Source organism: Anolis sagrei, chromosome 4, assembly GCF_037176765.1.
Source record: "Anolis sagrei isolate rAnoSag1 chromosome 4, rAnoSag1.mat, whole genome shotgun sequence".
Taxonomy (NCBI): Eukaryota; Metazoa; Chordata; class Lepidosauria; order Squamata; family Dactyloidae; genus Anolis; species Anolis sagrei.
Window position 1 is genome coordinate 84,977,527 of NC_090024.1, and position 130,522 is coordinate 85,108,048.

The 130,522-nt window shown below is 41.1% G+C and overlaps 2 protein-coding genes across 4 annotated transcripts in view; both read right to left on the bottom strand.

Moving 5' to 3' along the window:
• Window positions 1–1,817, bottom strand: part of LOC132774578 (enoyl-CoA hydratase EchA19-like) — a 24,321-nt gene extending 22,504 nt beyond the window's left edge. Inside the window, exon 1 of the mRNA XM_060774789.2 lies at window positions 1,584–1,817. Within this exon, the coding sequence (XP_060630772.2) occupies window positions 1,584–1,719 (136 nt within the window). The 5' untranslated portion in view covers window positions 1,720–1,817. The remainder of the gene's footprint in view (window positions 1–1,583) is intronic.
• Window positions 1,818–7,582: 5,765 nt separating this feature from the next.
• Window positions 7,583–77,404, bottom strand: DSP (desmoplakin). 3 transcript variants are annotated; one of them, XM_060774784.2, is made up of 24 exons: window positions 76,825–77,404; window positions 57,539–57,641; window positions 54,879–55,027; window positions 54,470–54,638; window positions 51,254–51,382; window positions 50,264–50,314; window positions 47,401–47,562; window positions 46,797–46,901; window positions 44,921–45,016; window positions 43,151–43,276; window positions 42,147–42,299; window positions 41,210–41,364; window positions 34,235–34,361; window positions 32,415–32,640; window positions 30,302–30,516; window positions 26,876–27,042; window positions 25,133–25,271; window positions 24,098–24,291; window positions 23,013–23,175; window positions 21,997–22,080; window positions 21,117–21,224; window positions 20,283–20,381; window positions 16,266–18,560; window positions 7,583–11,431 (listed from the first exon to the last, which is right to left on the bottom strand). In XM_060774784.2, the coding sequence occupies exons 1-24, from the start codon at window positions 77,061–77,063 to the stop codon at window positions 8,231–8,233; spliced, it is 8,655 nt and encodes a 2,884-aa protein (XP_060630767.2). In that variant the 5' UTR covers window positions 77,064–77,404; the 3' UTR covers window positions 7,583–8,230. The 3 variants fall into 3 exon arrangements, with proteins under 3 accessions (XP_060630767.2, XP_060630769.2, XP_060630768.2); XM_060774786.2 differs by having other exon boundaries at window positions 18,063–18,560; window positions 76,825–77,402; XM_060774785.2 differs by having other exon boundaries at window positions 17,595–18,560; window positions 76,825–77,402.
• Window positions 77,405–130,522: the final 53,118 nt, after the last annotated feature.

Consider the following 130,522-nt stretch of genomic DNA (forward strand, 5'->3'; position numbering starts at 1 on the left):
TTGTTGTAGGTTTTTCGGGCTATATGGCCATGTTCTAGAAGCATTCTCTCCTGACATTTCGCCTGCATCTATGACAAGTATCCTCAGAGGTTGTGATTTTGTCATTTGGGAGTTGTATTTATTTATTTACAACTTTTATATGTCGCCCTTCTCACTCCAAAGGCGACTCAGAGTGGCTTACAAGATATATATACATACAATATATTATATTATTAGCACATTACAGTACAATATCAGTATTAAATAATATTACTATATTGTATTGTACCATTATATTGTAATATTATTAGTAATATTACATGCAATATTAATATATAATTATAATATCATATTATTATTAGTAGTAGTATTATATTGTATTACATTATAATATTTATAAATTATAAGTTGCTGGGATTTATAGTTCACCTACAATCAAAGAACATTCTGACCTCCACCAATGAGGGAATTGAACCAAACTTGGCACACAGAACTCTCATGACCAAGAGAAACTACTGGAAGGGTTTGGTGGGCATTGACCTTGAGTTTTGGAGTTGTAGTTCACCTACATCCAGAGAGCACTGCAGACTCCAGCAACGATGGATCTGGATCAAACTTGGCACGGATACTCAATGTGCCCAAATGTGAACACCGGTGGAGTTTGGGTGGGGGAGAGGAATAGACCTTGACATTTGGGAGTTGTAGTTGCTGGGATTTATAGTTCACCTACAATCAAAGAGCATTCTGAACGCCACCAACGATGGAATTGAGCCAAACTTGGCACACAGAACTCCCATGACCAACAGAAAATACTGGAAGGGTTTGGTGGGCATTGACCTTGAGGTTTGAGTTGTGATTTACCTACATCCAGATAGAACTGTGGACTCAACAACGATGGATCTGGACCAAACTTGGCATGAATAATACATATGCCTGAACGTGAACACTGGTGGAGTTTGGGGAAAATAGACCTTGACATTTGGGAGCTGTAGTTGCTGGGATTTATAGTTCACCTACAATCAAAGAGCATTCTGAACCCCACCAATGATAGAATTGGGCCAAACTTCCCACATTGTTGTTGTGTGCTTTCAAGTCGTTTCAGACTTAGGTTGACCCTGAGCGAGGGCCAGGTAAATGACCTTAGAGGGCCATATCCGGCCCCCAGGCCATAGTTTGAGGACCCCTGCTCTAGGACATGGCCATATAGCCCGAAAAAAACCTACAACAACCCAATCAATGTTGACTTGATGGCAAATTCTGTAATAACTGGGTTGTTGTAGGTTTTTTTCGTGCTATATGGCCATGTTCTAGAGGCATTCTCTCCTGACGTTTCGCCTGCATCTATGGCAAGCATCCTCAGAGGTTGTGAGGCTCTGTAATAACTTTTCCTCCCTGTCCCGCAGTACCGGCGTTCGGCCTGCAGGTGTCGCTGAAGGACAGCAAAAAAGCACTGCGGGGCCACCCAGGCTCCGAAGGGAGCCAGTGGTACGCAGAGTAAGTTCCTTCTTGTTTGTTTGTTTGTGTTCCTGACCCACAACCGACTCCTCTGCCTGCATACGAACCCCCTTTGCTGGTCAGGGAAGGCACCGGAGCTACAAACAAACCTTTGGGTGTCTCGCCAGCACTGGAAGAAGCTGAGTGCGTCTGCATGGCGGCGGGCGATGGCCTCCAAGGGCGGCTCAGGAAAAGCCCTCCACTCACCAAACGGGAAGCTGTTGGCAACAGCAAGCGGCTGCACATTGCAAACGCCCGAAAACTTGAGAAGGATCCCCCTCCCCAAAGGAAGACAATCCCAGCCCTGTAACCACACTCGTGTCGTCGTCTTATGGACTTTTGCCTTCCACTACCGCCCCCTCCAGGTTTGGACTATCCTTGCCGCAAAGAGAGTTGGAAGAGATCCCAAATAATGCATCCTGCCATGAAGGAAAAGGCAAAGCTCCCCAGAGACATTTCCATCCTGTCACTTCTTGAGACCCCACCAGCTCCCAGGCAGCATAGTTCAATTACCCATAAGAAGGCCCTCCTAAAGTTTAGATGGAATTCTGCCTTGGTTAGACTACATCTGGAATATTGTGTCCCATTCTGGGCACCACAATTGAAGAGAGATATTGACAAGCTGGAATGTGTCCAGAGGAGGGCGACTAAAATGATCAAGAGTCTGGACAACAAGCGCTATGAGGAGCGGCTTAAAGAGCTGGGCATGTTTAGCCTGAAGAAAAGGCTGAAAGGAGACATGATGGCCTTGTATAAATTCGTGAGGGGAAGTCATAGGGAGGAGGAGCCCCCGGTGGCGCAGTGGGTTAAACCCCTGAGCCTGCAGGACTGAAGACCGACAGGTCGCAGGTTCGAATCCGGGGAGAGGTGGATGAGCTCCCTCTGTCAGCTCCAGCTCCTCATGCGGGGACATAAGAGAAGCCTTCCACAAGGATGATAAAAACATCAAATCATCCAGGCGTCCCCTGGGCAATGTCCTTGCAGACAGCCAATTCTCTCACACCAGAAGCAACTTGCGGTTTCTTAAGTCGCTCCTGACACGACAAAAAAAAAAAAAATAGGGAGGAGGGAGCATTATCAGTTCTCATGAAGCATTGTGATTACTGTTAACCCTGCTACCAAAATGCCTGGTCCCAAAACCGGTATTTGAGCTTTTTTCTTAAAGGAGCCAACCTAATTTCACTGGGAGGGTGTTCCACAGATGGGGGTCCACCTGTCTCTTGTCCCCACCAGACAGGTTTGCAGGAGGGTGGAATAGAGAGCAGGGCCTCCCTGGATGAAATTAGACTCTGAGGCAGATCATAGAGGGAGATACATTTGGACAAGTAAGCTGGGCCGGAATCATATAGGGCTTTATAAGCCAAGACCAGCACTTTGAATTGTGCTTGGAAATGGACCGACAGCCAGTGGAGCTGACACAACGGGGGAAGGGGGGTATGTTCCCTGTATGTCGCTCCAGTGAGTAATCTGGCTGCCACCCATTGGACTAGTTGGAGTTTCCAAACAGTCTTCAAAGGCAACCACATAGAGTATTTTGCAACAATCATGACCACAATATGGGAGTTGTAACATGAAACATGAAATGCTGGGGAAAATGGAAGGAAAAAGGAAGAGGGGCCGACCAAGAGCAAAGATGGATGGATGGCATCCTTGAAGTGACTGTGTTGACCTTGAAGGAGCTGGGGGTGATGACAGCCATCAGGGAGCTCTGGCATGGAATGGTCCATGAGGTCACGAAGAGTTGGAAACGACTGAACGAATGAACAACAACATGAAACATCTGGAGGATGCCAGGTTGAAGATGCCTATTGAAGTTGGTGGAATGAGAGTGAATGTTTGTACCTGCAAACCTAATGAATTGTTTGCTTTTTGCCACAGTGATGTCAGGGCAAAAGGAGACAAATGAGAAAAGTGCTCCTTACTTAACATAGTGTTTTGTTTTGCCAGGGTCAGCCCAACATTAGCCAGAATGAGATAGTTGCTAAACTGAAGCATGGCAAATATTAACTTAGAACCTCTGTGATAGCTTAGCCATTAACTTTATCATATCGGCCAATGGGTAACTAGGACCCGTCCACACAGCTGAATAAAATCCTACATGATCTGCTTTGAATTGAAATATATGGCAGTGTGGACTCAGATAACCCAGTTCAAAGCAGATATTGTGGGATTTTCTGCCTTGATATCCTGGGTTATATGGCTGTGTGGAAGGGCCCTTGAATAGTTGGCAATTGTTGGCAAAACTTTTCTCGCCTTCCTCAATACAAAAGGAAGTATCCACAGAAAACAATGCCAATTTTTGCCATAAAATTCTTAACTTGCCTTCATTCTCCAAAGTGAATGGGGATTAGAGCAACGTATATGGTGCTGAGTAGGAATTTTAGGATAGCTAGGAAAGCAAGTTACCTACTCGTGACCCAGAGGAGAAAGTGCAGTTCCTAGAAAAATGCAACAAAGCAGCAGTACGTTTTATTGGCCAACTAAAATGCCAAAAATGCATCGTGCAAGCTTTCTGACTTCATCAGGCAAAGGTGTTCAAAATCATACAGGAGCCAGTGAAAGCTTGCGTGTTATATTTTCAGCTTGTTGGGCCCCTTCTACACTGCCATATAATCCAGTATATGTTGACCAATTCTTGTGGTTCTAGTGTTCACTTCAAAAATTATGGAAAATAATGTAACTTGCTGTACGAAAAACTCTTAATCAACCTTTTAGATATCATAGGTCCTTTCTACACTGCCATATAATCCATATTATCTGCTTTGAGCTGGATTATGAGTCTACACTGCCATATAACCCAGTTCAAAGAAGATAAGGCCTATTAACAGCTGGTAAATCACCAGCAATGAAGAGATCTACCAACCAAAAGGTTGCAAGTTTAAAGCCCTGGGTCAGCATGAGCACCTGACTGTCTGCCCTGTTCACTGTTTACCTAAGCAGTTCGAAAACAGCTTACAGCTTTGATTAGAGAAATTAGGTACCACTGATGCAGGGGAGGTATTTTACGACACCATAAAGAAAAAGATAAAAGAATGCTGGTGACCAAAAGGAAGAAAGGAGGTATACATTATGTTGTGTTGACATCCAGTTAAGGATCTAGCTTGTTGACGCCTTTGGAAGTTGCCAACCACAGGAGGCGCTGTCATTCCATCCTCTATGATGAAGAGCTGTCAGGACTTCTGTTCTGTCTTTGTCCCGTCCAAAAAACAGCATTGAATGTGTACTGTGATCCACCCTGAGTCCCCTTTGGGGTGAGAAGGGCGGAATATAAATAAAGTGTTATTATTATTATTACTATCTGGATTTTATATGGCCGTGTAGAAGGGGCATCAGTTGACCTGTAAGAGCATTGCTGTTTTGTGTATTTTGTACACTTAGCCCAAGTGATTGGATTTCCTAGTTTTCAACCATCAGAGACCACAAGTATTGTCTTGGTTCCATTTTTATATTCAGTTTTTGAAAAATGTAATTCCTATAAACTCCTATGTGGCCATAAATCCAGCTAAATTGAACTAGATTTACTACTGAGTAGCCATGTATAATATTACAGTGTTGATCAGGTTCTAAAGGTTCTGTGGTTTCTCATTTGAGTCTCATTTGTCCATCTCCACACAGCTGTATAAAATCCCACATCTGCTTTGGGCTGGGTTATATGGCAGTGTGGACTCAAATAACCCAGTTCAGAGCAGATATTGTGGATTATCTACCTTGATATTCTAGGTTATATGGCTCTGTGGAAGGGCCCTCTGTGAGCCTTCTATTTGAAGGATATTCTTCTCTTTCACTTTGATTCATTCATACTTTACAACTGTCCTAACTTGGCAGAGTTAATTCTGATTAATCCTCTTCCATCCCACTTTTTCAGATGCTTTTAAAATGCTCCAGTTTTACTCTCCTTTTCCCAGTTTCTTTTTTGAAAAGATCAGGTAGTAGATGACGAGAATGACTTGCACCCAAGAAAACAGCTTGTAGTTACGGTAGGCTAAGTAGTATCACTGTTTCTTAAACTGGGAGCCTCGACCCCATATGGGGGTCCCCCTACCTCAGTGTTAGGGTCACAGAATATTTGGTAACCACAAAAGTTTTCTGATCATCATCTACTGGCTGATTTAGACATTTACATCAATCTAGTGTGCAGTGTTTACAGTGGACTCTGCAGAAGATGCTTCAGTTGTACTTCATGAAAAGGGAAACCAGCCTGTTTAGCAAACTTTGAAAATGCTGATTTGTTATTGGCAAATGTTTGATTTCTCCATCTATTTATATACTTATATGCCCAAGGTTACGTTAAAAAAAAAATCAGGTAAAAGGGGTTGCAAGTGGAAGTTTCCAAAGCCCTTGAGGTATATGGCTAACAGGAAAAAGAAGACAGCTTCCTTTGTTCTTGTGGTGAAAAAAATTAAGTAGTGATAGCTATATATACATGTTTCTTAGATTCGAATATCGATATTTTAAGAGTACAAGTGTAGGTTTGGAAATATGCTCATAAACTAGTACTTCATTAGGATCTCAAGAGCTCTTTAGAATTTCACCCAGTGTCATGTCCCATTTCAAGATTCCCGTTTCCAATCTCTCTGCCCTTAAAGATCTATTGCAAAATAAATACATTCATACTGACATACCCAATTTATTCTGATGACATCATGTTGGCTTCTGTTAGCATAATTGGCCTTGTTACATAATATAAAATGCTTGAGCCACATCAAGCCTTTGGCAAATGACACAATGCAATAGATGGACTTGGATTTATGTGTAATGATTACCAGAATGGCCTGACTATGACTGCAAATAATGTGGTTTTATAGTTGTGACTGCAATGTTTTATATGTTTTAATGCTCTTAATCTTGTTTAAAATTTAACTGAAATGTTTATTTAATTGTATATTGGATGTATATTGTTTTTAAGGCATTGACTCATTGCGTATGCTATAAGCTGCCTTGAGTCCCCGTCGGGGTCGAGGAAGGCAGGCTATAAATATAGTAAATAATAAATAAATAAACTTCAAGAGACAGTAAAGCCCAATGCTTTCATGTTTCACTCCCATTATCACTTGAGCAAGGGAGCCCCCAGTGGTGCAATGGGTTAAACCCTTGTGCCAACAGGACTGCTGACCAAAAGGTAGCAATTCAAATCCAGGGAGCGGAGTGAGCTCTCATATGTCCGCTCCAGCTCCTCATGCAGGGACATGACAGAAGAATCCCACAGGATGATAAAACATCCGGGCACCCCCTGGACAATGTCCTTGCAGACTGCCAATTCTCTCACACCAGAAGCAAATGCAGTTTCTTAAGTCGCTCCTGACACACACAAATCACTGAGCAATTTGGTTGGATACCAAAGGAAGAGGTATGGGATTTCTAATCAAACACCCAGTACCATTGTTTTCTTGGTGTGGACTTGTTTCTCTGCCTCACCCAATTTATTTTTGAATATAAAGTGGGCAGCTAGCATACTATAATTCTATTATCTAACATTAGGCTCAGATTCAGTCTTGAACTCAGGTTTTTGGTCATATTATTTGCGCCTCATAAGTGTGCTTTTTGTGAAATGGAGTTTGGAACTGAGAGTTCAAAGGGAAAGGGATGTCTTAATATTTGGAGTTCAGATCAAACCTTAGAATTTCTTTTGCATGTTAAGTTGCATTTTAGCCTCTCCAGTTTGCCTTCTAAGAAATGGGTGACTGTCCAATACTAGCATGGCAGCCAGTTTGTAAAGGGGGTTGCTCTTTCTATAAATCCCAAATGTACTTGGTAGCCCAAAGGGATGGAGCCCCCGGTGGCGCAGTGGGTTAAACCCCTGTGCCGGCAGGACTGAAGACGGACAGGTTGCAGGTTCGAATCCAGGGAGAGGCGGATGAGCTCCCTCTATCAGCTCCAGCTCCTCATATGGGGACATGAGAGAAGCCTCCCACAAGGATGATAAAAACATCAAATCATCTGGGCGTCCCCTGGGCAACATCCTTGCAGACGGCCAATTCTCTCACACCAGTTTCTCAAGTCGCTTCTGACACGACAAAAAAAAAAAAAAAAGCCCAAAGGGATGGTGACCCTTCCCTAGATAAGTGGATGCTCCAGAATGTACACATATCAAAACATTTTCACAAATGGATCAAGGGTTTAATTTTTTATTGCCAGAATACTAAATGTTACGCAGTCAGGCTTGTTTGATATTGCACAGAAAACAAGCAAGCAAAACCAAACAAAAGATTGTCCACAGCCAAAGAAAAGCACATTCCAACAAATTCTCCCTAATAAACTGGGAAATGACCCGTGGAAAGATAGCCCAGCACAACTGAGGATAAGATTGTTTGGAGATGATACAGATTATTATTGTTGTGCACTGCACTGCAAAGGAAAGTGGTTTTTAAAAAAGCACCCTGACAGTAATACAAAAACATGAAAACCCGGCTTATTAGTTTGAAGCAAATTGACTAAAAGCAGCAGGGAACTGCATGCAAAATACATGAGAAAAGATGTAAATATTGGTTTTAAAAAAGGAAATACTTGTCTTCCTACATTTTGCACAACTCTGCATCCCCTTAAAATAGCTATTTTGAAAAATATGAAAATAAAAGCACCCTCTCCAGCCTATATTTGGGTTTACATCTGTTCTGCACTTTAGCTATTTCACCCGAGCAAGTACTACCATAACCATCAAGTTCTCTTTTTTTGTTTTGTTTTGGGATTGTTTGTTTTAATAAAAAAGGAATGTAGATTCCTGGTAATTGAAAATAAAAAAGATAAGCTTTCTGGTTAATCACTGGCGCCCAAATGAGCTGCTGCTGCTGCTGCTGACAGTTGTGTAGGAATAAGAATATGAGCCACTTGTGCCAGCATCAAAACTTCCTCTCCTTGATCCGCTGCGTGAGCCAGAACGTGAGCCAGAGCGAGAGCCAGAGCGTGAGCCTGGTGCGGAAGAGACATTATATGGGCTGGATATGCCTTTAGATGAAACAGAAGAAGCTTCTAGTAATCTGAGCCCAGACTGGTCTTCCACCATTGAACGATTCATTGCATCTTTGTAGGAGATCTTCAGTTTGGTTTTCGGACAGGTCAAAATCTTCCCATAGTTGCCAGTGTCTTGTAATCTCTGGGCAGTCCGGCCATCAATCAATCCTTTTCTAATCGCTTCTTCTGTACTGATTCTGCCCCGTACTTCGGGATCAATGAGGCCTCCTGTGATAAACTGAAACTCAAGGAAGCGTTGGCCTGCCTCATAGGGTAACCACTTTTCTTTCACTGCTTCTGCTGCAGACATCCTATTTCGGCCCTTGATGCCTTCAAACCCAATGAAGGCTTTCTGAGCTGGCTTCAGCCGAGTGGCCATGTCATGGTCAAGAAGACCTTGGGCACGTGCATCCTGAAGGGAAAGCCGCTGGCCCGTAGTTGGGCATATTATGCCTCCTGTGCAAGCTTGGGCTTCAAGCAAACGTTGGGCAGTAATGCTGTCAACAATGCCTCGTTGCACGGCTTCCAAAACAGAGATTTTCTCCAAATTTTCAGTGTCAAATATGGCTGCAATGGGAGTGGTTTCCTCTAGGGATTCAGAAAAGGAACCAGAACCACTCTTTAACACCAGAGAAGAGCTCTTGATATTCAGGACAGTGGGAGATCTAGTGATGGCCTCATGCCTGAAGACCTCATCAGCACCATTTCTGCAAGCAACCATATCTGCAAACTGTGTGAGGCTTAAAGATCCAGAACGGTACTGGTCAAAGAATTTCCTGTCGACAAGACCTTTATCAAGAGCATCTTGGATGTCATACTGGTTTCCGGTTTTTCTGTCAACAAGCACAACTCTGGTGCTCCCATCTGATCCTGTAATTGTTATTTCTTCCCATTCACATTCCTGGTCACAGAGGTCCATGTAAGTGTCATAATCTATCAGGCCTTTATTGTACGCCTCCTGAACTGACATCTCCTTGCCTGTGTCTGGATCAACAATGACAACTCTGCGTTTCCGAAGGGTATTTTTTTGTGAGGTCTGCACCAACTTCTTCCTCTCTCTCAGTGGTAGGAGACACAGCCCGGTCCCGTCATCTATTATACATCTTTCTTTCAGCTGTAGGTAGGTCAGGTTCTCTTCAGTGTTAGGATCAAAAAACCCTTTTGTATCATCACTGGGGTCAGAAAGGATTTCATTCAATTCTTCATTGAAGTACCCACGTTGGTACGCTGTGTGAACGGGCAGACGATGACTTTCCTTAGGGTCAATGATCCCACCAGTGGCTATCTGGGCTTCCAACAAACGAATACCATGGCCTTTCTCAATGAGTTCCTTGTTCATGGCTTGGAACAAGGAGATTATGTTTCCTGTTTCTGGATCTTTGTATCCAGTGACTGCCTTTTCGGCAGACAGAAGCTTCTCTTTAAACTCTATTCCAACTAGGCCTCTTTTGTAGGCTTCTTCCACTGTTAGTCTTGAATTGCTGACAGGGTCCACAATGAACCCAGTGGCTGCTTGAGCTTCTAGCAACTCAAGTGCTGTCCCTGGTCTAACCAAGCCTATCTTCATGGCCTGGTAAATGCCAAGTTTCTCTCTGGTGGCTTCATTATAAATTCCAGCAATGCAGCTGGAGCCCTGCAGGAAATCTTTGATTCGGTCGGTGACTTCCTCAACTGTGATTACTCCTTTTTCCAGGTCACTTGCTGTCGATTCCCGAATGATGCCAGACTCAACCAATTCAGAAACAGGGATGGGTTTCCTAATCCCTTGGAATGACATGCTCCTCTTCTGTACCGGGAGGAGAAGCAACCCAGTGTGTGGTTCAATTCTGCATTTCTCCCTCAGTTTCATGTAACTTATGGCCTTCTTCGTGATAGGATCAATTAAATTCTTTGAAGGATTATTCAAAGTTCTGTACAGGTCTCGATCAATCACTCCACGGGACAAAGCGATGTCTTTGGGCAAGAAGATACTGTTGATGGGGTCGACAATCCCCCCTGCAGCTAACTGTGCTTCAAGAAGACGTATCCCAGTATCCCTGTCAACCAGATTTTTCTTTATTGCTTCTGCTACAGGCACTGTTTTCCCAGAGAAAGGGTCTTTAAACCCAGTGATAGCCTTTTCAGCTGTATAGATTTGTTCCCTATCCTCAAAATCAATCAGATCCCTTGCAACAGCACTGTCCACACTCAGGAATTCATTCCGATGGGGATCAATCACACCTCCCGTTGCGGCTTGGGCTTCCAGAAGCAGGATTGTGTTCTCTGGGGTAAGGAGCTGCTTGCGTTTGGCTTCCACTAGAGAATACTTCTCCTTGGGGTTAAGAGAGGCTCCAGCAATAGCCCCTGCTCCTCTCAGGTAGGGTTCAAGATCAGCAGCAACTTCTTCCACTGACTTTTGCCCTCTTAACAGTTTGTCCAGGGTGCACTTGTCTAGCAGCTGGCATTCATAGAGCTGGACAGCTGTTATTTTTTTCCGTAGGCCATTGAAAAGCAGCTTGGAAGCATCAATGGCAAAGTCTTCTTCAGTCTGGGTGCATCTGTGGGCCCCATAAGGGCGCTGCTTCAGTCTCTCTATTTCCCTTTGCAGTCTCAGGCGCTCTGATTCCATCTCTGACTGGCTCTTCCTGCTTGTCTCTTCTAACCGGGACCGATACCTTTCTTCAATCCTCTTAATCTCTGCCTGCAGCCTCTCAATTTCGACCAGCAAGGCACTCTTCTCTCTTTCACTTTTGTCTCTCTCAGATTCAATCTTCCTGATAGTCTCTTCCTTTCGTGAATATTGGCTCTTCCACTGGTTTAAGTCATTCATGATTTGCTGCTTCTCATTCTCAAGTCGCATTTTCAAGCGAGATTCTGACTCCAATGTGGATTTGGAGCGATTTAGTTCTTCTTCTAACCTCAGCAGTCTTGCTTTATCTTGTTCCAAGGTGTTTATTTTTATCATCAGTGCTTCTCGCTCTTGCATAACATGATTACATTGGTTTTTAGATTCCTGAATCCTATGGGATGCCTGTGTTTTAAAGGAGGGAGAAAAAACAGGGAGAACAATGATCACCTTCTTCAAGAGCCAATAAAATCTATTTCCTGTTACCTACAATTTCAGCCTCTCAAGAAAGGGCATTTAGTGTAGTTTGACATATACTGTATTTGTGTGCATTTATGGGTTTGTTTCAATACAAAATATCTACTTTTTTTAACCTAAGGAGCCTGTTGCGCTGTCCAGTCATAGTGATGTACTTTTAGCTTCTGGTGCTCTTAATGGAAAATGTTAAAGCAGGCATTTTGCCGTACAATCCTATATATGTCTATTTACAGATAAGTCCCACTGAGGTGAATTGAGATCAGTTCTCAATAAGTGTATATATCCTTCACACATGCATTTTTGGAATAACCCCCACTGAATTTGTAAGATTTACTTCTGATATATATGAAGTAAATTATATATATACGTGTGTGTGCATATGTGCATGTATATGTGTATATATATGTATGTATGTATGTGTGTGTGTGTGTGTGTGTGTATATGTATATGTATATAGAGGATTGCACAGTCAATCTCTCCCCTATGAATCAATAGGAAATAAGTTTTTAACTCAGCATAGATTGTTTGCCCAATGTCCAGTATTTCATACTCTTTCCTCTTCTACAGTGTAAATATATATACTTGGCTGTCTTAATTTTGGCTGCAGTTTAGTAGAAAGGAATGTTGGAATTCCAATACTTTAGTACTTCTTCTGTTACAAAATCCTAGATTTATTGAAAGGGGTGAGAAATTTCTGGATGAATATGTTCAACTTACAATATTTGTAGATGTAAATCAGTTGAGCACAATAACAACTCCCTCCTGAGCTTCAGGGAACAGCTAAAGACATGGTTATGGGACCAAGCTTTTGGTCAGTAACAATGCAATACGAGAACACAGCACGGTGCAGTGACAATTGGAATAGTTCACGTGGCATCAAATTGCTGCCTAAATATGTGAGCTTCTCTGAGTCCCCTAAGGGGTGAGAAGGGTGGGGTATAGATATGGTAAATAAATTAAATAAACAACTCAAAACTTTTTATAACACACACTTGCGGGTGCAGGAGCTCCAGTGTCCCTGCAGCTATAAGAACAAGGAAGGTAAAGGTAAAGGTTTTCCTCTGACATTAAGTTCAGTCGTGTCCGACTCTGGGGGTTGGTGCTCATCTCCATTTCTAAGCCAAAGAGCCAGTGTTGTCCTTAGACACTTCCAAGGTCATGTGGCCAGCATGACTTCATGGAGCACTGTTTCCTTCCCTCTGGAGCGATATCTATTGATCTCACATTTGCATGTTTTCGAACTGCTAGGTTGGCAGAAGCTGGGGCTAACTGCAGGAGCTCACACTGCTCCCCGGATTGGAACCTGTAACCTTTTGGTCAGCAAGTTCAGCAGCTCAGCACTTTAACTTACTGTGCCACTGGGAGCTCCATGAAAAGAGGAGCTTTCACTCAAGACTTATCCCCACTGACTTTAGTGGAGATTTTTAATCCACAGATTATTTTTTCTCTCCTCTGGAATGAAACCATAGGAAGCAACATTGCAGTGGGGGGGGGGGGTGTTTTTCTTTACTGTTTAAATATCAAATATTTGTTTATTTTGTATTTTGTATTTTTTTAAAATAATTTTATGTACATGCGGCCCACCCTTTGTCTTTCTGTCATTATGCTTAGTTCCTTTGTTTTGTGTATATTGTTTTATATGCCTTGATGTTTTATATTTTAATGTTACGTTGTTTATTTTATTGCAATTTGTATTGTTATATTGTAATTCTTGTTTGGGCTTGGCCCCATATAAGCCGCTCTGAATCCCCTTCGGGGAGATGATGGCGGGGTATAAATAAAGATGATGATGATGATTATTATTATTATTATTAACTAGCTGTGCCCTGCCACGCGTTGCTGTGGCCTATAGTAAAACTTATCAAAGTTGAGGTAGATAATTTTTCCAGATCAGCAACAAACTTCCAGGTCACTATCTTATTGGTATTTAATATGTAACGTATTATCAGATTTTGCACCAAAGTGTGTCTGGGTACTTCCAAGTCTCATGAGATGCCAGGCACTTATGGATATAGAAGAATGGGGAATTCTAGATTGATTTTAACTTTAAATGTTCAATAATATGGAAAGTTTTTAAGGATTATTGAACCACTAACACTGGTTTAGTTATGGTTTTTATTTTAACTATTTGTATGTATATTTTTAAATATGATGGATCTGACCTGGAAAAAGGCGGCATAGAAATCTCCATAATAAATAAATACATAAAATGATTCTGTTTTCATGAACTGTTTTCATTGCCTTAACTGCATCACGCCGTCAGTACGGCCTTCTATTAGAATAGTGGTTCTCAACCAGTGGGTCCCCAGGTATTTTGGCCTACAACTCCCAGAAATCCCACCCAGTTTACCCGCTGTTAGGATTTCTGTGAGTTGAAGGCCAAAACATCTGGGGATCCACAGGTTGAGAACCACTGTATTAGAAGCTACAAATCTTAATGTGTATCAGTGTGCACACAAGTACAGCATGCATGTGCAAAATACACATTTATATAGCAGATGTGGGAAGGGGAAAGAGCAAATGTTGAGAAAAAATACACATCTCTAAACATGGCTTGCACAATGTCTCTATTCATTTCAATAGGCTCGAAATGAAGCAACATTGAACTTTAGCAATGTCTGATGGATTGGTCACTAATTGGAATGCAGTACTAGAAATCATGGTGTTCCTTTGTGTTGCAGAAGCAGAAAAGCCAACTAACAAAGATAGGTGAAATAAGTTAGATAATTTTAAGTGACTTAAAATTAACAGTTAAAGCAACACAAAGTTAACTCCACTGATTTCAATAGCCTGGTTACTGTATATACTCGAGTATAACCCAATCTGAATATAAGCCGAGGCACCTAATTTTATCACAAAAACCTGAAAAAATGGATTGATTGAAGTATAAGCCAAGGGTTGGAAATAGATACCACAAAATTATATTAATTGAGGCATCAGTAGGTTAAATGTTTTTGAATATTTACATAAAACTGTAATTTAAGAAAAGGCTGTCCAACTCGGATTAAACCATTATTCTAACCTTCTTCAATGTAAATGTGCTTATGTATTCTTCCAATAATAATGAATAGAGTAAAATAATAAATGTAATAATAATAGAGTAAAATGATAAATGTAATAACAATAATAATAAAGTAAAATGATAAATGTAATAATAATAATAATGTAAAATGTTATATGTAATAATAATAATAATAGAGTAAAATAAATATAATAGAGTAAAATAAATATAATAATAGAGCATAATAATAATAATAATAATAATAATAATAATAATAATAATAAATAACCTTGACTGGAGTATAAGCCAAAGGGGACTTCTTCAGCTTAAAAAAGTGCTGAAAAACTAGGCATATAGTCGAGGATATACAGTAATTTTGTTGTAGACTTTGACTTACAGATTTAACATTTGATCATGAGAAGCAATGGCATGAGAAGCAAATATATATGCCATCAGAATTAACTATGCGTTCATGCACATATGTATGATACATAGAGGGAAAATGTACACTGTAATAACATGTAAATCAAATATAGGATACCAGTGTAACTGCACATTCTAAAGATGCAAATGCATGTATTTGCATTTGTTGAAAAATACACTATAAAGGGGCAGGGGAAGCAAAGGACGGAAGGATATGCTTCGGTATGTAACTTCATGAGTAATGTAATGTCCCGAGCAGGGTCAGAGGACCTGCAAGCTCAGTACTTTTTTCTTTGGGGAGGAGATACCAGGGCAACTGAAAGATAAAAGTAATATGGAAATTTGGAATTATGGCCTCCAATCTTGCTTTTTCTAGTGCAAGATTTAGCTATATTCTCTAGGGAAAATTTAGTTTTCAAAGCCATGAATTGCCCTCAAGTCAATTCATGGTTAACCTAGCATAAAGTTTTCTTGGCAATAGTAATTCAAATGTGGTTTGTCATTGCCTCCCTCTAAAGGCAGAAAGTGGGTTTCAAAGACTAGGCAAGGATTCAAACCCAGCTCTAATACCATTCTATATCAAATTATGATTTTTTTTGTGTGTGTCAGGAGCGACTTGCGAAACTGCTTCTGGTGTGAGAGAATTGGCTGTCTGCAGAGACATTGCCCAGGAAAGGCCCATATGTTTTGACCTTCCTGTGGGAGGCTTCTCTCATGTCCCTGCAAGGGAAGCTGAAGCTGACAGATGGGAGCTCACCACATCTTGCAGATTCGGACACCCGACCTTCAGGTTAGCAGTTCAGCTGGCACTTGGGTTTAACCCATTGCGCCACTCTATTATGATAATAGAGTTTTATATTGGATGAGATCCAGACTTCAATAGGATTTGAGTTAATGTCATCAAATTATCTACTTTAAATACAACTAAGCATGGCACCAATCCAGTGAGTAAAACAAATACAGAGTACATGTTCCCTCTACTTCAGAATCTGAAAAAGGGGCAAATGAAAAAAGGAAGTGGAGGTGGAGGTCCCATCAAATGATTGTTTTTGGAAGCCACCTTGGGTCCCATGCTGGGAGAAAGGTGGCATATAAATTAATTAAATAAATAAATTAAATATGGAGTTCACTGCTCTCAGAGTTTTTTTTTTTTTTTACAATAGTCTCTGGAAGGAGCTCAAATTTGACCAGAAACTAAATGGCAAATTAAAGGGAAGAGGGAACTAATTAAAGTTAAGATGCATTAATTTAGGGTTCACTGATTGAGTGAATATGCATTTGATATTAAATTATGGCATTTGAGGGACAGTAAAGTTGTGATCAAGTATTAGTGAATACCTCCAGAGCTTGCTTTTGGAATTTCTCAATTTCCTGTCTCAAATTGTCCCTTTCTTTCTGTAAACCATTTATCAGACCCTGAAGTTCCAGGGTATGCTTGCCGCTTGTTTGGAGTTGACTTCTGAGTTCAATTATTGTGGCATTTTTTTCCTCATCCACTTCAGTTTTGCCCCTTCTTAGATCATCATACTCCAATCTTAAATTGCGCAGCTCTTCCTCTAACATCAAATGTTCTTTCGTAAGGTTTTCAGTAAGAGACTGAAGTCTTTCAATTTCTATCTTGCACTCATTGAGGCTTTTGCTCTTGTCCTCAATCGCCTTCTGCAAGTGCTCATTGCGCACATGGGCCTGTTTTAGGTTCTCCTGTTCTTGGACCATCTGGCGACGCAAGGTTTCAACCTCTGATGTGTACTTCCTTGCCTCCTCCATGTATCTCTGCTTATCTCTCATGTGATTATCTAGCACCTCTCTTTGGTGTCTCAAGTCATCTTCACTCCTTTTCTTTATAATGGAAACCTCCTCTATCTGCTGAGTGAGGTTTGTGATCTTAACAGCTTGATCTCTGAAAGACCTCCTCAGGGTTTCTAACTCCTCCTCCACTTTCTTCCTCTTGGAAGTTTCTTCAGCTAGAGTTCTAGACTGCCTATTCAGTTCCTCTTCCAGTGTGTGTTTCTGATGCTGCAGGTCTTTAACTTTACTCTGGAGCCTTGTGCTCTCTTGATCTTTCCCTTTTTTGTCTTGGGCAAGTCTTTCGTATTCGCTTTTTAGTCGCCCCAGCTCCTGCTCCTGCCCTTTCAACCTGCTGATGGTCTCTGTTGCGTTGATGTTGACCTTCTCCAGATCAAACTGAACTCTTTGCAATCGAATATTTTCTTCCTCCATCGATTTCCTCTGATTTGTCTCTGCTTCTAACAATTTCCTCAGCTTTTCAATCTCTTTATTTTTCTCCTTAATTGTTCTTCCAGAGTCATCAAGTGACTGTTTGTAACGTATGTTCTCTTCTGTGTATTTCTGGACAGTTTGCTTGTACTCAATTTCAATCTGATGCTTCTTTTGCGAGATTTCTGAGCTAATGGCTTTTTGTTGCTGAGCACTTTCTTCTACTTGTCTAAGGTTTTCTGTGGTTTGGCTTATTGACTTTTTCAGTCTCCTAATTTCCTCGCACAAGCTCCGGTTTTCTCTGATGACATTGTCAAGCTGTGTTCGATAATTATTGCTTTCCTCCTCCTTTTGCACAGTCACCTGAGTTATTGTGGTCTTTGTGATATTAATTTCAGTCTCATACTTGTTCTTTAAACTAATAATTTCCTCATCATAACTGTTCCTTACCTTAGCCAATTCATTCTCAAGTTCCCATCGATTTTTAGCCTCTTCCTGCAGCTGAATCTTTAATCTTTCAAGCTCCTTGGTTTTTTCCTGGATGGTTGAAGCAGCATCCTCAAGTGCCTGCTTGTACTTTGAGTTATCTTCATTGCGCAGATGGATAATCTGTTTCAGCTCCAACTCCAGCGTTTGCTTTTGCTGTATCAACTCTGTGCCACATGCTTTTTGCTGCAGAACATTCTCTTCTGCCCTCCTCCGTTGATCCGTAGTTTCTAGAATGGTATTGTTGAGGCGGACAATCTCATCCTTCAGGTCTCTATTCTCTCTCTGGAGCCGATCGATCTGTGATCGGAGGTTTTTGGCGTCATCTTCTTTCTGGGATGCTATTTGGTGGATGGTGGTCTTCTTTATGTTAATCTCTGTTTCATACTTGTTCTTTATATTACTCATCTCCTCATTAAACTGGTTTCTTACCTTAGCCAGCTCATTTTCATACTCCCTCTTCCGTGTCCCCTCGTCCTGTAGAAGAACTCTTAACCTTTCTATCTCATATTCCTTCTCCTTGATGATTTTCTCAGTTTCTATCTTTTGCCGACCAAGGCCTTCTTTCTCATTCTGCCTTGTCTTCTGCAGCTGGTCAAAGTCAGTCTTCTGCTGGTCATATCTGTCTTCCAATAGCTTCCTTTTCCTCTTCTCGTCTTCAATCTCATAGGTCAGTCTTGTTATTCTGTCATTCAGATCTTTTATTTGGCCATAGCATTTGTCCAAGTTTTGCTTTGCAGAACTGCCATCCATTTCAGCTTGCCTCTTCAGCTCTTCCAAGCCCATAAATTTGGCTTTCAGCTGAGAAATTTCCAGCTGGTATTTCTGCAGGTTTTGCTCCAAAAACTTGTGCTTATTGCTGTTGTCAGAATTGGCATCTCTGGCCAGTCTCAACTCTTCCTCCAACAGTTCTATTTTGGTGCTTTTCATCTGCAAAGTCAAAAATGAGAAACAATTAACCATGATAGCCATTTTTACCATCTTCATCCAATAATTTTAAAAACAAAACAAAAACAAAGCACACCTCATTTCATTTTAAGAACATATTTTCATATTTAATTGTAACGAATCTTGTGAACCCAAATGGATCAGACTCTGACATAGCCCAGTAACCTTAAACATAGGAAATTATGATGTCTGGAAAAAACAGAATAGTGCATGTTTTTTGGAACGAAATCCTAATCCTGAAAACAGATTTGCTGGTGGCGTGTGATATGTAAATCTTAAGAGTTCATTTCTTAAAACTTTTACTTGCCTTTAGACTTATTGTTAAAAGACAAAGGCAGATATCAGGCATGTAGCCGGGGGGGGGGGGGCTCGGGGGGCTTCAGCCCCCCCCCCCCCAAATTCTCATGGTGGTTCGTGAAAAGGCCTTACTGGTGCATTATATAAACTGTTATGTTTATTCATATCATGATCTGATAACCATACTCAATATATCCCATATGCATGAGGGTATTGGGGTAATGATACAAAAGGTTTGCTAGGCTAGACCCTCTTTCACTCAGACTCAGCCCCCCCCCCGAAACTCAGCCCCCCCGAACCCCACCTGAAAAAAATTCACACCCCCCCCCCCAAAACGAAATCCTGGCTACGGGCCTGGCAGGTATAGATGTGTTCCCAAACTAACAACCTATCTGACTCTGTATTGACTCAAAACTAATAAAGGGTCAATTGAAAATAGAGCAGAACAAAATCATTCCATTTGTCAGAAATTGCACTTTTTTGTTATAAACAAAGATGTCATGCACCACACCTATATGCCCCATGTCATGCTCTCTCATATGCATGCAGGAAAGTTATGGTTCTATAGTAGAGAGTGAAATGTGTCAGAAATATTAAAAATTAACTAGATGTTTTTTAATTACAAAAATGTTAGTCAAGCACTGCTATGACTCAACAAAAGCTGTAATTCTATATAAGCAGATGTGCCTCAGTGTTAGCAGTCCTCAGTCTGTGAAAGGTCTCTATGGAAGCAGGGTCTCTGTGTGTTAGGAGGCCTCAGTATGAGAAGGCCTCAGTGTTAGTTCACCTCACTGGGAGAAATGCCTCAGTGTGAGGTAGGCCTGGTGTGAGAAGGTTTGGTAAGAGAAGCCCCAGGTTGAAGGCCATTGTGTGTGAAGCTTCAGTGTGAAGGCTGCTGCATGTAAAGCTACTGTGTGAAGCTCCTGTGTAACTTCGGTGTGAGAAGAGGCTCTGTGCGTGGAAGCAAAAAAGGAAGTATAAAGAACTTTGTTTGTGTTATGGAAACCTTGTTTTTGTAAATAGTGCAACCATATTATTTTGCTATAAAGAAAAGCCTCCCAAGGAAGAGATAACGTTGGTCTGTGTGTTTTTGTTCTTTTTTATCACTTTGGACTACTGGTGCTGGGTCATACTGCTGCTGATAAGGTACTCTACTGTACATTTATGAGGAGGGTCTTTTGTTAATAAGCCCACTCGTCCAACAAAATATATACCAGGAAAACATGGTTTTAGTGGTGGAAACCCATATATTAACTAAAACAAGTGTTAGAATGTTGAGACTGTATTAATGCTATTGTTATTACTACCATGATTAATTTTTAAAAAATACAATTTTTCTCCACAAAGCATCGACATCAGATACACTGCCCATTTTATAGTTTTACAGTGCATAAAGACAGATGTTACCTTTAAGTCTTCCAAGCTCTTTAACATTTCACTCAAGAACTTGTAATAATCTCCTGATCTTGTTAGAAGTTCAATGTATCGAGTCTGAATCTCAGCAGCCTGAGGGAGAAAGAAAAAACAAAAACCCATGAAGTCTCTTCCAAATACCACAACTATGATTAGTCCCTAGGCACAGTCCCTAAGTCGCCAGATAGTACTCTGTTCTGCACTTCATCCACTTTCCCGGCCCTATGATACACTATTTGCATATCCCTCCATTAGGTCCATTTTAGAACTCCTGGCCATTGGATTGTTGAACCTTACCTGAGGGATCTCCAATGTATTCGGTTTTATATTTTTATTTTTAGTGTGGTTTTTTTTCCAGGGTTTTTGCATTTTATGATGTTTTATTTTATTTTTATTTTTCATTATTTTGTTTATTAAGCTACAGTTAGGTTTTTTATATTGTCTAATGTGCCTTGTCCTGACATAAACTGTTTGTATGGTTTGCTTTTGGCATTGAATGTTTGCCATATTTGTTGAAAACTGCACTAAGTCCCTTCGGGGAGATAGGGCAGTCTTTAAATAAAGTTTATTTATTTGTAACTGGAGCTCATGCAAAACCCTGTGTTAAAAGGGATTCTAGGTTGTACTACAGTTTCCTCACCTTTTTTTTCTCTATATATCACTCTTCCATTTCATTTGGCAAACAACCAGTAATCCCTATATGATTGCACTTTGCCTTCAGAACTACATTTAACTGCATTATTGACATATCAGTTAAAACCAGCACCCTGACCAAGAAGGTGTTACCATGGAAGTTCATTAGAATGTCATGTAAGGGAAGGCCAATACCTCTTGCAGTACAAGCCCCGAAGGAGACTGGACCACAGTCCGCTTGAGAGGAATGTTCAGCAAAGTTTCCAGCCCTGAACTATATGCAGCAGCCATGAGTTCATAATCCTGAAAATAAAAAGTAAACACACACATGATCAGCAAAGATTTTCGTTACATGTTTCATGGCCTGGGCTTTTGAGGGCCCCAGGACAGAAAACGAATCCCAGACCATCCTTTAAAATGAAAAAGAATGAAAGTTGGAGAGTAAAAATGGGTAAAACTTTTAAACTCCAAAATATAATAGTGACAATTGGATGGAAATGGCTTGGAAGAGATACATTACTTTCACCTGATCAAACATATCAAGATTCTTTAGCGGAAGATGACAGAAAAAGTTTCATCATATGACCAATGAGAATTACATCCTTATAGATCAACCTCACAATGTTGGAAAAGAGCAGCATGATAGTTAGGCATGATTAACTAAGCCTCAGTATATTTAATTGAAAGATCATTTAAACTTTAGATGAAGTTTAAATTCTTAAGTCCTAACAAGTTATTTTATTTTAACTTAAATCATCAAATGATCTCATGAGGATTTTAATCCCCTCAAAAGAGATCCATGATCTTTCTCACTAATCTATTAAAGGTTTTTTGCTTTACAACTTTTGCACTAGAAGATTTTTAGATCCGCTAGAGTACTATGGACAAAGCATTAGAAATACATCAGCTAGTCATGGGATCTGTATTTTGTAACTTTCATTTTCCCAATAACTATGTTTAGAAATGGGCGTGTGAAGGGTGAAAGATTACAGTACTATGGCATTAAGGAAACTGGTAGGATTAAGTCCTTGCATTAAAATTAATTCTTAATGGAAAGAATTCAAAGTAACTGTACCTTAATTGCCGATGAGCACACTTCTGCATTCTTGACTACTTCTTCCACTCTGTCTCGCTTGCTTGTTATTTCGCTGTGTAAGTTCTACCAAAAACAAAACATTTGAATTAGATTCCCAGCAGTTAAAATTGCCTTTGGTTCAGGAGACAGTCAAGTAACTGCCGATTTATTCAGATAGATCTCCCCAAATGCACTGACTGAGGCAAGATTTGAACTTGGGTCTCAAGTCCAGGCCTTCTGCCCCTTCTTTCGCCACTAATATGTCAATAGGGATTCTGGTCTGATCCTAACTCCCAATTTTTCACTGAATTTATCAGCGACAGGAAATATGCACCTCTTCCGATGCTGCTGGGCAGCAAATCCCATTATCCTTCAATACTAACTAGAGCAGCTGGGATGTGCAGTCAAACAATATTTGAGCACCACTTGATTCCCACCCTAGATTATAGCTGGGATCCTGCATCAGAAACATAGTTTCAATATAGTAGTTGAATTCCTAACCCAGCCCTTGAAACTCCCCCTAAAAGACAGTCAGCTGTCCTGTACCTACAAGACCAGTGCCCACTGTTTCACTTACTTACACCCAATTAAATATGTCCTTTCTAGGAATTTTCTAGTTCCTCCAGATGATTCTATGTTATATTTACACCAGAAATAATCATAAAGTTTCCCTGGAAGACCGAACAAATGTCCTGAGGGGATACCACTCTAGCAATTTCTTAGGTCTTCCAGCACATCTCTATAACAGCTTCCTGTGGAAGTTGTTCTTTTCAACAAGGTTCATTATTACCCAGTTTTTTATTTCTACAACAAGGTTCAAAAACCTATTCCTCGCAGATAGGAAGCTGTACTGTAATGGACTTCTGTGGTGGTGTCACTAGCCTCCTCTCACCAACAGATAATAGTGTGTTAAAGAGTTGTTACTGGACCACCCAGGAAGTTTTGCTTCTCTACTTTGCACTGTCACTTTGCTGATTTATTCTGGAAAACAGGTATAGAGCACAAAACAACAATACCTTTTGTTCCTGCAAATATCTCATGACAGTGCTAACATCTCCCAATTTCATGCTTTCAATAGTATCCTGCCGGCGCTTGGCATCACCAATCCATTTGTTCAGAGCCTGGTAGAGATCTCGGTAGATTCTCAGCTGCTTCACCTGCTTTTCTAAATCCCGAGACCTACAAGACACACATCAGAATATCAGGCTGTTTTATATTGATTTGGGCACTGATCTATTTCATTCTACCTATAATGACAATCAGAGGAAAATTCAGATGTAAGGCAGGTTTCTAGACCTCTTTTTTTTGGACTGATGATATAAAGAATTCTTTCCAGAATTTATATGCAAAAGATGACTTCTAGCTCTGAGCTACAGCTCCTGACTAATAAAAGAGACATCCATTTTCCTCTTGTAATAATAATAATAATAATAATAATAATAATAATAACTTTATTTATAGATAGCCCTATCACCCCAAGGGGACTCTTGTGAGGAACCTTCAGGTTAAACCCATGGAAAAGTTACACTGAATACAAATGTATAGGATATTTAGAATACATATTCATATGTAATCTGTTTCTCAAAGAATTTTTTTCTAAAATGCTTTCATCTGAAAAGCCCAAATTTTCTGCATGACACCCCCTTCTAAGTGCCATACATAAATTGGGCCCCCAATAGCTTCCTTGATGTGACTTCAACAGTATAGAAGTATACTTTCAGCTCATGTAATCAAAGTTCTCACAGTTCTGCTCAAGAACAATTTTGGAGGAATTCAGCAATATCAAATTTATGTTGCCAACATTTAATTCAAAATTGGGCCTGAAAGTCAATTTTATAGATTTTCTATTGATTAGATCAACTTCCTCCCCTTCAGATGATGTTGGATTACATTTTTCATCAGCCTGGATGGTAAAACGTGAGGCATATTGAGTGCTTCAATCCAGTGCATGTAATTCAACATCTGAAAGGTTGCAGATCGTGTGTTCTTCCTCTCTGCAATGCAATTATTAGAACTCACAAGATCTTGATTCACAGTGAAGATTGTATTTCACTGTAAGGCAAGGACAACAGGGGGTAATCATTGGGAAGCAATAACAAACCTGTCATCTATTTGTTTCTCCACTCTTTGCCAACGGTCTGTCAGCTGGTTGACTTTATCCGTGTACTTTCCAAGATCTAAACCATACAGAACATATGATTGGGACGATTGGGAGTGAATCTGGAGGACCCTCTGTAGCTCTGATTCCAAGGTGCTGAGCAGGGACTTCTTCATGCTAAGGTCCGCTTTCATTTTCTAGAAAAACAAACATACACCATCACAAAAAGTGATTCAGAATGTATATTCTAAATTTCTGTATGGATTAAAGAAAGAGCAAGTTGTCTTGTATATGATCACACTTGACTTTCAGTGAAACATTCAGGTCAGAGTCCTTCTGATCTTTGTCTATATCAGGCATGGATAAACGTTGGCCGGTAGGCTGTTGGGAATTGTAGGAGTTGAAGTCCAAAACACCCAGAGGGCCGAAGTCTGCCCATGCTTTGTCTACATGCTAAGAGCCTTAGGTCATAACAGACTTTTAGAATTGGAAAGGACTACAACAGCCATCTGGTTCAACCCCCCTGCCTTGCAGGGATACCCCACTGAAAGGTATTCATCCAACCTGTATTGAAAGATCTCAAAATAGGGAGAATCTACCACTCTTGAAGGTGGTCCATTACACTGCTGAACAGCTCTTATAGTAAAAATAAAGTTCCTCCAAATGTTTAGGCAGAATCTCTTTTCTTGTTTTTCTTGTTGAATCTTTAGGTGGAATCTCATTTCTGGTTGCTGCACTTTGGAGATTACTAAAGTGCACAGTGAAGCCTCAGCTCCCATAAACCAATGCTGTCTGCAGCAAAAGCTGGTGGGAGGTGTAGTCCAAGAAAAACCTAGAGGGCCACACATTTCCCACTCTAGCCACTTTGAAGACTAGAGAGGAAAGCAGAAGTGAGTGATCAGCAAACATCAGCTTGCTACCAGTGACAAATGAACTAGGCATTTTAGAAGATTTACCTTCTCATTTGGGCGAACCCAACCAGTTTGAATAACTAGTTCACTGATCCACCATCAATAAAGAAAGATCGCTCACTCTCACCTTTAGGCTGGCACGGTAAGCTTCCACTTTGTCCGGGTCCAAAGAAAGGGTGTCCTCTTCAGTCAGCCTGACTTCAATAACTCGTATCACATCATCCGTTTGGAGAATGGCCTGAAGCAGCGATCTCAGTGCATTCAAGCTAAAGCAAATAATACATTTTTAAATAAAAAACCAAGCCTCTAAGTTGCAAATATAGTATTTGTTTTATTTGCCCACCTCTAAGCTATGTTTTCTTGCATGATCAAAGTGGTCACACACAAAAAAGAAAAGAAAAGAAAAGAAACACTACAATCATTTGGAGACTTATGTAGAAGTAATTTGCCTAGCTAAATACTCACAGGACACAATCAATGCACATATCTTTGTAAACCTTTGTTGTCTTTTGTAAATTAATTTGAATATTTTATGTTCATGTTTTATGTTATTTATATTTTTGATAGGTTACATTTTTATTTAATTTATAAATGTCATGTTTAAGCTGTTTTCTTATGCAGGGCTATGTTGGGTTATTATATTTGGACTTGCTGTTACTAAGGCATTGAATGTTTGCCTTTTTGTTTGTTGGAATCCGCCCTGATCTGAGTCCCCCTGGGGAGATAGGGCAGAATATAAATAAATTATTATTGTTGTTGTTATTGTTATTATTTTTTCTCAACGTCATCAGGTTTTGTCTGATCTTGGACACAAAGTAGGGTCAGCTCTGGGTAGTATTTCAATGGGAGACCACTAACAGAGACCAGGTGTTGTAGGCTGTACTTCAGAGGAAAGAATTGAAAAAAACACCTCTGAATATTCTTTGTCTGGGAACATGCTATGAAATTAATGGGGTTGTGATAATCAGTAGGAAACTTGAAGGCACACACACACATCCTTCATTGATCAGAATTGGATCAACTTAGAAGAAAAGTGAATAAAGTTGCATTACAGGACAACTACAATGAATGATATGCATCAGGAAAATGGTGAAACATATACAGCAGTGGTTCTCAACCTGGGGTCCCCAGATGTTTTTGGTCTACAACTCCCAGAAATCCCAGCCTGTTTACCAGCTGTTAGGATTTCTGGGAATTGAAGGCCAAAAATATCTGGGGACCCCAGGTTGAGAACCACTGATATACAGCATGCTCCAACTCAATCACCATCCTGGCCATTTTAAAAAACATCTGTAATTTTGCTTGCCTTTTTTTGTACACAGGAGGAATCAATAGGAGGGAAAGTAAATAGTGCTTATCTAAAACATTAATGAAAATGACCGGGACAACATAGCAGTTAAGAGCATTTGCTAGCTGAGAACTCTATGGGCTCAAAAGTGGGCTTTAAACATGAAAATCTCTTGCTGCTGCAGCAGTAGGATCAATTGGCGTAACATGAAAATTCCTTGACTGCAATAGCTAACACTGGCTCGGTACCAGTTTTGTTCATTACTACACTCTGGCATCCATAAATATGGAGCAGTGGTAAAGAATATATACAGTAAACCAACATTCCAGTTTGATAGGATGAGGGAATCTGAGTCTATTGCTGCAAACTGGGACATCTGCATTATCGAAAATGGCTTTGCATGATTATGTTACTTTGAGACCTTTGATCTCTTTATTGCAGAATTTTAGTAACTTTGCTCAAACTATTAAGACACCCAAAATGTTTGTAAGGTCTTTTCAATACATGTCTTAAAAAACAAAAGACATCTCTGGAATCAGAATAACCAGAAAACACCATAGGACCACCTGTCTGATTTTTTACCTGTCCAAATAGCCAGCAGAGACTGCATTAATATTTTCCAGTTTTGTAAACAAAGCACTGATTTCGGATTGCAAGTAGATGTATTTTTCAGATCCTCTAAAATTGGGAAGATAATCATTCTGTCTGTTGAGAGCCTCTGCCATTGCCTGGGATTCATTTTGTACCCCCTGAGAAAAAGAAATACATGTACTGTAATCTACCTGCACTTTTAAATGACCAAGTAAATAATTCACACAAATAGTTCATTTGAATCATAGTTCAGGAAAGTTTCTGTTATTGGATTTTTCTGTAGACCAACAATATTCAGAAAGTCACAAATTCTCAACCCCTAACTGACCTTAGAAAAGTGGGATTAAAAATCCACTTCTGTTCTACCAATGGAGAAGAAGAGCAGCTCCTTTTCAGTGGTAGTGCCATAGCTTTAGAAACCTTGAGTGGAAATATGCATACCTCTTCACTGATGGTCACGAGAAGTTTATTAACAATTTGATCGATTTTTAAGGGACCACACTTTAAGAAATGTATGTCCATGTATAAATATGTGAGAGGAAGTCATAGGGAGGAGAGTGCAAGCTTGTTTTCTGCTGCCCTGGAGACTAGGATGTGGAACAATGGCTTCAAACTACAGGAAAGGAGAACATTAGGAAGAACTTCCTGACTCTGAGATCTGTTCAGCAGTGGAACTCTCTGCCCTGGAGTGTGGTTGCGGCTCCTCCTTTGGAGGCTTTTAAACAGAGGCTGGATGGTCATCTGTCAGGGGTGCTTTAAATGCAATTTTCCTGCTTTTTGGCAGGGGTTGGACTGAATGGTCAAAGAGGTCTCTTCCAACTCTATGATTCTATGAAACTGATCTTACATTAATATCACTGATGGTGTATTTTACTGTTCTCATTATCACCGAGGCATATTCAATATTTGCAATGCACATACTGAAAGAATACGCACATGCACCTAGTTTTGGTATAGAACATACGTTCCTCAAAGCATACACATAGAGGAAAGGGCTACCAACAGCCATTTGCTACAACAGTCAAGTTAAATCTCTCTGTAGAGAACTGTGAATGTCAGGTGCTGGGGGAAAGCAACAATTATTATCAACAATAATAAGCCATCAAATGCAATGCACACCTCAATTATGAAGGGGCACATTACAAACAAAAAAGGATTTGATCTTGAATATAATGTACTCAACCAGCATGTTAGGGAGAGAAGCAGAGTGAATGAGGTCATTTGAGAACCTAGGCCACTTCTTCAGCTAGCCAGCCTTGCACAATTCCCAACCGAACAAATTCGGGTACCTTCATTCTAAATTTACCCCCGTTATTAAAAAAAAAAAACCCCAATAAGCTGATTGCCTCTACGGGACCTTCCACACAGCCATATATCCCAGAATATCAAGGCAGAAAAACCCACAATATCTGCTTTGAACTGGGTTATCTGAGTCCAGATTGCCATATATTCCAAAGCAGAAAATGTGGGATTTTATTCAGCTGTGGAAGGGGTCTAAGAGTATTTTTAATAAGGTTTTTTAAACTACATTGTACATCAGACTGCACTCATGTTACATATGTAAGGGCCAAGAAAGTGGAGATACTATTGGCTGACAAATTTCAACAGTGGGGGCATCTATATATTGTAGAATATAATTCAGTTTGATGCCACTTTAACTTCCCTGGCTCTATGCTAATGAATCATGGGAGTTATTAGTTTGGAGAGGCATTGGCACTCTTTGGCAAAAGAAAGCTAAAGACCTTGTGAAACCACAACTCCCAAGCATTAGCAATTTGGAGCCAGAAGGACAAGGAACTTTTTAAAAAGTAATCAAATTTGTATCATTCCTTTCTCCAAAATTGGACTCACGGGATACATGTATGCTGTAGAGTTAAAGCAATCTGACACCACTTTTACTCAATACTATGGAAGTGAGTAAAAGTGGTGTCAAATTGCATTAACTCTACAGCATACATGTATCCCGTGAGTCCCATTTTGGAGAAAGGAATGATACAAATTTGATGATTTTTTAAAAGTTCCTTGTCCTTGTGGCTCCAAATTGCTAATGCTTGAAAGTGTGCAAATGAAGCAAAACTATAAAGAAGTGGGGAGGGGAATACAATCTTCTAGTAATCCTCAGGAGATGAAGTTGCATTCTTCCATAGAGTCTCTTTGCAGAAGTATAAGTTTGTAATGCAAAATAAGCACATTTGCTTAATATTCAAAGGTTCTCAAGCAGCTCAAATAGTTCACCTCTTGTTTTTTTAATACAGAGTACACACATAATCCTAGTTACACCACAGTTGTCACACTATCCTCACAACTCCTTTCTAACCTTTTTTGAACAGGAAATAAATTGAACTCAACATGAGATACTCTAAGTAAACTTCACTCTCTCCCCTGCTCATACTGTAGTTCAGAGATGACAATCCCATTTTCATTGAGGGCCACATAAACCTCGTGGTTGCCTTCAAAGGACCACTGAATCCATGGATGAGAATTCGAGGATACAGTGAGCAACCATATAGATAGATGATAGAGATAGATAGATAGATAGATAGATAGATAGATAGATAGATAGATAGATAGATAGATGGATGATTGATAGATAGATAGATAGATAGATAGATAGATAGATAGATAGATAGATAGGTAGGTAGATAGATAGATAGATAGATAGATAGATAGATAGATAGATAGATAGATAGCAAGCATGACATAGTGGTCAGTGTTCTTTAGGTACCCCAAATATTATTGAAAAACAACTCCCATCACTTTTTGATTATCCATCATGTGGTCAGGGGATGATGGGAACTGCAGCCCAACAGTACTTGTGGCACTGAAGCTGGGAAAACATTAAATGACATTTTCAAGTCATACATCATATCTACAAGCCTTGTATCTAAATTCAAATCCTACTGTTCTGACTAAACAGAACAAACTACAGCCTTCCAGATGTTACTGTATCACAACTCCCATCAGTCATGATGCCCAATAATGAGAAATATAGAAATTGTAGTCCAGCATCTGGAGGGCCAGGTAAAATGACATGGAGAGCCAGATTAAGACTACAGGCCTTGAGTTTAACACATGTGCCATGGTAATTAATATCATGTATAGAAAGGAAAACTGCACTCCGATTACACCATACAGCTGATAAGCAGTGCTTGGAAAAGTTACTTTATTTGAAACACAATTCTCACAACACTCTCTAGCCAATAGCCATGCTGGCTGGGGGAATCCTTGTATCTTTGATCTAAAAGTAATTTTCCCAAACTTTGGAAGTAAGCTGTGTATGATCTCAGCTTTACTCTTTCTTTTGTCTGGTCTTGAAAAATAACATAAAAGAAAGAAGAGGAGCAGTGACAGCGAGGAACTCATGAACATACTGGCCTTCACAGCACAATTGACCTGTGCAGTGTAAATCATGCATACCTCTAATTCACAGATTCTCACAGACAAATTGTGAGAAGCTCCCTGATCCAGCTGGAGTGGTGTCCGCTGCACCATTCGGAGCTCACAACTCTCAATCTGGCGTCGAAGTTTCTGCAGCTCCATGAGCAACCAAGCCTCTTGCTTCTCCAGTTGAAACCGGTCTGGAATCTGAACTTGATTGGTAGAACCCACATGAATCACTTCAGTCGGCACAACTAAAGAGTGGGGGGGGGGGGGGGGGGAAGACATCATCTAAAGTGTTAGAACATAGAAAAACAGACTTTCTTAAAATGACAACCTCAAAATCTAACAACCAGGATTCTGTACAGTTGACAGATGCTAAGAATTTTTAAAATGTGAATCCAAGCATTTGTTTGGAGTAATTGACTTGAATTCAGGTCTCAATCCTTCTGTAAAAACATTCGATCTTCATCCCTTTGAAGTCAGCAAGACAATTGGAGGATAAGGGAAGATGTGCTACCATTTTGAAGCTAAACAACTGGGGATTCCAAAATCTTTACTTTGGAAATCTACCAGAAGTTTCTAATCTATCTCCTGCCTGATCCTGCACTACAATACAACAATTTTATTGATTAGCCAATTGGCCTTATCAAAAACAAACAATGCAGACATAACATACAGCATACATCATACATCTAGTCCTCTTAAAATAAAATACAAATATACAGGTAGCCATAGATATATGCATCAACTATCCTCGTCTCCCCTACACTGCAACCCAATCTGATCTATGTACTCTGATCTCCTTTTAGCAGCTTTAAACAGAAAAAGAGCAACTTGTGTTGTCAGAATGGGGTTATAACCAGCCAACGGAAATGAAGTTTTGCCTGCTGTATCCCAACTTGTTTTTTTATCCGTCATTATGGTCCTTCCTGATCCTGAATTAGTAGCAAATGCACTGGATCATCATTCATGCTTGAAAAAGTAAACTCCTATAAATAGCAGAGGCACAACATCATAGATGATATTATGCACTGGCCACCGCACTTGGAACAGGCTTGTTGTTACAGTGTTCCCTCGCTACTTCACGGTTCACTTTTTGCGGACTCGCTATTTTGTGGGTTTTTTGCCTCCCAGTTTATGAGTGGTTGCCGTTGCCCAGCATTCTAATCCCACTTCCTGGTAACAATGGAGTGTGGATGGGGGTTTCACCCGCCCCCTCGGGAGAGAGGCAGGCAATCAAGAGTGATGGCAAAACAAAGCAAAAGGTGTGCAGTGCCTTTAAATCTCTCTTCGCTTCTGCTTCACTCTCGAAATGCAATATACATATATAGTGTCGCTACTTCGCAGACTTTCACTTTTCGCAGGTGGTCCTGGAACATAACACCCGTGATAAGTGAGGGAACACTGTATATGCATTAACATCATTTATGACTTAAGTTTCTGACTTATGGCAACCTTCAGATGACTTTATCATGGCCATTCTTGGCAAGATTTGTTCAGAAGACATTTACCAATTCTACAACTGAGACAATATGATTTGCTCCTTATTACGCACAGGGTTTCCATGGCTAAGTAGGGGGTTCAAATCTTGGTCTCGGAGTCCTAGTTCAACACTCAGACAACATTTATAGGTCAACTGTCCTCAAATGCTAGTTATAGTCCTCTCCGCTTCGCTATCACCTGGCAATGTACATGCACTGATAAAGGTTGGGCATACACCAGACAGGATTCTACCAAATTAAAAAGTATTAGCCAATAACTAGCAGTCTCCAGAAAGTTTCAGGACTGTATAAAAACCAAACACCAAGAACTTCTTTGTTAGATCTTGCTTCCTTTCTCTCTTTGCAAAGCAGAAGTCTACACAAAGCTGAAGCAGAGCTTGGGAAAATTCCTTGTTTGAACTACAATTCCCAGAATACCTCAGCTAGTTATGCTATCTGAGGAACACTGACTGTAAAAAAGCAATCCCTGGGCCAAATGCAAACTCTTAAAGAACTATTATGACCTATCTGGTTCTTGCAAATTCTTCCATAGACAGAGAAAGGGGAAAAAATGCTGGGATGGGCAGTCCCACATGCTGTGCAAGCCTTCGATGTGCAGTGCAATCAAGCTGTACAAAAGGTGGACCCCACCCTTAGGAAGAACTCACTTTGTGGAGGTGGTTTCTGTATCTGTATCTGCTGCTGCTGTTGTGGTGGCAGCTGAATAACCAAAGTCTGGTAGTGCTTCTGGGCATCCGTAAACTGGGTCTGGATTTTTCTCTTTTCATCATCACCAAACATCTCTGAGCCCTGGCTGTTCCTGAGGAACTCATTATAATGGATCTCCAAGTCATTGACGACACGCTGGTAATCTTCTCTGCGCATTGTCTTCAGCTGAAACGAACAGGCAGGAACAATGTAAAGAAAAGAAACCAATAATAATAATAACAACAACAACAACAACAACAACAACAACAACAACTTTATTTATACCCCGCCACCATCTCCCCAAGGGGACTCGGGGCGGCTTACATGAGGCCAAGCCCAACAACACATCAGTAAAAACAAAACAGCAAGCAAATAAAACAGTGCAATTAATATAAGTTACATATAAACAATAACACAGAGAATTTAAAACCTGGCTGGGCCAGTTGTAATAAATTCAAATTTTTAAAATAACAACACATGGAGTGGGGGAAGAAACATTTACACATTGCGGTTTCTGTCACAGTATGCCTATATTTTAAAGTGTTGTGGGAAGCACAACTTCCATCAGCCATAATCAAGATGAATAATGTGAGGGGATTGTAATCAACATCAGGAGTAACTCACACTACCCACTCCTGCTGTTGATGAATGGTAGTAAATAAGAAAGGTTAGATTTCCTTATAGGACTCAGAATGACAAATGGGTTAACTATGTAGGTTTATATTAGAATGAAGTATCCAAGGAATGTGCAGATAAGAGGAATAGGGGGCTTTGGGGTCAACAAAGCAGAACTGCCTGTAAAATCACCAGCCATGTTATCAGCAGAGACAGGACATGAGAAAAGGCAGTTCTGCTTTTGTACAGGCTGGGATGCATTCCCCTAAGCCTTGTAATGTTTGTGGTTTTGGCCTTGCAATGCCAGTAGTGAAACTAGGAAAAACATGAATTTACAAAAACTATGATGGATGCAGACTTAGTCATACTTGGGGTAAATCCACTGAAATCAATGGAACTTAAGCATAATTTTAGATACTGGTTGCAAATTAGTAAGAGTGCAAATCTATATATGTCCTTTCTCTCAAAAGTAAGCTACACAAGTTGAAAGAACAATTCTTAATAATTAATCAGAAATGCAGGAGTTGAGTCCGACTCTGTGGGGTGGTGCTCATCTCAATTTCTAAGCTGAAGAGCCGGCATTATCTGTAGACACCTCTGAGATCATGCGGCCAGCATGACTGCATCGAGTGCCATTACCTTCCTGCCAAGACGGTACCTATTCATCTACTCACATTTGCATGTTTTTAAACTGCTAGGTTGGCAGAGGCTGGGCCTAACAGCAAGAGCTCACCCCGTTCCCCTGATTCGAACCGCCAACCTTTTGGTCAGCAAGTTCAGCAGCTCAGCCGTTTAACCTGCTGTGCCACCAGGGGCCCATCTTCAATTATAGTAATCTCATTTTTTTCAAAGTGAAAAGTGAGAACCAGAAAAATACTTCCAGTTTTTTGGGGGTGGATGTATACACAGATGGAAGAAATATTCCAAAGGCATCAACGCAAGGCCCGGTTTCACAGCGCATGTATATGGAGAAACAGTGTATAATCACTGCTGTTGCTCATTATCATTTAAAGAAAAAGGAAACAGTAATTAGCTCAAAATTATACAGAGTTTGAAGAGACTGCAAGAAGCAATTATACCCATGAGGAGTTAAGCAAACTGATGGAGCTGCAAAGAAAAAGATGGAGAACTTCTGCATTGCCTGAAGTCCACACTTGACACCTACCTTAGCAATGGTCAGTGCTCTGATTTTCTCAATGTCGATCAAGCAGTAATGCCAAGACACCAAGCTCTTCATGTTGATGTAAAGCTGATTCCAGAGAGCCATAATAGCCTCATAGTATTGTTCAATCCTAAGGCGCAATGAGAGGGATACATCTGTTCAAAAAGCACCTATAACTCCTAAACAATAAAATGACTATCATTTCTGGGAAACTCACACAGGAAAGAACAGATGTGTCCCACCTCAACATGGACATAAAATATTAACAGCTAGTAATCCTCATGGCTCCTTGAGTCATAATTCTATACTGTGTCCCATGAGAAAGTAAGGTTGCTTACCTGTAATCATGTTTCTTCTAGTGGTAACTGTGAAATTCACACCTGTGGTATTTCCCTGCGTCCACGCAGCTGACTCGGATCTTTCTTGAAAGCTTTTCCTAATTAGGGACTCCAGCCCCGCCCATCTACTCCTAATAAAGCCAGGCAGCGGGGCTTGGAGCCTTAATTCCGTACCGCGAAAGACAGTCGGAGATAAAAGGCATGACAGAATGTGGGGAGGATGGGCGGGTTGTGTGAATTTCACAGTTACCACTAGAAGAAACATGATTACAGGTAAGCAACCTTACTTTCTTCTGCGTGGTACTGTGAAATCCACACCTGTGGTAGACTAGCGAGCAGTCCCATGGATGGTGGGTGTCATGCTAGTGCAGAAAAAAGTACTGCTCTCCCAAAAGCCGTCTCCTTCTTGGCAGCTAAATCCAATTTATAATGGGAGACAAAAGTACGCGGTGTTGACCATATGGCCACCCGACAGATATCATGCAGAGGCACACTGTGCAAAAAAACCATGGAGGCTGCCAATGCTCTAGTGGAATGAGCATGGATCTGAACAGGTAAGTCCAGTCCTGCCATTTCACAAGCTAGCCGGATAGCTGCAACTATCCAGGCCGCCACCTCTGGTTAGAAACAGGAAGGCCCACAGTATCCCTACGGTACTTAACAAAAAGTCGTAGTGACTTCTGTAATGGAGCTGTGCGGTGGACATAAAAAGCAAGAGCCCTCCGCACATCAAGAAGGTACAAAGACTGCTCCAGGGGAGTAGAAGGATTTGGAAATAAGGTTGGAAGGACAATGTCCTGAGACATATGAAACTATGATGCTGCCTTAGGTAAGAAGGAAATGTCTGTGCCCAGCATGACATCCTTATGAAATTTCAGGTAAGGACTATCGACTCAAGAGCCATAAGCTCGCTAGCGCGACAAGCAAAAGTAATAGGCACTAAAAATGCCGTTTTCCATGATAGATGGAACATGTCAGAAGTGGCCATTGGCTCAAATGGTGGTTTCGTAAGGGCGAAAAGAACAACCTCCAACCTCCAAGAGGGGGGACAGGCCTACTTGGGGCCAGAAATTTCTAAAGCCTTGCAGAAATCTCTTTACAAGAGGATCGGATAAAGGAGAGGGAAGAGAATGCTCGCTTCTAAACGAATCTATATTTGCCAGATTGACCTTCAAGAATAATAATGAGAGTCCTGAATCTGACAGAGAGGTCAAAAAATCCAGGAGGAGGGAAGTGGAAGCAGACAGAGGCTGAACCCCTTGCTTTTGTGAAAAAATGCAAAAATGACACCACTTACAAATGTAACAATGTTTAGTGGCAGGTCTCAGGGCAAGGTCCAAAATGCCCTTTACTGGTTGAGAGAGGGCTGAGGCTGGAGCTGCCACGCCGTCAACCGGAACTGAATGATCTGGGAGTATGGGACTGGGCTGTTGCCCATAGCCAGCAAGTCTGGCCTGAGTGGCAACTGAATGTAACAGCTGCCTGCAAGTTGGAGCAGAATGACAAACCATGGCTGGCGGGGCCACCATGGTGTGATGAGAATGCAATCTACCTGCTCTGCTTGAAGACGAGAGACCACGCTGGACAGCACTGGCAATAGTGGAAAGATGTACAGGAGGGTGGATGTCCAATCCAGGAGGAAGGCATCTCCCAACAGCCTGTCTGGTGGAGGCAAGACGTGCTCCAAAGAATTGGCACTTCATGTTGGCGGGAGAGGCAAACAAGTCCAGAAGGGGAGTGTGCCATCTGACAAAGAGTTCCCATGCCTGGGAAGGATGAAGGGACCATTAGTGGTCAGTATAAACTGTCTGACTGAGGGAGCCAGCAAGAGAGTTCTTGATGAATGGCACTGATGGTTATGGTATACCAGTCCCAGATTCTGATGATGAGGGCAAGCAAATCACAATCGTGGTGGTGGTGGTAAGCTGGACAATACTGTCCATGAGCAAATGACAGATAAGGTGCAGTGCCATTTCTACTGCGAGTAACTCCAAACAGTTGATGTGCTCCATGCCCTCTATGGCCGCCTAAGGACCATGGATGGTGTGACCCTTGAGGTGAGTTCACCACACTGAGAGGGAAGTGTCGGTTGCTAACATCGCCCACACAGAGATTGGAGCGATGAGTCCACTAGTTGAGAGACCTGTAGATGGCTAGAGGGACAATGACACATTCATTGGGCTCATCCTGCATGGGATGAAGTGCCCGAAGAAACCAATTCTGGAGAGGCCGAAGGTGCAAACAGGAGAAAGGAGTGGCAGCTGTGGCGAATGCCATGTGTCCAAAAAAGCACTGGACATCCTTGGCATGGATGTATGGCATCTGCCAGACTCAAAGAGCTAATGAATGCAGATTCAGAAACTTGTCTGCTAGCAAGTAGGCCCTTGCATGCCAAGAGTCCAATACAGGCCCATGAATTGGTTGTTTGGATAGGCTGAAGAAGAGATTGTACCTTGTTGATAAAAAGACCAAGCGTCTGCTATAAAGACAGAGTAAAGTGAATGTTCCTCTGTAGATACTCACAGGACTGTGCACCAACAACCAGCCAGAAATATAGGGGTAAACTACTACCCCGTGCACCCAGGGATGAACCGGCATACAGCCATCTCCTTAGTAACACCTGTGGAGCCGTGGAGATACCAGAATGAAGAACTTGAAATGAAAAAGCCTGACCCATGTCTTGCTGGACAACAGAGGGAGGATGGTTGGTAATGACAATACCTGAAATTTGCAATATGCAATATATGCATAAAATCCTGTAAGGTCCAAACCTGGCCAAAGCCCACTGCCTTTATTGGAAACCAAAAAACAGCTGGGGAAAAGGAAAAAGAAGGAAACATAGAAAGATGTAAAGAAGCTACTGCTCCTTTTGAAACAAAGTAATTACCTCCTGCTAGAACACAGGAGGAGGAGTGGCCCGTAGAGTCCCTACTGGGGACAGTTTGAAAAATTCAATTGCATAAACATGCTCTGTAATCTCCAACACCCATGAGTGAGAAGAGATCTAATGCCATGCATCTAAAAATGATGAGGTGGAGCTCCAAAAACTGGAGCTGAAGGGTTGGAGGCTATGAAAGAAGAGAAAATGCATGCGAAAAAACTATTGGCCCTGATCTACTCCTTCCCTTTAGTTTGTTGTCACCCCTGGATAATTAAGCTGAGGGGCTGGCCACCACAATCTAGGCTAGATTGTGGTAAAAAGCCAAACTTAGAAGCAGGCTATGTTCTGCCATGGGCAGTTATCCTGCCATTGCTCTGCCTTCTTTGGAGAGGGTAGAGGATCTACACATGCTGGTGGATGGCTGCTGCAACAGCAGCAAACACCTTAGTACTGTATCGGTGCTGTGCTTAGCCGTAGCGTTGTGATGAGAAGCTAAGGTGAGATACTACTGACAGAAAGCCCTTGGGATCTGTTGATGTTGTAGGGGAAGAAGATCCAAATAAGGTGCTGAGCTAAGCCACAAGAGCACCTGATAGGCTGCCATACAAGCATGGTAATGAATCATGCAAGTGAGTAGGCTAGCAGTGGGGTGGATCTTCTTATCACAGTGGATTAAACAACTTTGACCACAATAAAGTTCAGTTTAGTAGGCTTAACTAACCACTCTGCTGAAGAGGTGCGTATGCAGTAAAGTGCATTTACAAACTTAGAAATTCCAGACACAGATACAGGAGTTGCCCTTTGTTTTTCTCCAAGCTTAAGCGAATATGGAAGTGCTGGGAGAACTGTACTTGGAGCTTGTTTCTGCTGTTGCTCAACTGAGAAAAGCAGATCCTCTAAGCAATCAAGGAGGAAAAATTAGGTAACACATCCCCTAAGGAAGCTGGGATGGAAAAATCCTCCTCAAGAGTAGGAGAAATCTGCTACTCATAGGAGTCAGAATCTACATCAGACTCATTGACTGGTTGCAGCTGAAGGAAGCACCAGAATGAGCTTAGGAAAAAGTTTTAATAAACTCCTGAAAACCAAAAGAAGGGACTACAAATCCTTGAAAAGGAAAGGAGGGTGCAGTTTGCCTATGCAAAAGAGTAGCAACCTACCTGTTGAGGCATGGGCCAAGTGGAGATGGGGCCCAAAAGACACAGTACTTACAGTCTGAGCCGTCACTGAAGCTCCCAGGCAGCATGACGCAGAGGGAGGATAGTAGCCCGAAGGCTCCTCCAAGGAGTTATATTCCATGGGCTTAGACCCAAAGCCTTGGCAGCCATCACTCACACAGGTGGCGTGGCTACCTTGAGCCTCCCCTCCCCTGAGGGGGGCAAAAGCATGGCAGGAATTGTTGCAACCCGAAGGCCCCTCCAAGGCGTTATATGCCATGGGCGTGGAGGCAAAGCCTTGGCTAGCCATCACTCACATAGGTGGCATGGCTGCCTTGAGCCTCCCCTCCCCTGAGGGGGGCAAAAGCATGGCAGGAATTGTTGCAACCCAAAGGCCCCTCCAAGGCGTTATATGCCATGGGCGTGGAGGCAAAGCCTTGGCTAGCCATCACTCACACAGGTGGCGTGGCTGCCTTGAGCCTCCCCTCCCCTGAGGGGGGCAAAAGCATGGCAGGAATTGTTGCAACCCAAAGGCTCCTCCAAGGCGTTATATGCCATGGGCGTGGAGGCAAAGCCTTGGCTAGCCATCACTCACACAGGTGGCGTGGCTGCCTTGAGCCTCCCCTCCCCTGAGGGGGGCAAAAGCATGGCAGGAATTGTTGCAACCCAAAGGCTCCTCCAAGGCGTTATATGCCATGGGCGTGGAGGCAAAGCCTTGGCTAGCCATCACTCACACAGGTGGCGTGGCTGCCTTGAGCCTCCCCTCCCCTGAGGGGGGCAAAAGCATGGCAGGGATCGTTGCAGCGTCCACTGCCTGCTGGGGTAAATGGGGCAGGGAAAGCACGGGCAGTGAGAGCAAGCTGTCCTTAAAAAACAGAGACAGCTGAGAGGCGTGGCTGCAACCCAAAACAAAGTTATTGGCACAAAGCCACAGTGGCAGTTTGTTGCCACAAGCTCTACCAGTTCCTGGGTCTGTAAGGGGTGGTAGGCTGGTAAAAGTCTTCTTCCCTCCTGCTTTCTGAGCGAGGGGAACAGAAGAAAAAGGTAAGTTACTGCCCATTGCCAAAGGCAAAAAAGTCTGCGCCTCAGAGGACACGGCATTTTTTTTTTTTTAGAGGAAGGGAGTGGGTTTGTCCTCCCACTAGCCTAAATAGGATAAACAAAGGTCCCAGAACACAAGTTGGAATTGCTGTCTGTTAGAGTAGTCAAACTGGAGTCCTTGAGTCAAACCAATAGTTGTTTTAGGAGAGAACACCGAGTTGTTGCTGCTTTCGCGGACAAAAGGAATTAAGGCTCCAAGCCCCGCTGCCTGGCTTTATTAGGAGTAGATGGGCGGGGCTGGAGTCCCTAATTAGGAAAAGCTTTCAAGAAAGATCCGAGTCAGCTGCGTGGACGCAGGGAAATACCACAGGTGTGGATTTCACAGTACCACGCAGAAGAAAGGCTGGAGTGCCCCTTAAATCAATAAGCTGCCATGTTGGATACATTCAATTCAGTGTAGCGTGGTGTGAGAAGAGGCTACACAGGACTGAATTTCTGGTCTCCTACATTAACGTGATATCATTCCAAAAGAGGAAATGAAGTTCTACATTCATGTCCTGCAAGAAGAGTGCAATGGGTTAAACCCTTGTGCCGGCAGCACTGCTGACTGAAAGATCAGTGGCTTGAATCTGGGGAACAGGGTAAACTCCCGACTGTCAGCTCCAGCTTCTTGTGAGGGGACATGAGAGAAGCTTCCCATAGGATGGTAGAACATCTGGGTGTCCCCTGGGCAACATCCTTGCAGATGGCCAATTCTCTCACACCAGAAGCAACTTGCAGTTTCTCAAGTCGCTCTTGACACAAAGAAAAAAGCAGGAAAATCCATATGCCAAGAAATATTATTTACATCATTCTATACCACTTAACAGACTGGGAGGGGCTGGTTGTAACTTCAGTTCCAAAAAAAATGTTCTAAGATAAAGTTTTTTTGTGTATGCACAGATTATATACAAAACAATTTTTGTACACTGAGAAAAGTGTGCTTTTAATCTGAATTTAGAACAAAACATTACTCTAGTTATCAAGAGTATGAAGAGTATAGTCGCAATAGCCTGAAACCACTAAGGAATGTTCAGGTGGTTTTAAAGTGACAAAGGAGTTAACTTCAGGTTGACTAGAATATGCTGCAAATCCTGAAAAAAACAAATTCAATTTACAGAGATAATGAATTTCTAGCCCTTGTAAATCTGGGAAGGTGGGAAACAAAGAAAGCAAAGGTGCCGTACATGCTCAGAGCAGTTTAACACAAAGTCCATACTTGGCCCATGAGCCACTACGATGGTCAAAAGGTCGATCTCAATACATATTGGACTTCATATTCAATAATCTCCGACTATTGGTCATGCTTGCAAGGGCTAGTAGGAGTTAAAAAAACCAGAAGCATTTCATTCCCTCCCCCTCTGCCACAAATAATATTTAGATGAGGATAGCAGACAGGAAGGTCATGAACCCACTCTTTCAGATTCACTTAGAGGGGGTTAGAGAAGAGTTCAGCACTTCCATAGGTAGTCCTGCCTCACAGTTCAAGCTGTAACCCTTTGGGCTCTTGGTAAGTACTCACTTTGTTGCAAGATCCACAGCCAACGGGTTCAGTGGTGGGATAATGAGACTGACAGATGGCACCAGCATATCCACTCCTCCTGGGCCAGTCACATGCCACTTGCTGCGCTCACTATTATCTTTCAAAATGCATTCATCTCCTTTGCGCATTGTTTTCTATAGAAAAGTAAGAAAAGTGATTGCAAGGATGATTACCACAGAATGCTGTAAAAATAGTTTTGGTGTGGATCAGTTTTTAATTTTAGGAATTAGAAGTTGAATTTCTCCCTAGTGATAGAAGGTGATCTGTCCTTGTCTATATCCGAAATCTAGCTGTGCAATATTGCTACCTGCATACCCTCCCAACATTATTTCATGTATCCTTATGAAAAATCATACCAAACTAGACAACTGTCATGCACTCTACATAGTGCTGGTAATTTCACCAAAGACATAACTGAGCAAATCATTACCTGTCATCAGATTTGTCTATGTAGGCACTAAAAGATATAATAATCCTTTGAAATTTTGAGACCTTAGCAGCCTCCTGGAAGGGCTAATAATTGTAAATTGACTTCTGCTTTTTGAAAACATTCAAAGAAATTTTATATGGGGAAGTTCTAGAAGCTGCAGTCAGATCGTATTGGGAGCAGGTATTTTAGTGCCCTGTACCCGAATAACAAGCTGATTTGAGGTAATTGTAGGAGGTCTGGCAGTCTGACACAACCTTGGATTCTTTTTAAACATCCAGGCATATATTGTTGTGTTTCTGACTGATGGAGACCTGAATGTGAACCTATCACAGGGTTTTCTGGGGCTGAGAATACGTGACTCAACCAAGGTGGGGCTCCATGGCTGAGCAGGGAATTGAACCTTGGTCTCCAGAGTTAAAGCCCAATGTTCAAAACATTACATCACACTGGTTCCTTATCACTAGCCATGGATGACACAAGTCTTACCAGATCTTGTTTGTAGTCACACAGTGCCTTCAGAATGATGGGCTTGCTGCTCCTGTAGTCAGGGTTACGTGGTTTCAGTTGCACTATCTTCTTAGACTTATTCACCAAATTTTGCACCTGTCTCTTGTATTCCAGAATTTTCTCTCGCTCATTCTACAAAGACAGATAAAATAGATTAGGCCATGTCTGTGTATGGTCCTTGATGAATTAAAGGGGACAGCAGACTTCTGTAATAACTAAAATTCAGCATGCTAATCATGTATTGGATGCTAGAAGAGAACATTACAAAACTGAGATGAAATTATTAAATTGAATTCAATGTAGAAAGTAGGGGAAGATAAGTTACATTTAAAGAAAACCGAACCTAGGGCACATTCAGACAGCACCTAAAGTGCGCACTCTTTTGCATTTTCCCCCGGGGCGTCCAGATGACATTGCAGGGAAAAGGGAATGGTTTTGGCACAAAGCAGAAAAATCTACTGGATATATATCATAAGCAGACTATGATCTGTGAATAAAACAGGTTGAACTAGAAATGACTTATATTTATCCCACCAACTAGAGTTCAAATACACAAAGTTTTGGGGTTTTCTCCACAGCACACCTTGGGAAAGAACTACAGTGGGGCATTGAAATGCCCTGGGATTTGATTCCAAGAGTCCTTAGATCCACAGTTACCCAAGTTCCATTATATATAATGATATAGTAAAATGATGCCCCTTATATACAGCATAATGGCAAATGTTGCCTCGGGAAATAATTATTTTAAAAACATGTTCATATTAAGGATAGTGGAAACTGTGGGTGCAGAATATGTGGGTATGGAGGGCCAACTGTATTTTGCATCCTTCATTGATTAAACCAGAATACCATGGAAAAATTAACAGGGGTGGGATTTATTTTCACCTTCTCACATTTTGAGCAATTAACCTTTTTCATGCAAAGTAGGGCAACCTAGTTTAGTTGAAAAATGTCATAGCATCTCAAAAGATGGACAACAGTACCTCTAACTCTTTGATCTGCTCCAGAAGAACTTGGAGGGACATGTTTTTATCACAGATGAACTTTTTCCTGATAGAATCTTGCAGGTTCTTTAAGTAATTTTCAGTTGATTGGGCTTCTTCGAAAAACTACACAGAAAAAAAACCCACGAAACATGTCATCTTTCTTATCTGCTGCCATTTGATAAGATCTGCGTGATCATTTAAGTTGTACTATGTACTTTCTGTCACAAATACTGACATTAATAATTGTCCTAAACCATTTTGGTATATAGGCTTGCAGTATCAAAAAATTGTTCAGACATATCTTTTACAGATCAGTGAGGAACTCTGTAAAGGTGCAATCAGGGGCGGCTCAAGCCATTACGCAAAGTAAGCCTTTGCGGTATAGTTGATTTTGCCCAGGGGCACTCTTGAGGCGCTCTTGGGGGAAAATAGACCTTGACATATGTGAGTTGTAGTTACTGGGATGTATAGTTCACCTACAATCAAAGAGCATTCTGAACTCCACCAATGATGGAATTGAACCAAATATGGCACACAGAACTCCCATGACGAACAGAAAATATATATATTAGAGATTGGTTGGGGGGGGGGGCAAAATACTGTTTGCTTACCCTTGAAAATTACCTAGGGCCGCCTCTGGGTGCAATACACATTAATAGAAAGTGTAGGATAGTTAGAAGACATTACCTGTATTAACATATTCATGCAAGGTATTTTAAATATAGACTAACAAAGAGCAAATGAAAGGATCCAAAGCAAGGAAATTCTCAAAGGGTAGAATTATACTTTACATGGTTGATTTAGTAAGCTGTTATCACAAGAAAAATGCACTATCTGAACATCTTCCTGAAAAAAATGGCATGGTTGTAAACTACCACATGTGTGATGGTGTTTTCCATTATTGTTATTTTTATATGCTATGAACTCTAGCATATGGCAACCCTATTAGTAGGGTTTCCTCAGAAGATTTAGTCAGAGGAATCTTTCCATTGCCTTCATTTCAACCTGACACAGAGTGTGAAATAATAATAATAATCATCATCATCATCATCATCATCATCATCTTTATTTATACCCCGCCACCATCTCCCCAAAGGTCATTCAGGGCGGCTTACATGAGGCCAAGCCCAGCAGTACAATACAATAAAATAAAACCAAGACAGCAAAAAAAATCACAATAAAAACCATAAAACATAAGAATACAATAAAAACAATACAAAACTAATATAATACAAAATCAATCCCAAGGGCGGGCCACCTATACAAGTTAAAAAGATAAAAACTCAGGATGAGATAGGGATGAAAAAGAAATGTTTCTATGGGAAGAGCTCATAGGCAAGCAGGGGGGGAAGTACAATATGAGGACAACCCTTGTGGGAAGGCAACAAAAGGAAATATCAGATCATTCTTCAAAGGCGTAATGGAAGAGCCAAGTTTTGAGATCCTTCTTGAAGGCTACTAAGGTGGGGGCTTGCCTAATCTCACCAGGCAATGAGTTCCAGAGTTGGGGGTCACAGAGGAGAAGGCTCTCTCCCGCGTTCCCGCAAGTCAAGCTTATGATAAAGGAAGGGGCGAAAGGAGGGCCTCCCCGAAGATCGAAGAGATTGGGTGGGTTTGTGGAAGGAAAAATGGTCACAAAAGCCACTCAATGGGATTCCAGTTTTGGTCTCTCAGATTTCTAGTTTTAACATTCAAACCATTAAGTCACGCTGCCCCTCCCTTTTCAGTTATACAGTAATACCTGGTATTACTACCTCCAATACATACCTGAAAGTATGCTGCATTCTCCTTGAGATGGACATCAATACACTTTGTGATCTGTAGAATCCAGCTCCATTGTGTTTGCAGGGTATCCATATAGGCCTACATTTTAAAAAATACAATTCACCCTCAAGTTTAACTGTATAATTTCACTCTTGTACTCATAAATAGCTGAGGAGGCGAAAAAGACAGTCTGTAAGTGACAGTTGATTGATGGCCCTGCCCTCTCCACACCCAGCTGTCTGGCCTGTTCTTCTGCCCCACCTCATTTTGAAGGAAGCAGGAAAGGATCCACAAGCAAGAGACAAAGGTCTTCCTCCTACTGGCTTCATTAAAACCCTGGTCTCTATAAACACACCATGATTATGCCTTACCTTTAGGGAGAACAATTAACACCACTCAGAACTAAACATTACTTGTTCTACTAATGTAATTCCTTCCCTTAGTGACTTATTATGGAGGAATTAGTTCTCTCTTTCAAATAAAAAGTGACCGACCAGTATACTTGAGTATAAGCTGAGTTTTTCAGCCCTTTTTTAAGTCTGAAAAAGCCCCCCTCAGTTTATACTCAACTCAAGGTTATTTATTATTTTGCTCTGTTATTATTTTATTACATTTACTATTTTGCTGTATTTATATTATATTATTATTACATTTCCATTATTTTACTCTATTATTTTATTACATCTATTATTTTACTATATTTATTATTATTATTACATTTATTATTTTGCTCTATTATTACAATTATTACATTTCCATTATTTTACTCTATTATTATTATTATTATTATTATTATTACTACTACTATTACATTAATTATTTTGCCCTTTTTATTATTATTCGAAGTATACAAAGCATATTTACATTGAAGAAGGTTAGAATAATGGCTTAATCAGAGTTAGACAGTCTTATCCTAAATGACAATTTTATGTAACTATTCAAAAACATTTAACCTGCTGATGCCTCAATTAATGAAATTTTATTTTATTGGTAAATTTATTTTGAAATTTACCAGTAGTTGCTGCATTTCCCACCCTCGGATTATGCTCTAGTCAATACGTTTTCCCAGGGCCTTTCCACACAGCCCTTTATCCTACGATATCAAAGCAGAAAAGCACACATTATCTAAGCGTGGACTCAGATAACCCAGTTCAAAGCAGATATTGTGGGATTTCCTGCCTCGATATTCTGGGATATAGGCTGTGTGGAAGGGCCCACAGTTTTTTTGTGGTAAAATTAGATGCCTCAGCTTATATGAAAACATGGTGAAAACATGGTTGTTTGAGCAAGCGTTTACAAATGCAGAGTAACTGATATAGGAAATCAAATTACTCTATGATGGAATTGGACAATATTTTTATAATAAGGAGATGCTAATGATGTTGTTTTTATTGCTTCTGTTGTGTTTTATATTGTTTTAATGTTTTCACCTGTATTATGATATTATGTGTACTGATTTGTTGTAAACTGGCTTGTGTTGCCGACAGGCTGAGAAAGGCAGTATACAAATACAGTAAATAAATAATAAATATATTTGGGTCGGCTTATATTTGAGTATATACAGTAATTATTAACCACAACTTCAACTAGAATAACTAATGTTTAATTTTGTGAGTAACTTCCACCATTTGAAAATGTTTTCTTTTGAGTTACTACTCCCACAATACTTTCAACAGAAAAGGTGGTGTTTAAAAGCTTCTGTTTTAACACTAGCAGTACAATCTGGGTGTGTGTGTCACGTTGCACATCTCCAACAGTGATACTTACTGAACAGCGAAGTGTAACTGGCAGGTTCAAGGTATAAAGTTCAATATTTATTTTACCATTTTCAGCATCAACAGAGTCTGTCACATCCAGGACACAGTACAAAAAGACTTACCTCAATATTGTCAGAGGCAGGGTGCTGGTTTAGTACCAGTTGGTCACATTCTTGCTTCAGCTTGTTCAGCTCTTTTTCCTTAACTTCCAACTGGCTCATGCGTTTCTGGTAACAGACAAGAACACTGCCTTGAGCACAACTTCAAATAACACACAGAAAAATCATATCATATCCATCCTTCCTAGTCACAGTGAAGTCATTAAAAATCCACCTTCATTTTTGTCTGCAAGCCCTGTAGACTTAATATACACTAATATGAACACCATTAATGCCATGATCCTTCTACTTTGTACATCCAGGTAGAGAACATCTCACATCAATGTTAAAGATCAGGTGCATTGTATGAAGTTTCCAACATTTTAATGACTAACAATTAGAGCTTCAGTAGCACTTTGTATTTCTGGAACAACCAGACTTTCCTCCTCATTCCTTTTGCCACCATACGCTCTCTAAGCTGTCTGAAGATCTACTCCAGAGAGCTTTCCAGTATAGCATTCAGGAAAATGATTCCCTCATGTTCTGCTGATAGAAGCAGTAAAAACACATCACTAAACCCAATACCATAGTCCATGAGTATGCGTATTTGGACATTTAGTTAACTCACAGAGAACGCCTCCTGCTTCCTGGAAATATCAGTGTTCCTGTCACTCCAGTCATAGAGAAGTTCCTCTTCCTCACAGTCATTGATCCACATGATTTCCCTGCTGGTGGCTTGGATGATGTTTTGCAGCTGGCGCAGCTGGTCCATTCGTTCAAAGGAGAATCTCTACACAACACCAACAAAGTATTAAGCTTTTAAAAGTGTAACAGTAAAAACATGTCAGAAAGATAGAAGAAACAAACAATGCCCCCCCCCCCTAAAGATAGAGATCTATAAAGACAACAGCTTTGACATTTAATGAACTCTGGGCATGTCTAAACTCTAGATGTGCTACACTTTAAAAGAAAATCCAAATGATTAACCAGCAGTGTAAGACTAAAATGTAAAGCTTACTCTGATTTACTAGCTACAGAGAAAGACAAGTTGTAACGGAGGGCTACTATAATAATAATAGTAATAACAACAATAACCCTGAAAAAGTTACAGAAAATTAACATGTCAAACTACTCTGGGACTTCCGAATTCAGACTGACAGAGTTTTGGAGTACAATACTCCTGACCTCATGATTGTGTTCAAAAACAAAGTATGGATCGTCAATGTTGCAATCCCAGGAGACAGCAGAATTGAAAAGCTGACATGATATGAGAATTTAAAGATTGAACTGCATACTGGTCGGTCTTTATTAAATATGCTTTAGAGAGTGAAAATGGAAAACAATATAACCCTGTTGATCTGGAATTTTGGATATGACATTTGATTAATGGTTGATTTATAAATATATGCTGAAGGAAAGGATACTTGTTCAGGCCTTGGTGGTGGGGCTATGTGTTTGTAAAATGTTCACTGTTTTGTGTTTTGTTTACACTGTAAGTTGTTATTATGTGTAAATAAAATCTTTAAAACTTTTTTTAAAAAATAAAGATCGAACTGCAAGGACTCTGGCACAAGCCAGTAAAAATGGTCCCAGGGGTGATCGGCACACTGGGTGCAGTGCCTAAAGACCTTGGCCTACACTTGAACACAATTGGCGCTGACAAAATTACCATCTGTCAGCTGCAAAAAGCCACCCTACTCGGATCTGCATGCATTATTTGCCAATACATTACACAGTCTGACATGTGAGTCAATACAAAAGCCAGCATAGTGATCTTGTTTGCTGTCTACTCATCTTGTTGTGTTTCAAATAATAACAACAACTTTATTTCTATCCTGCCTCTCTCCCACGAAGGGACTCAGAGTGGCTTTCAAAATATTGTCTACGTGTTTTCAAACACATCTTATAAAACACTATGATGTTGATAATTTGAAGAAAAGGCTATGAACAATTGGTAGAGAATGAAATTAGTTTGTTGTAATTTAAGGGCATATATTTTTTTTAAAAAATGCCCAAGTAAACCACAATGTCAAATCTGGTAATTAGTAATTTACTTATTTAATACCTTAATACCATGCTTTTCAGTGTACGTGTTTATCTCATTTTATCGTCGCAGTGACCTCAGGCAAGATGTTAGGCTAAGCGTTAAAAACTGATCCAAAATAACACAGTAAGCATTATGACTTAAGCCATCATCTGAATCCACTTCAAAATCCTATCTGCTCTACAAGAAAGAGTAGACATTATTTATGAAACTGAGGAAATATTGCCAGAGAGACAATCATGACCGGAGATGAAGATGGGAGAAGAATAAACCCACAAGGCCATTTCAGCAGACATAGCTAGTCCCTTTGTTGGACTGCAGTGGAAGAGAAAGCTCATCACATAAAATTATTTTGTCTTTCAACTCAGCTATTAAAAATGGAGGTGAAGGAGATGTAATTTTATAAGATTTTATAAACGCTATATAAGACTGGAGGTCCCATATGTAAAGTGTATACAGACAACAGTATAGCTTTTAAAGAGAGCTGTTACTGAAGTTTGAGGAGTGGCTCTCAAGCCTACCCTCCCAATTCTTTTACACAGCATTCTTGCTTTCACTTGTAACTAAGAGATAAGCCAGTGCCTCCCTAACGCATCCCCACAAGTCAGGGTCACTTGAAGATTTGAAGTTACAATAAATTTCCAGTTTATTCCAGTTTCTGCTGTTTTTCACCTGTTTGCTGGCTTAGTAATAGAGAGCCAAATCAGAAATGTATTAGGTAAGCATAGACCTATCAAATGGACAATGTGTTAACACCAAATGTGCTTTTTGGATTTCTGTAAAACGATAAAAGATCACAATCCCATTTTGGGGGTGCGGCAGTATTTTCATGCCTAGAGCACAGTGCTTTCATTTGCTTTGGTCGGCAAATAAAGTTATCTTCAAAGATATTCAACTCGTCAGTGTGTTCCTTCCGCGCTGCCCTCTCAGGTTACAAGGAGACTTCTGAGAGCGTGCAAAGTGCATGCCCATTTAGAGGAACCCTGCTGTCCTCAATCTAGCAGGCAATCCATACACTGAACTCATGCACCAGATTATGCAGAATGGACTTAGAGAACAGTTATTGCAGAAAATAAATACATTTCACCAGGAGCTCCCGGTGGCGCAATGGGTTAAATCCTTGTGCCAGCAGGACTAAAGACCAACAGGTCAGAGGTTTGAATCTGGGGAGAGTGCAGATGACCTCCCTCTGTCAGCTCCAGCTCCACATGTGGGCACATGAGAGAAGCCTCCCACAAGGATTGTAAAACATCAAAACATCCGGGCGTCCCCTAGGCAACGTCCTTGCAGACGGCCAATTCTTTTACACCAGAAGTGACTTGCAGTTTCTCAAGTCGCTCCAGACATGAAAAAAAAATCTTACAGAAATCTACATAGTCAGGTGATACTAGGCAATCTACTACCAACCAGTCAGAGAGGCGATTATAAGACCTGCTTATTAACTTACCAGCAGATATTCATATTCCTCCTCCAGTTGGTGAATAGCAGCCTTCTCACGCTAGGAAGGAAACAGAAAAAAAAATATCACATGGTTGGTAAACAAGAAAAAGAAAATAAAAATAGGAGGTTACAAATGCATTAGCAGTTTGCTTTTATTCCAAACAACCTCTGCAGGAAGTAAATATTACAACAGCCAATGGTTGGAGAAAATGTTGCGTTCCATTGCTGTCAAATCCGCTCCAAATTATGGGGGGTCCTAGGAATGAGAAACTTCCCAGATTCTGTTATTAAGAGACCTATTAAGGTTTTGCAAACTCATGCTCTCTTGACTGTGACAACAGTGTCATTTTTGTATTATAATTAAAAGCAGTCAGTGGCAGAATGGTGGGAACCCCATACCGCTTCAAGAAGGGACAGCGGAGTACTGTCAAACAATGGTCAAGTAGGAGGCCAGGTGACAGACTGAGTGGTGAACACTAACATGCATTACACCACCATTCCACATCATGGTGCCTTCCAAATGTGTCACCCATCATCCATAGACGTTAGTGGTGCTGACTGGGAGTGGTGGCTGCTGCAGTTTAACACATTTAAAGGTCCTGAATACCTGGCAGGCTGGATTAAATGGATATGCCATGTCTGGGAAGCTACAGAAGGAAGACTGCAAACAACTGATCAGTAGAGCAGAGAGCAATTTGAAAGGGCATCATATTGCTGAATTCCAATCCTAGACCCCCTTGGCTGCCTTTGATCTCAAATTAGGCTCTGTTTACGATCATGCAAACCTGTGGCATGAGGAAGAATGCAAAGCATAGAATACTATTTTTATGTGCTGATGTTCACGACTGAGCAAGGTACAGCAGTAAAAAAAAAACAGAGCTTATCTCTGAGCCAACGGTCTGGAATGCTTGACCAGACATCTCACTAAGAAACACCAGACAAGCAATTAAAGCAGGCAACAGCATAAAACAACCAGAAAGCCAAACCAGCATTTTACCAGATCAGTTTTGACTTTGTCCAAATGCCAGCGATAGTCTCCAATGGAATTATGAAATCTCCTGTGGTCGGCAATTTGTTGTTCAATGGACGCTGCATCAAATCCCCACTTGACTAACTCCATTTCAGCCTGCAAGATGAAAGAGAGAAAAGAAGGATGGACATCATCACATGTTTAGCATTCCACCAGAAAGTAGTTAGCTTGTCCTCTGAGCATCAGTTCCTCTCCATTAAATACTGGCCTTTTGTTTGGGCCACGGGTTGCCAATGGTAGAAGACCTAAGCCTTCCTTAACTTCTGGGAGACAAGATACAGGTACAAAACAACCTCCGAAGACCTTGTTTGATCAGATTTAATCAGACACCCGGGGACCCCTTCTACACTTCCATATAATGCAGATTATCACAGCAAATAATAATAATTATTATTTATTTAAAGCATTTATATTCCTCCCTTATCACCCCGAGGGGGACTCAGGGAGGAGCACAACATATAAACGGCAAACATTCAATGCCAAAACATACTAGACCATACACATACAATAGCATTAAAATCACCCATCCTGACATTAAAATCCTCCAGTTAAAACTGTCTCAACAACCATAACGAATTTGGTTGGCATACCAAGGGTTCCTATCACTGCCTCATTGCACAGTCCCAAAGGCTTGGTCCCACAGCCACATTTTTATCATCCTTCTAAAAGACAAGAGGGAGGGTGCTGACCTGATCTCATTAGGAAGGCAATTCCAAAGCTGAGGGGCAATTACTGAGAAGGCTCTGTCTCTCATCCCCGTCAAACGTGCTTGTGATGGTGGTGGGACCACGAGCAGGGCCTCCCCAGAAGATCTTAATCTCCGCATTGGTTCATAGGGGGAGATGCGTTCGGACAGGTAAATTGGGCCGGGGCCGTTTAGGGCTTTATAGGCCAAAGCCAGCACTTTGAATCCACATTATCTGCTTCAAATCAGATTCTATGAGTCTATACAGCCATATAACCCAATTCAAAGTAGATAATTTGCATTTTATATGGCAGTGTAGATGGGGCCTCAGAGGTTTAAGCAAGTATGTCATCTTTGCAGGGACATTATGTTTCTGCCCTTGCAGCCTTTAATACCTTATCTGGAAAGCTATTGACTCAGTGCTTAAAAAGGTATGGAACATGTCCTGTTTCCCTGCAGATGTCACCTCTTACCATTATAGAAAAAATGTTTCAATATATTTTTAAATCTCTCGCTCTCTCTACTTGCTGTCTATGATACTGCACATCTATTTAGAACTCCTGGTGGTTAGAAAAGCATTAATGCTTTTAATACTTTTAGAATGTACATAAATATTATTATTATCAATTTAATTTCGGTTCTTAGATGCTTGGTATATTTTATATACACAGTGCATTCAAATAAATGTGTGGTTTTTTGTGGCAAGCAGGGACAAAGAGATGCAAAGTTTCATTATTCCAAAAGCATACCATTCACCACAGTGCTAATTTCTTATTTCATTCATCTTCAGACAATTTGGATTCCTATTTTACAGTCTGAAGACAGTGAATATTTTCTTCTTTGGGGCCATTCTCTAAATGTGAGGGCTAATCTGGGCTTGACAACAATGTTCTCACAAAAAAACCCTGTTGAGATCATAAATTTTCAAATGAAGAGCAGGTATGAGACTTAAAAAATCTTTATGACTCAGCTCAGCAATAATGCTACAACAAACAACACCCTGAGCCACACCTGTGCTTAAGCGAAGCTGGAACAGCTCCAGCAACAGAAGCCATTTTAAAGCTGTCAGCCATCTAAGAGTTACTCTTTTCAGCCTGATAAAAACCAAAGCAGAAGTAGCAGAACATTTTATCAATGTGTGTAAAACAAAATCTGGCTGAATATCAGCCTCCTATCCTCCAGAGAAAGCCTATCCAAGTATGTAGCCTCCTGGCTGCAAACAGGACTAAAAGGTGAAACAAAAAAACTAGCAAGAAAACCCAAACTACTGGAGAGATTTCCTATTTATCACATCACAAAGGAAAACATTCTTTCAAAGCTCTGTAACTTCAGCTGTACAGGCAAAATTCCAAGTCAGAGAAGTTCAACATATAGAGATAAGATAAGGCAGTTGGGTAAAAAATGCCTGTTTGTAGCTGGTTTACTATATACCAGGTTGAAAGCCCTCTCAGTTTACTCTATTGGTACTACACAGAATGCAATTATAGGGTGCTTGTCTGTAGTCCATTGCACACACACCCTCAAAATATTTAAGGAAGCCAGGGTTTGTACAAACACTTAACAGGTCACATTCCTATGCTGAACTGCTCTTACTGCTCTTCTCCTCATCACAATTAATAGAAAGTTGAGCTGAATGAGTCTCACTGTCAATGTTTCTATTCTGAAGGTTTCAACAAAAAGAAAGAAATGTTGCTAAATAAACCAATCAGCTCCACAATGTATCTCTAAACGTACCAATGACTGCAAGATCATAAAGTTCGGAGAAAGGATCCAAGTCTAAACACAAAATTCATTTATGTTTCACAGACATCTTACATGTAATTTTGTGCATGAAACAAAGTGTGGGTGGATTAAACCACCTGAATGTACAAGCGTCTTAGCTTCCCATGTGAATGCTTTCAGATTTTGGAGCATTGCAGATTTCCAGATAAGGGACACTCAAAACCGTACTATACTAATCCCATGTTTCTTCCTAAGATTTGCTTGGTCTTAATCCAGCCGCTACATCTTTTGATGTTTAAAAGCTTCTAGCTTAACATGACAGTAAATCCAATGGAAGTGGGTAAATAAATAAAGGTTAATGTATTGTCGAAGGTTTTTATGGCCAGAATCACTGGGTTGTTGTAGGTTTTTTCGGGCTATATGGCCATGTTCTAGAGGCATTCTCTCCTGACGTTTCGCCTGCATCTATGGCAAACATCCTCAGAGGTAGTGATCATCTGTTGCTTTCTAATGCATGGGTGTCATCCAGTGGTTGTATCCTCAGCCTGAGGCAAGCATCCTCACTAACTCTGAGGATGCTTGCCATAGATGAGGGGAAACGACAGAAGAGAATGCCTCTAGAACATGGCCATATAGCCCGAAAAAAACCTACAACAACCAAATAAAGGTTATCTCTCCACATCCACCTAACTCCATAAACACTGAAAATAAAGAAAAATATAATATCACACAGGAGTCTACCTAGGCAACTCATATTGACATCCGCACAAGTTTACCTTCTGCTGTCTCATCCAGTTCAGACATTCGGTGGTGGCACGCCTGGTGTATTCATCCCATCCTGACCCACTTTGAGAGGTATAGCCTCCTTTGGAGCTGGCCCTACGGACACGGGGTACGCTGATGGCTTTGTAGAGGGCCCGCATCTGCTCCTGAAGCTGGAGTAATCTGCAGGGAAATGCAGTAATAAAGTATAAGACTAGTGGGGAGCAGAAATGTAGCTTTGCAAGTGTTACTGGACTAAAACTTGACTACACTAGCTAGGAGTAATGGAATCTGCAATTCAACAGAATCCAGTGGATTGGCCTTGCCCAGTCCTAGTCTAGTCAGGGTCTGGATAAAGAGGATCTAAATACCCTACATACAGTACCTCACAAGGAAGTTGGGGTGCAAACAAAATGGCAATACCTTTTCTGGTACAGGTCACATGGCTGCCCCATTTGTCTCATCTCTCTGATCAAGCCATCAAGGATGTCCATATGTTCATTGGCCTGAACAAAGCAATCCTCCAGTTCCCGATTCCTGCTGATTTGGATACCTTCCCCATACTTCAATTCCTAAGAGGGAGAAAATTATATAAGCACAGCCACATTTAGTTCAAAGCATCTTTCCACCCTTGGTGTTATAGACAGCTCTGACAGCAAGAATGAGGAGGTGCTGTTTGAAGGGCCAGTGTTTGAGCTGGAGCACAGGAGTCAGGGATGTAGACAGGTCAGGGGAGGGGGCTAAGGGTTCTAACCCCCACCCGAAAGGGTTCTAACCCCCGCCCCCCGGAAACCTGGTTTACTCATTAATTTTAACTGGTTAACCAATTTCTGAGTAAACCAGGTGTAGAGAAATGTTTATTATAGAATGTTTATTATACTGTATTTAAACTGTATTTAGGGTTTACATTAGTTGCTATGGCCTAACTGTAAGAGATAGGTTGCCATAGTAACAAAGCCTCAGAGGAGGTGGGCGGAGTTTAAGGAATAAAAGGTTTGAAAGTGACAGTTAATATTCAGTCCGGTGGATGAGACCCGGGGAAGAGGAGCAGAGTCAGTTAGGGCTCTGTGATGTGAAGCTGTGAGAATTCAGTTAGTTCTTAGGATTTGTGAATATTTCTTCAGCAAGGGAGCTGAAGGTGTTACCTTGTTAGATTGCTTATGTTAAAAGAATCTAACAGAGGGGGTCTTAAGGATCGCCAGTAAGGAAAGACTGGTGATCAGTGGTTTGATCCGAGTACAGGACAAACAGTGTGGATATTCACAATAGGGAACTCTGAAGTAATAAAAGCACTTCACTAAAGAAGGAGTTTGTAGAATTGTAACATCAGAAGCCTGAATGTATCTCAAACCAGCCATTTTGTAACATCAAGCCTTGTGCCAAGTTCAACTTCTTAAAACTGCAACAATTACGTTCTATTAACAATAAAACTTGTTCTCTTTGTATTTCAAACTTGCCTCCTCCATTGCTTTTACGTTTGGTGCATTCCACACTACCAAAGTCACCTCACAACCCAACTAAGGATAAACAGAGACGTAAACCTGCGTCTCTGAACATATTTGTGGCAGCTTAATTGACATTGTAAGAGAAGGTTCCTCACAAAATATTGGTGGCAATTAACTTCGTTAATTTGGGGCCAGCAGGTGGGACGCCTCGTTACACCAGGTTTCTTTTTTTTAACGTGACACATTTCAGAGCAGGGTTAAACACCCCCACCCCCGGCTATGGCCCTGCCAGGGGTGCCCAGCAACTTCCTCAGCTGAGTTTGGAAGAAGAACCCATGGAAAAAGCTACCATTTCTCAGTCTGTAGAGCAAATCATGTGACGGCTTTTAGCAAAAACAAAAACAAAAAAAAGCTAGCATTTAAACACAAACTTCTAGGTTTCCCAATCAACTAAGATGTATGTAACATGGTGCACACAGGCTGAGTTAAGATATGATCTTTTTAAGTAAAATTATATAATTTAAAAATATTATATTTAGGACAACTGTGTTGTGGTGGTGATTTTGTACCATGTACAGAAATTGATGTGTGAGATGTACTCTAAAGAAGCTGTTATATATGCAGAAAAGATTACAAATATATGTAGGAGACAATTACAAAACAGCTGTCAAAATCCTAGTGGAATACCACCTTTCTCACACTTGAAACTTTACTGAAACCCAGTTAATATTTCCAGTATCTAAGAATGCCTCAGAATTTCAAATCAACTGAAGGCTATCAATGGCTACTAGTCATGATGGCTACATATCATAATGGCTATACACCAGACATGGGCAAACTTCAGCCCTCTGGGTGTTTTGGACTTCAACTCCCACGATTCCTAACCGCCTATTGGCAGTTAGGAATTGTGGGAGTTGGATTCCAAACCACCTGGAAGGTCAAAGTTTGCCCATGCCTGCTATACACCATGACTAGGATGAAGATTTCAAAAATGAGTAAGATCCCAAACAGGGAAGAAATTAAAAAGCTGAGCCCCACCTCATTAAGATGCTGTGTAAAAGCAAGAATTGCATAGTCTGAGTGCAATAATGTTTCCTTCTAGAAAACCAACTAAGGAAAAATAAATGCAAATGCAATCATACTCAAAGCATGCAGAAGTGGGAAACCCTTGAATCTTCATATGTTTTGACTTACAACACCCATAAATCCCAGACAACATAAGTGGTAAGAGATTCTGGGAGTTATAGTCTAAAACATCTGGAAGACAAAATGTCCTCCACCCTAATATAGGTGTTTTCGTAAACAAAACTACCTGACACTTTCCAGACTATCTGTCCAGCTATTATCTATCTGTCCAGCTATTATCTATTTTAATTAGAACATGCTTTCAAGTGTTTCTAGTTGAAATATTTCCCATCACATCATAATTGATCGTTTTTTAAATCAATATGTCAAGGAAACGCCAAAGGCTGAGTTTGGGAACAAATGCATTTCAAACTCTCTCAAACAACTACAGGTTTTTTTAACCAGCTATTTTACAGCATCTTTCTGGGGATATCTTTTTTTTTTTTTTGGTTCATTTTTTTAAAAATCCCATGTTAGCAGATGTTTAAGGCCCACCAGTGATGTAACACTTACAGGTTGTACTATGAGTTCAGCGCGCATGAGGCAATCTGAGCAGTTTTGCAACATTTCTTGTATGGTGTTCTGACGCCTGGACATTGTACCAGTTCCATTTTGACTGATAAAGAAAAGAGAGAGAAAGCACCATCAAACAGATGAAATTACTCTTGCATGGCAAGTACATTTTTTTAAAGGACTGCTGCACACCTTATTCAAATTCAATCCACATAATATGCCTGCCCTTCCCTTTTGGTTTCATGGAGGAATTATACTGCTGAGTCTGCAATCTCTTTTTAAAAACAAGATTGTGGGAACATGATGAGTATCCAAAAAAACCAAAAACCCAGCCGTTGATGGTGGTTTCACCAGTAGATCAAGCACAAGGATGAATAGTATATGCAAGTGAAAGTTCTTAACCTTAAACAAATATTATCAGGTGAAACACACAAGATGTTCCAGCACAGCCAGTCCATTCAAGTATAAAATGCTTTGTCCATACTCTGGAACCTCCTTCCTAATAAATATCTACATTGTAACAGCTGCCTTCCTTCAAATCCTTCCTCCAAACCTGTCATTTCTATGAAGCTCCTTGCTGAATGCCTTATCTCTTCTTTCAAGAGAAGCCAGAATATGCCCCCACTTGGTTGATTTATACACACTTCTTGTTATTCCTTCCTTCAGCATTGAATTTATCAGTCTACCTTCATAACACTGCTTTAAGTCATCATTTTGTTTGAGACTGTACTCCATGTCACAACAATCAATATTTCTATTAGGGTGGAGAGCCAATAGCTTATTATCCATCTATACATTTTGGATTATTTGTAATAGGGTTTCTGATTCTAAGTGGTATAAAGTGGAAGAGAATTGAACCAGAAGTGCATTTTTATCTAAAAGGGCTGCAAGCTGAGATCTAATATTTATTTATTTATTGTACTTATACCCTGCCCTTCTCACCACCGAAGGGGGGGGGGGGACTCAGGGCAGCTTACAAACTATGGCAATAATTCAATGCCAGATTCAGACAATAACAGTAAAATGCAGTATTATGTAACTGTAAAAACATATACATATCAATTATAAAAATATTTCAGATGATTAAAACATATCAAAGGTCTACCATCAACTCAACTTTATAGACATTAAACCAATTGCTTTTGCCGTTCTTATACAAGTTCCGTCATACTTATAGGCCATAGTAATCCCCAAAGGCTTGCTTAAATCACCAGGTCTTAAGACTTTTTCTAAAGCTTAAGAGTGAAGGAGCTGTTCTGATGTCACTGGGGAGGGCGTTCTGCAGCTGCAGGGCCACCACTGAAAAGGCCCTGTCTCTCATCCCCACCAATCGTGTCTGCGATGGGGGCAGGACCAAGAGCAGGACCTTCCCAGAAGATCTTAACAATTGTGCCAGATCATAAAGGGAGATATGTTCAGACAGGTAAGCTGAAGACAAGACCTTGACAGAGTCATAGTTATTTATTTCTTGCATTTATTAACCGCCGCTCTCAGTTCTAGGGAAACACTTGTTTTTAAAAAACAATGTTATCAGAGCCTAGAAAAGATGTTTCTGCATTAAACCAACTCTTATTTTATACTTGCAAATCCACCAAAGTTATATCTATCTCAAGCTTACTGGATAAACATATGAGTGTGAGCTATCACTACAAATATCTAATTGAATTTAATCATTAGGGTTAGTCTGAGTATCTGGGTTCCAAAATCCATAATAATGATCTGGTCAAGTGAGAAAAAAAGATCATATACATCTTCCCTTCATAAGAATCTTTTTTCTCATTTAAAATTACCCTCATCAAGTCCTAATGAGGAAGAGATTAAAACATTATCTATTCAAGAATTTATAATTTGATGAAAACGCCAAAGAATTAAGCTGTGACACCAACATCTTCCGCCACTCTTAAGAGCAATGTATTTGTGTAAGTGGCACAGTGTTTTCTAAAATTAGACTGCTTAAAATTAAAAATGACATGGAAATTGTGGTAATCTAACCTTTTCTCTTTTTTGTATACACAAAGGGATATTGAATTATGGAAAGCACAACTCCAAAACCTGCATCGAAGACCGATGTGTTTCTAGCTTTTAGACGCATGTTAGCCTAACTCACATGACATTTGCTTGTACAGTATATGCAACACACTGGAGCTTAATTTTGCAATAACATTTATATTTCACACAGTCCTTAAGAAGCAAAAATGCTGATGGGTGCAGCAACAAGTGACTTCTTAGTGATACATACCAGCAGTATCATCTTGTAAAGAATGTTGTGTTGCTAACCAGAATATGCTTTCAGATATGCTTGAAGGCATACAACAACAATAATGATGGCTCAAGATATGCCCTTGAAATCAGGCTACTAATGAAAGTGACTGACTCAACTGTTTAAATGTAAACACATATATAAATACCATTGCAACTGGAATAGAAGTGAATTTGGGCAGTGATGGCTTACAAAAAAGATCACTTTTGTTACCTTTTCCCACTCTGATCTGTTTTCTGAGTTGATACAAACAGTTAATGCCTTGTGTCATGCTATTTTGCCAGCACTCAGTCATGTTGGGAATCAACCAGTCCTGCAAGACTGCACTAGCTGAGAAAGGGTGAGGTTCTGCTGCCTACTGGGAACCACACCTTACTGGTGGGATCAGAGCTCCCAAACAAGCTCAGGCATTTCCCAAATGGAAGCATCTACTATTCACACAGATGCCTTAACAAAGTAATTTCCATGAAAGTAACTGATTTCCAAACCCAAATTCAGCTTTATATCCACCAGATTTGTCTGGATTGAAATTTTATCTTGAGTAAATAAAAATTTCCAAGTCTAGCCTATGCACTCCAATTAATGTGAGCGAGTGTGCCAGGAAAGGGGGGATATTTTCATGAAGGCATTGATGTCTTTCACAAGCAATCTTTTTTCATTCAGTGTGCTGTGTTTTTACTTTGCATCTTTTTGTTGTTTTACATTTATTTTAACTTCTTTTAAATGCATCTTTTTAAATGGAATGCTGATGTGCTTTTTAACTTTTGTAAAATAAGTGTGTTATTTTACTTTTGTAAAATAAGCTTTGGAGCCCATGCTGAAAGAAAGACAGTGTATACACTGAATAAAAATTAATTAAGTAAGGATGGGTTCACATGGCCACAATTAAACTTCATCCTGACATTCTTATTAATTGACAGGGTGCATCTGGCCATTTAACACCACTTTAACACCTATGGCTCAATGCTATAGAATATTAGGATTTGTATTTTGGAGGAAACAGCACTCTTTGGTTGAGAAGGCAAAAGACATGTTAAAAACCACAACTTCCACGATTTCATAGCACTGAGACACATCAGTTAAAGTGCTGCATTAATTCTACAGGATAGATTGTTGTTGTTCATTCGTTCAGTCATCTCCGACTCTTCGTGACCTCATGGATCAACCCACGCCAGAGCTCCCTGTCGGCCGTCACCACCCCCAGCTCCTTCAAGGTCAGTCCAGTCACTTCAAGGATGCCATCCATCTTGCCCTTGGTCGCCCCCTCTTCCTTTTACCTTCCATTTTCCCCAGCATAATTGTCTTCTCTGGGCTTTGCTGTCTACTCATGATGTGGCCAAGGTACTTCAACTTTGTCTCTAGTATCCTTCCCTTCAGTGAGCAGGATAGATTAGGCAAGGGCAAACTTCAGCCCTCCACGCATTTTGAACTTCATCTCCCAGAAATCCCAGCCAGCTTACCAGCTGCCTGGGACTTCTGGGAGTTGAAGTCCAAAAGACCTGGAGGGCCAAAGTTTGCCCTTGCCTGGTATAGACACATCCTTCATCTGGTGACAACTAGCACATGAATTATTTAGTCAGTGTAGATCAAATATGATATCTGCACAGGAACCCAAAATCTTATTGAGACACAAAGGGTTATATCAGACTTGGCCACAATGGGAAGAAACTAACTGAACTAATGGAACTTGATTTCAGTGATCCAACTCAAGATATGTATCCAAGTTCCAGCTACCTTTTAAAGTCCAGTAAGAGAAAAGGAAAGTATGAGAGGGAGTCACAACTTCACTACTTATCAGTAACACCTTTTTCAACAGCGGGGTGGTAGAATGCCCTCAAAAAGGAAGCTGGTTTGACACCCACTTTAATATTATGTTGTACTAGACAAATGTTTTTTTTTTTTTAAAAAAATCCCACTTATTTAAAAATTTGCTAAAATGTGTCAATCCATTCTAGATTGTATACTTTACCCCCTCCTCTTTCGTTTAGGTTTTGCAGTTTGGTTGAATGTTGTCTAAAACGTTGTTCAGTTTTGTTTGTAATTGTTTTTGGACTGATTGCTGTATTCAGATAGCTGCCCTCAAGACCTGAATTGTAGGTCACCACCAAACATTTTATTAACAAAATTCTACCAGTAATTCAACTTTCCAGATACTATCATTTAGTCATCCTAAATGACTAAAGGACTGACACCCAATGATTTTTCCTCCTTTGTCTAGTATCCATAGTCTACTACCATTACACATCTCAACATTGCTTAATATCTTAACATAAGTCTGAATACTGGTTGTTCTTAATTAATGTTTACTGAAAAAAACCAACTTCAAAACCAGGATGATGCAGCTGACTTGTGTAAGCAATATAGTTAACATTGGGAGTTTTAGTGGAATACTCAAGTTTGGTAAATAAGAAACACAAAGGATTTCAGTAGGACTTGTTAGTAGCTCTGTATATCCCCAAAGCACCTGGAAAGACTATCAACATTAATTATATACCTTCATGCCATCACAAGTTCTAAAGCAATGTTGAAAACTATGGCCCCTTCTACACTGCCATATAAAATCCAGATTATCTGCTTTGAAGTGGATTATATGGAAGGTAGACTCATATAATCCAGTTCAAAGCAGAAAATGTGGATTATATGGCAGTGTAGAAGAGGCCTATGAGACCTAAAAGGTTGATTGAGTGTATTTCGCACAAAAAGTTATATCAATTTCCATGATTTTTGAAGTGAAGAGAAGAACCACAATAATTGGTCAAGAGATACTGGTCCAATATTCCAATAAGTGAAAGAGAACTAAGACAGATTTCAAATTATTTTTGTATACACCCTTTTCTACATTGCTGCAAGCAATGAGCCAAGATTATCATACAGTGTGTGGGGGGGGGGGGGGGGACCTAATTAAATATGAATGTCATTGCCTACCCGCTTCTTGTATGGAATTTGCAAATGGTGGCTTAGTAACACCAAATGTTCACTTTTCATTGTTAATCAACAACATTTTTTCAGATTGTAACTATGGTATCTTTAATCATATTTTTAATAATAATGAGATTTAATTACTTTTAAAAGTAGTGTAAAGGTAATGTTCTAGCTGCATCTTTTAAAAATTATTATAAGCTACCTTGAACCCCTTCTTGGCAGAAAGGAGGGATATAAATTCAATAGAAAAAGAAATAAGTTTTTACATATTACCAGTGATAGACATTTGTATGATTTTTTTTTAATGTCCCCTTTTGGAAGTTCTTCTTCCAGCATCCTGATGGCGACAAAGAAGTGTTCCAATAATGACAGCCAGTATCCCATTCCCTTTGATCTTGACCACACCTGCTCCACCCTTGGGATGGGCTCAATCATATGCAACGGGCACAGCATACATAGCACCTAATCTCAAATATACAACGCACAAATGAATGGCAATCTCAAGCAGGTCTACACATGTTAGTACACAAACCACACAGCTCTCATAGTCAAGATAGGTACTTGTGGAGTAGATGTGCATCAACATGCATGTTGCATGCATAGAGGACACATGACAACTCTTCTTGGAACCGCTAGACTGTATTTTTTCTGTGGAGAAAAGACTCCTCTCATCTTACATTTTCTGCACAAAGACTGAACACAAATGGTGCTAATTATTATTTTTTAAGATTGTAAAATGTTAATGGTGGCATATATAAACCCTACCCAGATATACACCTTCCTCTGGATATAGGCGGGGTAGACTGACAACTTTACACCACCCAAGGAAAAATCCTGGAGGCAGTATTACTCAAGTAATGCATGGCAAGCAAAACCCTGAATCTGTTTCAAAGAAAGGTCCAAGAGGTCCAAGAATCTCTTATTTGAGCTTCAAATAAGAGATTCTGTGTATGTAGACACGTGTGTGTCTCTGTGTTGGAGAATGACAGAAAAAAAAATCTTTATACAATCTTTTTGCTCAGATCTAAATAATTAAGCAATTCTCCATCATGGGAAGAAAGACTCAGCGCTTTCTGCTTTCAACACCTAACAATCGTGTCTCAACAAGCACATGATTGCAATGAAGGCAGGAGAATAAATGCAAAAGGAAAATATTGTGTACCATGATTTAAATACTGAAGGAGACTGGACAGTCACTGATGTATCCTACCAACAGGACTATGAGGTAATCCAAGCAATAGTCACTTCTGATCTTAATGACACACTGTAAATCTTACAGAAATGAATGCCCTAATGAATACCTTGGGGAGAAAGACAGCGAGTGCTGAGATGGAAAAGTGTACGTTGTGCCAAGGCTTATTATATTTACAATGTATTATCCATGCAGATGCTTTACCAACATATTCCCACTATCTTTGGATCAGGATACATCCAGAAAGTGGGTGATCAAAGAAGAGTTGTTTGAGGCCTAAATTGTTTAAATATATAATATTTTTTTAAAAAAAAACATGCTTAAAATGTCCTCACACATCATATTTTTTTGTCTCTCCCAAAATATTTTAGTTTCAGAGAATGTTTTCTAACATTCCAACTTAAAAATCAAAGATACTATTTTGGACCTAAAGCAGTTGGAGGGGGAATGGTGAAAATGCACTTGAGGACACAGGGGTTACCTTGATTTTTTTAAAAAAACATTTTAAAACATTCAGTGATCTGGAGATTGAAACACATCTGGGCATTGGTTAGTTGTCCACTCCTACTCAAAGTTCTCCTGTGGCTTATGTTTGCTAGGGCTAAATGAAAACAGGAGGGGGTTCCTTACGAGAAGGAATTTCAACAGGAATTAACTTGGTTTCATGACGAGCCATTTCTGCTGAAATTCATTCCTCTACACAACTATTATGGGCACACAAACCTTACACTTTTCAGTCTGGTCACCTTATATCTAACACTCATGCCATTCTTATTTCCATAAAAAATTCCTGATACTACAGGATTTCTATTACCCACTCATTACTACTTCAGCATTTCCTACATCCCAACATCTAGGTTATCACTAGGATAGTGGTCTCTAGAACTAAATTACCCATGCCTAAATTATTCTAAATTACTATCTAGCCATTTCTTCAAAACATCCACCCTTCAAGACATGTCCCAGGGATTAACTGGGACTTTGGCAACATAATGCTGCATTTCACTAGTTAAATGCTTCCTACTAAATTGGATGCACCCTTACTAAATTGCTGGTCCCACCATGAACTTCTGCTTGTAACTACCATTGTTGCTTCAGAGAAACACTGCACAGAAATGAACATAAAGTAATCAGAAAATTCAAGTAGTCTGGATACCAACATTCTATTTCACTTTCTCAAACAAGAACAAGATCATTTATATCATGCTCTGCAAATAGACACCACAAACAACAGCATGTATCATGAAGACCACAATTTCTTCTCTTTTTTAAAAAATGGCATTATCCATATACTATACTTTAAAATGGGGCTGTGGTGGCTTTTAAAATGAACAAAATCTGGCTACCAGTATTAAAAAACTCTAAAATTACAACAAAAAAACAGCAGAGAGGAAACTACCAGGCACATCTTAACACCTCTCAACAGGGGATTTTCCCAGGCTCAGCCAGGCCTTCAAATGCTAATGAAGGTGGTCAGTTGAAACATTCACACCTAGCTCCAGCAGGGAAGAGCTCCTTGCCCCACCCCAGCCATTCCGCAGATATATAAACCCATTGTCCTAATTCCAACAGACCTCACTACCTCTGAGGATGCTTGCCATAGATGCAGGCGAAACGTCAGGAGAAATGCCTCTAGAACATGGCCCTATAGCCCAAAAAACCCCACAAGAACCTACTATCTAATTATTTCACACAAGCTCAAACTGGGACATTTTGGTTTTGGGGTCACTTTCCTGTCTTAAACAATCTCTACCTGAAGTGTGGCTGGCAATCTTTGCATTTCACCCTGTGATTTTCTCATTAGTCATGGCTTATGCAGGGCACTCCCTGTTCCCAATGCATCTACAGTGCTGGGTTACAGTCTTAGTGTCCTTCCCTAGCAAAGAACCCTGGTGCATTTGTTCTGGGCAGGGCACTGCTAGCAGAGATGAAGGATCAGTGGAAGGAGGGCAGGGTGAGAGAGAGCTCCCATTCAGGAAACAAAGCTGCAATTCTGGTCTTTTTATGACTCTACAGTCTGGTATTCCTACTTGCCTGTGCAAGTTATTGGGTAAGGATGCTTATCACAGCAGATTTTAAACTTCTGTGTATTAATTAATATGGAGGCAGGTTTCCATGCATTTAGAATCTGAATGCAGATTAACCTGAAGGGAAACTATTAGAGGACAATTTCATTCTAAACTGGGGGAACATTGTGACTTGGAGCAAAACAACATTCTAAGTTAAATATAGTATGCCCAACTCAAGAACCTCCCTTCCCCAATCCAGATCAAGGCCATAAACAGGTAGGCGAGAGGCCCAAGAAAAGAGGAGTGGATTCCTTAAATGCCAAAGATCTCTCCCTTACTTTTCATGATGGGGGAGGGCAGGGAAAAATGATTGTCAGGAAAAGATTTAGAACTCCTCGGGTTTCTAAAAAAGAAAAAAGTATGCTCAGCTGCATGTTATATATTTAATGTGCCATACAGTTGAGCTCTGGACATATAAACTGTGAGGAAGAAAGTCCTCAGTTATATCTTGTCATCAAGATTTGTCCTTTCCTCATTAGAAATAGGGCAATTTTACATTGGTCAAAGATTTAATGGAGCATTTCTCAAACTAGGAATTACCAGACATGTTGACATACAATTTCCTTCATCTCACAGCTGGTAGGATCATGTTGGTTGGGTATGATGGAAACTGTAGTCCAGAATATCCAAAGAAACTAGTTTTGAGAAGGCTATTCTATGAAAACCTATTTGCAGATCTCACACATATGTCCAAGTACCATAATACTGAATGCATTTGTTGATCGAATCCTTTAACTCTACAGGCTATGCAGTTTGTTGTTGTTGTTTTGTGTCAGGAGCGAAGCTTCTGTTGTGTGAGAATTGGATGACTGCAAGGACGTTGCCCTAGGTGTTTGATGTTTTACCATCCTTGTGGGAGGCTTCTCTTATGTCCCCGCATGGGGAGTTGGATCTGGCAGAGGAAGCTCAACCTCATAAAAAACTCTACAGGCTTTGCAGTTACAGAAATAAAAACTAAGAGTGGCAGGATATTCAGAAAATGCAAAGTCCTCTGACCATAGTTCTAACTGGTATGCTCATATATACTACGGCATTGGTTTTCAACATTATCAAATTCAATGTCAAAAAAAGAAAGAAAAATCAGAAACAGATAAGCAATTGTATAATTCTCTTTTGGATGAAGTTCCACAGAAACCAGCCTCTTCCTCTGTTCCCAGGATTACAGAAGCTGGGAACATTACAAAGGCAGACAGCTCTCAACCCTTGGGGCAGGGAGAGGCTGGCACTGCCATCTGAATAAGATACTAGTTAATAAAATGTACAAAAGATGACATAGAATAAGCCTCAACTAGAACAGGACCACACCCCCAAAGGTAACATACACTGAAACTCAGACCAAAGTGCAGCAACTGTGTGTGTGTGTATGTATATGAATGTGTGTATGTTTGTGTGTGTATGTATGTGTATGTATATATGTATGTGTGTGTGTGTGTGTGTGTATACACGTTTTTAAATAGTTAAATATTGGGATTATTACAGGAATAAAGCACCTAAAAGCAATATAAAAAACTAGGAAATAATTATTTCAAAGGCAAACACTATATGCCAACACACTTTTTTAATTAAGTCAATGTGGTTTAGTGGTTTATGTACTGAATCACAACTCTAAAGAACAGGTTCCAAATCCAAGTTCGACCATGAAAACCCATAACGTGACCAGAGCAAGTTGCACTTTCTTGCCTTCAGAGAAAGACAGGCAAATCACCTCTGAAGACACCTTGACAAGCAAACCCCATGAAAGCCATTATTTGGACTAGGAGTTTCTAAGAGTTACAGTACAAAAAAGTTACTTTCCTAAGTCCCAAAATGCACTGCTACAATGTGATTATTTCTGCAAGAGCTGTGTAGTGTAATGACATGAGTGCTGGACTATAATTCTGGAGACTGACTCAATCTCCACCCAGCAATGGAAATCCACTGTGTAAGCCATCCTCACTAAGCCTCAGAGGAAGGCAACAGCAACCCACTCTGAATAAATTTTACCAAGAAATTACCATGATAAGTTTGTTTTCTGTCAGTGAACATCTACAATGAATTAAATCTCTAAAAATGCAAGCAAGGCATTTTTCCCAGGATCTCTTTGGCAAATTCAATAGTAATTAAAGTAATTAGGACTTTTCCCCAAGCTAGTCAGTGTAAGACAGTAATCTAATCAACAGGTGTTTTAGGACTAGATAAATTATCTGTGGAATTTGGAGAAACTGCCCAAGCAAAATCAGCACATTCTGCAGAGTCTTAACTTGAAAATCACGAATCCACAAATGACCAGGATGGACATTTTGGAATCATATTTACAGTGGCTACACTGTTAAGAAAGCTCTTAGGCACAAAATCATAATTACACATTATTAAGGACCAGATCTGGGGTTTGTCTTAGGTACAAAAGGGAGAAGGAAATGTTATGTACATCTACTCACATGCACACAGTGTATAGTGTACAATGTAGGGGAGTAATGCACAAAACACTACTACTACACATTCTGCTCATTCATCAGTGAACTGCCCCTATCAAAACCACGTTTGCACAAATGTCAAGATGTGTAATGATACAAGCATGTCCAAAGATGTCCACTAAATAAAATAAGAAACTAATCCTTAACAATCTGCTGTTCTGAGACATACAGAAGATGAGAAAGAATAAAAGAAACCAGGACTACTGTTGCTATGGTTGTTCTGTTACCTTTATACAACCATGCACTTGTCAACATTAATTGAAATGTTGGGTGCTTCTACATCAGTGGTTCTCAACTTGTGGGTCCCCAGATGTTTTGACCTTCAACTTCCAGAAATCCTAGCAGCTGGTAAACTGCTGGGATTTCTGTGAGTTGGAGGCCAAAACACCTGGGACCCACAGGATGAGAACAACTGGTCTACACTGTACAATTACTAGAGCTTAATGCCACTAACTGCTATGGTTAAATTCCACAGAATCCAAGTTATAGTTTGATGACTCTCTTTGGCAGAAGGCTAAACACCTTGGTAAATCTACAGTCCCACAATTTCATAGCATTGAGCCACGGCAATTAAAGTGGCGTCGAACTGCACTAATTCTAGCATGCAAACACACCCTTTATAATACTTATTCCAATTCACAGGTCAAGATTCTTTGAATCCCATGTAAGGTTATCAGGATTTATTCCTTCAACATTTCTGTATTTTAACCTTTGCATGACAAACAAAAGTTCAGTAAGCAAACCCTTTTTCATCACTGCATCCTTACAATGGATTTAAACCTGCAAAACTTCTGCTCATCCTACATGCCTGGATATTCATAATCCTTGAATGTACTATATTTTTAGAATTAAAATATTGTATTTGCAAAGTTGTTAGATCAAGTTTTGCTCATGGAGAGAAAATGAGAAATGCAGTGCAATCCTAACCTACTGACTTGGCAGGGTTCTTTTCCTCTCAAGCATGCTTAGAATTGCTCTGCCAGAAAAGATGCACATAAGACAAAGCTGTTCAGGTAAAAGTTTTGTGGCTTCATGTGGTGCGACATGGCATGAAAGGTGCCATGACAATATCTGTCATGGTCAATGTACAGATAATAATCACCAAATTGGGCTCAAGGCTTAGAAGAGCCTCTCCTAAACTCATGCAGTCTTCCAGGTGGTTGAACTTCAAATCACAGCGGTCTAGTCACCATAGCAAATTGTGAGCGGTGTTGGTAGTTGCAGTACATCTTCTGGAGGGCCGCATGTCACCCACCTAATCTGGAACTCAGTTCCCACCTCTCACCAGACTAGCCATTACTAGCTTGGGGAACCCTATTTAGATGATCCAGCAGCCTACCCCAATGTGGAACACATGTCCAATGTGGAACACATCTCACCATGCTAAAACAATGGATGTGGCTCTTAATGAGACATGCCGCATTATCATGGGGTGTCTGCACCCTACACCACTGCAGAAACTACACTGTTTAGCTGGTACTGCATCACCCAACATCCACCGGGAAGTAGCAACCAATACCGAAAGGACCAAGGCAGTGACATCTCTGGCCCACCACCTGTTTGGGTATCAGCCAGCATGCCAATGACTTAAATCAAGAAATAGTTTTCTAAGATCTACAGAGACACTCGCTGGAACACCTCAGCAAGCGAGAGTCCATAAGTGGCAGGCTCAAACCCAGAACCTCAATCAATGGCTGATACCAAATGAGAGACTCCCCCCTGGGCACATAGAAAACTGGGCAACTTGGAAGGCGCTAAACAGACTGTGCTCTGGCACCACGAGTTGCAGAGCCAACCTTAAGAAATGGGGCCACAAAGTGGAATCCACGACATGCGAGTGTGGAGAAGAGCAAACCACAGACCACCTACTGCAATGCAACCTGAACCCTGCCACATACACAATGGAGGACCTTCTTGCAGCAACACCAGAGGCAGTCCAAGTGGCCAGCTACTGGTCAAAGGACATTTAATAGAATACCAAGTCTGCAAACTTTGTGTTTTGTTCGTTCGTTTGTTTGTTTAATACAACTGTTCTGGTTTGCTCCTGACACGATAAACAAACAAATCCCAATGTGATCTCATTCAGTGACCATTTTAGGGCAAACCTCTTTCAATCCCAACTCTCCAATTTATTAAATGGGAATTATCAGCAGCACCGGGCAGATTATGCCAAGCATCCAATTTATACTGAGAATTCTGGTTATATCTCCTAAAGCTTAAGACTTAAACCAAATAGACAATTTAAGGTGAACAAGCGAGAAGAACTATTCTTCCACTGATATGTTTTTTATAGTATCAAAGTACAGCTTCTGCTTCTTTAGACCTTTGAGTCTCCTGCAAAGTCTCAACCAAGACTCTGGAAATGTGTCGTCCAACATGGAAATGTTTCCAAATTCAGGTTTCAGTTTGTTCAAAAATGTTTCATGCTTGCATAGAAAAGAAGGTCATAAATAAAAATATTGTAACTTTTCTGTTGTATTTCTTAGTTCAAACTTAATGCATGGTATGTTAAAAATAAACCAAAATGCCAAGCTGAAGGCTTCTTGTTGTTGCCTGTTCCTTCAAGTCATTTCTGATCCCTAAGCAAACTTATCAAGGGATTTTCTTGGCATAATTTGTTCAGAGGGGTGTTGTGTATGTCTTCCTCTGAGTTTGAGAGAGAGTGTCTTGCTCAAGATCATGGAGTGGGTTTCCATGCCCGAGCAGAGTCTCCAGATTCATAGTCCAACATTCAAACCACTCAACCATGCTGGTTATCCTATGTGAAGTTATCCTATGAATTTGCCTCCTCCCAACCCCTGGGCAATATGAAACTAGCCCTAAAACTCATGCTTGCAAGATTCTGGTATGGAGAGACAGGGAGGGGATGAGAAAGGAATGGCTTTCTAAACACAGAACTCAGAGGGGGAGCTGAAAAACAAAGCATGCTGTTTTACCAGTCGCTTGCAGATGCACGCCCACATGCAAAGCAGGGCCCAGGTTTCGAAAAGTAAACAGCTGTGTTACAAGATGGACTGTGAACTTGGATTGTTATGGTTCATGAAGACAGATCAATCTACCGTTTCCACTCTCACCAGCCAACAAATAATAATTAGGGATCTTTACTGGAACAGCTTCAATCATCTTTTTAAGGTACAAAGAAAGTATCTCCTTTCTGAGATGCCAAATCTCCCACACCTTTTTAAAAAAATCTACTGAATGAACTGAACTTTAGCAGACAAAGCAGTCAGGTTTTCTAAAAGAAAGGACAGGAAGAAGATACTTGTGCAAACCATAATGCATTTCAAAATAGGAGGAACTGGGACTCAAATCTCACACAATCTAAAACAAGTGTGGAAATCATCCACATATACGTTATGCAGCAACAAGAGAAATTCAGCAATACAAGGAATTAATTCTTGGGAGCTACATAATGGTGATTACTTTCATCTCTGAAAACAGAGTGTGGGGCCAAGACAAATAAATGACATACAAGACAAAACAAACCGCGACTTCAGATGAAAGTTATCTCTCATGTAGGAAACAACTTCCTGCTAAAGGTGATATACAATCTGTGCCACATTCCAATATTTATTATATATGAAATTAAATAATAAGCCACAACTGTCTGAAACTTCCCACTATATGTGCTGAATTACAAAGGGGTGGGATTGTAACATCCCGAAACCCAGATTTTCTATACTGTAGAATAAAAAAAGGCTGCTTGGATCTGCCTGGTGAATTGAGGGGTTGATTGTGTATGTTAAATTAAGGGGAGACAGAGTATTTACTTGTCTTTTTAGGCATGCGCCTAACACAGTTCCTTTCATCTGCAGACAAATTAAGGTAAACACACTTCTTCCACAGTCTGGACAAGTTACTTTTTAGATTACAATATGCAAAAAAAGTAAGGCATTGCTCTGGGATGTGTAATCCAAAAAGTAACTAATCAAACTCCTAATGCTTTTTCAGTCTAGCATAGGACCCTTCCACACAGCCATATAACCCAGAATATAAGGGTAGACAATCCACAATATATATTTATTTACTATACTTGTATACCGCCCCTCTCAGCCCGGAGGCTGTCAGGGCTAGCAGAAGTATCACGGAAGCACTCGAGGCGGTTTACATTTGGCAATCAATGCCCCACAAGATAAAATACCGTCAACAACAATTACATATAGTATAAACCGTATAAAAACAATAACAATAAACAATTAAAATCATAATATCTGCTTTGAATTGGATTATCTTGAGTCCACACTGCCATATAATCCAGTTCAATGTGGATTTTATACAGCTGTATAGAAGGAGTCTTAGCAATGAACTCAAAGTCCTTTCTTCTGGATAGTTTACGGAGAGATAAACTACTCTTATTTCTCAGCTGGAATTCTCCTGTCTTTCCCACAGACTTCAAAGGAGTGCCTTTTATTGGGTGTGGAAGAGCCCAAGATCTTTATCTTGGTAAGCTTAACTGCCACTCTGTAGTCAAGTTGTTACAGTTAAACAAGAGTACATTTAACAGAGGGCTAAGACCCTCCATGAATGGCCAGCCAGAAAATATGTTAATGAGAACCCTAATTAAACAAGCTTCACTATTTGAGTCTCTTTGGGATTTTTTCTTCCAAGAGTGTTCTAATCTTCCCCTAAAATTCAGATAATAAAAATGGAGAATTAAAGGAATGACTGCAAAATGAAGCTGTGCACTATATACAACAGCAACCAAAACTGTGGAGCTGTATCCTGCACTCATTTGTTTTATTTTTTCCCCAAGCCAACCAACTTTGCAGTTACACTGGGACCTCAGTATCCACTGTGGTGTGATTCCAGAACCAAAGTTGTTACCAAATGTATTTAATTAATTAATTTACTATATTTATATACTGCTTTTCTCAACCCGCCCCCCCCCCCCAAAGGGAACAGGTGCTCAGGATGATATAGAACATACCAATGGCAAACATTCAATGCCAACATACATGTAGACAAAAAAATCATAATAACTAAACACTAACATATACTATAAATTAAAATCATTAAGACCATTAAATGTAAGACATAAACAACATTTAAGCATTAAGACAAAGCATTAAAACATCCTGGTATAAATATTAAAATCACATGATGCAAAAATCGTAAACCATGGCCATTCCAAATCATCATTGTGCATATTTCCTAATTATTCTTTGCATTGCATTATTTTACTGGCCAAAGGTTTGGTCCCACAGCTATATCTTTGTTTTCTTTCTAAAGGCCAGGAGGGAGGGCACTAATCTAATCTCACTGGGGAGAGAGTTCCAGAGCTGAGGAGCCACCATTGAGAAGGCCCTGTCTCCCATCCCTTGCACTTGCGATGGAGGTGGGACCGAGAGCAGGGCCTCCCCAGAATATCTTAACCTCCGTGATGGTTCACTGGGGGAGATACATTCGGACAGGTAAGTTGGAATCTAGGGGGTCTAGGGAGGTGTAGCTTTACAAGGCATTTAGGCTCCTCTGCCAAAGAGTGCTCATGCTTCCCCAAACCATCACTTTCAGGATGCCATTGCATTGAGCCAGAGCAGTTACAGTGGTACCAATCTGCATTCATCCCACAGTGTAGATGGAATCCAGGACATGCATAGCAACCCTGATTAGGGTTTTAAGGCTGAATCCACACTGCTATAATGCACTGTATGTTTGTTCTTAAGTTGAATGTGCATGTCAGTTGCAGCAGGTACATTTCATGTACATACATATACATATATATGTAAGAAATATACATGCTCACACACACACACACACACACACACACACACAGAGGCGGGTCAAAAAGTTTTGCCTCGTGTATCATAAAAACATTATGAATGAACATATAATAGTAGAAGTTGCTACAGATCATAGCCTGGACTGTCTTCTACACTACCATTCAACATAGTCACCATCAATTTGTACACATTTGCACCATCGTTTAACCCAGATATCAAAACCATTTTGGGAAAAAATGGAGGGTTTTACTTTGTGACCCAGTTCAGGCTATGATCTGTAGTGACTTCTGTTGTTATTCATCCATAATGTTTTTAATGACACAGGAGGCAAAACATTTTGACCTGCCCCAGTATAAACTTTGGATATTACAGGGAAGGATTAACATCTTGGTGGCATTTGTTTTGCTGCCTGTGCTCCTGTTCAGAAGATTTCCTCTCTCTTTCTGTCCCTCTAAAAAATGTGGCTTGTTGTGGCAACAAGGATTGGTGAGAAAGCTTCAGTGGAGACCCCTTTTCCCCTTGAGAACTCTTGCTGAGTGGATTTCCCTTCCTGGAAGTAGATGCCTCTCATTTCCTATTATCTTAACTAGGGCCCCTTCGACACAGCTGAAAAAAGTCCCACATTATCTGCTTTGAACTGGGATACAGGGCAGTTTATTATTATTATTATTATTATTATTATTATTATTATTATTATTAAACTTTATTTGTACCCCGCTAGCATCTCCCGAAGGACTCGATGCGGCTTACAAAGGCCAAGGCCTCAACACAACAACAGCATAACAAAACAACTCAAAGCAAAATCAAAAAACATAAAGCAATAACAACAAAACATTTAGACTCAGATAACCCAGTTCAAAGCAGATATTGTGTGATTTTCTGCCTTGATATTCTGGGTTATATGACTGTGTGGAAGGGCCCTAGGAATCCTATGGCCTCATCACACTAGAGAATTGTGTGTGTGTGTGTGTGTGTGTGTCAGAAGTGACTTGAGAAATTGCAAGTAGCTTCTGGTGTGAGAGAATTGGCTGTCTGCAAGGACGTTCCCCGGGGACGCCGGGATGTTTTGATGTTTTACTATCCTTGTGGGAGGCTTCTCTCATGTCCCCGCATGGGGAGCTGGAACTGACAGAGGGAGCTCTCCCTAGATTCGAACCTACGACCTGTTGGTCTTCAGTCCTGCCGGCACAAGGGTTTAACACACTGTGCCACGGGGGGGGGGGGGTGCTCCTACACTAGAGAATGAGTCCACTTTAAATCTGGTTTCTGCCTCCTGCTCTTGGGCACTGACAGAGGAAGGACTGGATCCTCCTTCCTTCCTCTTGTACCCATTGGAGGAAGGCACAGACATAAACATACTGGCAAAGGCTTAGCTTTAGTGTGTATCCTGGAGACGGCCATGCAGAATTTTGCTCTCTCCAAACTGGGGACCTCATCACACTAGAGAATAAATCCACTTTAAATCCGATTATTGCCTCCTGCAGAATTCTGGGGTTTGTAGTTTAGGGAGAAGCCTTAAACAGCCTCACTAAACTACAAACCCCAGAATTCTGTAGGAGGCAGAAACCGGATTTAAAGTGGATTCATTCTCTAGTACAGGGGTCCTCAAACTAAGGCCCGAGGGCCAGATACAGCCCTCCAAGGTCATTTACCTGGCCCACGCTCAGGGTCAACCTAAGTCTGAAACAATTTGAAAGCACACAACAACAACAATCTTTCATGGCCGGAATCACTGGTTTGATGTAGGTTTTTTAGGGCTATATGACCATGTTCTAGAGCAGGGGTCCTCAAACTAAGGCCCGGGGGCCGCATACGGCCCTCCAAGGTCATTTACCTGGCCCTCGCTCAGGGTCGACCTAAGTCTGAAACGACTTGAAAGCACACAACAACAATAGTCCTATTTTATCATCCAAAAGCAGGCCCACAGTTCCCATTTAAATACTAATAAGTTTATATTTGTTAAAATTGTTCTTCACTTTAATTATGTTATTGTTTTAAAATGTTTTTTCCACTACAAATAAGATATGTGCAGTGTGCATAGGAATTCATCCATATTTTTTTCAAATTATAATCCGGCCCTCCAACAGTTTGAGGGACTGTGACCTAGCCCTCTGTTTAAAAAGTTTGAGGACCCCTGTTCTAGAGGCATTTTCTCCTGACGTTTCGCCTGCATCTATGGCAAGCATCCTCAGAAGTAGTGAGGTCTACCTCTGGGTATTATTGTATTGTTTTTAAGTGTTTTTTTGCACTGCAAGTAAGATATGTGCAGTGTGCATAGGAATTCATTCATTTTTTTCCAAATTATAATCCAGCCCTCCAACAGTTTGAGGGACTGTGACCTGGCCCTCTGTTTAAAAAGTTTGAGGACCCCTGCTCTAGTGTGATGAAGGAGTTACTAAGTGGGGACTGCTTGTGTAGGGCAGTTTAGATCTAGCCTACATTCCGGGAGGAAGAGATAAACATTGTCAGGAATCCAAGGACCTCCGAGAGCGCGTTTTCCCCCCTAGAATAATTGGAAGAGACCTCATGGGCCATCCAGTCCAACCCCCTGCCAAGAAGCAGGAATATTGTATTCAAAGCACCCCTGACAGATGGCCATCTAGCCTCTTGAAAAGAAGTCAGTAGTGTTGATTTGAGTGTAACTTTTAACTAGGGGATCGGGGCACTTACACGTAGCCGTCGGAGCTGAGGTCCCCTCCGTAGGTTTTCTGGACGTAGTACATCTTGTGGGTATGGCTGCTGCTTCCTCCTCCACCACCACCACCACCACCTCCACCGCCTCCTCCTCCTCCTCCTCCTCCGCCCATCATGTAGGGGTTCATCTCGTAGCGCATGTCGGGCCCGGACTCAGTTCGGATCATCCTGCCCAAGGTGTTGAGCCTCGGGTGGGAGCCGCCGTTCATGCTCATCTTGGCGCCTTCAGGCTGGGCTCAATCTCTTCTCAGGGAGGAAGAAGCCGCTCTCAAAACCACCAAGGCATCAACTTCCCCTCAAAACGGTGGGAGGAGGGTCTGCGTGCCTCTCCCTTTCTCTCTCCAAAGAGAAACAAAGCCAAGGAAGGAGCGAGTCAAGGTCCAAAAGTTGTTGCAAGTTGGAGAAGGCAAGGGAGGAAGGAAAGAAGAAGGATTTTGAGAGAGAGAAAGAGAGAAGCAAGTGGAGACGGCGTCCAGGTGAGGAGAAGGCGGCTCCTGCGGCTGGCAAGGGCTGTTTGCTGAGGAGGAGGAGGAGGAGGCTCGGCAAAGGGCCCTCCCTTCTGGCACTGGGAGAGCCGCACCTTTTGGACGCCTTTGAAAAGAAACCCAGCCCAAACCTGGGCGTGGAGGCTGGGCGCTGTGTGAAAGAAAGAAAGGCGAGGCTACGGCCCTCCTCTTCTCCCTCCCTTCCTACCTTTACCTGGGCCCAACCCAGAGGCAACGGGGAGGGAGCCAAGGCCGCGCCCGCCCTTCGCAACAAGGAGCCTTGGGAAGGCGCGCCAAGAGGGCTGGCCCAAGAGAGAAGGGCTGCCAGGCCCAAGAGACGCCCTTTCGCCTCTGAGGAAGTGGCCCAGAGAGCAAGCCGTGGGTTTTCTTTCTTACACACACATTTATTTACACACACGTTCAAGGTACAGGTTTCTCTCACACACACACGTTTAAATTACAAGTCTCTAACATACACATGCTTTAAGTTACAGGTCTCTCACACACATACTTTTAAGTTACAGGTCTCTCACACGTATATATGCAGACGTTTAAGTTACAGGTCTCTTACACACACACATATATATACACGCACCTTGAAGTTACAGGTCTCTCTCACATATATGTTTAAGTTACAGGTCTCACACACATACGTTTAAGTTACAGGTCTCTCTCACACACACGTTTAAATTACAAGTCTCTAACATACACATGCTTTAGGTTACAGGTCTCTCACACACATACTTTTAAGTTACAGGTCTCTCACACACACATTTTTAAGCTACAGGTGTCTCACACGTATATATACAGAGGTTTAAGTTACAGGTCTCTTACACACACATATATATACATGCACCTTGAAGTTACAGGTCTCTCTCACATATATGTTTAAGTTACAGGTCTCACACACATACGTTTAAGTTACAGGTCTCTCTCACACACACGTTTAAATTACAAGTCTCTAACATACACATGCTTTAGGTTACAGGTCTCTCTCACACATACTTTTAAGTTACAGGTCTCTCACACACACATTTTTAAGCTACAGGTGTCTCACACGTATATATACAGAGGTTTAAGTTACAGGTCTCTTACACACATATATATATACATGCACCTTGAAGTTACAGGTCTCTCTCACATATATGTTTAAGTTACAGGTCTCACACACATACGTTTAAGTTACAGGTCTCTCACATATGTTTAAATTACAGGTCTCACACATACTTTTAAGTTACAGGTCTCTCTCACACATATATATACACACACATTTAAGTTACAGCTCTCTCACACACATATGTTTAAATGACAGGTCCCTGACACACATACTTTTATGTTACAGGTCTCTCTCACACACACATATATGCATACACACATTTAAGTTACTTGTCTCACACATACATTTAAGTTACAGGTCTCACACATATATGTTTAATTACAGGTCTCTCACATACGTTTAAGTTACAGATCTCTCACACGTATATACACAGACGTTTAAGTTACAGGTCTCTCACACACACATATATACGCACACATTGAAGTTACAGGTCTCTCTCACATATATGTTTAAGTTACAGGTCTTTCACACACATTCGTTTAAGTTACAGGTCTCTCACACACATACTTTTAAGATACAGGTCTCTCACACGTATATACACAGACGTTTAAGTTACAGGTCTCATATATATACACATACCTTGAAGTTACAGGTCTCTCACACATATATGTTTAAGTTACAGGTCTCTCACATACGTTTAAGTTACAGGTCTCTCTCATACACACATATATTTTTATGCTTGTGGATAAGCAGTATTTCTTGTTGTTTCTTTGTCAGTGTTGATGTGGAGATTGTCTGGTTTGCCTACTCTGGAACATGCAATGTATAATTGTCCTTCTTTAAGGGTCCCTTTCAAATCTATGATACTGTGTGTGTGTGTGAGAGAGAGAGAGAGAGAATGAATCGTATTTATCTATATCTATGCCTGGATGGCTCTTTGTCAGGAGGGCTTTGATTACGTTTTCTTGCCCTGGTGAAGGGAGTTGGACTGGTTGGCCTTAAATATTTTCTGTTGGTCATGGAGGTTCTGTGTGAGAAGTTTGCCCCAATTCTGTCATTGGTGGGGTTCAGAATGCTCTTTGATTGTAGATGAACTATAAATCCCAGAAACTACAACTCGCAAATGTCAAGGTCTGTTTCCCCCAAACTCCATCTGTGTTCATATTTGGGCATATGGGATATTCATACCAAGTTTGGTCCAGCTCCATCATTGTTTGAGTCCACAGTGCTCTCTTGATGTAGGTGAACTACAACTCCCAAAATCAAGGTCAGTGCCCACCAGCCCCTTCTAGTGTTTTCTGTTGGTCATGGGAGTTCTGTGTGTCACATTTGGTTCAATTCCATCATTGGTGAGGTTCAGAATGCTAATTGATTGTAGGTTAACTATAAATCCTAGCAATTACAACTCCCAAATGACAAAATCATGGTTTAGTATGGTCACTTGTTGGCCTGATAGGCGCATTGTGTCCAAATTTGGTGTCAATTCGTCCAGTAGTTTTTGAGTTATGCTAATCCCACAAACGGACATTACATTTTTATTTATATAGATAGAACTGCGAAAGAGGCCCATTTCTCATTGAGCCACTCTGCTCAGAGAGATATCTGATTAAAATTATTACATAGACAAAGGACAGCAATGAGATGAGCTACATTTGCTCAAATAGACTTGGACCATCCCTACTCTTTCTCTTTAGTTTTCAATCGTACGCGCTTGAAGTTTATGTTGGCTTTCAAGATTTGATGAGGTTGGGTGCAAGTGTTGGAAATAGCAACCTTCTACAAGCCTCCTATACTAGTTATGCAGATAATTCAGATTTCCTACTGTATTATATGTATGTTTTTATATGCAGCTTCCTTAGCTCTATGTTGTTTGAGGCTGTGGGAGGGACTGCAGACCATGTGATCAGATCTAGGACTATTCAGACTGAGACTCCATTGTAGAAGTCAGCTTTCAGTATTGTATTATATTGTGTAATCAGTGTTCGTTATGCATTAGATATAAGACAGAAAAGAGACTTCAAGAGAATGCCTTATAGAACTTACTGTTTAAACTTTCAACTGATAAGCAATGTAACTGTATGCTCAATACATAAAAAATTTAAGTAAACTATGTTATTTTTGATAAAGACTACTTATTTTTGTCTCTTGAGAGCATGATTTAAAACCAGTATATTTTATGGGAGAGTAAATGTTTTTGGGCAACTGAAATAACACTTCTGAAAATCTGTTACATATTTTGTGCATTGGCATAATCTTTGTTCCTAACAGTTCAAAGAGATAACCAGGTTATCAGTCTAACAACTGAGAAACCCAAATTTGCCTTGCACAAAACTAGTCGATATTTACCACTAAGATTCACTCAAACGAGTATTTAACTCTTCTCAGGAAGATCATACTTTACAAAAGGGTTATGATTACTCCAAATAGTATGAATGCCAATTAATCTCCAAAAGGGTCACACTTCCAAAGGCTACGGAGATTCCTGGATTTCCAAAATGGTGTCCAAAAGGTCATGCCTTTCCAAAAGATTATGCCTTTTCCAAAAGTAAGTACAGCACCCAGCATTTTGATTCTGGGCTGTGTCAGAAGCTTGACCTATAACTTGTTTTCAATGGAAGTGGAAGAAGTGAAATACTTGGAAATATGACAAAGACTACCAGGAACATGGTCAAGTTGGAAACAACTTGAAGGCATACAACAGCAAAACCAAGAATGTGATGCTTTCTGCATCATGGACTTCAGCCTGCAGAATAACTTAGGTGAAATAACTTCCACTTCTAAATTAAGTTTGAGGTTTAACAATTCTCATTATAAACACTTTATTCCAGATTTCACTTTTCCTGCTTCAGATGTCAAATCCCTATATAGTAATTAGATACCTAAATGACAAGATAATGAAAAGATGATGTAATATTTTAATTAGTTTGCTAATTGCCCACAATAAACATGTAGCATGACTAGTATCCACCTCCACTTATACAACTCCTCTGAACAAAACAAATAAGAGAGAGAATTGGAGGCAAACAAGTTAGCCAAGGTGGATGATAAAGGGTGTGAGTGCTGGTGATAGAACACAGATATTAAGACTCTGAGCCACATTAAAGGCAACATGGACAAACAGTTAAACCACAACTTTTAAAACCATTACCAATAGACACTGGAGAAGGGTTGAAATGACATTGGGTGAGGCAGAGTTTGCACACCCAGAATTTCACTCTTTTCATAGGTGGCAACTCTGGCCTTATAGATGGTTTGCAACTCTCATCAGTGCTGTCTAACCTAGAAAGTGGTGAGGAATTTTGGGAACTGCCATCCAAAAACACCAAGAGGGCTATAGTTTCTCACCCGATTAATGTTGCTACTTAATATGTTCCCACTGGGAGAGATGGAGCATGAGAATATGGCAGGCAAAAATTGCATTAATTCACATCTCTTTAATTGTGTGATCAATCACAGGGAGGCACAATAGATAAACCCATATAATGCAGTTCAATTGCATTATACGGATCTCCACTGACAATATAATGGCATTCCAACCAGCATTATATAGCAGTGTAGATCCAACCTGAGGCAAAGATGGATCCCCTCTTCATGTTCAGGCTGGCAGTGACTATAATTCAACATTGACACTGGGAAAGTGCTTTGCAATACATTTGAAGTCAGCAGACTAGTTTAAAGGGTCAAGGGCAAGCTATGTGTTTCTCACAGCTTTGTATCCTCCAATGGAGGAGAGTGGCTCTGGAGAAACCACTGCCCAAGCTTCTGCCAGAGACAATTGCCTCACTTGACTTAATGGCAGGGATATTATTCTTGTCCACTCCCACTGGATGTAAGAGCTGCCGTGTTTCAATATGGCACTGCCACAGGGAAGCATTTTAAATGTATGTATTTAAATGTACCATTTCCCACAGCCTTGTGAGACTGCAAATGTGATATCCTATTGTGAGGATCTTGGACACACCATCTCCATTTATGAGCGAAAAAATATGCTAGTGGAGTAACAAAGAACATTTTACAATGTCTTTTAGCAAAGCACCCAAAATGTTTCTCACAGAGGGTGTGGTGAATACATTTCAGTCTTGTCTTGTCTGATCTGGTTGACGTCTCAGCAGAAAAACTTGAAATGCCTCTTAGTTTTGCTCCAGGTGGAATAAAGCCTGATGGCTGGTTCTCATTCTCTTCCACAGACAATAGACAAGTGTATCATGTTACCTGACCTCACAGCAAGGTTTTTTCGGCAAGGAAACATCAAGCACAAATCTCTGTTGTTAAATGGTTTGCTGTCCTGGAAAGTTTTGGAGGACAATTCTTTGCATTATGACTTGCAGTGGAGATATAGCTATTTTAGACCTTTATAAACACGTGATCCATAGCATTTTTATTCTGCTGCAGGGCAGGGCATGGGCTTTTTGTAGAGTTGCACAAAATAAAGGATCAAGGGGAGATGGCGCCATCTCTTTGGGATGGAAGTAGACAGTGCGGCTTAAAGAATATTTGTGAAGTTGACTGCTTGGTAAAAGATCTCTAGACAAAGATTAGGACTTCAAGCTTTAATGGGGCTGGTTGCCAAAAGTAACATGTTGTTAAAACATTATGCTTCAGATTTATTTATTGTATGTATTAATGTTATGATCATTTTGGTAGAAGCTACTACATGCTTGCTTGACAGGTAAAATCAAATTAGCCAGGACTTCTTATTTGCAATAAGGGAATCATTTTATGATCAATTTTTGGCAAATTGATGCTTGCATGCACATGTATATACACACACTATTCTGCATCATTTTAAACAACTTTGGGAGGCTTAAAGTGGCAAAATTAAATATTTTATTTGACATTTCAATTACAGCCGGGGCTATAGATTATCCATAGAACAAACTTGACCATTATGAAATGTTTCATGAAAACAATGATTTCCTTCATTATTGTTCTTTTGTCATCTAGCGATACTGAATACAGTTTCCTCCACTATATTACTGTGTTGATCTACTTCTGGTTATACATTTGCTTCTCTACTATGTTGGGGAGCTAGCTTCAGCACTGGGGGGAAAAACATTATTTCAGAAGAGCAACACAAACTGATTCTTTTGGGAAAGTTCCATATGAGACTTAAGGCAGGATTGATTAAGAGTTGCTGTCTTTAGTTATGTAGCACTAAAGCTATGTTGCTCCTGCTGCTTACACATCATCTATTTGTCTTGCATAGTCCATGCACTATCTTTGTATGTAACCTCTTAGCTTAGCTCTTAGTCATCCGGGACCTACAGAGAACCCATGAATGACAGACTCTCAGGAGATTCTGCAAATCCTGGGATGTATGCATTGTGAAGCTTTGGACTTTCCTTTTAAAGTCTAAGCACATCAGTATCTGAAGTTCCTTTGTGCTCAAGTCCACTTGCATCGTTAGACACATGTTTTCTAGTCCTTAGTTTTTATTCAGTAGCTGATACCTTCTAACTTGAAAACTTTCTGACTTGATGGTCTAATCTTCCATAACTGTTGCTTCATGTCGAGTTGCCGCATCATAGTGTTTTCAGGGTAAAAGATACCCAGAAATGGTTAACCAATTCTTTCTTTGCATGCAAGAATTACTAACCAGTTGCATCTATGTTGGATACTATAATGGGAGCAAAAAGATAAAAGTTAATCTTGGCTATAACCACATCTCAATGTCAACATTACCACACAGCTGCAAAGTAATGCACTATACATTGACTATGCACATTTTTCAGGAGCATAGAATGATCTTCTAGGCTAAACAGATGGTATATTGAAAAATGTAGCTGTATACTTTCTGCTGCAGAACAAATAATATCTCATGTAAAGGTGCTCATGTTAAATTAGGAGAGCAACATAAAAGAGTTTAAAATCTTTCCTCCTAAAAATAGTATTTAAAGTTGCAGAGATCCTGTGTCATGTTTGCCTTGGCCATAAAATGAAAAAAGTGGTTTGCCAACTATATTGCTAAGAAGCTTATATACAGCTAAGGAGAGGTTACCATATTACTTAATTACTTCCTCAGAACAAATATCATAAGAAACAGGCCTGTAACCAGAAAAAAAATTGGGAGGGGTTGAAACTTTTTCCCCCAGAGAAGACTTTTGAGGTTAGTGTCTCCTGATCTGGCATGACATCTCAACAAGGCCCTGAAATGGCCATAATTGTGCAAAGGTTCTTCACAGGTAAAGGTCCTGAATCATTGCTCCCTCTTAAAGCCAGTTCTTTTCAGCCACAAAGGACAATAGTTTCCACAATTGGCAGAAGTTTATTTCTGTTTTCTTCTGCTTACTTATTTCCTTTCTCATGATGACAGGTTATATCAAGATGTTTTCCACTGTGAATTAGCAAGAAGCTTTCAAGTTGTTCTGATGGTCTTCTGTTTTTTGATGTCTGTTGAAAACTTCTATTGCATTTTCCATCACACAAATGGTTTAGCAACCAATGCACCAACCTGCTAATGAGCACCTTTACCACCAACTTCTCCTCCAAACACCACACAGTATGTACAGAGTACACCTTGTACGTGAAATGAGTAGTTTAACCAGGGAAATCTGTTGAGCCATTTGAGTTGAAATTGTAGGTGTCTCTTCTTATCCACAAGAATTACATACCCTGGCAATGGAGTCTGTGGATTTTGCACTGAGCTTTCAATTGGTCATTGGAAACAGACTTGTTCATATAAAGTCCAAGGTCTAACAATGACATAGCTTCTTCTCTTTGCTCCTGTTCCATGGTTTCTTTGACAGGGCATGGATTAGATGAACCAGTGGGAGACACTTCTGTTTCCACCTCCAATCTGAATCAGATCCACCCTGCCACCCCATGCCTTAGACTTTGCCTGCCAGCTGTGGGTAGGCCAATTTGGTCACTTCCACTATGTCAGCTATTGCTGCTATTGCAATGTAAATTGTTAGGAAGGTAGGCAATGATAGTGTGAATAATCCAAATTTGGTTGAGATCATGTTGGCTATTCTGGAGATACTCTAATTTTTGCTTCTCATAGACTTGGCATGGGGATTTGCTTAACCAGTTAAAATTCATGAGTAAACCAGAGTGGTTTTTTTTAACATGAAAGATTGCGGGGGGAGGTTGAACCCCAAAACCGCACCCTTGGTTACGGGATTGGTAAGAATTGCCATATTACTGACAAAAACTAAAAATAACACTTTGGGCCTAAGCCATATTTGGCCCATTGCAGTAGCTCTGGAGGTGGAGGAAACTAAACTAGGATCTAGAGGAAGAAAGGAAACAGAGCTTGGAAAGGTTATTTCAAAACTTACCATGTTGGTGTTATTTGCCTTTGTTATCCTACAAAAACAGCTATTTTCAAGTAAATCCATTACTTGTTGCTCATTATTTCTTAGTTTGGAAGTATGAGTATTTCAACTCACAGTCAGTAAAAATAATTTAACTTTGAGTGAACTTTTTAATCCTGAGACATATCAGAACAATATGTTCCCTTCTTATCCTTTTTTATAGGTAGAATTATACTGGACCAGTAAAACAGTACTGCTGCACTATAATTCTAAAAAAATGCAGGGAGATAAATTTTACCCTTCAAACAATAGGGCCAACTCATCAAACCATGCCCAATTTAAAGGGGAAAAAATGATAGCTTTACTGGAAATAAAAAAAAATCACAATAAGCAGTCAACAAAAAGAATGGCTCAAGTGAAGGCAGCAAGGCTCTGCAAAATATGCCAAAACCAAGGGAGCTGTATCATAAGAAAACTCTTGTGTTTAGATCAGTTTGGAAGAGACTGGGTGGGTAGGATGCTATCCATTTTCTTTCCAGGTAGACATAACTGAACCTGGCCTACTTATCCAACTTCTTTCTTCCTCCCACTTTGAAATCACCCCACTTCCCTTTTTCCCACACCCAATGAACCAACTTGCCATAATTTGTTTTAAAAACACACCAAAGGAAAACAATATCACCTGGTAAGCTCATCAGGACAGATATCTGCATTTCATTTGTTACTCCATAATACATCATGGTGGTGTAACCATTGTCATTATCTTTATTTGTTAGTTGTTCTTACTTCAACCTATGTTTTGTTGCCTTTACTCATTAGCAAGGCTGACTAATATATGAAGATCTAAATACATGCAGGAAGCAAGGACTACTTACTTTATTTTACTTTAAAAATTACTTTTTATTCTTTCTTCTTATACTGAACATTAACACATTGTAGCTAGGTTTGTGATTTACCCTCTTTCCTTAATATTACTGTTCAGTGCCAAAGAGCTGTAATGTATTGGTATCAATGTAGTATGTTTAGAACCATCAGTGTTAGTTGAAAGATTTGTTTTATATGAAGGGTTCATTAAAAGTGCTTGATTTTTCAGATGAGATGCAATAGCCCAAATGAGTCCCTTGATCCAGATGCTAACGTTTCTTATAAGTGTCTAGTAATTGTAGCTAGTCAATGATCAATGGAAGAATAGGGCCTTTGCATTATTTATATAGGTTTCATATTTAGGGCAATTGATTCATTGTATTGTGTTGTGCCTACTGTCCAGGCCCAATGTCTTGGTGTAAATAACTGTTGCTAAGATGATTTGAGAACAAGAATGATTTAGAAGGATCCACATGGGGTTAACTTTTAATGAAGTGGAAAAACATATTGAATTCTTTTGAGCACTTTTTAAGATTTATTTACAAAACCGTGGGTGCAGCAGCAGACTTATTTTATAGTCTGCATCCACCAGGGAACATGCAACTATCTTGGAGAACAAGCCCTATGAGGAGCGGCTTAAGGAGCTGGACATGTTTAGCCTGAAGAAGAGAAGGCTGAGAGGGGATATGATAGCCATGTATAAATATGTAAGAGGAAGCCACAGGGAGGAGGGAGCAAGCTTGTTTTCTGCTTCCCTAGAGACTAGGACGCAGAACAATGGCTTCAAACTACAAGAGAGGAGATTCCATCTGAACACGAGGAAGAACTTCCTGACTGTGAGAGCCGCTCAGCAGTGGAACTCTCTGCCCCGGAGTGTGGTGGAGGCTCCTTCTTTGGAAGCTTTTAAACAGAGGCTGGATGGCCATCTGTCAGGGGTGATTTGAATGCAATATTCCTGCTTCTTGACAGGGGGTTGGACTGGATGGCCCATGAGGTCTCTTCTAACTCTTTGATTCTATGATTCTATGATTCTATATGATTATAATGCCTTCAAACATATCAGTACTCTCCTCAAAAGTAAATGAATGGAATTCTCATTGGCTCAACAAAAATGATTAATAATTATGTCTACTGTCCCAGATGCCTTCCAGATATTTTAAAATACAGCTGTTATCCATATAAATCATAATTGACCATTCTAGTTGAGGATAGTGATAGTTGTAATCCAACATAGCTATACAGTATTAGATTGGGAATGCCGATGTCAGTTAATACTACTGGGTCTTCAATGGCTCCTTCTTTTAAGGGACAGAAATTGAAACTTTGACTAGATCTACACTTTATTCCAAGATCTGATCCCAGCCTATCTGGCAATGTAGACTCATATAAGCCAGTTCAAAGCAGATAATCTGGGATCAGATCCTGGAATATAGGGTAATGTAGATCCAGCCTTGTTTTGTAGCCTGAAAAAGCCCTCAATGTATTGGTAATATAATTTCTATTTTGTTTGCATTTCATCCTTATGCACAGCCCTCTTAAGGCTCTGGGCCCTTCCACACAGTCATATAACCCATAATATCAAGGCAGAAAATCCCACAATATCTGCTTTGAACTGGATTATCTGAGTCCACACTGTCATATATTCCAGTTCAAAGCAGATAATGTGGGATTTTATTCAGCTGTGTGGAAGGGGCCTCCATATTCATAGTACAGTATATGTGAATTTAATGTGAAGCCATCAGATGGGAAAGCAGGGATAGCAAAGTTTATAGTAAAATGGTCCACATGAGCTTCTGTGAGGATGTAAATATAGTTTTTTTTAAAGGAGCAATCCAGAAGAAATACAGGTTACATGGATTAGAAGGATCTTTTGTGACATAAAAGATCCTTGGGGGTGAGAAGGGCAGGTTACAAATGCAGGAAATAAATAAATATTTCAAAACTTTTTTGACTGTTAAAATAGAGCTCTTTGTTTCAATCCCCCCCCCCCATGAAGATACTATTTCTTGGAAGTCTTATGATCATGAATATCAGCAACATACAGGGATGATCACCCTCATTATTCCACCTCTCCACAATTTGCTCAATTTGCCAATCTGTGGTCCCATGGCTGTACTTCTGCTTCACTTCTGCCGCTTTTATCTCTGTGTGCGTGCGCACATGCAATTTCGTATTTAAAGTGAATAAAAACAAACTTTAAATCAATGAATTACTGCTGGGGAAGGAGGAGTCAAAGAGGATGGGAATCCTGCTTGCTTAAGTTGCTTCAGTTCCTGTATGCCACCATAGAAGCAGAACAGGCCAATCAGACCAGTACATGATCAGAATTTGGCACAATAAAGGGCTATTGACAGGTTTTCTCTGTCAATAGAGGATGGGTTTATCATGGGGAAGTGGCAGACTGACGGTCCTGCTTCAACTTCATGCAACAAAGTCTTTAGTTTCAACTCAAGGCAAGGTTTTGCCCAAAAAGATCTAATTTTTCCTTTATGGCAGGTAGAGCCAAGGTGTCATGCCAATGGAGAGGCATTTCTTAAATACTGGAGGATAGAATGCTGGGTGCTATCCTCAGGTGGGGTGGAAGGCAGAGTCATTGGCAGTGCTGAATCACTATTCAACTATTACTTGCAGTCTGTGTATGTGAAATGCAAGTGGAGGGATCTCATTCTTCACCTCAAGCAACAAAGTATCATGGGCCAGCTTTAGTGGGAGGAAGGCTGCATTTTGTGATACTGGTTAATGATATTGTGAGAGGAGCAATGTAAAATTCTTGATGAACTTACAAGCACAAATAAAAATAGAAAGATTCAGACCACATTGCAATAAACTCTCTCTTAATAAGAACTATGCTGGTGTTGGAGCCATCATAAGAGATTGCCCTGAAACATCCAAGGAACACCAAGCCTGTCATCTTTGATCTTCGGTAAGATCAAAGGCACTCCTATTAAGATCTTGTATCCTCTTCTTCTTTGCTCAGCTTTTAATTAAGCCAGCATGTGTAACGGAAGGTGTTTAGATAAGATGTTCCAAGATATTGGGAGCCTGATGTGTAGAAATAATTGCCTTCGCAAAAACCAAAGTCAAGTTTACATCTCAACTGACTTGTAAAAGCTGGTTGGCATGATTACTTTCTTGCAGTCCTAAGTTAGCAAGTGGATAACTTGCTATTGAATCACTTCATACAAATATCAGAAGGCTTTTGCTGGATAAACAACAAAATCTGTATTCAGCTACTAGCATCAATCAGGCAGAACTCTGAAGTTTGAAACAAGGATACATAGGATGCCTATTAGTCCACATATAGATTGCCAAGCCTTTTTTTCAGCCCTCAGTCCCATCAGGTACACTTGATGATCTTTTTCTCTGCACCCATTATAGTTTTTAAACTTATTATTTGCTTTTACCTTCTCATTTTGCAGGAATAGCTATAAAAGAGTAAACTTTCTGTATCTTTAAAACGATCTGAACAGAACGCTCCAAACTGGTAGCCTGTGCTACAGAACACACCTCATTCCCACCAACACCCATAACAAAGCATGACACATAGTACAAGCCAACACATGTATCATGTATTATTACCAGCTCACCATCTAGTGAGTTAATATAAAGAAAGTAATTTAATACACTGAAAACTAAATTCACTAACTAATTATTGTCGAAGGCTTTCATGGCCGGAATCACTGGGTTGTTGTAGGTTTTTCCAGGCCCTATGGCCATGTTCTAGAGGCATTTTCTCCTGACGTTTCGCCTGCATCTATGGCAAGCATCCTCAGAGGTAATGAGGTCACTACCTCTGAGGATGCTTGCCATAAATGCAGGCGAAATGTCAGAAGAAAATGCCTCTAGAACATGGCCATATAGCCCGGAAAAACCTACAACAACCCAGTAAATTCACTAACTCTTCATTAAGTTATAACATAGTATGGTGGAGCTCTAGTTTTGTTATTGCATAGAAGGAATTAATTGCAAACAACTTGTTTCTAACTAGTTACAGTAGAATCTCGCTTATCCAACATAAACGGATAAACGAAAATGTTGGATAATAAGGCGGAATTAAGAAAAAGCCTATAAAACGTCAAATTACGTTTTGATTTTATAAATTACGCACCAAAATATAATGCTTTACAACAAATGGACAGATAAAAGCAGTTCAATACACGGCAATGTTATATAGTAATTACTGTATTTACAAATTTAGCACCAAAACATTGCAATATATTGAAACAGCTGTGGATCCGGGCGGAAGGAGACTGCATTGGATAATACAGAAGGTTGGATGAGCAAAGGTTGGATAAGTGAGACTCTACTGTATTTCCAATCTGAGCAGTACAGCTGTAAACATGAGGAAGAAAACATCTATCAGATAAATCCTTCAACCCAAATGTTTCATCTTCAGCCCTCTCATGGGCTTCCCTCTTTCCCCATCTCTGCTCATTCAAACTGCAAAAACTGCAGTTTTCCACCACTAATCTCCCAGGTGTTTGCTCTACTTTTGGCAACAGTGAATCATCCATTCAACAAAGGCTCACGATCTTTAAGAAATATTAACACTCTATTGTTTAATGTTCTGCTACTTATCAGGTTTCACTTTGGCAGAAGGAAGAGAACCACAGGGATAAACAGATCCATGGTAATTCATCTGTATATGCATGTGTTCGTGTGCATGTATGTTTACTGATAGAAATTCACTGGACTACTTGTGCTGACAAGAACTGTACATTTTTTACAGAAGCAATTTTCTGCCTGGCACTCAAAACATTTTCAAGAGGTGTGGCTTCTCCTGAACAAAAGCAATGAAGTCACACCCACATTAATACTCAGACTAAGTGTATCCTACCCTAAGGAGTGCCAGTATTCCTGTTTTTCCTCTCCTTCTCATAGTTGGAGTCTTACACAGGGAGTTAACTTCCAACTATCATACGAGTGCAGGGACTCCACTGTTCTGTTCTACCATTAATATTCTCTATCTTGCTGTGACACAAAGGATTGCAGCTCAAGATCAAAGAGATGGGCTCTGAACTCAACTACAAAGAAGGATGAAGTAAGGACCTGGTTTGAGAAATGCCAGAGTGCCAACTGATACATGGCATCACTCCATCTTTTAATTATATATTAGGTGTGCCTTCTTTTGGTACCAATAAACAGCATACAGTTTGAAACCTGAACTGATTATACAAGCTGGGCATTCCTTATTCAGCCTTTCAAAATACTCCAAACTTGATATTGACCACATGAATGGTTGAAATAGTGACACCTTTGCTTTTTGATGGTTTCATGTACACAGGTTTTATGTCATGCACAATGTGTTTATGAAAGATACAGGATTTTCATGTATAGATTTGAGTTCCATCTCTAATGGTGTTTCAGTGGCGCAGCAGGTGAAACCACTGAGCTGTGGAATTTGCTGACCAAAAGGTTGACGGTTCAAGGTGAGCTTCTACTGTTTGCCCCAGCTGCTGCCAACCTAGTAGTTCAAAAACATGCAAATGTGAGTAGATCAATAGGTATCACAATGGTGGGAAGGTAACGGCACCCCATGTAGTCATGTTGGCTACATGACCTTAGAGATGTCTATGGACAACGCTGGCTCTTTGGCTTAGAAATGGAGATGTGCACCACCCCACAGAGTCAAACTCAATTAGACTTAATGTCAAGGGGAAACCTCCAAGGGCTCATCTACACATACACCATAATCCAGATCCACTCTAGAGCATTTAGAGAATTCCAAAATCCAAAACCCCCTAAAATTGCCCACATGGGTGGCTGACATAATTATACTTCTGCTTTCTGATGGTTTAGTACATACAAATTTTATTCTATGCACAACATTATTAAAATATTGTGTATGAAATTATCTCCAGGCTATGTGATAAGGTACATATAAAATATACAATTAATGAATTCCATGTATAGACTTGTATCCCATCGCCAAGAGATCTCATTATGTATGCTCAAACACAGTTATTCCAAAATCAGAAAAATTCCAAAACATTTCTGGTTCTCAGCATTTTGAATCAGGGATACTCAACCTGTACTTGCTGCATTTACATTTCCTTGGTAACTTTTTGCCTCTTTTTTCTTTTCTTTTTTCTTTTTACATGCCTAAACTGTGTTTTTAAATATTCCGCTGGAATTTTATGTTACTGCAATGCTAGAAGTTTGGGAATTTGAGGAAAGTTTCATTAGAGGAAAATTCTTTTGCAAAAGAATGGATTTTAAGAGTAGCAAGTCTACAATAACAAAGAAGGAAACTACTAGATTTGAGAAATAAAATCTAAAACTTAAAAATACATAATTGTGTTTTCTCTTAAGTAGCAAATGGCCTTCCCCTAAGGGGAAAAAACCTACTCATCCACAGGAAAAATAACCAACCCTTAACTAAACAAAGGAATGTAAAGGAAGAAATTAGACAACCCTGATGAATTAAGCAGGGTGTGTATTTATAGGTAGAATATCAAAGGTATGTAGATGTACAAACTGCTCACGATGTTAGGGTTTGCTATTTAAATAAAAGTGAGGATGGAAATGTAATAAAGAGCTCAAAATAAGAGGAACATGGTTTAATTCAAAACCAAAAGTATAGAATGGGAAATTAACAAGACATCACAGAAAGCAAGACGTCATGACATAGTCAGGCTGCATATGTACAAATGCATTTTAGAGCTTGAATTTCTATGTGAGCACTCACCACATTTTGTTCGTACATGTTATTTTCTGTCCAGTATCTGAGTGTGGGAAAGTTCTGTCTCTGTGTGGCAGAAACCAACTATTCACTCCAGTGATTGGCTAGAAATCCTGTAATGTGATGACTTGATCCAGTTGTTAACTGCTGTACAGTAGACTCATTCAATCAGCATGATTTTTATAAGTTTTGATTGACTATAGGAATATGGATTTAATGGGTCTATTCTGAATGGATTCAAGCCTCCCCCTTTTTAAATCCATTTATTGGAAGATTTACCCCCAACTCTTTGAAAACTAAAAAAGTTTTCTAAATTATTCTTTTCCTATCATTACTTTATTATTTCATTTATCAGACCGTACTATTATCAGTGAATGATACCTGTAGGGCCCAATGACTAAATGATTTGTAGAATAAATATTTCTGCTGTTTGATTGTATGAAAGTGTCAAAATCACAAAATAGAAGAGAACTATAAGCAGCAGTCTTAAAAGTAAAAAGCAGACAACTTTCCTGGGAGAGGTAAAAGATAGGCAACTTAAACAGCCTTTAATATTTTGTTAAATAAATGTCTATAAAAACCTGTGGCTACAAGTTCCAGCTGGTTCCATTGGCAGAAAAGAAGCAGCAGTAGATCTTCTTGTTAAGTCTTAAAAGTTGTCAATAAAGACATATAATTCTCTACTACCCTGGGTACTCAGCATTGCCCGGGTTATTTGAAAAAGTCATTTTTAAAATTTTACAAAATGCATAATGTTGTGGGTGAACTACAACTCACATCATGTCAGGTTAACCCCCTGAAACTCCATCGGTACTTTATTTGTCATGTTGCCCTGGATGCATCATTGGTGGGGTTCCATGTGCTTGCTGGCTGCGGGGCAAACTACAACTCCCACCATGGTGAGTCAGTCCCCTCAAACCCCTCCAGTAGGTTCAGTTGGTCATGGGGGTTCTGTGTGCCAAGTTTGATTCAGGTCCATCGTTGGTGGGGTACAGAGTGGTCTTTGAATGCAGGTGAACTTTAAATCCCAGTGGGAAATCAAGGCGAATTCCTCCCAAACCTCTCCAGTATTTCTCAAGAGGGTTCTGTGTGCCAAGTTAGTTACAAGTCCATCATTGTTGGGGTACAGAGTGTTTTTTTATTGTAGGTGAACTATAAATCCCAGTACACACAACTTCTTTAGATTAAGGTGAATTCCTCCCAAACCTCTCCAGTATTTTTTGTTGGTCGTGGGGGTTCTGTATGCCAAATGTGGTCCTGGTACATTCTCAAAGGGGGTCACAGTGCTCTGTCTTGATGCAAGGTGAACTACAACTTCCATCATGTTGAGTCAGGCCCCCAAAACCCCTCCAGTATTTTCAGTTGCTGATCTATTCTTTTGTTTGGTGTGCACCATTGGAAAGGGTAGGAAAGGGTTATAGGATAGGCAGTGGGCAGGGTCATGCAAATTTCACACCAATGGAGAAAGTTAGAAACACTGGGATGCCTGTGGCAGAGGAAAAACAGAAAATCTAGGATCAAATTATCCCCGTTTGAAAGCCTTCACTTGGGTGGTGGGCAGTATTGTGTTTGTAGAGGACATTGATAGGGTTCTTGGGCATGTTCATGATGCTCCCTATAACCTGCAAAATCATTGGAGGGAAAGCCATTGTTGTCTCCTGAACAGTAGGAGCTATAGCTGTTTGTGACGGCGGGAGCTTATTTGTCTATTGGACACCCCAGCCACATACACACATATTTTGACATTTATTATGTGTATAGATTACTAATACAATGGCCACATGAGAAAAGAAGAGGGGGCCTATACATGATTATGTGTGTAGGAGAGGGAATTCCAGCAGCCATAGTGTGCTATGCATAGTGCTCAATTCCAAGAACAAGACATTTACTCTTCCACTAAACCACTAAAAATATAGCAGTTCTGCTTTCTCTTTCATATGGCCACATTAACTTCTAATATGTTTATAGAAGCCAAGAGATAGAAACTTTTGAATCTGATTAGATTTAACTAGATTAGACACTGATTCCTCTCATTCTACCACCATTTGCCAACTGTGAGGCAATAAAGGTGTGTAATAAGACTATATACCACATCAAACAGTGTACCTTTGGTGTTTCCTCCAAGAGAAAGCAAATTACAGCTTACAAAATTGGGTATTTAAATTGAAAGAATAGCTTTAAAGTCTTCCCTTTGCAGATCCTACTGCTATCAGTGCCACCACAGTAGGCACTGATAAGGAAGAACATTGAGGATGAAACAGATAAAAGATCTACAAGAGATCTCATTGCATTAGAGATGAGGGTATTGCACTCTACCATTGAAACACCTTTTCACCCAGCATCACGCCAGAGTCCAGTAATAATATCTATAAATGTTTATTAAAGGAAGCAGGTACAAAGGGGAAAAGGCAATTCCAAAAGGGTCATTTGAATAGAAAATACAAAATAGCAGTAATCCAAAAATGGCAAGGTACATAAAGTCAAGAGAACCAGAATCCAAAGCAGTTCTCCAAACATCCTTGAAGTACATTAACTAAGAAACAGGAGCTTCTTCTAAGGCAAACTCTTATAAGAACAAAAACATGAACCAGAACAGGAAACTTGAATCATGAACTTGAGAATAGATACAGGAAAACTATCCTTAAGCAATGTTGTCTCCTCTGAGAGGTTTGAAGCCAAACTACTTGTACAGAAGTGTTTATTATAATGTGTTTAAATCTGTATTTGTGTTTTACATTGGTTGCCTGAGGCTGGAGCGGCCCAGCTGTGAGAGACATGTTGCCATGGAAACAAGGTGGGAGGAGCTTAGAGAGAAAAAGGTTTGAAAGTGACAGTTAAGTTTCAGTCAGGAGGAAGAGACCCTGAGAGTGAGAGCAGAGTCAGTTAGGGACTCTGAGAGAATAAGAGAGTCAGAGAAGAGACTCTGAGGAGTGAAGTAGTGTAGTGTTAGTTAGTGTTCGTGAATATTTCTTCAGCTAGGGAGCTGAAGGGTAAAACTCTGTTAGATTTCTTTAGTTAAAAAGAAATAACAGAGGCTTTGTGCGATTGCCAGTCGGTGGAAGACTGGAGTTTTATTATTTGATCCAGTATAGATCAAATAGTGAGAATATTCACAGCAGGGAACACTGAATAATAGACACCTTCACCAGAGCAAGAGTTTAAAAGTTGTAACATCAAAGGCTGAACTGTATCTCTACCAAGTCATATTGTAACCATCAAGTATATGCCAAGCATAACCTCTCTATATTGTAACCATCAAATATATGCCAAGCTGAACATCTTTATATTGCAACCACAAGCTTTGTTCAACAATAAACTTGTTCTCTTTGTTATTTTAAAAACTGCCTCATCTCCATTGATTTTATGTTCGGTGCATTCCACTCTACCAAAATCACCTCACAACATAAACAGAGACTAACAGAGACTTTGATACCAGCGTCTCTATACATTATGGTGGCAGTTTAATTAGTATTTGATGGAGATTCTTTACAGTTTTGGTGGTCCCATTTCGGTGGCATTAACACTTCTTTGCAATTTTGGTGTCATTCGGTGGGATTACGCTTCTTTACACTACTTAATTTAGGTCTGTCTAGGCACCCATGACATCATGCTGAACACACCTGGACTTCCCACGGCTTCTGTGAGAATACTTATCTGTGTCTTACTCTCTCCGTTCTCAGGCCTAATCTAGTTTCTTGGGGAAACTCCCCATCAGCTCAAGGACTTTCACTTTCCCCCATTGCCTGGGAACCACCAGCATTGGAATTCAAAAATCCTCTGCCTCATCTGTCTGCAATTCTTTCTGATCACACACAGACTCCTCATTTTGAAACATATCATCCCCCTCATCCTTTGACAAATCCTCAGACACTTGCTGTGCTACAACAGAGGGCTCCTCACACCATGTAGCTGTTCTATCCCTTATCCTTGATACATTTTCAGTTGCAAAAAAGGACTGAAGGAGCTGTGGGAATTAAAGAACAGTGGAACCCCAATAAAATTCAGTGAATGATGCTAGAAGGAAGTATGCCAAAAGCCTTGTCCAAAGCAGCTCATTGTTGCTACTGGTTCTTCCTATGCTTTTCTCAGAGCCACCTGATAATACTGTAGCTGGCTCTGTGTACTTCTCACTGAATACCAAAGAAGTGAAATATTGTGTCCTTATAATAAATTCCTCTATTTTTTAATAATTAAGGATTACTTAGAGCTAAACATAATACAGGCTTGCACCGTGAAGGAAATATACCGTATTTATTGCTTTTTCTGCCTGCCTGTTCTTACGCATCCTCCAAATATTTAAGCTCAAACAGCTGAACCACTACTTCCATTTGCCTCTTAAGATGTAGAGATGAAAAGAACAACAGAGCTTTTTACATTGGCTATATAAATGAATGGATTTCTGTAGGTGTAGCAAGGATGGTGTACCACAGTAAGATAACGTTTCTGAAATTCCCTTTTTGTACAACCATAGAGAGCAGCATGGTATAGTGGTTTGAATGTTGGACTGCAACTCTGGAGGTCAATATTTAAATAGGTTTCACTCTCAGAGGAAAAAAACAAACCTTCCTCTATACAAATCTTGCCAAGAAAACCCTGTGACATGATCACCATAAACTGCAAACAACCTGAAGACAAACAGCAACAACAAACAACCATGCCCTCTTGTACATATGTACACCTTCTTCTTAAAATAGGCAAGCTGTTGGTTGAGCATGCATATTCATGTTTAATGAGCCTGCTTTTATTAGATGTGTACTCTTGCTCATCACAGAGTAACACAAAGGGATGCAACATATGGAGAATCATCCGTGGCATTTGTAAAACTTCTCTGGGAAATTTTTTTTTTGTCAGAGTGTCTAGTTCGTCATCTTCGAGGACACATTCTTGTTTTGTGATGTCAACACCCAAAGAATGTCCCTTGTGCTGACATAAGTGTCTGTCTAACATAGACGTTCTATAGTTGGTTGAAATTCTTGAGACTCCTTGCAAAACAAAAAGCATGTGCATGATCAGCAATCCTTGCTTGTGTCAGACAGGAAGTGATAGATGTGGGATATCTAAGTAAACAGCTTCTAGAGCATGAAATCATGCTGAATTTCAGCCAAGGTTACTTTAACCCAGGTTTCTCCATGTGGTGAGAGAACGTACTTGGGAACTGCATCAGAGATATATTGTCTATTTCTCATTCTTCATCAGTAAAGGAATTTTTTAATCAAAAAGGTCAACATGGAAAAGATAGTACAATTGTCTATAGAGGCCCCTTCCACACACTTGTATCAAATCCATATTGAGCTGGATTTTATTTCAGTGTGGTCTTAGATAATCCAATTGAAAGCAGATATTGTGGGTTATCTGTCTTGATATTCTGGATTATTTGGCTGTGTGGAAGGGCTCTGGGTCCTAACAAGAGCTTAGCAGAGTTTTTGCTAAATCAGGAATGAAAATCATGTACCTTTCCAGATATTATTCATCTCCAAGTACCAGCAGGCTAAGGCTGTTTTGCCAAAACGAATAATACTAATAACCTGTAAAAGATCTTAAAACCATCCCTATGACAAGCAGCTTATGGAGCAGGGTTTCTTAAACAAGGAAAAAAGAAGGCTGAGAGGGGCTTGAAATACATGTTTGAATATTTGGAATGGTGTCACCTTGAGGAGGGGCAGGCTTGTTTTCTGCTACTCAGGAGACTAGAATACAGAGCAATGGATTCAAAATTCAGGAAAAGAGATCCCACCTAAACATTAGGAAGTACTTCTTTATGGTAAGAACTGTCTGACAGTGGAATATGTGGCTCAGAGAGTGGTGGACTCACCTTCTCCAGTGGATTTTAAATATAGGCTGAGTGGCTATCTGTAGGACTGCTTTGATTGTGTATTCCTGCATGGCAGAAGGTTCAACTGGATGGCCCTTGTGGTGTCTTCCAAACCTATGACTCTATCCAACAATACAGGGTCCTCACTGCTGCCCTAGATCCTGTTTTCTGTGGCTGAGGATGGTTTTTAAACTTCACAGGTGGCCCTTCCAGTAGTCATGGTGAAGCAGCTGCCTCAGGTGACAAATATAGGAAAGCACAGAGCAATTGCAAGTTGTGAAAAGCCAGTGCTGTGTATGCTATGCAACCTATTCTCCCCACTGCCCAAACCAGCCTGATGTTCTTTGATGCCATGCAGGACCCTGTCACCAGTCTAATCCACTTCTGGATGTGAGGTGTAGGATGGATCTGCTACCCATAGCTCCAACCTTTCATAGTTGAAAACAGTGGTCAACATGCCAAAAATTGGTCAATGTAGCAATTATTAATGAAGAACAATGCCCAAGTTAGGAGAGGCCACAGCAGATTGTATATGTCTAAAGCCACTGGGAAAGGTAGGGTTCCTCCCTGCTTACTGCACCCCACTGAATTAATTGCATGGAAACTACTTTAGTACTTTGATTTTAGTTTGCAGCAACTGAAGTAAGCTCAGTACAAAGAGGAATATAGAATGAAGAAAGAGAAACTGAGATATTTTAAAGCAGCTGAAAATGTGGGTGAACAGAGATTGAATCAGGACTGTCCCAGCCAAATCAGGATAGTGGGAGGATATAATTGCCTTCTTGTCCATTTCTTCCAGACAGGGCAGTCCCAGAAAAAGGTATGGTATAATTCAAAAATGAAAATGTTGTTGCATCCTTTCCTGTGCAAACTCATCTAACAGCAATGTTCTCCTCAACATAATGTTAAAAAAATGCTAATAAGAGGAGGCAGGTCCAAATGAAAAAGAGAACAACATAATTGCATGGAAAATTTCTGCAGATTCAGCATGTTGTGCAAACTTTTTTGTGTGGTTGTTTATTTGTTGAGTTGCTTCCGACTCTTCATGACCTCATGGACCAGGGCATGTCAGAGCTCCTTGTCGGCCACAGCCACCCCCAGCTCCTTCAAGGTCAAGCCAGTCACCTCAAGGATAACATCCATCCATCTTGCCCTTGGTTAGCTCCTCTTCCTTTTTCCTTCCATTTGCCCCTTAGCTTTATTATCTTTTCCAAGGTATCCTGTCTTCTCATGATGTGGCCAAAGTACTTCATCTTTGCCTCTAATATCCTTCCCTCCAATGAGCAGTCGGGCTTTATTTCCTGGAGTATGGGTGCAAGTGCTGGATTGTTGCGTATTTCCAATCCAAAGAAGAAGGAAGTGTAGCAGCCTGTTCATAGGACCATGTTCATGTTTTTATGAAATAGAAAGTTGTCCACTCTTCTGCTAGTAGGGATTCCATGCCTTAATAGAGTTGTCGAATATGTAAATACCATCACACAGCAAGGAGCTACTGACTGAAATTCCAGCTCTTTTCAGACGTTGGCTAAAGGGCATTAAGGACATTGTGCTTCTGCATGTGAGAATCAGTGATATTGAACTGACTTCTGTCCATATTTTCTGGTGTAATGTCTACAGAATAATTAATAACAATAATAAACCTCAACACGCTTTAATAAAGCTATGAAAATGTTATGTATTTTTTCCATTTAGTTTCTATTTTCCTCACAAGTCATAAAAGACACAATTTAACATACAGGCAACACAGGTTTAAAATGAATAGATTTGTGTTTGTTTATCTAAAATCAGCACAGACTCTTCTTTTCCCTGTTACCAAAGATGGTCAGTCAGACTCATAATTATGTAACTATCCAAGTTCTATCAGTATTATGTGGCTCTTAAAATGACTCTTTGTGGTAATCAGCTTGAAGCTATGTCAACGCTTTTGATCAGAAGAAGACAGAACTGTCAGTGTTTTGACCACAAAGCACAGCTATGTCTTTTAGTGGTTGTGTGGTAGAAGTTTGGCAGGATTAAAATGCAGGTTGAACCTCTCTCATCAGAATAGTTGAGACCAGAGTGTTTTGGATATATTTTTTTAGATTTTCAAAATATAAGTTGTGTAGTATATACTGTATTTCTGAAATTAGAGAGACGTGGATTTATGTCAAGTTGTGGAAAGTTCTCTATCTCTCAAATTCTCTATCTCTCCAGCCTCACAATGCTTAGATTTCACAGATCCTCTGTCTCTCTCCAGCCTTACAACTCATACACAGCATGTAGTAAAAAGAGCGATGTGAGGCTGGACAGAGAGAGAATTTGTGAAATGGCGGGAATCCAAATATAGTGCTTGGTATGAATTCTTAAGTAACACCCAACTGGTGATGTTTGACTTGTGCCTGCAACAAGAACACAACATGTAGAGGCTGGAAAAGAGTAGTTCTTCATAAGTCATGTGGTGATGAGAGGGATTCCCCCCACCCCACCCTGCTTGTTAATTGTGTACTTGTCAGGCTACTTACAATATACTTTTACAGCACCTGTAAATGCTAATATATTCAGTTCTTGTGGGTTTTTTCGGGCTATATGGCCATGTTCTAGAGGCATTTCTCCTGACGTTTCGCCTGCATCTATGGCAAGCATCATCAGAGGTCTGTTGGAATTAGGACAAATGGGTTTATATATCTGTGGAATGGCTGGGGTGGGGCAAGGAGCTCTTCCCTGCTGCAATTAGGTGTGAGTGTTTGGCTAATCACCTTCATTAGCATTTGAAGGCCTGCTGGAACCTGGGAAAGCCTGTTGCTGGGAGGTGTTAATCTGTGCCTGGTTTCTTCCTCTCTGTTGTTTAGCTGTTATAATTTTAGAGTTTTTTAATACTGGGAGCCAGATTTTGTTCATTTTCATGGTCTCTTCCTTTCTGTTGAAATTGTCCACATGCTTGTGGATTTCAATGGCTTCTCTGTGTAGTCTGACATGGTGGTTGTTGGTGTGGTCCAGCATTTCTGTGTTTTCAAATAATATGCTGTGTCCAGGCTGGTTCATCAGGTGCTCTGCTATGGCTGACTTCTCTGGTTGAAGTAGTCTGCAGTGCCTTTCATGTTCCTTGATGCGTGTCTGGGCGCTGCGTTTGGTGGTCCCTATGTAGACTTGTCCACAGCTGCATGGTATACGGTAGACTCCTGCAGAGGTGAGAGGATCCCTCTTGTCCTTTGCTGAACGTAGCATTTGTTGGATTTTCTTGGTGGGTTTGTAGATAGTTTGTATGTTGTGTTTCCTCATCAGCTTCCCTATGCGGTCAGTGGTTCCCTTGATGTATGGCAGGAACACTTTTCCTCTGGGTGGATCATCATCTTTACTCTCGTGGTTTGTTCTTGGTCTTGCAGCTCTTCTGATGTCTGAGATGGAATATCCATTGGCCTGGAGAGCCCAGTTGAGGTGGTTCAGTTCATCTTGGAGGAGGTGGGGTTCGCAGATTCTTTTTGCACGGTCTGCCAAGGCTTTGATGGTGCTTCTTTTTTGACTTGGGTGATGGTTGGAGTTTTTATGTAGATATCTATCTGTGTGTGTGGGTTTTCTGTAGACGGTGTGACCCAATTGTTGATCTGGTTTGCGGATGACTAGGACATCTAGAAAAGGCAGTCTTCCTTCATTTTCTTTTTCCATGGTGAACTGGATGTTTGGGTGGATGCTGTTAAGATGGTCCAGGAACCTGTTGAGTTCTTCATCTCCATGGCTCCAAATGGTGAAGGTGTCATCCACATATCTGAACCATATCGTGGGCTTTTTGGTTGCTGTCTCCAGGGCTTGTTCTTCAAAGTGTTCCATGTAGAAGTTAGCTATGACTGGGCTGAGAGGGCTCCCCATAGCTACTCCATCTTTCTGTTCGTAGAATTCATTGTCCCACTGAAAGTAACTGGTGGTGAGGCAATGGTGAAACAGAGCCGTGATGCTAATATATTAGTAAAACAATGGAAAAAACAAGCATCAAATAGCAAATGTCAATGTGTTGATGTCAGGGCCAGTCCTACCATTAGGCAAATGGTGGCCACTGCCTTGAGCAGCAAATGTTGGCTTTCATTACAAGGCAGAAAATTAAAAGTCATTTGCTGCTTCCCTCTCTCCCATCTTTTTTAATGTTTTTTTTAATGCTAAGATAGTAATATGTGTTTGTGGGATTTTACTGACTTACATGCCAAAAAATCTTGGCTGGCTTTGGATAGTGTGCATTTGGATTTGGGGTGGGGGAAAGGCATGTCATGGGCTGCTCTGCCAGAGGCTGTGATCAGGTATCTGTATTGTTTTAAAAATGAAATTTTCCCAAGATGCTTGGTTCAAACATTTGGCATGGAATGTTTTGTGATCGAAGGTAAGGATTTGGAAAGCCCATTAACAGAAGTAACATAAGAGCTCTTCACAGTATTGATCATTTATGATAAAGCACATTCAGGATAGTTCTGGAATTCCCCCTGGGCAAATAATCTCACTGGGAGCAGAATCCTTCCAGGGCCACACCTAGAGAAATAGCAACTCTTCTTCTTTTACCCCATTGCTTTTTAAACCATTGCTTGGTTCTGCTATACCCATGGCTAGGGTGTGGAGCAAAAATGAGAACTGCAGCAAAAAATTCCAAATTCACACTTGCTTCCAGTAAAATTATTTGCACCAATTTCAGTTCACTTCCTGCAAATGTCTGCTCACTTTTGGCTCCCAATTGTTTGTGCATTTTGCATGCCATCTGAAGGTGGGCTTTCAGTAAGCTGAGCCATGTACCATAGCCCTAGATTTGCCATACAGCAACCCTGTACACATGGACCAGGAGTCCTCAAACTAAGGCCCGGGGGCCGAATACGGCCCTCCAAGGTCATTTACCTGGCCCTCACTCAGGGTCAACCTAAGTCTGAAATGACTTGAAAGCGCACAACAACAACAGTTCTATCTCATCAGTCATAAGCAGGCCCAAACTTCCCATTGAAATACTAATAAGTTTATATTTGTTAAAATTGTTATTCATTTTAATTATTGTATTGTTTTAAGTGTTTTTTGCACTACAAATAAGATATGTGCAGTGTGCATAGGAATTCATTAATTTTTTTTTCTCAAATTATAATCCAGCCCTCCAACAGTTTGAGGGACTGTCACCTGGCCCTCTGTTTAAAAAGTTTGAGGACCCCTGACATAGACACTTAGTCAAGCCATTCAATGCCTTATGGGGAAAGACAGGATCGGGGGGTATCTGGTTATGTCCCTGTAGCCAGGTACAAAATGACTATATAATTGTGGAGATCTGCCAGGGTCTTCTAATGGTCTCAGTGCTGCTGTAATCATTTTACGTCTGGCTATTGGGACCTAGCCAGATGCTTCTCCAATTTCGATTGCTCTCCATGAGGCATTGAATAGACATACAAGAGGACTTCACTAACTGAATTATAAGCATTGAGAGACTTTGAGTGTTGCAAGGTAGGAAGGTAATACCAACTTCTGCAACATGCAGAAAAAGGACCCATTGAAGGACAAATGTATTAACTAGATGCCAGCCTATAGATTTCAACAATTACAGAGGATATGTGCTGTTAATGCTACCAGCTCACTTCTGTCCAGATGCAAAAAATGGACATTAATCCAGGTCACAGTTAACCTGCTTCAATATTATTTCTTAATCAGATTTATAATTATTATATATTGAATAAATATTGCTTTTCTGTACAACTAGACTACGGAATTTAATGTTTAGAGAGTCTAATTTCTTCCCAAACATATTTTGAGGAGAAACTTCGCCTCAATATATGTGTCTGTGTCTGTGTCTGTGTCTGTGTGTGTGTGTTTGTGTGTGTGTAGGACTAAAGTACTCCTATGCCTGTCAACACACATAGTTGTACCAGGAAGTAGTGTCTGGATATAAAATTAGTTGCATTGTTTGGACAAAAAATCTTTCACCAGACATTAATACAAACAGCTGTAGTCTGAATGAGCAATACAACTGTCAGGTTGACATTAACATGCTAGGTCAGAATTCCTTTGACTCACCCTAGAAGCAGTCCGTCTTATCTCTTCTGTCTTAGTGGAGGCCATTCTCTGTTACCTTTCCTAGAAAAACGCAGAAAATCAGCAAATAAGATTAAGAAAATACTACACTTTAATTTAATAGCCAAATTAAAACACCATATCAGGGAAATTGAGAGTCTGAGATTTAAGTTAGTAATAGACTCCTCTCATCAAGATACAAATAGAGAACTGGGGAAATACAGTGTAATCTGTGTGTGACTAGTATTATTGAAGGGTTAGAAAATATTAGTCAGGAAGCTAGATAAGAGCGTTCTCTCTTTTAAATAAGAACGCAGCAGGAACAGGAAACTCCCATCTCCACCAGCATAAACTAAGTCCAGTCCCATCAAGTGATTAAACATTATAACAATAGTAATACCATGTAGACAGATAAATCATTTATCTGAATGCCGATAAGAGACATTAGCAATTCAAATACTCTTTCCAGTTAAAAGCAAAAATCTTATGACAAGCACCTCATAAATGAATGAATGGCCATAAACTTCCATGAACTGAAGTCTGCTTCATTGCAATCCATGAAAATGTATGCCACAATCATAAATCTCAAAATGCCATGGGACTCTTTGTTTTTATTGCAACAGAGAAATACAGATGCCTTTTTAGTATTTCATCAAGTTATACAATTATAGAAATGGAAGGGACTTAAAGGGTCATTGAGTCCAACCCCCTGCTCAATGCAGGAATCCTCAGCAGTTTGGCCTCCTTTTGAAGACTTGCAGAGAAGGAGAACCTAACACTTCTTTAGGCAATATTTGTTTTCAGATTCTCCAGAGGTTCATAATTCAGTTTCTACTAAACCTTTGTGCCACATGTTCGACTATCTGCCGTGGTGGTTTATATGGTTGTCTCCTCTGCTGTACCTGATTAGAAATGACAGGTGGTATGGTATCCCCCTGCTAATGGAGGATACCATCCAGGAGAGATTCTCCATACAAGAATTTCCACTGATTTTTTTCTTCCTCAGCAGCTTTCAGTACCGCTTCCCATTCTTTTGTGTAGTTGTGGTGATGTAGGGAAGGAGACATTATGCAGAAAAGGGAGACTATTTTTTCCTGTGAGGATGAAAGCCTCAGTCAAAAGGGTTTTGACTGCTGAGAGATGCCATAGCTACAAACCCATCCCGCTCCTGGCGTGCCAAGCTTTCCAACAGGTCGAATAAGACACAGACAGGTAGAAGGCAAAATCAGAAGTTTATTCTCAATGGCCAATACAACAATTGTGAAAACAAAGTACTTTTATTTCATTTGACAGCTATTCAAGAAACCCAGTGAAATGAGGAACGGGGCAATGCAGGGGGTGAGGCGATGTTTTACAACGCTGCCTCGCTGCCCTATGGATGCCCCTGCTTTCCCCTGACTTGAGGACCTCAATGTGATGAGGTCCTGAATGCATCTGTATTTTGTAAATTCCCATGAAAAATGGCATAGGGCAACAGTAAAGGTAATGGAGGAGGGGAGACAGAAAGAAATCGAGCAATTAGACAGCAAGAAAGGCTATCAGGTAAAGAAATGAGTGGCTGCTCAGTTACTTCCTTCCTTTCACTACCTGCCCAACTGCTTACTGCTTTTTTGTGCCTGAAGGGGAGGAAGGCAGCAAGCAATCATTCAGAGAGAGAGAGAAGAGAGTCCCTGACTCAGAAGAGCTACCATGCTTGATGGTATCAAAAGTTGCCAAGATATCCAGCAGAACAAACAGGAGAACATCCACACTGTTAGAACTCCTGGTGTACATTGTCCACAAAGGCAACCACAGCTTTTTCCCTTCCATATATAGCCCTGAAAACAGATTGAAATGGATTTAGATAATCCATCTCATTTAAAAGCTAATGGAGCTAGGAGTCCACCATGCATTCCTGAACCTTGCCCCAAAATGACTGATAAATGGTGGGATCCATGGAGGGCTTTTTTAAACCTAAGATCCATTTGTTACCAGATATCTAATTAATTTGGAACAAAGCAGGGAAATAATCTGAATGCCTCAGGTAAAAGTGCAACAAGTTCTGCATTTTTGGGCCTGTCTGGAATAACCCTGAATCACAGCAGAGCCAAACAATTTTATCTGCATCATGCTGGACAAATTGTTAATAGAGGTCTGGATTTTTCTCTCTTGAACCTGTATGTAACAGATTTTTAACCACTTTTTGTGGTTTTGTTTTTGTTTTGAGCTTTCTATTTTTATAGAACTGTCTACTCTTACTGGCTGCAACATGCCAACATTCATGCAAAGACCTTTCCAAGTTATTTTAACAATGAACTAGAGATTAATCCTGGAACTGTCTATGTGCAAAGCACTGAGGGATGTTCCTTGTTTAAAAGACCACTGAGATCACAATAGTTAAAGCCTAATACATTAAGACAGAGAAAGAGACAGAGCAGTATAGTGGTTTGAGTTTTGGGCTATGGCTATGGAGACTAGGGTTTGACTCCCCACTCAGCCATAGAAACCCACTGAGGTACCTTAGACAAGCCATAATCTATCACTCTTAAAGGAAGGCAAAGCCCTCTCTGAACAAGTCTTTTCGAGACTTTTTTGCCATACGGTTTCCATACATTAGGAATAACTTGAAGGTGCTTGTAGAGTATGCAATTTTGCTTGGGCATACAAAGTTATTCTTTTTCAGCATGGGCATTATCTGAGTGCAAATGTGCTAAAGCATAGAGTGTTTGGGATTCAGAAGAGCCTGTTTCTAGTCCCCACTGAGCAGTAAAAAACACTGGGTGACCTTGGGCCAGTCATTTTTCCTCAGCTGAACTCAAGAGAATCAGGAAGAAAGCCATGTGCACACCCTTGAAGCCTTTGGAGAAAAGTCAGGTTATAAATATAAGCTTTTCAGAAATCAGATTCCTCACTAGCCAAATAACGAGTGTGGTATAGGGTACGCCTTGAAGAGATGCTCAGCACTTGGAGCTGCTGTACTTGCTTATCCAGAGATGCCCCAAAAGCACTTAGGTGGCAACTTTAATTCTAGCAATTACCATAGCTTGGGGCACACCTATGCCTGGAGCTCTGATGGGAGTGTGAACTGCAGAAGAGAAAACTTATTACTAACATTATTTGCATGCAAATCTGAATCTGGTGGCTTTTGCAATCAAGGAGTCAGGAGCAGAGTCTCAAGACTGGGTGGAGTGGCTACATGGGGAGTAAAGGCGTTTCTCCTATTAAAAACAATGGTTGTACTGCACATCTTATAAATGTAGGGATCAGAGCTTGAAAAAGTTACTTCCTAATACCCTTGGCATACATTTTAAAGACAAATCACAGTGTATACTTCACCCATGCTATGAGCATTGGTACGTTTTCATAAACTGCACTACTGACATATGTTCCAGTGACTTACATGTCATTTATATTTCTTACTTCTTTTTTTCATTGAATTCATTATAAACCAGAGATAGGGAACCCTTAGTTCAAATGTTGTTGGGGTCCAACTTCTATATGTCCCATGCAACATGTCCCAGGCAACATGGCCCATTGTCAGATATGATAAGAGCTGTGGCCGATGATCTTAGAAATACCTTGCCTCTGTTTTAAATAATAAATCAGCAAATGGGATAGCAAAAATATATCCTATTTTTCTTCTTAATTTCCTCTGGTAGATTTTTAAAAACATTTAAAAACATTTCAGGCACAAACTCCATTTGTGCATGCTCAGAACTAAGTTAAAAGAAAGCTTGGTGTTGCTATTCCTTATACAATACAAGCTAAGTATCTCTTATCCAAAATAGTTGGGACCAGAACCTTTTTGAATATTGCATTTTGGAATACCTGCATTTACATATATGTCTTAGAGATGGGACACAAGTCTCATCATCTATATATATAAATCTGTTAGGTTGGTTCAACCGGACAGCAAAACTCCACAACCCCCCAACGAAACTGTACCAAAATTGCCATGCCCATAACACAACCCACAAGGTACAAACATATCTACTCAAAATGAAAAACAACACAACAACACACAAAACGGCAAAACAACAAAACTCAAAAAAACCCAACGAAACTTAACCAAAATTCCCATGCGCATAACACAACCCACAAGGTACAAACATATCTACTCAAAATGAAAAACAACACAACAACACACTCACAAAATGGCAAAACAACAAAACTCAAAAAAACCCAACGAAACTTAACCAAAATTGCCATGCCCATAACACAACCCACAAGGTACAAACATATCTACTCAAAATGAAAAACAACACAACAACACACTCACAAAACGGCAAAACAACAAAACTCAAAAAACCCAACGAAACTTAACCAAAATTGCCATGCCCATAACACAACCCACAAGGTACAAACATATCTACTCAAAATGGAAAACAACACAACAACACACTCACAAAACAGCAAATCAACAAAACTCACAAACCCCCCAACGAAACTTAACCAAAATTCCCATGCCCATAACACAACCCATAAGGTACAAACATATCTACTCAAAATGAAAAACAACACAACAACACACTCACAAAACGGCAAAACAACTGAGCATGCGCATTGGTGCCCAGCCGCAAGTTCCCTGGCGTGCACACACAGTTCCCTCTGCGGAAGCCATGCCCACTCCAAGCCCCGCCGCGCCGCTTCCCGCACACACAACCCCCCTGCCGCATGCACGCACACAACCCCACGCTCCATCACTCCCCCCGCCGCACACACACACGCAACCCCACGCTCCATCACTCCCCCCACCGCCACACTTAACCAAAATTCCCATGCGCATAACACAACCCACAAGGTACAAACATATCTACTCAAAATGAAAAACAACACAACAACACACTCACAAAACGGCAAAACAACTGAGCATGCGCATTGGTGCCCAGCCGCAAGTTCCCTAGCGCGCGCACACAGTTCCCTCTGAGGAAGCCATGCCCACTCCAAGCCCCGCCGCGCCGCTTCCCGCACACACAACCCCCCTGCCGCACGCATGCACACAACCCCACGCTCCATCACTCCCCCCGCCGCACACACACACGCAACCCCACTCCCCCCCGCTGCCGCACACACACACGCAACCTCACGCTCCACCACTCCCCCCACCACCACACACACACGCGCAACCCCACTCCCCCCCGCTGCCGCACACACACACGCAACCCCACGCTCCATCACTCCCCCCGCTGCCGCACACACACACACAACCTCACGCTCCATCACTCGCCTGCCCCAATCTTACCTCCTTTTACTTCAGGCCACCTCCAAACCCCACCCCGCCCCTTCCCGCCCTGTCAAAATCCAGGAAAGACAGGAAGGAAGGAAAGAAGGAAGAAAGAGAAAGGGAGATAAAGAAAAGGGGGAAGGAAGGAAAGTTAGAGAAAGAAGGAAGAAGAAAAGGAAAGAAAAGGAAAGATGGAAGGAAAGAAAAGAGAGACAGCAGAAGAGAAAGAAAAAGGGGGAAGGAAGTAAAGAGGTAGAGAAGGAAGAAATGAGAGACAGAGGGAGAGAAAGAAAAAGGGGGAAGGAAGGAAGGAGAGAAGGAAAGAAAAAAGGGAATGAAGGAAGGAAAGAGGGAGTGAAGGAAGGGGGAAGATGTAGAGAAAGAGGGAGGGAAGGAAAGAAGGAAAGAGAGAAGGAAGAAAAGAGACCAGAAGAGAAAGAAAAAGGGGGAAGGAAGGAAGGAGAGAAGGAAAGAAAAAAGGGAATGAAGGAAGGAAAGAGGGAGTGAAGGAGAGAAAGAGGGAAGGTTGGCCACAGCAACGCGTGGCGGGTAAAGGTTGTTATTTCTATGATTATTATGATGCTATTATTCCTTGTTGTTCATTCGTTCAGTCGTCTCCGACTCTTCGTGACCTCATGGACCAGCCCACGCCAGAGCTCCCTGTCGGCCGTTACCACCCCCAGCTCCCTCAAGGTCAGTCTAGTCACTTCAAGGATGCCATCCATCCATCTTGCCCTTGGTCGGCCCCTCTTCCTTTTGCCTTCCACTTTCCCCAGCATAATTGTCTTCTCTAGGCTTTCCTGTCTCCTCATGATGTGGCCAAAGTACTGCAACTTTGTCTCTAGTATCTTTCCCTCCAGTGAGCAGTCGGGCTTTATTTCCTGGAGGATGGACTGGTTGGATCTTCTCGCAGTCCAAGGCACTCTCAGCACTTTCCTCCAACACCACAGCTCAAAAGCATCGATCTTCCTTCGCTCAGCCTTCCCTAAGGTCCAGCTCTCACATCCGTAGGTTACTACAGGGAATACCATGGCTTTGACTAGGCGGATCTTTGTTGCCAGTCTGATGTCTCTACTCTTCACTATTTTATCGAGACTGGACATTGCTCTCCTCCCAAGAAGTAAGCGTCTTCTGATTTCCTGGCCACAGTCTGCATCTGCAGTAATCTTTGCACCTAGAAATACAAAGTCTGTCACAGCCTCCACGGTTTCTCCCTCTATTTCCCAGTTGTCAATCATTCTTGTTGCCATAATCTTGGTTTTTTTGACGTTTAGCTGCAACCCGGCTTTTGCGCTTTCTTCTTTCACCTTGATTAGAAGGCTCCTCAGCTCCTCCTCGCTTTCGGCCATCATCCTATGAGACCCTTTTAGGGGGAATGGGAGAGGTGTCAGGTCCCAGAGGCAATGCATTGCATTATTGTTATTGTTATGATGGTGGTGAAATAAAAGGAAATAAAAAGAGAAAGAAGGAAGCCAACAGGGAGGGAAGAAAGGCAAAGGAAGAAAGGGGGAGGGAATGAAGGAAAGAGAGAAGGATGAAACCAAGTAGTGAAAGAAGGAAAGAAAGAAAGAGGTAGAGAAGGAAGAAAGGAGAGAAAGGGGGAGGAAAAGGGGGAAGGAATAGGTAGGTACCTCTCTTTCATAATAGTGCAGATATCTACCTCAACTGTGATAAGTTTTACTATAGGCCACAGCAACACGTGGCAGGGCACAGCTAGTAAAATATATTTATGTTTCAGTTACACTCTACACACATAGCCTGAAGGCAATTTTCCACAATATTTTTAAGAATAATTCTGTGCATGAAATAAAGTTTGTGTGTATTAATCTAGCAAAAAGCAATGTGATAATTTTGGATTTTGGAGTATTTTAAATTTCTGAATTCTGGATAAGGATACTCAATCTGTATCAGGTTTTGAATGCAAATTAGAAAACATTTCATAACCTTAGGCCCTCATAACACCTCATAATTCAAAGGTGACCAGAGGCAAACAGGATTCCTTTAACAGCTGTATAGTAGATCATTTTAAGCCAAGTGAATCTGTAATGAAGGGGTGAGAAATGGCTCGCCCTTATGGTTTATTTCCCTACTTTTTGGATGAGCCATAGAAAAATAAGATGACAGCCTGGGGTAGCATTTGCATGCCATCATTGGCCCTACTCATTTGAGGAATTTGGGAGAGGCAAAGGATTGTTTTGAACAGCCAATAATTTTCTTTTCAAGGACCCAGAGTGTCTCTTATCATAAGTGCTGGCAATAAGAGAAACTGTGTGTGTGGGGGGTGGGGGTGGGGTGTGTGTGTGTGGGGGGGGGGGGTGAAATTGGCCATTACTTGTATGAGAACTTAATAAGCCTCCGTAGCAAAATGACCGACACTACTTCTTGACAGCACATGGGGGAAGCATCGCAGAAATGCCAGGGATACGTACTGGCTCCATTGGCACGCCAGTACAACACAGACAGGCTTCTGTATTTAGAAGGAAGCTTCCTAGGACGCTTCCACTCTGTAAGTGGGTGGGGCCTCCGCTGGAAGTCCAGCAACGTCACCATTCATTGGTGGACTAGTGGGGAAGTTTCCTAGGATGCTAAGAAAAGCCCCATGTGATGAAGTGGTAAAGCAGCCTACCACAAATAGGGATGCATGGAAATTATGTGTGATGATATCAGAGGTTTGTTTCATCCAACTCAAAGAGTTGTTTTTACCAAGCTTTGAAATGGAACAAATCTCATTTGGTCATTTAGAAGATTGAATATTGTCAAACTGTGTTTTTTTCTGGACAATATACATTTCTCTTCAGTACAAAGGTATCTATTTATTGCATATATCCAGCATATTTTGTCTAATTCTTGGCACCATATTTTAAGGTCACTGACAAACTCAAATTATTTCCAGAATGAAAGGAATTTAGAATAATGAAGGATCTGGAATCCAAATGCTATGAAGAGTCATTTTTAAAATGGATATGTTAGATGTTCTGGAAAAAAAAAGAAAATGGAGCAGACCTTATATACAGCAGCAAATTATTTCAGCTGCAATTCATACTAAAGTGGAACTTCGACTTAAGAGCATCCCAACTTAAAAACATTTGAGTTAAGAGCCGTTGCTTGACCAGGGTTTTGCTTTCACATACAAACAGCATTTTTAATTAAGACCTAGTGTGCAAGGGAGCACTGCTGTGAGAAAACATGGTTCTAGGGCTTCAAGGGAGCAGCCTCTGTGCCTCATACTCTTGTCTGCTTTGGGAATTGCTGTTCGCTTTGCTCTTGTCTGCTATGAGGAACTTTGGGTTAGTTGATTTTCTGTGGTTTTTATTCCTAGTATGTTTTGGCTTTATGAAGAGGGAGAGGGAGAGAGAGCAAGAGAGGGAGGAAGGCTGGAATTAGTACAGTATGAAGAAAATGATGCATCTGCCTCCTCATTTTGTGCTTTGTGTTTCCTTGCCACAACTTCATGCTTCTACCATTTAAAAGTTGGTCTTTCTTTTGATTGTTCTATGTGAATGTGCATGTTTTGCTTTGCTGTTACACTGGCCAATACACATTTTGTTGCCTCAGATGTGCTTCATTTCCACAACTTTGTGTTTCTACCATTTTAGAGTTGATCTTTCTTTTTTATTGTTTGATTTTTATTGTATATATTTTAAAAAATAAAGGCTAAAAGAAGTGCTTTCACTGTTAAAATGGTCACACATTATGCGTTACTACAGCAGCAAAATAGAGATGGCACATTTTTTTCTAGTATAGATGACCCCCTAGAAGGCAGAATCATAACTAATGGGTAAAAAAAAGAGCAAAAAAGTGATCTGCAACTAAATATAACTATAAAATTCTTAATGGTAAAAGCTTCTTGACACCGATGCATGGAGTTATCCATGCATCCATGGATACTTACATGGAGAATAAAGCTGAGACCAGACAGGGAAGCTGTTAGTTTCTGCATTGACAAGAGATGACCTCCAAATATACTATCAGTTCCACAGTTCTATGATGTTTTTTGAGAAGAGTTTGCAGGACTATCTCCCCATGTATAATTAACTGTGCATTTGATATTTTGGAATGAGTCACTGCAATGATGCTTCAGTGTAATTAAAGAATCAGTTTATTTAAGTATGGGTTTTGTAACTGATGATAAAGGACGATTATGCTTCTATAAAACTGTGGCAATGGTGGCAAACTTTCCCCCTTTATCTTCAGCATGCTTTAATTGCTGCAAAGCGAGTTCAAAGTGGGAAAGTAGTTTGAACTCATTTAACTAAAATTGAGGGAAAGGAGACAAAAAAATCTTGCCCTTCCCAGTTAAACTAAGGCAAAAGCAATCTGCAGCAGCCTCTCCTAGCTTGTGCATTCTTCCTCATTAAAAAGTCAGACTAATAATCTTAGGACATTATCGGATGAGGGATGAAGTGCATGTTTGCACCTTTTAAGAAATGGAAACACTGCTTTTTGCACAACAGTATGTCAATCACATTGCAAACTAGTTTCCCCCTCATTGTTTGGCCACACCTTTTATTGCAAAGGAAAATCCTATCAATAGCCTTCTGAAATCGCTTAGTTCCAGTATTGCCATTTCTCCAATAAGTTACAAACATAGCTGCAGTGTGTCGTAGCTCAGCCAGCTGAGGATGATGATGAGGGATTTGGGGGTGCAGAGCCTGCAAGGCCTGATGCTTCTGGAGATGCTCAGACAGAGGGGATGTTAGAACAGGATGGTGATTCCCCAGTTTGGAGAACGGAGGAGGATTTGGATGAATCTATGTGTGAAAACAAAACTGTTTTAGAAGCTGACAGGCAGGAAGGGAAGTTAGATAGAGAATCAAGGCTGCTTCTGCGGGGGGAAAAATTCAGGTGCAAGCCAAGCTATGGGAAAGTGAGACCGAGAGAGACTACTCAAGGCCGAAGGAATGCTTTCTTGCATTGCTGTCCTTAATTAGGGAAAGAATAGCTTTCAGTTCTCAGATCAAGCAACGTAGCAGATAGAACAAGGAACTCCTGTCTTGGTTCTCGCTTCAAGCCATGTCCTGGTCAAGTTTTGCTTTAAGTCTTGGGAATTTTACCATAAACTCAAGCTCATGTATTGTTCTTTCATCCTTGGATTACTCAAGTTGATGTTTTATTCCTTGTCTTTTGGATTATTCAAGCTCATGATTATACCGTTCCTTGGATTTATGTTCATGCTTTAACCTTTGCATTGGAGATTTATCTCTGGCTTTTGGAACTCATTTTATCTCACCTATTTGGATTTTTTATTCTTTTAATGTGTGTGCTTTTTCAATAAATAGTTTGTTCCTACATTTGGTTTCCTAGTGAGTGCTTGAGCAAAATGAACCCTAGCTGAGGTGCAACACAGTGAGATTGGGACAATCCGTGTCTTGTATGTGTCACCTTTCTCCTTTTCACTCCAAACTTTGACCATTCAACTTCTGGCAAGCAGACAGGGGTCCCTTCCACAGAGCTGTATAAAATACACATTGAACTGGATTACATGGCAGTGTGGACTCAGATAATCCATTGTGGACTATCTGCCTTGATATTCTGGGTTATATGGCTGCGTTGAAAGGCCCAGAGATGACCTTCAGCTGCATAGCCGTTACTTCCTACTTTCACCTCATTCACTTTCTTTTTAAAAAAAAATCAAGGTAACTGCACAATTGTGCTGCTTATTCCTACTCCTTTGTGATTTTCTTCGGTGTATAAGCATTATTTTGGGGAAAAACCTCTTGAGATATTTTTGGAAAAGTTTCTGCTTTATGTCTCCAGGTATATTCACATGCGTGGTAATAGCTTTGGTTTGTTAATTTGGATTGCCCTTTGAGTGCGGATGCACATTTGTGATGTATTAAAATTGACAATTGTTGCCTATAGAAACCCTCATAGTTCTACTAGCCCTGTTATTGAGAAATGGACACACCAAATAATAAACTTTAAATGATTACGAATGAATTTATATTAAATATCTTTTCCAGACAAGCTCGCAATGCCAGGAGATTGTCTTCCTATGTTTCGCCATTTCAATAAAGCCAAGACGACTGTGTCTCCTTCCTCCCCATGTCTATCTTAATCAAATCACCTTTGGAAAACTACCTAGCCCCTGGATATGTGTACTCACTCTAACTAATCCTTTCACAATGAATTGGGAATCGGGAAATGCCTCGTAATGTATGCTTACATTCCAAGTGCATCCGAGTCCCATTGATTCAGTTCCTTCTGAACGGATAAAATCTTATCCCATTGAGAAATTTCCTACAGTCTTTGTAGGGGGTTTTCTGGCTTCCATTGATAAGATCGGGATTTATTTGCTGCTAGGCATCAGCGCCTTTGTTACAGGCAAGCCTAGATCATTGAACTGTTGATTATTTCCAATCACCCTTTATGTTCTCTAGACTATCTCTTTGTATTCACTTGGACTAGACAATAAGTCAATCATGAACTTATTTGCATCTGATGTCAAAACATTCCTGATGTCCACGCCCCTCATGGAGGTGGACCTTTAAATGGACCCACTCTTCAAACCAGCAAATGACAGCTCCTTGAATTTCCCACCACAAGAAGGACCAATCACAGAAGTTGCTGCACGTGACTCCTGACCAATGGGAATTTAGATCCTAGCCAGGTCTGCTTTCAGCCAATCCGAGGCTGGTGTTGCTATTCTGAATAGCTATCAAAGTAAATAAATATGCTCTGTATTTTCCAATGCTTTATGCCAGTACTTTGAGCACTAGCTCTACTGATATCCTCTTTGACCATCGAGATTAAAAGACTTCTGTTCTTACCTGTAGACCCGCCTGTGTTTCATTCGACTTTCTGCCTGCATGACATCAGGGCTCAGAAAATCATGACTTGGTGGTAGCTGAAATTATTGAACAGCCCCTGCACCCCAAAGCAAAATTTGATATTAGTAATGACCAGCATGCCCTGGCAGCATAATCTAATGGGAATAAGGCTGGGAATTTCAGAATCCATATTTATTATGTTATCCATATTTGTTATCTTGGGAAGTATCGAGAGTAAAAAATAGGACCATGGCTAATGAGGGGCAACCGTGGTTTGGGAAATGTCTCTGAGCTGGTACGCTAAGCAGAAAGAATGACTAACAGACTAACTCTTTCAGGTGAATCTTGAAATAAGAAGGGAGACAAGTTCCCGCTTTCTACAAGGATAGGTTTGGAACACCAACGCATACTTAAACCATTAATGGCCTTGGAGTTGTAAAGGAGCAAAAGGGTCACCTAATCAAACCATGCCATTCAGGGATACACAATTACAGCTCTGCAAAATAACTGCCCAACCAATTTTTACTTAAAAACTTCCAAAATGGTGAGTCCACTGCCCTCCATCACTATTGAATAATAATAATAATAATAATAATAATAATAATAATACTTTATTTATACCCCGCTACCATCTCCCCAAGGGACTCTGTGCGGCTTACATGAGGCCAAGCCCACAATACAAACAATACAAGCAATAACAGGTACAAATACAAAGCAATTAAAAATAAAAGACATACACAAATAGCATAACATTAAGCAAATACAGTGATGGGAAGTTTGGAATTTTTTTATAAGACCAGCATAATGTATTTTATTTTAGACCATATTTATGTTGCACAGTGTGTGTAATTAAATTCATATGATGATAGATTTTTAATTCATGGAAGATGGCATTTACATACACATATAACATTGTTAATGGTACTTTACACCAGTGGTAGGTGTCGTGACCCAGAAGCCTCAAGTAGAGCCAAACACAAGATAAAGAGTTCAAACACAGCTTTATTATACAAAAATAGTCTTTTTAAGCACTTAACTTCAGTGCATAGAGTCAGAGCAACAATTTGGCATCAAAAACAAAGCGATAGCAGCAACAAAAATATAACCCGGATTATAATGCTGTTTAATCCGGGTTAAACACAAAGTTCAGCAATCTGCTTCAAAATACACACAGTTCAAAAATGCAGTAACAGAAAAAGGAAAACAAAGTCCCCAAAATGATGCAGAGTTCATACAAGAAGTTAGCAATGTTTAAAGTCCAAAAGCCCAAAAACGTTGATCAAACCGGTCCGTGGTCAAGCCGAGTAATGTAAACACTGGAATGCAAGAATCACAGGAACATAGGAAAACAGGAATCTGTAGCCAAGGACCCAAGCTCAAGAGTTGGCAGTAACAAAGATTTATGTCCCATAAAGACACTTTGCCTTCTGCAAAGAGCCATACATTCAGAACCCACTTTTATCCTACAGCTCCTCATTAAAGGATGATGAGCTCCCCTCCCTTTCCTCATCACTCTGAGCTGCCTCAATCCCCGCAGCTGAACCCGAGCGCCCATCTCTCCACCTCTGCCAGCGTCTGCTAAGACTTAGATCTTGCCAGGAGCTCCCTGGTTGCCAATCCCCTGTGAACCCCTCAAATTCATCACTGGAAGTGGGTTGGTTACAAATGTCTCTAATTTGTTGAACACGGGTCCAATCCAGCCCATCCTCCTCTCCCATATCACTCTCAGATTTAGTAGACACTGGGAAAAGTAAAAAAAAACCCTTTAAACATTACACACACATATAGCCACAGCAAAGACTGGGTTGAAAATTGGTTTTGCCTTGCATACCTGTATTAGTATTAATTCTTTCCACTCTTAAACCTGCCTGTGCCTGTATGAAGACACCAACAATTTGCTGAAATCATGAAGATTGGAAAAATTATTCCTCTAAGAGCTCCCTGAGATGTGGAAGAGCCTGAAAATCTACAAGAAAAGGGTACTGTGCAATCCCATATGGCTACGTGCCAATCCCAGAGGTTGTGTAACACCTCGCAGTTGCTGGACCTCTTGCAAAGAATGCTGCAATTCTCATCTATCAAAGGGTGTTTTCTTTTCTTATGGCAGAATAATTACTCAGGGTTATACTTAGCACTCTCAATTATGTTTCAACTGCCCAGAAACCTTAAGCATTGTAAGCAAGGCCCTCCCTAGAGTGAAGCACTTTCCCAAAGGGGAGGATATTGGAGTGATAAGACATAGAGCTTTGTGTGCAATATGGACAGGACTATTATAATCCTCAGAACAGACTGTAGAGCAATATTCTCTACTACCACTGATGGAAGTGAGCTAGTATACACAGCTCAGGATTCGACACATGACACAGGAGGTTTTGACTCTGCCACTTTGCTACTGCCTCCTAGTGTTTGTTACCTGGGATGACTGCCATACACTTCCCAAAAATTGCATGGGTAGCCCCCATAATGCATTTTCTGTGCCTAAATGAACCCAAGGCTGTCTGTCAAGCTTTAGACATGGAATGGAAATGGAAACTATCTGATTCAACAAATTATCTTGTAGTGGCGTGGGTATTTTTTCCAACTCAAAGGAGGTGGAATTTGGAAAAATTAGTTTTTTAATACACTTTTCCAGACTTTCCAGCAAGCATGGTCCATGGCTATGCTGGTTGAGGGTTCTGGGACTTGTAGTCCAAAAATTTACACTTATTCAGGTCTGAAATGCATACATAATACATTTTAATAGACAGTCTGTGAAAGAAATGCAATATGATTACATGGTTTAAAAAATATCTTTAATAAACCTACAATTGGTTTAGTCTCGAGAGCATGACAGTGGTAAGGTGTTGCTTTCACAGCCATCAACTGGGTGCTACCTTCCTAAAGTGTTAGCTTCATGTGAAACAGAATGAGGGAAGAACATGTAATCTTTAGTATCTCTGCAGATACATCTGCTAGTTCAGACAAGATTGTGAGTTCTAAATCCTCTGATTCATGTCCAACTTCCTCCTCCCTCACCTATCAAGTAAGGAATGTGATGATGCTTCAATTTCTCACATGAAGAGAACACGCAGGTTTCCCCAATGTATTCTCTTAAAAGGAACAAAGTGAAAAACTGAGGGCACTTCCACATAGCCCTATATCTCAGAATATCAAGGCAGGAAATCTCACATTATCTGTGTGTGGACTTAGACAACCCAGTTCAAAGCAGCTATTGTGGGATTTTCTACTTTGATATTCTGGGATATAGGTTTGTGTGGAAGGGCCCAAACAGTTAAGTTGTGTGCCTTTAAGTCATTTCCAGTTTACGACAATCCAAAGCCAAACCTATCATGAGGTCTTCACATTGACATCCACTGAGGCTGAGAGAATGCAACTTGCCCAAGATCATCCAGTGGCTTTTCATGGCCAAGTGGAGATTCAAAACCTGGTCTTCTATAGTCCTAATGTAACACTATACTACACAATGAATTTTATGATATACCACCTCTATTTCTTAGGCTTGGGCGATCAAGGAAAAATTTGGTTCTAAACTCGTTTCAGTTCTAAGGAGCACTGGCGTTTCATTTTTTTTTTTGGACTTCCGAAATTTCCAATTTTGAAATTTTGAAATTTACGAAATTTTGTTAATTACGAATTGATTCGTTAATGAGGTGGGTGTGGCCTCCTGAAGGCCACGCCCACCTCATCCCCCAGCCATTCATCGCTCTTTGCAGGCAGCCAGGGCAGGGGAACTGTAAGATTACTTTTGAAATCTTACAGTTCCCCTGCCCTGGCTGCCTGCAAAGGGCAATGGATGGCAGGGAGATGAGGTGGGCATGGCCTCGCAAAGCAGCAGATGCAAAGAGGGAGGAGGTGCGGGTGGGTAACAGCTGTTCCTGAAGGCCACGCCCCCAGCATTTACGATTCACTGGCGGATTGTAAGGAAGATGACGGACGCGGCTTCAAGATGGGCAAAACACTTCCAGGTTGCTGAAACGCGTCAATATCGCTTCTAATTATTAAAAAATAACGAATAAATAACGAGTAACGAAAATAACGATCTGGATCGCCCAAGCCTACTATTTCTAAAACCTAACAATGCAATCCTAACCATATCTTTGTTGTTGACTGCTGTCAAGTTAACTTCAACTTATGGTAACCCAATGAGAAAGAGAAGGACAGATTGACTGGCCTAAGTTTCAGCTAGTGAGTTTTGTGACTTTGTGGAACTTGAATCTGGACCTCCCAAGTCTCATTCTGACTACTAGACCACACAGAATAAAGGCTGTAATGGAGAGATAGTGAAACTTCACCTACATTTCTGAGCATCCAGCTGCCACTAAAGGCAAAAAGATAATTGGACATCACAATCATTTTCATTTCCTTCTTCTGTAGATAGTGCCATCTTTGGGAAATGCAAATCCTAACAATGAAACAGTTCTCTTCCATTTATATTTTCTCCTTTTGTTTACCTTTGAAAATATGAGATGCAAACTTTACATTGGTTTAAAGCTCTCCCTTTTTTGTGAAGCAAAAGAAACCAGAAAAAAACCTGAGAGAAAATAGGACTATAGGAACCAGGTGTTCATCAAGCATGCATAGATCTATGAAAAAAATAATGATGAAGGCAAACAAGCAAAAAGCACAAGCTGTGGCAGCCTTGGGGCAAAACATGTTCTTGTGCCAGCAAATAACTAACAACTCTTTCACACTACAGAATTATACTGATCCATGGTAACTGCCATGGTTCCATCCCATGGGATCCTGAGGTTTGCAGTTTGGTGAGGCACATGAGCCCTCTGGGACAGAATTGTAAACATTCTTCCCAAACTGCTAATCTTATACTGTGCAATCATCATACTTAAAGTGGAATTATAGTACTATAATTGTGTGCATTGAAAGGGCCTTAACTTTTTGCTAAGTATGGCTCTGCGGTGTGTCTGCATAGTTACCAAGGTCACACCAAATGTGTGAATAGCTGCTAGGAAAAAAATTATATGGATATAAAGCAGGCATGGGCAAATTTCGGCCCTCCGTGTGTTTTGGACTTGTAACTTCCACAATTCCTAAATAATGAACACACATTTGCATGTATAAAATAATCAAGTGTCGTTTTAGTGCCTTCCCTTTTTAGGCTCAGGGATCTTACCAACAAACAATATCTTAGGGTCCCTTTAGAATGATCTATATCCCAGGATCTGATCCCAGATTATCTGCTTATCCCAGATTATATGGCAGTGTAGATTCATATAATCCAGTTTGAAGCAGATAATCTGAGATCAGATTCTGGGATAAAGAACAGTCTAGGGCCCCATCTACACTGCCAGATAAAATTATATAACTGAATTATATGAGTCTGCACTGTTGTAATCTGGCAAATATCATAGGATGTTTCTGAATGTTCAGAGGATGAGAGGCATGATGGGTTCCAAAATAAGGAGTCTATGAGTGTTTTGGGAGGTGGTGGAGGGAATTGCAGGCAGGTGAGGTTGATGTTTTGAATTCTTCATGCTATTCCCAGGCAATAGGAGAAATTGAAAGTACCAGTTCCCTTGAGAAAAGGCCTTGGGAGGCCAAGAAGTTTTCAAGGGAGTGTAGATTAGACCTGAGAATGTAGGGTGTGAAAAGCAGGAAAACTAGATATTCTCAGAGGATTTGAGATAAGACCTTGAAGTCCAGATGTGTAAGGCATGATGTCATGGGTGCCTTGGTGGGTTTAAATTAAGTGGTTTGGTTTCAAGCCTTTCAGAGGAGACAATGTTGCTATCTGTCTCCTGTTCATCATTCCAAGTTCATGGTTCCTGTATAGTCAAGATTCCCGTTTCATGTTCCTGTTTATTTGGGAGAATTTACCTTGGAGAGGTTCCCATTTTCATATTCATGGATATACCTTTGGATTTATTCTGTGATTTTATATTCCTTGGTTTTGGTGTTTAGCCTGGAATTTTTGAACTCTGGTTTCTTTTGTGGATTGCATTTTATACCCTGACTCTTTTGGATTTGCCCTTTGTGCTGGCTCAATTGAAACATGGGAAGGCTCCTGTGTTTGGAGGGAAGCTTCCAAGGATGTTTCCACCCTGGTTCAGGATGGGGCCTCCGCCAGAAGTCACATGATATCGTGTGATGGCAGTCTTGAGGCTCCGTTCCCAAAGCAGGCTGGAAACATCCTAGAACATTTGATTTGGAGGTCATAAGTGTCTCTTGTATTGACATTTTCCTTTGGGAGGCCACTCAGGGCTTATGACTTGGTTTTGGAATTAAGCCTCTTGTGGTCAACGTTTATTTGCTTTGAAATTTATATATCACTATGATTGACACAGAATTCTGTTTCTGTGACATGAAGGGTTTGATTCTGGATAGTCAGGCCAGATCAAGCAAAAGTAGGTTCTGGGGCTAGTAATTTTTTAAAAAAATAAAGGTCCCCCACCTTGGACTTTATAAGACTCTGGTCTCAAATTAGCCAACAAGGTAAAGGTCAGAACAGAGTTTGGGGTTGGAGAAGAAGAGATCTCTGTTTGAAACAGTCCACAGCACCTGCTGGCACATTCAGAAAGAGAAGCAGCTTCTGACGATGGATATTCTACTTAGAATTAGGTTGACTTGGGAATCATCCAAAGAAAGGAGCCCTTTATAATCCCCCTCACTTCCTCACCCATGTGCTGGAAGAATCCTTCACACCATAGGTTCAGTTCATCCTTGGTGGCCTCTGGTTACTGGGAGGAAAAACAGCCCACAATCCCTAGATCAGAACAGAAACTCACCCAGAGCATCCTGGCTATTCTCTTCCACTTTGGTCTAGCCCAGGGGTCCCCAAACTTTTTGAACAGAGGACCAGGTCACAGTCCCGCAAACTGTTGGAGGGATGGATTATAATTTGAAAAAAAAAAAAGAATTCCTATGCACTCTGCACATATATTATTTGCAGTGCAACCCCCCACCCCCCAAATCAAAAAACAAAAAACCCACACTTCTATATAAATAAAAATGTAATGTTCGTTTGTGGGATTAACAGAACTCAAAAAAACCACTGGACGAATTGACACCAATTTTGGACACAAGACACCTAACAACCCAATGTATGTCCTTCACTCAAAAAAATTGATTTTGTCATTTGGGAGTTGTAGTTACTGGGATTTATAGTTCAACTACAATCACAGAGCATTTTGAACCCCACCAACGATGGAATTGAACCAAACTTGGCACACATTTCTCCCATGACCAACTGAAAATACTGGAAGGGTTTGGTGGGCAGTGTCCTTTCATAGAATCATAGAATCAAAGAGTTGGAAGAGACCTCATGGGCCATCCAGTCCAACTCCCTGCCAAGAAGCAGGAATATTGCATTCAAATCACTCCTGACAGATGGCCATCCAGCCTCTGTTTAAAAGCTTCCAAAGAAGGAGCCTCCACCACACTCCGGGGCAGAGAGTTCCACTGCTGAACGGCTCTCAGTCAGGAAGTTCTTCCTCATGTTCAGATGGAATCTCCTCTCTTGTAGTTTGAAGCCATTGTTCCGCGTCCTAGTCTCCAGGGAAGGAGAAAACAAGCTTGCTCCCTCCTCCCTGTGGCTTCCTCTCACATATATATACATGGCTATCATATCCCCTCTCAGCCTTCTCTTCTTCAGGCTAAATATGCCCAGCTCCTTAAGCCGCTCCTCATAGGGCTTGTTCTCCAGACCTTTTATCATTTTAGTCGCTCTCCTCTAGACACATTCCAGCTTGTCAATATCTCTCTTGAATATCTCTCTTTCGTTTTGGAGTTGTAGTTCACCTACATTCAGAGATCATTGTGGACTCAAACAATGATGGATCGGGATCAAACTTGGCACAAATACTCAATATGCCCAAATTTGAACACTGATGGAGTTTGGGGGAAATAGAATCTTGACATTTGGGAGTGGTAGTTGCTGGGATTTATAGTTCACCTACAATCAAAGAGCATTCTGAACCCCATCAACGATGGAATTGAACGAAACTTGGCACACAGTTCTCCCATGACCAACAGAAAATACTGGAAGGGTTTGGTGGGCAGTGTCCTTTGGTTTTGGAGTTGTAGTTCACCTGCCTCCATAAATCACTGTGGACTCAATGATAGATCTGGACCAAACTTGGCACGGATACTCAATATGTCCAAACGTGAACACTGGTGGCATTTGAGGGTTGTATTTGCTGGGATTTATAGTTCAATCAAAGAGCATTCTGAACTCCACCAATGATGGAATTGAACCAGTCTTGGTACACAGAACTCCCATGAACAACAGAAAATACTGGGTTTAGTGGGCATTGACCTTGAATTTTGGAGTTGTAGTTCACCTGCCTTCACCATGCCGGCGTTCCCTGGCCACGCCCACCCAGCGCCGCTCCGTCAATTGCGGACACCCTCTGCTCCAGACGCTCTGCTCTGCAGAGGACCCACCTGGGAGGCTTCTCCCTCCCACACAGGCAGAGCGGCCGGAGCAGAGGGTGTCCGCAATTGACGGAGAAGCGCCGGGTGGGCGTGGCCAGGGAAGCTGCCGTTCCCTGGCCACGCCCACCCAGCGCCGCTCCGTCAATTGTGGACACCCTCTGCTCCAGCCGCTCTGCTCTGCAGAGGACCCACCTGGGAGGCGGGGTTTCCACCAGTGGCCGGAGTGAGCTGCTTGTGCTGTTGCTCGACTCTAACGCCGAGCGCCGGGCCCCGCCGCCACCGCCTGGGCTGTCATCTGGTCTGCAGCCGCTGGCCAGCTGGCCAAACCGAGCCGAAGAGAGATCTACGGAGGTCGCCATTTTTGCAGCTTGTGCTCGGGCCTGCAGTTCGCTGCTGTGGCGGAGGAGGAGACGGAGGAGACACGCCGCGAAAGACGCGCAGCGGCCGCCATCTTGCCGCGCTGTTTGGTCCCTTGCTGCGTGATTCGGTCCTGCGGCCCTACCATCTGGGCTTGCTCGTCTCCCTTCCTTGCCGCGGGCCTAACTAGGCCTTTCCATCTTCGCCTATCCCGCCCGGGCCCTGCCGTCCCTCCACCTGGCCCTCGCCATCAGGCAAGCGGCGGTTCCCTCTCTCTTCTCGACCTCATTGTGCTGCTGTGTAGTCCATTGTGTTGACCATTGTGTTGGCCGTTTTTGTGCAGACCGACGGTGGGTTGCCTGTGCAATTTAGCCGTATATAGACCATCTGAGCTGACCGCCACCGTGTCGACCACCTCCGGAGGACCATCCGCTAACTTACATCAAACGTCTGTAGTTTACATCTGAATTCATAGCGCTTTGCCAACTGCCAATCTCTTGATTACTGTGTATATTTCGCGAACATTGCACGGTATAGTTCCATCCTTACCTTTGCTGCTAATGTGGTAATAAGAGCATATTATAGCACTTTAGAGGCGCCTGCTTCTGTAGCCAACTGCTTGCACTTTACCCCTTCCCCGATTCCTCCTGCCGCACTTTAGTAATATAGAGGACCAATTTTTGGGGGCTTTTGTTGCACTTTAATATCTTGTTGCACTTTAAGATCCTGCACCTTAAGAACTACCCTGTAGCCGTGGAATTTACTTTGCACTTTAAGACTCTAGCATTCCAGAGACCATCCTATTTCGCGGCTGAATGCCTACCTCTTGTATCCACCATCTACTGAAGTGTTTTGTTTCCATCCATGTGGTCCCCCACCCTCCTATGTATACTGTCTTTGATACTATTGACTGGTGGAAAGGGCAGGGGAGGAAGTGGGCTGGAGCCTGTGATGAACAATGAGGGGGGGAGGGGGGATAAAGAAGACCAAAGCAACTGGCAAGGAAAAACGCCAGCATCCCAAACAGCTGGTGAAACAGAGATTAAGACCCTGGCCATGAACTGCGGCATGGAGGAGGGGAGGTGTTCCACTAGCCGAGGGGCCCCCATAGAGGTCGTGGTGGGAAGGAGGAGATGCGGGAAAAGGAGACCTCAAATTCGGCCTAATTCGGACCACTTATCCACATTAAAAATTCCAAACCGGTCTCCTAAGGTAAATTGGTGTAACCAGGTGAGCGGACCCTCCGGACTGAAGGTGGTGCTGTTGAATGCCAGATCTGTCAACAGAAAAACGACCTGGATCCAGGACTTAATCCTGGACGAACGGGCAGATCTGGCGTGCATCACGGAGACCTGGTTGGATGAAGCTGGAGGAGTAAATCTGACCCAGCTTTGTCCTCCGGGTTTCTCCGTGCAGCACCAACCGAGATCCGGAGGGCGGGGAGACGGGGTCGCAGTGGTCTATAGAGATTCCATCCATCTGACCAGGTGCCCCATCCCGCAGACCGCAAATTTTGAAAGCGTCTACCTGAGGGTGGGTGACCGGGACAGAATAGGGATTCTGTTAGTGTACCGTCCACCTCGCTGCACTACAGTCTCCCTACCTGAGCTAGCGGGGGTGGTCTCGAGCCTGGCGTTGGAGTCTCAACAGCTTCTTGTGCTGGGAGACTTCAACATCCATGCCGAGGCGGCCCTCACAGGTGCGGCTCAGGACTTCATGTCTGCCATGGCAACCATGGGGCTGTCCCAACAAATATCTGGCCCCACCCACTGTGCTGGATACACATTGGATTTGGTTTTCTGCCAGGGATGGGAACAGGGTGGCGGTGTGGAGGAGTTGTCCATCTCTCCGTTGCCATGGACCGACCACTTCCTGGTCAGATTTAGGCTCACTGCGCCCCCTAACCTCTGCAAAGGTGGAGGACCTACTAAGATGGTCCGCCCCAGGAGGCTGATGGATCCAAATGGATTCCTGACGGCTCTTGGGGATTTTCCCGCCACCTCGGTAGGTGACCATGTCGAAGCCTTGGTTGCTCTCTGGAATGGGGAGATGGCCAGGGCTATTGACATGATTGCTCCGGAATGTCCCCTCTCAAGTAGCCGAGCTAAACCAGCCCCTTGGTTTACTGAGGAGCTGGCAGTGATGAAGCGAAGGAAGAGGGAACTAGAGAGCGTGTGGCGTTCGGATCCGAACGAGTCAAACCGAGCACGGTTTGTGTCCTTTCTTAGGGCATATGCCGCGGCAATAAAGGCCGCAAAGAAAACCTTCTTTGCGGCCACTATTGCGTCTGCAAAGAACCGTCCGGCGGAGTTGTTTCGGATTGTCAGAGGTCTTTTAACTCCCACCACTGCGGGCGGGAGCCCTGACAATTCGGTCGCGCGCTGTGAAGCATTTGCTCGGTTCTTTGCAGACAAAGTCGCCTTGATCCGTTCTGGGCTGGACGCCGCGTTAAATGCAGTCTCTGAGGATGTAACAAGAGCACCTGCTTGTCCTATTTTGATGGATTCTTTTCAGTTTGTGAAACCTGAGGATGTGGACAAGATACTTGGAGGAATGAGGCCCACCACGTCCATCCTAGACCCCTGCCCATCCTGGCTTCTGAGGGAGGCCAGAGGGGGATTGGCTGAGTGGGTAACAGTGGTGGTGAATGCCTCCCTTCGGGAAGGCAAGATTCCAGCGAGCCTAAAACAGGCTATTATAAAGCCGCTGTTGAAGAAACCATCACTGGACCCCACTAAATTGGACAACTTTCGGCCTGTTTCCAATCTCCCCTTCTTGGGCAAAGTCATGGAAAGCGTGGTGGCCTCACAACTCCAGGTATTCTTGAGAGACACGGATTATCTGGATCCGGCACAGTCTGGTTTCAGACCGGGACATGGTACCGAGACAGTCTTGGTCGCCTTAGTGGATGATCTGCGCCGGGAGCTAGACAGGGGGAGTGTGTCCCTGTTGGTGCTCCTGGACCTCTCAGCGGCCTTCGATACCGTCGACCACGGTATCCTTCTGGGGCGCCTTGCGGGAATGGGCCTTGGAGGCATTGCTTTGCAGTGGCTCCAGTCATTCCTGGAGGGCCGCACCCAGAAGGTGTTATTGGGGGACTCCTGTTCCGCACCACAGCCTTTGACTTGTGGGGTGCCACAGAGTTCCATACTGTCCCCCATGCTGTTTAATATCTACATGAAGCCGCTGGGTGAGATCATCCGGAGTTTCGGGGTGCGGTGTCATCTGTACGCAGATGATGTCCAACTCTGTCACTCCTTCCCACCTGCTACTAAGGAGGCTGTCGAGGTCCTGAACCGGTGCCTGGCCGCTGTAACGGTCTGGATGAGGGCGAACAAACTGAAATTAAATCCAGACAAGACAGAGGTACTCCTGGTCAGTCGCAAGGCCGAACGGGGTATAGGGTTACAGCCTGTGCTGGACGGGGTCGCACTCCCCTTGAAGGCGCAGGTTCGCAGCTTGGGTGTGACCCTGGACTCATCGTTGAGCCTGGATCCCCAGGTTTCAGCGGTGACCAGGGGAGCATTTGCACAGCTCAGGCTCGTGCGCCAGCTGCGCCCGTATCTCGGGAAGTCTGACTTGGCCACAGTGGTACACGCTCTGGTCACATCCCGCCTTGACTACTGCAACGCTCTCTACGTGGGGCTGCCCTTGAAGACGGCCCGGAAGCTGCAGCTGGTTCAGCGCGCGGCAGCCATGTTACTAACTGGAGCGGGTAGCAGGGAGCACACAACGCCCTTGTTGTCCCAGCTCCACTGGCTGCCGATTTGCTACCGGACCCAATTCAAGGTGCTGGTTTTGGCCTACAAAGCCCTAAACGGTTCCGGCCCAAAATACCTTTCGGACCGCATCTTGGCCTACGAGCCCACGAGGACCTTGAGATCGTCTGGGGAGGCCCTTCTCTCGATCCCGCCTGCCTCACAGGCACGGCTGGCGGGGACGAGGGAGAGGGCTTTCTCGGTGGTGGCCCCCCGGCTGTGGAACACTCTCCCTGCAGACATCAGACAGGCGCCCTCCCTCATGTCCTTCCGAAAAAGCCTTAAGACATGGCTGTTCGAGAGGGCATTTAATTAAGTGCAACAATGTGGTAAAGAATATCGGAATGGAACAAGGAATATGAGACTGGTTATGATTCTACTAAGAGACGAAGCGGATTTTTAATGTTGTCTGTAATTGTTGTTTAGTCTATATGTTGTTGTAACTGGTTTCTTTTGTAAATTGTCTTTTATATGTATTTGTACACCGCCATGAGTCGCCCTAATGGGCTGAGAATGGCGGTTAATAAGTGCATCAAATAAATAAATAAATAAATAAATTCTCCCTCCCACACAGGCAGAGCGGCCGGAGCAGAGGGTGTCTGCAATTGACGGAGCAGCGCCAGGTGGGCATGGCCAGGCCAGGCCGCGCGGGCCAGAGAAATGTCCTCCGCGGGCCGCATGCGGCCCACGGGCCGTAGTTTGGAGACCCCTGGTCTAGCCGACCAAGCCCACCAGTGCCAACCCAGTCTCTCAAGGAAAATTGTATGTACCCTGATCCCCTGTCCAAGCCCACAAAACATGCAAGGGAGTTTTGGTTTGGCTGTGACCTTGTCTACAAAATTGACCTGTTTGTTAATGGTGTCATGGCCACTCCCTAAATGTGGTTGAAAATAAATGTCACTGCATGTCTCTTACTGTTCTAGCATGGCAATAAATATTCTAGTCAATGAATACAGTATTAACACTTACCAATGGTTTAAATACATCGAACCTACCAATCCTTTTTTTACACTATATCAACAGCAGATGTTATTGTTCCAAA

Coding starts and splice junctions, on each gene's coding strand:
- DSP (XM_060774784.2), bottom strand. CDS start 77,063: ATGAGCATGAACGGCGGCTCCCACCCGAGGCTCAACACCTTGGGCAGG. Junction 43,277..44,920: donor AGAATGCAGCATACTTTCAG/GTATGTATTGGA, acceptor TTTTCTGTGTAG/TTTTTCGAAGAAGCCCAATC. Junction 21,225..21,996: donor TGTGCTCATCGGCAATTAAG/GTACAGTTACTT, acceptor TTTTATTTTCAG/GATTATGAACTCATGGCTGC.